Here is a 144179-nt window from a genome sequence, read left to right on the forward strand (position 1 = left end):
TAGAGACACAGTATAGACCCTCTAGAGACACAGTATAGACCTACTAGAGACACAGTATAGACCCACTAGAGACACAGTCTTGTACTAGAGACCTAGACCCCACTCTGTCTGCCGTATTCTGTCTTTGTTTCCTTATTAGGATGCCGGTGGGTGGAGTTGGGGAGGTATAGACGTCAGCACAGCAAAGAAACACCTGGGCCAGGTGTGTCCCAGAGACAAATGGACCTCTTCCACATTCATGGAAGAGACTCCATAGAGACATCTTTGTAGATTGTGTTGTGGTTCTTGGTGGCCTTTTGTTTGTTTGCATTGGCACCTTTCAACACCCTGCATTATCACATTCATGCATGCAAAACACTCACTTACACTACTGATTACTGATTACACACACCATTGTATATTTTCCTTAGTTGCTTTGGTTAATAAATATATATTTTGTTACTCCTATCTCCACGTTGTCTCCCTTTGTTACGGGCTTTGAGCCGGTTCGTGACAGTATATACCTACTAGAGACACAGTATGGACCTACTAGAGACACAGTATAGACCTACTAGAGACACAGTATGGACCTACTAGAGACACAGTATAGACCTACTAGAGACACAGGATAGACCTACTAGAGACACAGTATGGACCTACTAGAGACACAGTATAGACCCACTAGAGACACAGTATAGACCCACTAGAGACACAGTATAGACCTACTAGAGACACAGTATAGACCTACTAGAGACACAGGATAGACCTACTAGAGAGACAGTATAGACCCACTAGAGACACAGTATAGACCTACTAGAGACACAGTATAGACCTACTAGAGACACAGTATGGACCTACTAGAGACACAGTATAGACCAACTAGAGACACAGTATAGACCAACTAGAGACACAGTATAGACCCAGAGACACAGTATAGACCTACTAGAGACACAGTATAGACCCAGAGACACAGTATAGACCTACTAGAGACACAGTATGGACCTACTAGAGACACAGTATAGACCAACTAGAGACACAGTATAGACCAACTAGAGACACAGTATAGACCCAGAGACACAGTATAGACCTACTAGAGACACAGTATAGACCCAGAGACACAGTATAGACCTACTAGAGACACAGTATATTTCTACTAGAGAGTATAGACCTACTAGAGACACAGTATAGACCCACTAGAGACACAGTATATTTCTACTAGAGAGTATAGACCTACTAGAGACACAGTATAGACCTACTAGAGACACAGTATAGACCAACTAGAGACACAGTATAGACCCAGAGACACAGTATAGACCTACTAGAGACACAGTATGGACCTACTAGAGACACAGTATAGACCAACTAGAGACACAGTATAGACCAACTAGAGACACAGTATAGACCCAGAGACACAGTATAGACCTACTAGAGACACAGTATAGACCCAGAGACACAGTATAGACCTACTAGAGACACAGTATATTTCTACTAGAGAGTATAGACCTACTAGAGACACAGTATAGACCTACTAGAGACACAGTATAGACCTACTAGAGACACAGTATATTTCTACTAGAGAGTATAGACCTACTAGAGACACAGTATAGACCTACTAGAGACACAGTATGGACCTACTAGAGACACAGTATAGACCTACTAGAGACACAGTATATTTCTACTAGAGACACAGTATATTTCTACTAGAGAGTATAGACCTACTAGAGACACAGTATAGACCTACTAGAGACACAGTATAGACCTACTAGAGACACAGTATATTTCTACTAGAGAGTATAGACCTACTAGAGACACAGTATAGACCTACTAGAGACACAGTATGGACCTACTAGAGACACAGTATAGACCTACTAGAGACACAGTATATTTCTACTAGAGACACAGTATATTTCTACTAGAGAGTATAGACCTACTAGAGACACAGTATAGACCTACTAGAGACACAGTATAGACCTACTAGAGACACAGTATAGACCTACTAGAGACACAGTATAGACCTACTAGAGACACAGTATAGACCCAGAGACACAGTATAGACCTACTAGAGACACAGTATAGACCTACTAGAGACAATGGATAGACCTACTAGAGACACAGTATAGACCTACTACAGACACAGTATAGACCTACTACAGACACAGTATAGACCCAGAGACACAGTATAGACCTACTAGAGACACTGTATATTTCTACTAGAAAGTATGGACCTACTAGAGTGACAGTATAGACCTACTAGAGACACAGTATAGACCTACTAGACACAGTATAGACCTACTAGAGATACAGTATAGACCTACTAGATAGTATAGACCTACTAGAGACACAGTATAGACCTACTAGAGACACAGTATAGACCTACTAGAGACACAGTATATTTCTACTAGAGACACAGTATATTTCTACTAGAGAGTATAGACCTACTAGAGACACAGTATAGACCTACTAGAGACACAGTATAGACCTACTAGAGACACAGGATAGACCTACTAGAGACACAGTATGGACCTACTAGAGACACAGTATAGACCCACTAGAGACACAGTATATTTCTACTAGAGAGTATAGACCTACTAGAGACACAGTATAGACCTACTAGAGACACAGTATAGACCTACTAGAGACACAGTATAGACCTACTAGAGACACAGTATAGACCCAGAGACACAGTATAGACCTACTAGAGACACAGTATAGACCCAGAGACACAGTATAGACCTACTAGAGACACAGTATAGACCCACTAGAGACACAGTATGGACCTACTAGAGACACAGTATAGACCCACTAGAGACACAGTATGGACCTACTAGAGACACAGTATAGACCTACTAGAGACACAGTATAGACCCACTAGAGACACAGTATGGACCTACTAGAGACACAGTATAGACCTACTAGAGACACAGTATAGACCCACTAGAGACACAGTATGGACCTACTAGAGACACAGTATAGACCTACTAGAGACACAGTATAGACCTACTAGAGACACAGTATAGACCTACTAGAGACACAGTATAGACCTACTAGAGACACAGTATAGACCTACTAGAGACACAGTATAGACCCAGAGACACAGTATAGACCTACTAGAGACACAGTATAGACCTACTAGAGACACAGTATAGACCTACTAGAGACAGTATAGACCTACTAGAGACACAGTATAGACCTACTGGAGACACAGTATAGACCTACTGGAGACAGAAAAATCTACCCCCCACATAACCCACATAACCTTTCAACTGACGACCAAAGTCAGCCTGCATGCGCCCAGCCCGCCAGATGGCATTGCTAGAGCGGGATTAGCCAAGTAAATCCCCCCTGGCCAAACCCTCCCCTAACCCGGACGATGCTGAGGCAATTGTGCACCGGCCTATGGGACTCCTGGTCACGGCCGGTTGTGACACAACCTGGGTTCGATCCCAGGCTGTTGCCTTAGGCATCCTGAGTGGTGCAGGGGTCTATCGTAACCCTAACCTTAAACGAATTCTAACCCTAATTGTAACGGGGGAACTGTCCGCACGAAGGAGAATTTTCCATGTTTAACTATCCCTGGATACCCCCCCCCACACACACACTCTCTCTGACTTCCTCTCTCCCTCTTCCCCCACACTCCCCTGTTTCATTCTGGTCCAGTCATTGGACAGCGGTGCCTCAAAGCATCAGGATTCCTTCTATCCCTCTCTGTCTGTCTCTAGGGGTCGTCAGTCTGCTGTCGCTCCCTCAGAAGTGGTGAGCTTCAGAGATTACTACTCCTGATCCCCCCATGTCTTAGAGATATTTTTTAAAGATGATGTTAGACCCGTGAAATACTAAGCTGAGAGTAAGACTTTGATTTGGATGTAGTAAGAAAAGAAACCCAACGCTTAAACAAGGTGGTTTGACGAGCGACTCATTGACGAATAACAGCTGTCTTTTAACACTACAAGTATATTATATTCTAAAATGCCAAAGGCTACTTTTTAATGAGTAATTTATTATTATTATTATTATTATTTTTACATAGGCCTACATTTCCCCACTGTTTCTGTGTCCCAAATGTATCCGCTGTCGTTTATCATGTACACGACAAGCAGTCTTGCGTTCCTTTGGGATTGTGGTTTGGATCAGTTGAACTCAGTTCCACAGAGTTGATGAGCGAGATGTGAGTGAGTGAGAGAGAGAAGCCATGATCATGTAATGGGTGGAAGGGTGGAACACAGAGCTGCAGACCACTGGGATGTCGCCTCACTCCAGAGCTATTTCCTGTGGACAAGCTGTTTTGACAAATATGGGCTGCTCTGAGTGTAGACTCTCCATGGCAACCATCCAAGAGGACAGCCTACATAGAGCATGGTAAAATCAAATGCATTTTGAGTAAAACTATGATAGATATTGACATCAACAAGAGGCAGAGCAGAAGTGGTCAATATGGGGTTGAGACTGGCATATGTAGTATTGGTATTTGGTTCATCAAAATATTAGAAGGGTTCAATGAAAATCCTGTATTTAAGGTTGATATATACTTCAAAGTGCACAAGACTTCACTCTCATATCTTACTCTCACTTCGATAAGGTCAGGTCAGTTGATGTGATCATGTTGCAGTAAAAAAATGTGGCAGTGGTGTTTGCACCAAAGAAGAGTAGTAAACAATCGCTGTTTAATACAAACAGATAGTTCTAAGAACTCTCGCCTGTCCAAGAACAGCTCATATTTCTGGTAGCTACAGTACTGGCTGTTGTCTTTGTCCTTTCTCTCTTCTCTGGCCACTCTCTCAGACAGATAAAGAGGGAGCCCCAGCCTGGCTTTGTCCGCTGGTTTCAAAGCCTAAACGACTGTCTGTCACATTCTTTTATCTGAGACTGGAGGTGAGGGATTCAGGCTTGCGTCCCAAAATGGCACTTTATTCCCTACGTAGTGCACTACTTTTGACCAGAGCACCTATGTACCTTGGCAAAAAGCAGTGCACTATATAGGGAATAGGGTGCCATTTTGGATGCATCCTCACTATGGCTTCTCCTGTCAACCTTCTCTTTGTCCTCTGCTGCCCAGGGGTGGCTGCATCCCTCCACTAACACAAGACTGACGATGCATAAAGACATTTGATCTAACAAAAGATTGCCACCGTCTCTGACAGACACATTCAAACAAGCCACATGTACTGCCACAACTACAGCAAATAAAAAGGTATTTGGTATTATTATCCATGTCTCGGCAATCATCCAAAAACAATAATTACACTCAAAGGTGATGAGAACTCATGAGGGTTGGGATGAGTAAATACTATGTAAATAATGAATGATCAGTGCAAGGATTGGCTGGCATAGCCGTGATTGTGAAACACTTAAGCATTATTTTATCTCAATGAATTGCATCTGTTCTGCCCTTGAAAGCCAAGCATTCATGTTTGCCAATTGTTTTCCTGGGAGCTTGCTTACCTTATTATTTAACCTTTATTTGACTAGGCATGTCAGTTAAGAACAAATTCTTATTTACAATGCCGGCATACCGCAGCCAAACCCGGACGACGTTGGGTACTCCCTATGGGGTTTCCTATCACGGAATGGAATCGAACCCGGGTCTGTAGTGACGCCTCTAGCACTGAGATGCAGTGGCTTAGACCGCTGCACCACTCCGGAGCCCCTTAGAGCTTATTCATTTACAATTCATGACATCTGTCGTGATAAGCATACTAATAGATACGCCTGTACAAAGTGCTGTTTTTGGAGTGTCAATAACCTATGGTGTCCTATTCAAAGTATTGGGTGGATTGACCTGTAATTCCTCGGAATTTGTGACAATGGAGAATACACTGATCCTGTGGTGTCAAAAGACACCAGATATATCTGATTGGAAAAAACAGATGCACAAAGTGGAACTATGATCCATGACAACAAACACAATATACCGTTATCTGATAACTTTATTAACAAGTTAAAAAAAGACAATGAATTACAATATTTACAGAATATCCAGAGATCAAATGGAATACAATTGTAAACAATCATTCTAGGCCCACCTTTAGGAATCAGATTTTCACAGGAGAAAAGGCAAAATGGAGAATCTAAAGTAGTAAAACTAAAGAGAACAGTCTGAAGAGAGGAGAGAAACGTAATGAAGACAAACTAAATATATATATTATATATATATATAATATATATATTCCACACACACATACAAGTATCCAGTGTGTTATGACGAGCAGGGATTAAATTGGGAGGAGGGAAGAAGGGGTGTGACCAACAACCAATAGTCCCACCACCTTCAGGGTACAGTGGCAGTTCATTAGATCTATATGAAAAATTTACCAATTTTGGGGGACAGAGAGACAGGACAGTTTCATCACCTTACAAAATCCATATTTAACCCCTGGTTTTAAGTGGAGCGGCTGCCACTTTAAAAGCTTATTTCCTCAAACAAACATTTCTCTACCGGGTTAATGTTTAAAAAGCTAGGCTAGTCCTTTAAAAGGAAAATAGGACAAGGGGTAAAAGACTCACCCCCCCCCCTCCCCCCCAAGTTGTTTTTAAGGTACAAAAAAATAACCGATATTTCTTATCAACCAGACGTTGTACAACAGCTTATTATTAACATTCTGATTTGGGAGTCTGAAAAACACTCCAAAAGGTTTTTATCTTTAGATTTTTTGTTTTATTTATTTATTTAATTTGAGACCAACACCTAAAGGAAAAAGGTTAAAGTATCCTTTCTGAAACACCACAGTTTCAAACACTTAACAAGCAGTTTGTTTTCTCTATACACGGCTGCATGTCACATACGTACATGCAGGACACCCTATAGGGGAACTGGATTCTATCAGAGCCATATATACATTAATACTGTATATATATATATGTCTCTGTGTTCTTCCCCCTATGCAACAATGGTTCTTTACCCAGGAAAGACATTTGTAGCAAACATAGCCAGCTAAATATTTTGGTACCAAGAAAACATTTTTTTTTTCTGTCATTTTGATGGCTCAAATGAGTTATACCAATAACTGTCAATCACTTAGTATTGTATAGTTTTTTTTTGTATTGGTTCCAACCAACCACTGTTGGAAAGAAAACATTTGTTTTGATGAAGCTTGAAATAATTGCTATTCATAATTCTAATAAGGCTTTGGGGTATTTGAGCAGCAACTTCTAACATATACAATCTCTGCCTTGTTTGTCAAAACAGCCTAGTCTAAAAAGAAGCATACAGAAGAGCAGGCTCTCCTAGTTATCTCCATCAACAATGACAGAATCATAGAATACAGCACAAATGCACTGGAGAACATTAGTTAAACACCCCAGTGTTCTACTTTCACATTGCTGGTCAGTCACATTTAAAATCCTTTTTCTTTAGCATACAAGTTGGTTGTCTTTCAAATGCTGTCACAATTCTCTATTGATGAGGTGAATTAGCTGCTTACGTCATGCTATTTTTCACACATTATTCCCTCTATTGTCTTCTGACGTTGAAGATATATATATATATATATATATATATATATCACCAGAGTACAGTGTAGCTCGCTATCGATAGACAAAATAGCAAGGGAACTTAACAAATTAAGTCAAGCTGCTGGTTATCATGTTGTGGGAACACGGTTGTGTCAGTTCACTTTCAGATGTCAAAATCTCAACTGTCAGAAGTTGAACTATAGACAATAAATGCAGTTATAAAGAGTGGAAGTGATGGGAATGCCTAAGGCTGAAGGCATCATATTCAAGGAAACCATATTAGGGCAAAAGCCAAGACAATATTCTAAAAGTTGGATATATACTATAGATAAATAAGGTGCAACTATTCCTCAATGAATTATTCTACTTGATTTACACAATGCTAAAAAAAAAACTACTGTAAAGTTATCATTCGGGTCAAATCACAGAAATGTCCTACTGTTTTACAGCTAGTATAGATGGGTGAAGAGTGACACGTTGAGAAGGCATATCTAGGATCAGGTCCACACTGTCCATATAATATTCTTCATTATGATCTAAAAGGCTAAACTGACCCTAGATCAGCACTCCTACTCAGAGACACTTGAATACAGGCACAGGTCAAGAAGAGTCATCTCACATATACTGGCCGTCTCTCAACATCATGAAACCGACGGCAGTCAGCTGCTCACAGTATATCGTCCTCCACTGTCCGTGTCCCCATAACGGGCTCAAACCAGTGACCACCCTCCTTGACAACGTACCGGCCGATTGAGCTATACAAAAGGATCCAATTGGAGGGCTCCATCGACGACATTTCAAGCTAGCTGTGGAGTGACCTTACGGCACATTCTTAACTCTGTGACAACGACAACACTAGACGATGGGATTATTAGGATAAGGAAATGAGGATCTGGATGGTAGCATTGAGGTTAAAGGTGGGTCAGGGATTAAATGGGGGTCAGTGAACTGAATTTGTTACCCCATACAGTAGGAGGTTAAAGGGGGGTCAGTTAAATGTGTGACCCCATACAGTGGGAGGTTAAAGGGGGGTCGAGGTGAAGGAGGTCAGGGAGCAGTAGGAGGTTAAAGGGAGATCAGGGAGCAGTAGGAGGTTAAAGGGGGATCAGGGAGCAGTAGGAGGTTAAAGGTGGTCAGGGAGCAGGAGGAGGTTAAAGGGGGATCAGGAGGAGGTAATGGGGGATCAGGGAGCAGGAGGAGATTAAAGGGGGATCAGGGAGCAGTAGGAGGTTAAAGGGGGTCAGGGAGCAGGAGGAGGTTAAAGGGAGATCAGGGAGCAGTAGGAGGTTAAAGGGGGTCAGGGAGCAGGAGGAGGTTAAAGGGGGATCAGGGAGCAGTAGGATGTTAAAGGGGGATCAGGGAGCAGTAGGAGGTTAAAGGGGTCAGGGAGCAGGAGGAGGTTAAAGGGGGATCAGGAGGAGGTAATGGGGGATCAGGGAGCAGGAGGAGATTAAAGGGGGATCAGGGAGCAGTAGTAGGCTAAATGGGGGTCAGGGAGCAGTAGGAGGTTAAATGGGGGTCAGTTAAATGTGTTACCCCATTCAGTAGGAGGTTAAATGGGGGTCGAGGTGAAGGAGGTCAGGGAGCAGTAGGAGGTTAAAGGGGGATCAGGGAGCAGTAGGAGGTTAAAGGTGGATCAGTGAGCAGGAGGAGATTAAAGGGGGATCAGGGAGCAGTAGGATGTTAAAGGGGGATCAGGGAGCAGGAGGAGGTTAAAGGGGGATCAGGGAGCAGTAGGAGGTTAAAGGTGGGGTCATAGAGTAGGTTATATATCTTTAAAGAACCCCTTGTTTGGAACTTCCATGGTGTCAAAGGTGCTTTGATACATACAATGCCTTCAGGAAGTATTCACACCTCTTGACTCTGTCCCACATCTTGTTGTGTTACAGCCTGAATTTAAAATGGATTAAATGTAGATTTTTTTGTCAATTACCGAGACACAATACCGAATAATGTCAAAATGGATTTACAGTACTAGTCAAAAGTTTGGACACACCTACTCATTCAAGGGTTTTTCTTTATTTTTTAAAACTATTTTCTACATTGTAGAATAATAGTGAAGACATCAAAACTATGAAATAACACATATGGAATAATGTAGTAACCAAAAAAAGTGTTAAACAATTTAAAATACATTTTACATTTGAGATTCTTCAAAGTAGCCACCATTTGGTATACAGAAGATAGCCCATTTTGGTAAAAGGCCAAGTCCATATTATGGCAAGACCACCTCAAATAGGCAAAGAGAAATTACAGTCCATCTTTACTTTAAGACATGAAGGTCAGTCAATTCAGAAAATGTCAAGAACTTTGAAAGTTTCTTCAAGTGCAGTCGCAAAAACCATCAAGCGCTATGATGAAACTGGCTCTCATGAGGACTGCCACAGGAATGGAAGACCCAGAGTTACCTCTGCTTTAGAAGATAAGTTCATTAGAGTTACCAGCCTCAGAAATTGCAGCCCAAATATATGTGCTTATTGGGACTATCATTTGTTTTTCAACAGGACAATGACCCAAAACACACCTCCAAGATGTGTAATGGCTATTTGACCAAGAAGGAGAGTGATGGAGTGCTGCATCAGATGACGTGGCCTCCACAATCACCCGACCTCAACCCAATTGAGATGGTTTGAGATGAGTTGGACCAAAGAGTGAAGTAAAAGCAGGGGGTGATTGTGGAGGCCACGTCATCTGATGCAGCACTCCATCACTCTCTTTCTTGGAACTCCTTCAAGACTGTTGGAAAAGCATTGCAGGTGAAGCTGGTTGAGAGAATGCCAAGAGTGTGCAAAGCTGTAATCAATGCAAAGGGTGGCTTTGAAGAATCTAAAACATATTTTGATTGGATTAACAGTTTTTTGGTTACTACATGATTCCATATGTGTTATTTCCATAGTTTTGATGTCTTCACTATTATTCTACAATGTAGAAAATAGTAAAAATAAAGAAAACCCCTTGAATGAGTAGGTGTGCCCAAACTTTTGACTGGTACTGCACGTTGTTAGAAATTATTTGAAATTAATAAAAAATGTAAGCTGAAATGTCTTGAGTCAACAAGTATTCAACCCCTTTGTTATGGCAAGCATAAATAGGTTCATGTTACATAATATGTTGCATGGACTCACTCTAGTGCAATAATAGTGAATCATAGTAAAAAAAAACATGATTTTTGAATGACTACCTCATCTATGTACCCCACACATACAATTATCTGTAAGGTCCCTCAGTTGAGCAGTGAATTTCAAACCCAGATTCAACCAACGCCTCGCATAAAAGGGCACCTATTAGTAGTTGGGTAAAAAAAAGCAGACATTGAATATCCCTTTGAGCATGGTGAAGTTATTAATTACACTAATTACACCCAGTCACTACAAAGATAGAAGCGTCCTTCCTAACTCAGTTGCCGGAGAGGAAGGAAATCGCTCAGGGATTTCACCATGAGGCCAATGGTGACTTTAAAACAGTTACAGTGTTTAATGGCTGTGATAGGAGAAAACTGAGGATGGATCAACAACATTGTAGTTACTCCACAATATTAACATAATTTACAGAGGGCAAAGAAGGAATCCTGTGCAGAATAAAAATAATCAAAAACATGCATCCTGTTTGCAATAAGGCACTAAAGTAAAAAAGCAAAAAATGTGCCCCCCCAAAAAAAGCAATTACCTTTTTTTTGTCCTAAATATAAAGTGTTATGTTTGAGGCAAATCCAATACATCACATTATTGAATACCACTCTCCATATTTTCAAGCATAGTGGTGGCTGCATCATGCTCTGGGTATGCTTGTAATTGTTAAGGACTGGGGAGTTTTTCAGGATAAAAAAATACATGGAATGGTGCTAAGCACGGGCAAAACCTTGTTCAGTTTGCTTTCCACCAGATACTGGGAGATTAATTCACCTTTCAGCAGGACAATAACCTAAAACACAAGGCCCCATCTAGACTGGAGTTGCTTACCAAGAAGACCGTGAATGTTCCCGGGTGGCCGAGTTACAGTTTTGACTTAAATCTACCTAAAACTTTATGGAAAGACCTGAAAAGGGTTGTTTAGCAATGAACAACAACCAATTTGACAGAGCTTGAATGATTTTGAAAATGATAATGGGCAGATTTGTACAATCCAGGTGTGGAAAGCTCTTAGAGACTTACCCAGAAAGTCTGTACTCGCTGCCAAAGATGCTTGTATCTCCAACAAATTGACTCAGGGGTGTAAATACTTACGGAAATGAGATATTTCTATATTTACTTTTCAATTAAATGTTAAAAAAATCTAAAAAACATGTTTTCACTTTGTCATTATTGGGTATTGTGTGTAGATGGGTGAGAAAAAAATAATATTTAATACATTTTGAATTCAGGATGTAACAACCAAATGTGGAATAAATCAAAGGGTATACATACTTTCTGAAGGCACTGTATAGGATTCTCCAATTTCAAACATGTTTTGGGGAAATGTCACCCACTCTTTCTTTAAACAAAATAAATATCTTAGTTCAGTAGACGTGAACTAGGACTTAACCTGTGGAAACTGACGATTTGACCTGAATGTATGCTTTACAGTACCATTCACTATTGGTTACCAATATATTAACATCTATTCTATGGGACCAGTGACTAATTTTAAAGTTCAGCCATTTACATTGTTTTGGGATGTAACACAAACGGTGATGTATATAAACCCTGGATTGCTGATGCTATGTATTGGCCAATGAGAGGCTTTGAAGCCACCGGTCGGCCATATTGGCCCTCCACAGAAGAAGCAGTCCATAGAAATGAATAGAGTTCTACAGTATTAAAATTGAATGATTCAAGGTCAAAATTAAATGTATTTAAGTATTTTTGTTGCTGTAGTAGGGAAAGTAATATTAGCACTTTCAAAACATTATACTTTAATGATAATGTTTATATATATATATATTTTTTTTTTTCAAATTGCATTTTTTATGTTTAATTCACATAATATAATAACAAAAATATGCATTAACATGTCTGTAATATACTGAACAAAAATATAAATGCAACATGTAAAGTGTTGGTCCTATGTTTCATGAACTGATATAAATTATATGTTCCAAATGCACAAAAGCTTTTTCCCAGATTTTTTTTTACATCCCTGTTAGTGAGCATTTCTCTTTTGCCAAGATAAACCACCCACTTGACAGGTGTGGCATATCAAGAAGCTGATTAAACAGCATGATCATTACAGGTGCACCTTGTACTGGGGACAATAAAAGGCCACTCTAAAAATGTGCAGTGTTGTTACATAACACAATGCCACAGATGTCTCAAGTTTTGAGGGAGTGTGCAATTGGCAAGCTGTCTTCAGGAATGTCGACCAGAGCTTTTGCCAGAGAATGTTATGTTAATTTCTCCACCATAAGATGCTTACAAGGTTATTTTATAGAATTTGGCAGTACGTCCAACCAGTCTCACAACCACAGACCACATGTAACCACGCCAGCCCAGGACCTCCACATCTGGCTTCTTTACCTGCGGGAGCATCTGAGACCAGCCAACTGGACAGCTAATGAAACAGGAGTATTTTTTGTCTGTAATAAAGACATTTTGTTGTGAAAAACTCATTCTGATTGGCTGGGTCTGGCTCGCCAGTGGGTGGCACAGGCTCCCAAGTGGTTGGGCACTGCCCAGTCGTGAAATCCATAGATTAGGGCCTAATTTATTCATTTAAAATGACTGATTTCCTTATATGAAGTGTAACTCAGTACAATCGTTGAAATTGTTGCATGTTGCATTTATATTTTTGTTCAGTATAGAATAAACATGGCAAAAACAAATGTAGACTTTATAAATGAATTTCTATAGCTTCCAAAATATTTTTTCAACGGTGGGGGAGTTCCAAGATGGAGGCGCGGTGGCTTCAACACAATGGTGGGGCAGAGCCAAGATGGAGGTACGGCGGCTTCAAAACAGCACTCCCTGTCAGTCATCTAGTGTATATATAAATCATTGAACACAACCTATTGTTTCCAATATGTTACACTTAAAAGCTAACAATGCTCCAAAAGGTGACAATTCCTTTGACTTAGTTTTTACATCTTTTTTTTGCAGCCTATTTTTGATACCCAACATCAATATCCATACAACCTAATGTTATGGTCTCTAGCACAGTGACTACAATGTTAGGCCACAGTTCTCTTCTCTTCCATCTCTTCCTATAGGTCATTTTTGGTCTCAAGTATTTCTTTGTCTTCCTCATTCTGATTTTTACTACTCTGTGATAGGTCAGAGGCATTATCTCTCTCCACCTCCATGCCGTTGCTGGACAGGTCCATCCCTCTATCGGTCATTGTCACGACATCCAACGAGCCAATAAGAAGCTGAGCTGAGGTTTCTATTGCTGGAGTGGTGCTAGTGTCTGTTGTTCTGCTGTTGGTAACAGTCCTGCATGGGGATGAGAGGGTGAAAGGTCAGTGTCCATCACCATAGGAACATACTGGGGGAAAACATGCCGAAGGAAGAGGCTGAGAGGGAGGGAAAGAAGTAGGAATGGAGAGAGAGACGGGAGAGAGATGGGACAGGGAAAGGAGAAGAGAGGGATGCAAGATCTTAGTAAACAAAATGACGTTGAAAATATGTCAATATGTCATACATCTAGTTGCTGAATCAAAGTTGAAAATATGTATTTTCCGGACTTTGAAAATGCATATTATACAGGGCATTGACATCGGGTGCATTTCAGGTGCGTAACGAAAGGTGAAAATGCATATTATACAGGGCATTGAAAAGACTTCAATTACAGACATTGAAAAGACGTTAAAATACTTATTTTTTCAGTCATTGATTCTATGGCCAACTTTCATATGCATATACACTACCGTTCAAACGTTTGGGGTCACTTAGAAATGTCCTTGTTTTTGAAAGAAAATAACCTTTTTTGTCCATTAAAATAACATCAAATTGATCTGAAATACAGTGTAGACATTGTTAATGTTGTAAATGACATATGTAGCTGTAAACGGCTGATTTGTAATGGAATATCTACATAGGCTTACAAAGGCCCATTATCAGCAACCATCTTTCCTGTGTTCCAATGGCACGTTGTGTTAGCTAATCCAAGTTTTGCATTTTAAAAGGCTAATTGATCATTAGAAAACCCTTTTGCAATTATGTTAGCACAGCTGAAAACTGTTGTTCTGATTAAAGAAGCAATAAAACAAACCTTCTTTAGACTAGATGAGTCTCTGGAGCATCAGCAATTGTGGGTTCGATTACAGGCTCAAAATGGCCAGAAACAAAGAACTTTCTTCTGAAACTCGTCAGTCTATTCTTGTTCTGAGAAATGTAGGCTATTCCATGCGAGAAATTGTCAAGAAACTGAAGATCTCGTACAAGGTTGTGTACTACTCCCTTCACAGAACAGCACAAACTGGCTCTAACCAGAATAGAAAGATGATTGGGAGGCCCCGGTGCACAACTGAGCAAGAGGACAAATACATTAGTGTCTAGTTTGAGAAATAGACGCCTCACAAGTCCTCAACTGGCAGCTTCATTAAATATTACCCGCAAAACACCAGTCTCAACGTCAACAGTGAAGAGGCGACCCCCGAGATACTGGCCTTCTGCTGACAGAATGCTGACAGAGTTCCTCTGTCCAGTGTCTGTGTTCTTTTTCCCATATTTTCTTTTTATTGGGCAGTCTGAGATATTGCAACTCTGCAAAGAACTCAGACACTGTGTTTTCTGATCAATTTGATGTTATTTTAATGGACAAAAATGTTGCTTTTCTTTCAAAAACAAGGACATTTCTCAGTGACCCCAAACGTTTGAACGGTAGTGTACATTCTCAATGAAGTATGCATTATATCACAATATTTTTCAAGCCTCTTTATTATATGAAAAAGGAACTCAAGATTACAACAGAATATTTATTCTGTCACATGCACTTATTTATGTGAGCTTTTTCAAAAGCTTTAAAATGTGCTATTCTTGCTATGACTGTGATATTTTGTGGTTTATCTACTTAAGTTGAATGCACTGACTGTAAGTCGCTCTGGATAAAAGCGTCTGCTGAATGACCAAAATGTAAATGTAAAAACAAACACTTGCAATGCATGCCGGGTATTATTCTAATGAGCCCCGCCCCAAACAAGTACATATTTGGTCAGTATGGACCAGATCCAAATCTGAAGAAATCATAGATGTCTATGCTATGTTTCATCAATTTGAACATTACAGTACAGTAGAACACAGTACAGTATGGTACAGTACAGTAAACTTTAATTCAGAAGAGTACAGTACAGTAGAGTTTAATTCAATAGAGTAGAGTACATTAACAGTAAAGTAGGGTACAATACAGTAGAGAGGGTGGGGTGAGTTGAACCAAATGGGTAAGTTGAACCACCCTTGTTTCTAGGAAACCATACATAAAATGAATAAGGTCTTCCTTTCATTTAGTCTGTGAAAGAAGAAACTGCATGGTAAGCAAGTTGCGTAAAAAAACCAACTTTTTTTTTACAAAGTCAAATGAATTTATTGTGTTAGAGGTTTTGTGATGCTTGTATCGAAACCAAATTAGATAATGTAAAGATTGTTCTATACATCAGTTGGGATCTATATAAGCTTCAATATAAGGTCATAAAACTAGCATGAAAGTGCTTCATTGTAGCTGTGGGCTAATAGTCAAAATGTTGAGCCAATGGCCATGGGGTAAGTTGAGCCAATGGCCATGGTGTAAGTTGAGCCAATGGCCATGGTGTAAGTTGAGCCAATGGCAAGTTGAGCAAATTCAAGTGTTTTCTTCCCAAGCGTAATGCAAGGCATTATCACTGGGATATATTGGCCAATGATAAAAGTGTTTACAAAAGTACAAAGTGTTTGTTATTTGTTCAAAGATGCTTAAAATGATTAAAATACAAAAAAAGGGATTGTGTTGAATTATGTTTGGGAAAAAATATAGATATAGTTTTTAAAAGGTAGTGGTAATAGTTCATTCAGTACATAAATGTGTAGGCGGCTTAACTTACCCATCCCCCTTTTTTTGGACAAACTATGTTTTCAAAACAGTAATGTTTACAAGAATTCAGATTTTTTTTCCAGGGATACATAATATCCTGAAATATGTGTAGATATCTTTATTAGAAAGAATACTATATTTACCTTGATGAAGTGATGCTGAATGTAAAAAAATGGCTCTACTTCACTCTACTTTATTATTATTTATTTTATATATATATATATATATATATATATATATATATATATATATATATATATATATATATATAAAAAATAAATATATAATATATAAAATAATATATATATATGATCTGAATGAAATATTCTTATTAAATACTTTTTTCTTTACATAGTTGAATGTGCTAACAACAAAATCACACAAAAATGATCAATGGAAATCAAATTTATCAACCCATGGAGGTCTGGATTTGGAGACACTCAAAATTAAAGTGGAATACCACACTACAGGCTGATCCAACTTTGATGTAATGTTCTTAAAACAAGTCAAAATGAGGCTCAGTAGTATGTGTGGCCTCCACGTGCCTGTATGACCTCCCTACAACGCCTGGGCATGCTCCTGATGAGGTGGCGGATGGTCTCCTGAGGGATCTCCTCCCAGACCTGGACTAAAGCATCTGCCAACTCCTGGACAGTCTGTGGTGCAACGTGGCGTTGGTGGATGGAGCGAGACATGATGTCCCAGATGTGCTCAATTGGTTTCAGGTCTGGGGAACAGGCGGGCCAGTCCATAGCATCAATGCCTTCCTCTTGCAGGAACTGCTGACACACTCCAGCCACATGAGGATTAGCATTGTCTTGCATTAGGAGGAACCCAGGGCCAACCGCACCAGCATATGGTCTCACAAGGGGTCTGAGGATCTCATCTCGGTACCTAATGGCAGTCAGGCTACCTCTGGCGAGCACATGGAGGGCTGTGCGGCCCCCCAAAGAAATGCCACCCCACACCATGACTGACCCACTGCCAAACCGGTCATGCTGGAGGATGTTACAGGCAGCAGAACGTTCTCCACAGCGTCTCCAGACTCTGTCACGTCTGTCACATGTGCTCAGTGTGAACCTGCTTTCACCTGTGAAGAGCACAGGGCACCAGTGGCGAATTTGCCAATCTTGGTGTTCTCTGGCAAATGCCAAACGTCCTGCACGGTGTTGGGCTGTAAGCACAACCCCCACCCTCATGGAGTCTGTTTCTGACCGTTTGAGCAGACACATGCACATTTGTGGCCTGCTGGAGGTCATTTTGCAGGGCTCTGGCAGTGCTCCTCCTGCTCCTCCTTGCACAAAGGCGGAGGTAGCGGTCCTGCTGCTGGGTTGTTGCCATCCTACGGCCTCCTCCACGTCTCCTGATGTACTGGCCTGTCTCCTGGTAGCGCCTCCATGCTCTGGACTCTACGCTGACAGACACAGCAAACCTTCTTGCCACAGCTCGCATTGATGTGCTATCCTGGATGAGCTGCACTACCTGAGCCACTTGTGTGGGTTGTAGACTCCGTCTCATGCTACCACTAGAGTGAAAGCACCGCCAGCATTCAAAAGTGACCAAAACATCAGCCAGGAAGCATAGGAACTGAGAAGTGGTCTGTGGTCACCACCTACAGAACCACTCCTTTATTGGGGGTGTCTTGCTAATTGCCTAATTTCCACCTGTTGTCTATTCCATTTGCACAACAGCATGTGACATTTATTGTCAATCAGTGTTGCTTCCTAAGTGGACAGTTTGATTTCACAGAAGTGTGATTGACTTGGAGCTACATTGTGTTTAAGTGTTCCCTTTATTTTTTTGAGCAGTGTATATATATATATATATATATATATATATTTCTTTTTACTCTACTATACTATACTTTTCTGTATTGTACTGTATTGTACTATACTTTTCTTTACTGTACTGTGTATTGTACTAAGCTGTGCCATACTGTACTTTGCTGTGCTCTACTGTACTGTGTACTGTATTGTACACTATTCTGCTCTACTGTGTTGCACTATACTCTGCTGTGCTTTACTGTACTGTGTACTGTACTCTGCTGGCACAGAACTAAATACTAATATAAGATATTATAATGTATCTCTACGGACTCACATTCCGTGTCGGAGGACGTGGCGTTCCCACTCTATGTTGTTGGTGAAGCAACGACCACAGAACTCACAGGGGAAACGCTTCTCAGCGGAGGCAGACACACTGCTGCTGCTAGGGGAAACCACAGGGACATCTGGGGGACAGACAGCGATCAGCATGATGAGGGGTTAATATCAGACATACAGCAAACAGATATAACAGGGCCCCAGTCACATCACATTACTGATCAGTGACAGGGCCAGTAACAGGGTTGTGTTCATTAGGGCACATGCAACAAAACGTTTTGAAACAGTTCCTCCCTGATTCTGTCAGTTTTCTTCTGTTTGGTGCCTAATGAACACAGCTCAAAGATTCTTGTTTACCTTTAGGAAAATGCTTTTCTGCCACTCCCCCTTCCTCTTCCTCCTCTAGGTCTTCATCTCTACACTCCTCCATCATCTCTTCTTCCATGACCGTTCCATCCTCCTCTCTCTCCTCTTCCTCCTCGGCACTACTGCGAATCTCCTTTAAAGCATCCAGCTGATCCAGATTGACCCGCCCCATCGACTCAAAGTTACGGATCACCTGATCAACAAGAGAAAGACAGAGGTATCAGCAGTATGTTGTCAAGTTGTTGTTTACTTGTCTCCTCGTAAAACCCAGAAAAATGGCCCCTCTGGGATGAATTCAGCTTATTGGATTGACTTTATTAGAATTAAATGTGACGTTTTTTTTGTTGCATCTATTCACGTTTAACGATACTGTATAACACCATGATTCAACGTGAAGCACAATTTCTATAATTTACGAGCACCACAAACCATGATTGATAAGTATCACGTCAGAAAATAATTATATAATTGGCTTTTAGTACAAACAATAAGTTCAAGGAACAGGAGCTTCTTAGTCTTCTCTTAAAAAACAGCGAGCGTCGTCTGAGCCCTTTTAATGTCACTTCAACCTCATGAAAGGCCATCTGCACTCCTTCAGCATCTCATGCATTATCCCCATTTAGGGACTATGGGAGATGAAACCTATTCTTTGTGATATGCACTCAGAATAGATAGCAGGATGTATGTGTGTGGGATGTGAATCATCTTGCTTGATTTACTTTGTATGACTTCGGATCCTTTTTTACAGATAAGCACATTTTTATCTGCATGTAATGGAGGTTTAATAAATCCTACGATAAAGTACTGAAATAACTCTGAACTTATTAGACACGGATATAAAATGCACTGAGACCTCTTGAAGCCATCTCTGAGAGGAAGGCATACTAAAACAGAATTGTATACAAGTTGATCTTGTGCTTTTCTCAGGATGACATCCTTAGAGAACTGCCTATTTTAAAAAGCAAGTATGTCATTTGGGATTTTTTTTAAAGCCGACCCATCCCCAGGACACGTACAGCTGAATTAAAGATTGATGTGTAGGGCTACCCCAAAGTAAAAATTAATAAAAAGATGAACAGGAAGAGCATGGGTCAAGGCAGAGTATGATGGTAGTTGGAGTTCAGACCATATCGTGGAGGGGTGTGTGCCACAGAGTGAAAACAAGACTTTATGATAATATCAACACACTTCCCATATTGACAGGATGAAGTTTCTTGCATATGTGCCAGCCAGACAGGCTGCATGATGGGAGTTGTAGTTCTGGGTCTGACTTACCTTGTGCTCGTCTCGGAGGTGTTCCTCCAGCTGGTAACGCTGCCTGCTGTCGTAGTAACACAGCTGGCACTGGTAGGGTTTCATCTCGTTATGCTTGGTGATGTGCAGCTGCAGGCTCTGGTCGCTGGAGCAGGTGAAGGTGCACTTGTGGCAACGGAACACCACGCCCGCCAGGTGGCGAGACAGCTTGGAGCGGGACACCTCCAGGGGTACCACGCGCTCCTCTGTGGGAGTGAGGGAGAGGCGGGAGAGAGAAAGAAAGAGATAATGACTATTGTGTAAACACCATAACACTTATAACTGTGAAGTCATATCTTAGTACAGGAGGTTGGTGGGACCTGGGGAGGAGGGGCTCCTGGTAATGACTGGGGCGGAATCAGTGGAATGGTATCAAATACATTAACCACATGGTTTCCATGTGTTTGATGCCATTCCATTTGCTCCGTTCCAGCCATTATTATGAGCCGTCCTCCCCTCAGCAGCCTCCACTGTATCTTAGTAAGTGTAGCTAATCACTTTGGTTTGCGACAATACAGTGTAATGTCCCGGAACTCCGAGACTAGTACAGCTGTGACTTTAAGCTCAATAAAATCATGACACCTGGCACTAAGAGATATTTCCCTCTGAATTGTCTTATCAATATTTGAGCAGAAAAACTATGGCATACCCCTGTGCAGGACGATGTGGTCGATCATATTGCTCTTGTATTTGGTGTGGTAGAGACAGAGTGGACAGCGCAGGTCTTTGTGACCCTCCTCAAGAACCACGGTGTGTCCTGCTTCCACGTGCATGGTGAATGCTGACCTGAGAGGAACCGAACAGATGCAGTGAGGCCCAACGGACAGAAGAAAACAACAAGCACAATCAGTTGCCAAGCAACCATCATAAAACTCCCCCCCCCAAAATAAGAGAAATAAGACCATTTGTCTTTCCTTGATTCCTCATGTCCACTCTCCTCTACATTTTGTCAGCATGTACAGTGCCTTGCGAAAGTATTCGGCCCCCTTGAACTTTGCAGTGCAGCAAACTCTCTCCAGAAGTTCAGTGAGGATCTCTGAAAGATCCAATGTTGACCTAAATGACTAATGATGATAAATACAATCCACCTGTGTGTACTCAAGTCTCCGTATAAATGCACCTGCACTGTGATAGTCTCAGAGGTCCGTTAAAAGCGCAGAGAGCATCATGAAGAACAAGGAACACACCAGGCACGTCCGAGATACTGTTGTGAAGAAGTTTAAAGCCGGATTTGGATACAAAAAGATTTCCCAAGCTTTAAACATCCCAAGGAGCACTGTGCAAGCGATAATATTGAAATGGAAGGAGTATCAGACCACTGCAAATCTACCAAGACCTGGCCGTCCCTCTAAACTTTCAGCTCATACAAGGAGAAGACTGATCAGAGATGCAGCCAAGAGGCCCATGATCACTCTGGATGAACTGCAGAGATATACAGCTGAGGTGGGAGACTCTGTCCATAGGACAACAATCAGTCGTATATTGCACAAATCTGGCCTTTATGGAAGAGTGGCAAGAAGAAAGCCATTTCTTAAAGATATCCATAAAAAGTGTTGTTTAAAGTTTGCCACAAGCCACCTGGGAGACAGACCAAATATGTGGAAGAAGGTGCTCTGGTCAGATGAAACCAAAATTGAACTTTTTGGCAACAATGCAAAACATTATGTTTGGCGTAAAAGCAACACAGCTCATCACCCTGAACACATCATACCCACTGTCAAACATGGTGGTGGCAGCATCATGGTTTGGGCCTGCTTTTAGTCAGCAGGGACAGGGAAGATGGTTAAAATTGATGGGAAGATGGATGGAGACAAATACAGGACCATTCTGGAAGAAAACCTGATGGAGTCTGCAAAAGACCTGAGACTGGGACGGAGATTTGTCTTCCAACAAGTCAATGATCCAAAACATAAAGCAAAATCTACAATGGAATGGTTAAAAAATAAACATATCCAGGTGTTAGAATGGCCAAGTCAAAGTCCAGACCTGAATCCAATCGAGAATCTGTGGAAAGAACTGAAAACTGCTGTTCACAAATGCTCTCCATCCAACCTCACTGAGCTCGAGCTGTTTTGCAAGGAGGAATGGGAAAAAAATTCAGTCTCTCGATGTGCAAAACTGATAGAGACATACCCCAAGCGACTTACAGCTGTAATCGCAGCAAAAGGTGGCGCTACAAAGTATTAACTTAAGGGGGCTGAATAATTTTGCACGCACAATTTTTCAGTTTTTGATTTGTTAAAAAAGTTTGAAATATCCAATAAATGTCGTTCCACTTCATGATTGTGTCCCACTTGTTGTTGATTCTTCACAAAAAAAACAACAGTTTTATATCTTTATGTTTGAAGCCGGAAAGGTGGCAAAAGGTCGCAAAGTTCAAGGGGGCCGAATACTTTCGCAAGGCACTGTATTTGTGAGGGACCTTGGATCCTCTCCTCCAATGCGGTTTAAGGAGGAAAGAGGATGTGAGGACTGAAGGAAAGACACATTTGTTGTCACAGTATCATTCATGTTCTTACTTGGAGCAGGTGAAGAAGGAGCAGTCCTTGCACTTGAACAGCTTCTTCCCTCCGTGTCTGTCTCTGTAGTGGCGGCGCAGGCTCTGCATGTACCCCGAACTGAACTCACAGAACTCACAGGTCAGGATGCCGTCCGGACGCGTGTCGGAGGTCGCGCCCTGGGCGGTGGGGGAGGTCACATGACTACGAGATGCTAGCTGATAGTGACTGAGCTGCTGCCGTACGTCCGCCGTCTCATGCAGGTACCCAGCGTCTAGAGTGCGGGAAGAGAGAGTGGGGGCTGAGTGTGTATATCGTATAATACACTACCATTCAGCAGACACTTTTATCCAAAATGACTCACAGCACAGTACAATTAGTGATTTTGTTTTGTGTGTGATCCCTCAGGGAATTGAACCCACAACCTTGGCATTGCTAGTACTACGCTAATGCAAACTAAGCCACACAGGAGCATATGGATAAAAACCATGAAGAAATATCTTACAGTAACTTCCTTTTTTATACTGTAGTAATTAATCATCTACTAGTTATTAACAGAGAAAACACCCTGTCAAGAACTCAAACTGGCTGTGAGGATTCACCCAAAGAGCAAAAGTAAACATTGCTTCAGAATCTGGAGTGTGTTGGGTTTTACTTCTAGAATGCCAGAGGATTCCGGAATGGAAATCAAACCCACCATGGCTCTACACACTAAGAATGGGTTCCTCAAGGGTTCTTTGGGAAGAGTGATGGTTCTATGAGGAACCATAATGACTCAAAGGACACTTCGAGCTCTTCAATGGTTCCTTACAGTTCACAAAAGGGTTCTTTGCTATTTTAAAATGTAGGGGAAGTGGCTCAATATAATATTTTGGGGCGTGGTTTACGCACAGCTGTTTTTGTGCAACCATGAGTGAGTGTGTCATTCCAGTTTATCTAATCTGTTGTTTTATGTCATAACATGTTATACCTGACAGGTGCAAGTAACAGTGTCTTGTGAAAGAATCAAGTAAGGCCTTGTGTCAATTGAGAACTGTTGACTAAATCAGTGGTAGTCAATTCTCTCCTCAGTGACCCCTGGCCGTTCCAGAGCTTGTACAGCTGATTCAACTTGTCAATTAACACAATAATGACCCCCATGGAATTTTAACAATATGGCTAACCAGAATAAAAAACCTTGTATGATTCTTCAAAATGATCAATAAAGAACCTTTGAGATTGAGGAAGGTTCTCTATAGAACCACTCTCCATCAAGGTTCTGTAAAGAACTATTAAAAAGTGTTCTATATAGCCCCAAAAAGGGTTGTAACCACAGCGAAACCCTTTTTGCAAGAAAAAGTATGTGAACCCTTTGGAATTACCTGGACTTCTGCATAAATTGGTCATAAAATTTGATCTGATCTTCATCTAAGTCACAACAATAGACAAACACAGTCTGCTTAAACTAATAACAAACAAACAATTATACGTTTTCATGTCTTTATTGAACACACAGTGTAAACATTCACAGTGCAGGGTGGGAAAAGTATGTGAACCCTTGGATTTAATAACTGGTTGACCCTCCTTTGGCAGCAATAACCTCAACCAAATGTTTTCTGTAGTTGCAGATCAGACCTGCACAACGGTCAAGAGGAATTTTGGACCATTCCTCTTTATGAAAAAACTGTTTCTATTCAGCAATATTCTTGGGATGTCTGGTGTGAACCACTCGAGGTCATGCCGCAGCATCTCAATCAGGTTAAGGTCAGGACTGGGCCACTCCAGAAGGCGTATTTTCTTCTGTTGAAGCCATTCTGTTGTTGATTTACTTCTGTGTTTTAGGTTGTTGTCCTGTTGCATCACCCAACTTATGTTGAGCTTCAATTGGCGGACAGATAGCCTTACATTCTCCTGCAAAATGTCTTGATAAACTTGGGAATTCATTTTTCCGTCGATGATAGCAAGCTGTCCAGGCCCTGAGGCAGCAAAGCAGCCCCAAATTATGATGCTCCCTTCCCCATACATTACAGTTGGGATGAGGTTTTGATGTTGTTGTGCCTTTTTGGTTGTGCCTTCTCCAAATATAGTGTTGTGTTCCTTCTAAACAACTCAACTGTAGTTTCATCTGTCCACAGAATATTTCACCAGTAGTGCTGTGTAACATCCAGATGCTCTTTTGCGAACTTATGACGTACAGCAATGTTTTTTTTGGACAGCAGTGGCTGCTTCCGTGGTGTCCTCCCATGAACACCGTTCTTGTTTAGTGTTTTATGTATCGTAGACTCGTCAACAGAGATGTTAGCATGGTCTAGAGAGTTCTGTAAGTCTTTAGCTGACACTCTAGGATTCTTCTTAACCTCATTGAGCATTCTGCTCTGTGCTCTTGCAGTCATCTTTGCAGGACGGCCACTGTTAGGGAGAGAAGCAACAGTGCTGAACTTTCTCCATTTATGGACAATTTGTCTTACCGTGGACTGATGAACATCAAGGCTTTTAGAGATACTTTTGTAATCCTTTCCAGCTTTATGCAAGTCAACAATTGGGTCTTCTGAGATCTCTTTTGTTCGAGTCATGGTTCACATCGGGCAATGCTTCTTGTGACTAGCAAACTCAAATGTTGTGAGTGTTTTTATAGGGCAGGGCAGCTCTAACCAACATCTCCAATCTCATCTCAATGATTGGACTCCAGGTTAGCCGACTCCTGACTACAACTACGTTTTGGAGAAGTCATTAGCCTCGTGGTTCACATACTTTTTCCAACCTACACTGTTAATGTTTAAATTATGTATTCAATATAGACAAGAAAAATACAATAATTTGTGTGTTATTAGTTTAAGCAGACTGTGTTTGTCTGTTGTAACTTTGATGAAGATCCGATCTAATTTTATGACCAATTCATGCAGAAATCCAGATAATTCCAAAGGGTTCACATACTTTTTCTTGCCACTGTATATAGAATATTTTATTAATAGTTCTTTATAGAACCTTAGGAAAGGGTTCTTTATAGCACCACAGAGGTTCCATTTAGAACCTTATGAACATGTTTCTTTACATAATCTTCAAAAAAGTTTCTATATAGCTCCAAAAAGGGATCCTCTGTGGTAACAAGCCAAATAACCCTTATTTGTCACTATATAGAATCATTTGTTTTTAGTGTATACTGTACCATCCCAGAACTGTGCATGTGATTGGCACCACGACCACAGTGGATGTCTGCATGTGAAAAATGCCTCATTCAGCACAGTAGCAAGACGAAGCCAGTGAGTATGTAGATGAGATGGCAGGTACAGTCAAATTCTTTGAGAAAGTAGTAATCTGTCTTCTTAAATGGTAGTAACAGAAGCCAATAGTTCTGCCCAAGAGCTGTTGAACCGTGCTGAACCACTGTGAAGCAGGAAGGAAGCAGCAGACTCCTTGGGGACTTTAGGAGATCAGCCAAGTGAAATATTTTTACACTAGTATCATGACGACCACAGATATTCAACAGTCAATAACCTTCATAGGAAAACCCTGCACCTCACTACAAGACAGCACAAACACTAGTTTAGAACGGCTAACGTTCTGCTCTGTTCCCCCTCAATGGTCTGCTGTAACCAACGGTGACATGGCGGTTGCATTCCACAGTGCTTCTCTGCTCTGCTCTCGGTGTTCCACTTCCACCTAGAGGGAACATTCCATTGTGCCCGCAGCTAGATGACACCTGCCAAGAACATTCTAGAACAGAGCGGGGCGGTCGGTTGGAGGGCCAGGCACCTGACATGCTAGTTTAACACCTCCTGGAACCAGTCATGGGCACAAAAAGAAAGGTGGATTCTGTTTGATCAGGTCTAACAATGTGAATCCTGGGATTTCAGAAGGAGACCATATGTTAGCCCCTATCCCAGTGTTTCCCCTAGCGGTGAAAAGGGCTGCCCTGCTGAGTTATGATGCTCGACAGACTTGAAATGAATGAGGCTTGTACTGGTTGTAATTGAAAATGTGTATTTGTGTCAACAGCACCCAACCCCAAATATTGTGTTTGTAGTATTATTGTTCTGTATATATTGTGTTCGTTTAGGAATTTTACTATTTGATGTTAACTGTGTTGTACATTTGTGTACAATTCAGTCCATGATTGCATTAAACTTATAAAACCTATTAATACTACTACTTGAGGCCTTTTGTAAAGGGTGTTTTCACACTTGGTCCTTTTCATACAATATTTGTGAATTCAGTGCGGTTCGCTTAATTTTTTGTGCAGTGTGAACACTCCTACAGAACTCAGACCCCTCAAAAGAGCCCCCGAAGTGAACCAAACTGAGACCATCTCACGTGGTCTGAGTTCAGTTAGCTTGAATTCCACAGTCCTGTTCCCTTTTTTTGTGGGCAATGTGAACACAAAGCTGCCCAGGTTCTCGTCATTATTCCAGAACCACGCACTAGACTACTGCAACACTGTTTCCCCTGACATAACCCCTCATAATAGTGGCACAAAAGAAACGTATGCTCTTTTCGGATATTGATTAGAGATTGTCAAGGATGCAAAGAAATTCTAAAATATGTGTAGAGTTTTGTACTGACACAATGTTCAGATTATTTGTTTTCAATATGTGATCTACAGTGTAAGCTAGGAGAGCTTCATAAACTGTTCATTCCATTTGATTACAGGCTCAAAATGGCCAGAAACAAATAACTTATTTCTGAAGCTTGTCAGTCTATTTATGTTCTGAGAAATGAAGGCTATTCCTTGAGAGAAATTGCCAAGAAACTGAAGATCATGTACAACGCTGTGTACTACTCCCTTCACAGAAGTGCATACTCGCTCTAACCAGAATAGAAAGATGATTGGGAGGCCCCGGTGCACAACTGAGCAAGAGGACAAGTACATTAGTGTCTTGTTTGAGAAACAGATGCCTCACAAGTCCTCAAATGGCAGCTTCATTAAATAGTACATGCAAAACATCAGTCTCAATGTCAACAGTGAAGAGGTGACTCCGGGATGCTGGCCTTCTAGGCAGAGTTCCTTTGTCCAGTGTCTGTATTCTAGGCAGAGTTGCAAAGAAAAAGCCATCCTTCACCAAACTTTACAGTTGGCACCACACACTGGGGCAGGTAGCGTTCTCTAGGCATCCACCAAACCCAGATTTGTCCATCAGACTGCCACTCCTGTGGCGGGCCGGGCGCATACATGCTGACACGGTCGACAGTTGTACGGGGTTTTCTTCGACACATTGGCTGGCTTCTGGTTTAAGTGAGCAGTGTGTTAAGAAGCAGTGCGGCTTGGCAGAGTCGTTGTTTCGGAAGATGCATGGCTCTTGACCTTCGCCACTCCTCAAACACTCACATCATCTAAGTGTCACATGATCTGTCACATGATCTCAGTATATATACACTTCTTCTGAAAGGCCCCAGCGTCTGTAACACCACTAAGCAAGGGACACCACCAAGCAAGCGGCACCAAGACCAAGGAGCTCTCCAAACAGGTCAGGGAGAAGTACTGATCAGGGAGCACCACATTATAAAAAATGGAAAGAATATGCACCACAACAAACCTGCCAAGAGAGGGCCGCCCACCAAAACCCACGGACCAGGCAAGGAGGGCATTAATCAAAGAGGCAACAAAGAGACCAAAGATAACCCCGAAGGAGCTCCACAGTGGAGATGGGAGCATCTGTTCATAAGATCACTTTAAGCTGTACACTCCACAGAGCTGGGCTTTACGGAACAGTGACCAGAAAAAAGCCATTGCTTAAAGGAAAAAATAAGCAAACACGTTTGGTATTCACCAAAAGGCATGTGGGAGTCTCCCCAAACATATAGAAGAAGGTACTCTGGTCAGATGAGACTAAAATTGAGGTTTTTGGCCATCAAGGAAAATGCTATGTCTGTGGCAAACCAAACACCTCTCATCACCCCAAGAACAACATCCCCACAGTGAATCATGGTGTTGGCAGCATCATGCTGTGGGGATGTTTTTCATTGGCAGGGACTGGGAAACTGGCCAGAATTGAAGGAATGAAGGATGGTGCTAAATACAGGGAAATTATTGAGCGAAACCTGCTTTAGTCTTCCAGAGATTTGAGACTGGGACGGAGGTTTACCTTCCAGCAGGACTAAGACCCTAAGCATTCTAAAGCAACATTCAAGCGGTTTAAGGGGAAACATTTAAATGTCTTGGAATAGCCTAGTCAAAGCCCAGACCTCAATCCAATTGAGAATCTGTGGTATGACTTAAAGATTGCTGTACACCAGCGGAACCCATCCAACTTGAAGGAGCTGGAGCAGTTTTGCCTTGAAGAATGGGCAAAAATCCCAGTGGCTAGATGTGCCAAGCTTATAGAGACATACCCCAAGAGACTTGCAGCTGTAATTGCTGCAAATGGTGACTCTACAAAGTATTGACTCTTTGGGAGGGGGGGGGTGATTAGTTATGCACGCTCATAACTAATCAGCGTTATGCACGCTTATGTTGTTTTTTGTCTTATTTCTTGTTTGTTTCACAAGAAAAAATATTTTGCATCTTCAAAGTGGTAGGCATGTTGTGTAAATCAAATGATACAAACCCCCCAAAAATCAATTTTAATTCCAGGTTATAAGGCAACAAACTAGGAACAATTCCAAGGGGGTGTATACTTTCGCAAGCCAGTCTATATATGAAAACACCCTAAAATAAACGTTATATCAGCGAATAAATTAGGGCTCATTTGAATAAGATATGTTAATCGCAATTACCTTCCTGGTTAAAAAATTATAAAAAATATCAAACTAAAAACAATCTACGATCAATAAAAGTCTTCCATCTCAGTCTGCTTGGTAATACAGATGGAGCTCTTACCGTCAAGGTTAGAGGTCAGGGGTGTCTGGTGAGGGTCTGACCCCAGCCTGAGGGGCCTGGTCTGGGGGCCCTGGGTGGTAGCGCCAGCACGAAGCCTGGGGAGGGTCAGGGCCTCCCCATGGTCCCTCAGAGAGTGCTCCTTCAGCTGGCTGATAGTCATTGAGGAGAAGGGGCAGGACAAGCACTTATAGGTGTTCTCGCCTGTAAAATAGTAATAATAATAATAATAGCAAGTAAAGTAACCCAGAGTCAGAATGGCTCATAATAAAACAAGGGTTTTATGTAACCGTTAGAGATTCTCAAGGACCCAAAGACACCTGTATGTGTCAAGAATAAATAAAGATCATATCAATGTATCTTCTGCAGTTTGATGAAAATATATCACTAAATATAATTTCATTAAAGTCACAGTAAAAAAAACAACTAAAAAGAAAAAAACTATGATAGTGTAAAAGAAAGGACTCTCTCTCTCTTCAGCAAAGTAGCAGAAACGTTGGTCAGAGCGGCTCTCTTTTGAGAGCGGCTTTGTCCAACTTACTATGGAGTCGAACACGCCAGTCGGTTTTTAGACTCCGAGTCGCTCAAAACACGACAATCTGCCGCTCGTCTGACAATTTTCTTTTTTTGACACTTTTTATGATGAGAACCCCGAATCTATTCAAGGGCAAATCGATTGGCTTGATACTATATTGTAAGGCCAAAAGCTTTCAGCTAGACTGACAGAGCCAGTGCCTTTGGCAGCCAACGGACCTGAAAAGAGGGGTGCTGACACTCATTTTCTACTGCTCTGCCCTTCAATGACTTTTGCACCTTATCGAGAGAAGCTGCATTCACATGCTAAAAGCAATGGATTCCACCACATACACATGATCCATTACCAAGGCAGCAATCCAAACCCAATCTTTTTCAACTGTCCCGTAATCTGGTTTTAATGTCCATTCTAGAATGCCCTTCCAACAAATCAGAAACTAGTTTTCAACACTGCTAAGGTATAATATACTGTAAACAACAGAAGATGTTTTGAAGAAAACCACCACCAACAGACCATGTTAGAACACTTTCAACATGTAATCAAATGTTAAATGGCTCTGCTTTGGAGTCGATTATCTGAAGCAATTGTTGATTGTTGTTGACTCTTCTTTCTGTGTTCTTTTCCAATCATAACTGAGACAACATTCATGTCTAGTTTTTTAGATGGTTCTTCTATGTTCTCGCATTGTCATTTGTGATGCTTAGCTATCATATCTATTCCTCTGTTCTGGAGTTGGTTCCCTGGCTGCATCAGTGCAGCCTATAGGAGTAAATATCCAACAACATCACACACAGAGCAAATCCGCAGCCACTTGTATGACAGATATTCACTGCACTAAATGACAGGCTGAGTTTAAGATATTCCCATAGGGAACATTAAGAGACTACTGATATTAGTGTTGATTTAGTATCCTCGAACAGCTCTGGTAAAGTCATACATTCAGACTAGGCCACAGCCCCAATACACAGCTGGGGACAATAATAACCCACTAGCTTGGTCCTAGATCAGTTTGTGTTGATTAGCCAGCTCCTATTAAGTCATGTTTGGCAGCATGAACAGATCTGGGACCAGCAGGCTAATAACATACCATGTTACAGTACACGTGGGTTGAGTCTGAATTGTCATCCTATTAACCATAGCCCTGTAAAGGTAGTGCACTACCCACATAAAAAAATACTACAGTTTACTATGCTGCCCTACCAAGTAAAAGAGCAATAACTACTCATTGAGTGTAACTGGGAGAAATAGCTTTAAAGTTTTAATTGTCCAGCCAAATGAGTTGGCAGATCACCAAAAATCTGTTGTCTTACTATAAGGTCTTTTTATTTATTTTTCATATTGACTCTGACCTCTGACATGACCTTTGACCCTAGACTGCAGTTACTGCCTTCTTGCTTCTTACACCCACTGGAATACATTTCCATTATGATTTTTTTTTAAACACAAACTTGTGTTCATACATTTATTTGTATGTGGCAGTTTCATATAGTTTGATACTTGTATCAGCAAAGAAGAATCAATAATACCAAGGTAGACCGTACACACTGCAGATTGGTGACACCAAGGTAAAAGGCAGTAACTGGCGTGCTCCCCCCCTTGGTTTCCTTGGTTTTTGCAGTTACTAAAAACATGACACACCATTCTGTCCATAACACAACACAATGGGGGTAGGATATTTGTCCACATGATAAAGCGTGTATTTAATGTATCAAAAATGTCAGTAACACATTTTTGACCAAATGTGCAGTTACTACTATTTTGCATGTGAAGGACAGTATAGAATACAACAGTACATACTACAGTATTCTATATGAAACTGTATTATACTGTAGAATACTATACTACATACTGTAGTATCCCTTGATCATGTGCAGTACTTACTATGGAATGTTGTAGTATACTGTAGAATACTATAGTAAATACTACAGTATTATTAAGAAAAGCCTGCAGTAAATACTACAGTAATGTCTGCAAAAACACTACAGTCTGCAAAAACGCAAACACTTTAAAAAAAAATAGAAACAGTAAACACTACAGTATCTTTTTTGCATAAACCATGGGGCGGCAGGGTAGCCTGGTGGTTAGAGCGTCAGACTAGTAACCGAAAGGTTGCAAGTTCAAATCCCTGAGCTGTCAAAGTTCAAATCTGTCGTTCTGCCCCTGACCAGGCAGCTAACCCACTGTTCCTAGGCCATCATTGAAAAAAATAATTTGTTCTTAACTGACTTGCCTAGTTAAATAAAGGTTTAAAAAAATCCCCTCCCCATTTCATAATTTGTGCCACCCATAAGTGAGAAACCTACATACCAACGTGTTCCCTACAGGTGATAGAAAAGAGCAGAAGCCCTGAATTATCCGTTCAGATCCCAGTCTTAACTACCTACCTACAGCGTATGGAAAATGTACTGTTTTTGTATTTCTCCAGTAGGTTTCCTGAAGGAGAAAGCCTTATGTCAAAGATAATTAAACAAAAACACTACAGTATATACTACAGTATAGTACAGTCCACAAAAACGCTACAGTAAATAAAAACAGTATAGTACAGTCCACAAAAACGCTACAGTAAATACTACAGTAAAGTACAGTCCACAAAAACACTACAGTAAATACTAAAGTAAAGTACAGTCCACAAAAACACTACAGTAAATACTACAGTATAGTACAGTCCACAAAAACACTACAGTAAATACTACAGTATAGTACAGTCCACAAAACCACTACAGTAAATACTACAGTATAGTAGTCCACAAAAACACTGCAGTAAATACTACAGTATAGTACAGTCCACAAAAACACTACAGTAAATACTACAGTATAGTACAGTCCACAAAAACGCTACAGTAAATATTACAGTATAGTACAGTCCACAAAAACACTACAGTAAATCCTACAGTATAGTACAGTCCACAAAAACACTACAGTCCACAAAAATGCTACAGTAAATACTACAGTACAGTCCACAAAAGCGCTACAGTTAATACTACAGTATAGTACAGTCCACAAAAACACCACAGTAAATACTACAGTATAGTACAGTCCACAAAAACGCTACAGTAAATACTACAGTATAGTACAGTCCACAAAAACGCTACAGTAAATACTACAGTATAGTACAGTCCACAAAAACACGACAGTAAATATTATAGTATAGTACAGTCCACAAAAACACTGCAGTAAATACTACAGTAGTCCACAAAAACACTACAGTAAATACTACAGTATAGTACAGTCCACAAAAACACTACAGTAAATACTACAGTATAGTACAGTCCACAAAAACACTACAGTAAATACTACAGTATAGTACAGTCCACAAAAACACTACAGTCCACAAAAACGCTACAGTAAATACTACAGTACAGCCCACAAAAATTCTACAGTAAATACTATAGTATAGTATAGTCCACAAAAACACTACAGTAAATACTACAGTATAGTACAGTCCACAAAAACACTACAGTAAATACTACAGTATAGTACAGTCCACAAAAAACGCGGCAGTAAATATTACAGTATAGTACAGTTCACAAAAACACTACAGTAAATACTACAGTATAGTACAGTCCACAAAAACACTACAGTCCACAAAAATGCTACAGTAAATACTACAGTACAGTCCACAAAAACGCTACAGTTAATACTACAGTATAGTACAGTCCACAAAAACGCCACAGTAAATACTACAGTATAGTACAGTCCACAAAAACGCTACAGTAAATACTACAGTATAGTACAGTCCACAAAAACGCTACAGTAAATACTACAGTATAGTACAGTCCACAAAAACATGACAGTAAATATAGTATAGTAGAGTCCACAAAAATGCTACAGTAAATACTACAGTATAGTACAGTCCACAAAAACACTGCAGTAAATACTACAGTACAGTCCACAAAAACACTACAGTAAATACTACAGTATAGTACAGTCCACAAAAGCACTACAGTCCACAAAAACGCTACAGTAAATACTACAGTACAGTCCACAAAAATACTACAGTAAATACTATAGTATAGTATAGTCCACAAAAACACTACAGTAAATACCACAGTATAGTACAGTCCACAAAAACGCTAACAGTAAATACTACAGTATAATAAAGTCCACAAAAACACTACAGTAAATACTACAGTAAAGTACAGTCCACAAAAACACCACAGTAAATACTACAGTATAGTACAGTCCACAAAATCACTACAGTAAATACTACAGTATAGTACAGTCCACAAAAAAACTACAGTAAATACTATAGTCCACAAAAACACTACAGTAAATACTACAGCATAGTACAGTCCACAAAAACACTACAGTAAATACAGTATAGTACAGTCCACAAAAACACTACAGTAAATACTACAGTATAGTACAGTCCACAAAAACGCTACAGTAAATACTACAGTAAAGTACAATCCACAAAAACACCACAGTAAATACTACAGTAAGGTACAGTCCACAAAAACACTACAGTAAATACTAAAGTAAAGTACAGTCCACAAAAACACTACAGTAAATACTACAGTATAGTACAGTCCACAAAACCACTACAGTAAATACTACAGTATAGTAGTCCACAAAAACACTGCAGTAAATACTACAGTACAGTCCACAAAAACACTACAGTAAATACTACAGTATAGTACAGTCCACAAAAACGCTACAGTAAATACAGTATAGTACAGTCCACAAAAACACTACAGTAAATCCTACAGTATAGTACAGTCCACAAAAACGCTACAGTAAATACTACAGTAAAGTACAATCCACAAAAACACCACAGTAAATACTACAGTAAGGTACAGTCCACAAAAACACTACAGTAAATACTAAAGTAAAGTACAGTCCACAAAAACACTACAGTAAATACTACAGTATAGTACAGTCCACAAAACCACTACAGTAAATACTACAGTATAGTAGTCCACAAAAACACTGCAGTAAATACTACAGTACAGTCCACAAAAACACTACAGTAAATACTACAGTATAGTACAGTCCACAAAAACGCTACAGTAAATAATACAGTATAGTACAGTCCACAAAAACACTACAGTAAATCCTACAGTATAGTACAGTCCACAAAAATACTACAGTCCACAAAAATGCTACAGTAAATACTACAGTACAGTCCACAAAAACGCTACAGTTAATACTACAGTATAGTACAGTCCACAAAAACGCTACAGTAAATACTACAGTAAAGTACAGTCCACAAAAACACTACAGTAAATACTACAGTACAGTCCACAAAACACTACAGTAAATGCTACAGTATAATACAGCAAAAACACTACAGTAAATACTACAGTAAAGTACAGTCCACAAAAACACTACAGTAAATACTACAGTAAAGTACAATCCACAAAAACACTACAGTAAATACTACAGTATAGTACAGTCCACAAAAACACTACAGTATAGCACAGTCCACAAAACCACTACAGTAAATACTACAGTACAGCCCAAAAAACACTACAGTAAATACTACAGTATAGTACAGTCCACAAAAACGCTACAGTAAATACTACAGTATAGCACAGTCCACAAAAACACTACAGTAAATACTACAGTATAGTACAGTCCACAAAAACACTACAGTAAATACTACAGTATAGCACAGTCCACAAAAACACTACAGTAAATACTACAGTATAGTACAGTCCACAAAAATACTACAGAAAATACTACAGTATAGTACAGTCCACAAAAACGCTACAGTAAATACTACAGTAAAGTACAGTCCACAAAAACGCTACAGTAAAGTACAGTCCACAAAAACACTACAGTAAATACTACAGTATAGTACAGTCCACAAAAACACTACAGTAAATACTACAGTATAGTACAGTCCACAAAAACACTACAGTATAGCACAGTCCACAAAACCACTACAGTAAATACTACAGTACAGCCCAAAAAACACTACAGTAAATACTACAGTATAGTACAGTCCACAAAAACGCTACAGTAAATACTACAGTATAGCACAGTCCACAAAAACACTACAGTAAATACTACAGTATAGTACAGTCCACAAAAACACTACAGTAAATACTACAGTATAGCACAGTCCACAAAAACACTACAGTAAATACTACAGTATAGTACAGTCCACAAAAATACTACAGAAAATACTACAGTATAGTACAGTCCACAAAAACGCTACAGTAAATACTACAGTAAAGTACAGTCCACAAAAACGCTACAGTAAAGTACAGTCCACAAAAACACTACAGTAAATACTACAGTATAGTACAGTCCACAAAAACACTACAGTAAATACTACAGTATAGTACAGTCCACAAAAACGCCTCAGTAATTATAACAGTATATACTAGTTTTCTTTTACTACAGAATGTATACTATAGTTAACTGTAAATACTACAATATCATACAGTATTCTACAGTAAATACTACAGTATAATACAGCATTCACTGTAGTGTTCTTGCAGATTTTTGTCTGCAAAAACAGTATTTACACCATAGTATAATATAGTATTTCTTTACGTGGGTGTATAGGAAATAGAGTTCTATTTCGGACCCCCCCATGAACACTGTCCGTTTCAGGTAGTTGTATAGAGCTCAGTGAGGTGTGTTGTGGTTGTTTTCTACCTGCGTGTGCTTTGTGTAGGTGACTCTTCAGGCGACTCAGGTAGGCAGACTTAAAGGGACAGAGCTTGCATCTGAAAGGCTTGTGGTGCCCATGGTGGGACTGCACGTGTCTGTCCAGACTGAAGAGATGGAGACAGAGAGGAAGTAGGAGGAAGAGGGTTAGAGAGAGAGGAGACAGACAGCGAAGAGACAGAGAGGGAGACAAAGAGAGATATAGAGAAAGAAATATCTTCACACATGTTCCAACACATCACAACAGAATGCTTTCAGGGAAGCAGAGGGAATCTGTTTTCATATTGCTTCCCTTTTCAAAACCACAATTTCCAATGACTATTGAGCAGAGGCCGTAGGGGAAAACATCTACCACAGTCCCTGTATCCCTAGTGTATCTCTTTGTGTCTGACTGCAAACCACATAGAACGTATCTGGGGAATATTAGTGTGTTTTCATCCAAGCCTCTTGGGTGGCACGGGAACGCATTTCCTTTCTGGGTCAGGGCACATGCAGTACAGTGGGATTACACAATGGAGCTCAACAAAGATGAAGTCTTTCAGCTTTGGATAAGAAGACACATTAAAATCAAAATGACTGCCATGCCTGCAGTGTCTCACTGGAGTGGACTGGAGTGAGATTGGGAGGCAATGTGTGTTTCATCTAGCCTGGTGCCAGATCTGTTTGTGCTCTTTCCTTCTCTATCGCTGTCATTGTCAATCGCCAACAGACTGGCACTTAGGCTCCATTCCATCCAGAAAGAATGTTGAAATAAATCACAACTAAGGAGACAGGTGCAGTAGAGTAAACGCCATACAGAACACAGCCACACACACACCAAGACATTAGAGGACACTATTCATCGAAACAGCAACACACTCAAACTTAAACAATTCAGAGGGCCTACGAAAGTGAACTTCCAAATCCCAGAATGCCTCTGATATATACATCTACTGTATGCCCTTTGGTGTGTGTGTGTGTGACAAGCAGTGAATCAATCATTTATATTATCTCTTTAAGTCTATATTATGTCCTCTTACTTGTGTCTGAAGGGGGAGACAAACTGGCAATACTGGCAGCTGTACTTGTCCTCTCTGGTGAACATGGCCATGGCTGAGTGGCTCCTCTCGTGGGACCTCAGCCCCTGCATCGACATGAAGACGCGGTCGCACTGAGCACACGGGTGTCCCCCAACAAGTCTCTCCTTCACCTGCTGGCCGACGGGCGCAACTCCTCCAACCCCCTCTCCAACTGCCATCTCCGTCGTTTCTATGGCAACCGCATCCCCGACGACCATCGTCATGTCCTTGGGGGATGTCTCCATGATGGAGTTGTCGGTCACCTCTTCCACCTCTCCGTTGGTGATGCTGTTCTCTCCCGGGATGGTGGACAATGGTACATCTGTGACTTCCTGCTGAGGTGAAGGACAGAGGGAGAACAGCATTATAGCAGCTATATTTATTTAGAATTTCCATATGCTTTGGCAGTTAACAGGTCGTCCTGACTAATGTACTCCAAACTGTTCATTCTACCAAACTAACCTTGCTTTAGGCTTTGGCTCACTGGGTTAACAGTCTCCTGGTGCGTACAGAACTTGAGATTGAGCCTAGTCAGTCACACCATCATGGTCGAATATGTTATGTGATTCCTGAATTTGATTTAAACCAATATTGCTAGCTGTGATTGAAGTTAAATTCGAATAACCTCCCTACTGTCATGGACATACTGTAGAGCAGGGATAGCCAATTAGATTCAGCCATGGGCCTGTCTTTGTCGGAGTGGATGGTCAGGGGCCAGGAACATAATCATAAACATTTTTACACTGCAAATTGACCGCAACTAAGCTCAAAACGATATTGTATGTGAAAAGAACAATTATTTCCTACCTTGACTACATTGATACACGATCGCATAAGTCTCTTTTTTCATTTGTGGACATATATTTCCTAAATTAAACACATTTCTTGCTGAATTCCTGGTCCTTTTTGACCAAATATTTTTTTGTTTGTTTTTTTATAAAACCTTTGCAAGCCAAAAACAATCACTTGCAGGCCAGCTTTGGTCCGCGGGCCGCCCATTGCCTAGCCCTGCTGTAGTGAACAGTAAATTAGCCATGCCGTAGAGAACAGTAAATTAGACATACTGTAGAGAACAGCAAATTAGACATACCATAGAGAACAGTAAATTAGACATACCGTAGAGAACAGTAAATTAGACATGCCGTAGAGAACAGTAAATTAGACATGCCGTAGAGAACAGTAAATTAGACATACCGTAGAGAACAGTAAATTAGACATACGGTAGAGGACAGTAAATTAGACATACTGTAGAGAACAGTAAATTAGACATACCGTAGAGAACAGTAAATTAGACATACCGTAGAGAACAGTAAATTAGACATACCGTAGTGAACAGTAAATTAGACATACTGTAGAGAACAGTAAATTAGACATACAGTAGAGAACAGTAAATTAGACATACAGTAGAGAACAGTAAATTAGACATACCGTAGAGAACAGTAAATTAGACATACTGTAGAGAACAGTAAATTAGACATACCGTAGAGAACAGTAAATTAGACATACCGTAGAGAACAGTAAATTAGACATACGGTAGAGAACAGTAAATTAGACATACAGTAGAGAACAGTAAATTAGACATACGGTAGAGAACAGTAAATTAGACATACCGTAGAGAACAGCAAAATGATTTAGGTGTAAAAGTAGGGCTTTAAGACACTGATTGGTTTTTCTAGTCAACGTTTAAAACGCCCTGTGAAAGTGGAGCCAATTCCCAAGGTCTACATAATGAACTACTAAATTCTTACTACTGCTGTTACCATTAACACTAACCAGGTCTTCTGTGTGGTTTCTTTAATCTGACAGTTGGTGATGGTTAAAGTAGGATCTGTTTTTTAACAGACCTTCCTCATTATTAGCCAAAGTGAACTAACTTTGCCCTCCTGTGACTGTAGTTGATTATGTGGACATTAACCTTGAAGACGCCACGACAGAGACCAGGCGACCAGAGACCACAGCCTGAGACATATTCAATGGCTCATTGAAAGAAAAAGAGTTTTAAATGCTTTGCAACAGGAAACAGAAATGAGTATTTCTGACTGGGCAAGTCCATGTAGTCCCTCCCGGTTTCAGTCCGTCTTCCGTTGTTTGGCGCCTAATGAATAAGACCACGGTCTGTCCTGGTCTGCATGTCCCACTTCCTTGATCTGGGAAAGGCAGCACAAAGTGTTTTCTGTCCTAGGCCCCTCGCAAACTCTCTCTCTCTCTCTCTCTCTCTCTCTCTCGCTCTCTCACACTGACATGACGGCCAACAGACAACCAACGTGGCTTTTTATGGCCTACAGGAAGCTCACTATTTCTGCTCAAGGACCTGACCCCGCACTTCATAGGACCATAAATAAGATGGGCGTCCGCAGAGCTGGCCAGCCTTGCATCGTCAGCCTATTCTCACCCACCCTCTGGGAGAGCTTGGGGACGGGCCAGGGCCAATGTAAATGGCAAGAGATCTAGTACAAACTAGTACAGAAACATGTAATAGCCTAGATGTTCATATGAAACAAATATGCAGTGTAAATATTTGCTATAAGCTGTATTTCTCTGATTGACTTTCTCTTCATATCCAAAATATTTCCACCACACTTAGTTGGGGGCAAATTTCCAGAGTGGTTTAGTTTTCTAGTCCTAATAGTTGGTGCTATCATGGAGATGGCTTCTTCCGCTCTCTCTCTGACCGGACTTCAACCATGCCATCTTCCGTATACAGCATTACAACGGCCTGGAGTGGCATGGCCCGCAGAATCAACCAGGCATTCATTTGGCTTCCTTTTTGGGTGAGGCTTTAAATCTTCAGGCCTGTCGTCCCTTTGCCAAGTCCCTGGCAAGCTCAGTGGAATACTAATGTCCAAGCGGTTATCCGATGCACTCAAAGTTATGGCTTCTTTTTCCCCTGCCTGCCCTGCAACGGGAGGGACTACCTCACTTGTTTTCTCCAGGGGAAGTTGACACTGTCTACCTAGGTGGCTGCCTGCCCTACAACAGGAGAGACTACCTCACTTGTTTTCTCCAGGGGAAGTTGACACTGTCTACCTAGGTGGCTGCCTGCCCTGCAACGGGAGGGACTACCTCACTTGTTTTCTCCAGGGGAAGTTGACACTGTCTACCTAGGTGGCTGCCTGCCCTACAACGGGAGAGACTACCTCACTTGTTTTCTCCAGGGGAAGTTGACACTGTCTACCTAGGTGGCTGCCTGCCCTACAACAGGAGAGACTACCTCACTTGTTTTCTCCAGGGGAAGTTGACACTGTCTACCTAGGTGGCTGCCTGCCCTGCAACGGGAGAGACTACCTCACTTGTTTTCTCCAGGGGAAGTTGACACTGTCTACCTAGGTGGCTGCCTGCCCTACAACAGGAGAGACTACCTCACTTGTTTTCTCCAGGGGAAGTTGACACTGTCTACCTAGGTGGCTGCCTGCCCTGCAACGGGAGAGACTACCTCACTTGTTTTCTCCAGGGGAAGTTGACACTGTCTACCTAGGTGGCTGCCTGCCCTGCAACGGGAGAGACTACCTCACTTGTTTTCTCCAGGGGAAGTTGACACTGTCTACCTAGGTGGCTGCCTGCTCTACAACAGGAGAGACTACCTCACTTGTTTTCTCCAGGGGAAGTTGACACTGTCTACCTAGGTGGCTGCCTGCCCTACAACGGGAGGGACTACCTCACTTGTTTTCTCCAGGGGAAGTTGACACTGTCTACCTAGGTGGCTGCCTGCCCTACAACGGGAGAGACTACCTCACTTGTTTTCTCCAGGGGAAGTTGACACTGTCTACCTAGGTGGCTGCCTGCCCTGCAACGGGAGGGACTACCTCACTTGTTTTCTCCAGGGGAAGTTGACACTGTCTACCTAGGTGGCTGCCTGCCCTACAACAGGAGAGACTACCTCACTTGTTTTCTCCAGGGGAAGTTGACACTGTCTACCTAGGTGGCTGCCTGCCCTGCAACGGGAGAGACTACCTCACTTGTTTTCTCCAGGGGAAGTTGACAGACTGTCTACCCAGGGGCCTCCGTTGCAATAAACAAAACTGAAAACAGAACCCTGCTGCCCCCTAAAAACCGACCTCAGCAAGGGGTCTCTGAGGACTAGGAGTCAGAAGTCATGACGGACTCTGAACCGAAGAACACGGGGGACACAGTGGCTTTTAGAGATAAGTTTTAGGGTAATTTTAAATCATTTAAAAAGCAGATTCAGAAGTACCCTTTCAGGTTCAGCTGAGATCATGTTTTAATGAGAGGTAAAGGGCTAAAATGTGTTATGGGATGAAAACACGCATAATAATAAATTATACTTCTATTTGTAAGAATGTATTTAACCACCTTAATGCACGTACATTAATAATATGCATATAAAGCATTTATATAAGCAATAAACCTACTAACTCTACAGTCTAAATGAACTAGTGACTGAATACTGATAAAAAAAACTATACTTAGGGCCTGCAGCTGCAGGTGGAAGGCATTATGATGCAGTTATAATTCACCGTAAGACTTGTCAAGAGTATGTGTGACACCCGTATGTTACCAAACCCTTGGCTATGTGATCATCATTACCTTGACATGGCCCTCCTTGACCTCCCCGTACTGGACGTGTTTCCTCAGGTGGTTACAGATGGCTCTGAGAGTGGGGTGGACCTCCACACAGAAGTTACACCTGTAGCCGATCGGAGCTTTGTCAGCACTGTTCACCAGCTAAAAGAAAGGGGAAACATATTACTATGGGTAACATTGCTATTTTAGCCATTCCATTTTAGACTAACAGTGAAATGCTTACTTACGAGTCCTTTTCCAACAATGCAGAGTTAAGATAAACGCTCCCTATAGTCTTGCTTATTATGCCTCATCTCATTCGACTCTGACCACATCAGGTATTTTACTGAGATGATAAACAACTTGTCCTTGAACTGTACAACTCACCTTCTCAGTCTTAGTCTCCGGTGGCTCAGATGCCTTCTGCTTGCTAAGGAGCTGCCTCCTCCTCTCCTGCCTCATCGCCCGCTTCTGGAACTCCTCGTTATGATTCATCAGGTGAGTGCTGAGGAGAGGAAGGCCCAGGAATTTCAGCTCACAGTGGGCACACTGATAGAGCTCTGTCTCCGTCCCATCCTCCATAAGGCTGGGGTGGATGACGAAGTCCCGCTTCAGGTCCTTGCCACTGTGATGGTCGTTGTAGTGCATGGAGAGCAGATCGACCGTGCTGAAGGATAGCTGGAAGCATTTTAGACACTTGAACGGCAGCCACTCGGCAACCTCTCCCTCTGGCTCGGGCTTCGGTTCAACCTCCACCACTTTGTTCACCTCTTCGATAGGTTCGGGTTCTTTGGCATAGAGTACAGTGAAGTAGCGTCCGAGTTTGCTGGAGTGTTGCCGTTTGGGGAAGACTCCTGGATGGCGTTTGATGTAGTGGGAGACTATGCTCTTCCTGCTGAAGGCCTGGAAAGCACAGAGCGAACACTTTCTCCTCTCCACGGCCAATCGTAACTCCTCGGTCAGCTCCGACCCTTCCGCCTCCGACGCCAAGGGCACCACCACTTTACTGGGCTTCTCCGTCAACGTCTTGGAGGCTGCCAGGCAATGTGTGTAGTAGGCATCAATGTCATGACGCTTCTGATAGTGAGCCGCCAGGCCTTTGCGAATAGGATTGGTGTACGAACAGAGAGCACACTTGAAGACATTGTTCTTGCCTTCCGGCTGAGCTCTGACATTGTTGTGTTTGATGCGGTAGTGTCGGGCTATGCCTTTTCTGGTCGAGCAGAAGTACTTGCAGAGCTGACACCTAAACACAGCATGGGCCTCTCCTTTGTTGATGGGGAACTGGGTGAGAGCGAGTTCGAATTCGCTGACCTCTTGTACCTCTGACGATAGACTCGTGGCACTGCATTCAGCCACCGGCTCATCTTTCACTGTGGAATATTGCATGTGGGGAGTCTTGAACATATCTGAAGCTGGCTGATTGTGATATTTCTCGTAGTGAATTTTCAGTTTCTCCAATGTCCCATGAGTGTAAGGACACATTTTGCACCTGTACGCACCATAGCCCTGTCTTTGGGTTTTGCACTTGTCATCCACTTCAGTTATATCTTTAACCTGCTCTATATCATCTGAGAAGTCCTCCGCGGTGACCTTCACCAACGGATGCCTCTTCTGGTAATGAGTGAGAACTCCATGGATGCGTGAGTTCACATACGGACAGTGGCGGCACTTGTAAACCGAACTTGGATTGATATCAGCTTCCTGTGCGAAGTCTGCCGCCTTGACTTTCATGCCTGGGTGTTTCTTGCCATAGTGTGTCAGAAGTCCATGTAGGCTGTTATACTCAGACAGACATACAGTGCACTGGTACGGGCTGTTTGAGATAGAGCTGCTTGTGTGGGAGAGCCTGGGATGGTGTTGGAGGTGTTCTTGAGGTGGCGTAGGGATATCCAGTGAGCCTTCATCGTGCTCAGTCGGAAGAAAAGTGAAAGGTGGTCCTTTAGCCATCGATGGGTGGAGTGTCACTTGGGACCTTTGACCTTTGATGATGTCCAGTAGCACAGACTCATCTCCTTTGACAGCCCAAGGGTGGACAGCTTGGTAGTGGTTGGTGATATCCCAGATGGAACAAGCCTCGAAGGCACAATCTCTGCATTGGTAGTGCTTAGTGTCCCCAGCGTTCCCTCCCGGCTGGGAGGCACTAGTATCAGGCCCTGCCCACAGCTTGCTGGCCATGTATGTGTAGTCAACGTTGTGCTCTGGGTGCCGTCTTTGGTAATGCAAGAGCAGCCCGTTGGGTTCTCCGTGGGAATAGATGCACCACTCACAGTGGTAACCAGCCTCCAGGATGCCATCTTGGTACGCCCAGTGTAAAATGGTCATGGCTGTGGCCTTCACAGTAGGATGATCCTTCTTCAGGTGCTTCTTCAAGGCATACACGTATGGAGATGTATAAGAGCAGTGCCTGCACTTCAATGAGCGAAGGGTTTCGGAGGACGTCTCTATCTCAGCAGGAGCAGCAGGAGCAATGGCAGAGGCTGCAGTGCCTGACTGGCCCATCTGAGCTCGCTCTCGTTGACTGCGGACCACTGCAGTGTGCCGGCGTACAAGGTCAGCATTCGACTTTGCGTCCCTGTGCTTCTTTTGGTAGTGAATCAGCACTCCTTTTACAGTGCGGTTCCCATAGTCACAGTGCTGACAGAAGAAGAGCATCTCTGCTTCTCCCTTCTCTGTGCCAACCCTACCGTGGGAATTACTGGATCCATCGAATCCGTTGTTGTTGAACTGTTTGAGGAACTGCTTTGGAGGTGCAATCTGTAGCTCATCCATTAGTTTCATCAACCCAGGGGTGGGAGTGGCATGCTTGATGTATTTCGCTGTCACTTTTATTTCTGGATGTCTCTTTTGATAATGGACAAGAACACCCACAACAGAGCGGTTGCTGTAAACACAATGTTTACAGTAGTAGATCTCCTCATCTGTACCAAATGGCATTGTGGCGCTGGATGACTTCACAGGGGTGGGCATGTTGACATTGTAGGAAGAGCTGCCTGCTGACAGTGGCCTATCAACTGTAATAACCCTCATAGTTTTCTGAATGCGGAAATACGAGGCCTTCTGCTCTGGGTGCTTCTTCTGATAGTGAACTAGAACAGAGTGCATGTTCGGGCTAGCAAAGGAGCATACTTCACAGTCATACACCACAACGTTACAACCCTCTTTCAGGGCTTCCGTCTCTGCAGTTGTATCTTGCGTCTTTGCAGCATTTTTGTGGGCAGGACTGGATGAGGACTTGGGCGTGGAAGTGGAAGAGCTACAGGTGAAACTCTTGGGACCGGAGTTTAATATTTCTCTCAGAGTTTGAGATTCTGCACCCTTGTGTTGCTGTTCCACCACATAGCTTGAGAAGATCATAGCGTTGTTTATTTTCACTTCAGGGTGCATTCTTTGGTAATGTGGCATCAAGCTCCTGACGTTTGGACTTGTGTACGAACAGAAGCGGCACATGTACACCAGATCTGGCTGGTTGAAGTTCAGCACATTGCTGGCTTCTGGGTGGTGATCCATGTAGTGATCGTGAAGATCGTTGAAGTTGGTGTATTCGATGAAGCACTCCAGGCAACGGAAGACTGCGCTCTGATCCTCGGGGTCGAGGATGTATCTAAAGCTAAACTTGATATAAGGGTGCATTCTCTGGTAGTGGGTGCTTACACTGCGGGCTGACTTGTTGTGGTAGTCACAGTGCTTGCAATAGAAGCGTGCGACCCCAGAGACCTCTGAATAGTCCAGGTTTTCATGGAAAGAAGTGTCCCGGCTGTCTTGGCTGCTCTGGTCCTGGAGATCAGCTTTAGGATCAGCAGAGTCGTTGTCCTCATCCTCAGAGAGTGTCAGCGCAATGGGAATGTTTCTTAGCTTTGACGTAAGAGTTCTTTTTCTTTTCCCCACCCGGCCTTCGTAAAGCTTGTTGTAAACGTAGCCATGATTTTTACTATCGCTGTCATTCTCCTCCTTGTCTCTGCCCGCATCTTCATCAATGTTGAGCTCTCCTTCCTCTTCATCATCAATTTCTTCCAGATTAATCACCATATCCTCCTGTTGTTGACTGATCTTACTCTGAAGGTTGTTGGCGATTTCATCAATCCTAGTTCTCTTTTTGACTGGAGACAGATCCAAAGGTAGGTCGTTGATGGACTTTCTTGCTGTTTTCCCGGTTAAGTGCTTTTTGGATCCAAGTCCAAGAATCGAAGTCTGGGTTTTTTGTACAAAGCTCTGAGAATTGGAGAGAGTTTCTAATTCAGTGTCCTGCTGCTCATTTGCTGACTCCTCCAGAACGACAGCTTGCATTTCATCACAGTAGGAGTGTTTGTGTTGCTGGTGGACCCTCAGACCTTTCAGGGTGGTGGTCGAGAAGCTACAAAGAGTACAACGGTGAGGGTTCTGCTGATTAAGGTCATTTACCACACTGTTTAGCTTTTTCCCATTAACTTTGGAAGCAGCAACATTTCCTCCGTTCACTGGTTCTGGAGTCTCGTTCTGAGGACCTGGGCTTTCACTGGTCAAGTCCATGGTGTCCCAGTCTAAGGAGTGGCTTTGCTTGTGCGTGCCTAACTTGAGAGGGCTGGTGCAGATGAAGGGGCACACGTCACACTTGTACACTGTAGTCTTACCAGACAGGTGTATGTTCTCGATGTGACGGGAGATGCTTCTACGATGCATGGTGAGGAAAGAGCAGAAGGGACATTGGAACCTGTTCATGTACCTTCTGAACGGTATCCCTTTAGTCTCCAGCATCTTGTTATCTTCCTCAGACAGAAGCTGCTTAGCAGAATCACCGGCTGACAACGGGTCGGTGTATTTGGGGTCATCCTCGTCACCCAGTTCGTCGTCGTCTTCAGAGGTGCTCCTAGGGTCATCCAGCATGCTTGAATCCATCTCTATGGCAGAGTTGGAGACATCAGACATCACAAAGGTGGACCTTTCAGACAAAATGGAGGATCCTGTGCTGTTGGGCGCTACCGATTGGATCTGTGAATACTGATAGGGTGATATCCCAGAGGCGGTCTTGCTGAGCTTGAAAACTGAGCAGTTGGCTACTGAGGAGCCTTCATTAACACTCTGGTCATTGGACACCATATTGGAGTTAGGAGGGCTTCTTGGGGAAGAGGGGGAATCCGATTTAGAGGAGCCTGCGCTTCCCTCTCCTTCTCCACCTGGGTGGATGGCTGAGATCCTTTTCGCCATGTTGTTGTTTTTCATCATGTTATCACACCATTCACCACGAAGAGCCTGGTTCCCCTTGGACGTTCCCAGAGGTTTAACCATGGACTCCAAGATGCCACGTTCCACCACATCCTCTTCTAGTTCCTCACTGGGTTCCTCAGACGACAATGCCTCAGATTCTTCAACAGCCTCAGACGGAGATTCTGGGGGGTCCAGATTAAGTTTCCCTTTATGATACACCTTTTGGTGTTTCAGGATCCTGGCTTTGCGTGGAGACTTGTATGTACAATACTGGCAGGAGAACACTTTCCCAAGACTATCGTGGATAAGGATGTTGTAGTTGGACTGTTTGGACGCCTGGGAGGCTGGTGAGCTCCCACCACTTAGTGTGGCTCCATGTACCTTCTTGGTGTGTTTACTCAAGAGAGATTTGGATCTAAAGTAACGGACACAGATCTTACACTGGAATAACTGGTTTGCTGACTTGTTGGACTGGTTTGTTGACTTGTTGTATGGCATTTGGTTCGAGCTGGAAAAGTCTGTTTCGAAGCAGTGGCCTGTGGGAAAGAAAGAAGAAAAAAAGAGACCAGTGTAAAACTTGAATCAATCTTTCCGTTAATAATTATATGTATCTTTATATAAATATATAAAATATGTACAGTGCCTTGCGAAAGTATTCGGCCCCCTTGAACTTTGCGACCTTTTGCCACATTTCAGGCTTCAAACATAAAGATATAAAACTGTATTTTTTTGTGAAGAATCAACAAGTGGGACACAATCATGAAGTGGAGGACATTTATTGGATATTTCAAACTTTTTTAACAAATCAAAAACTAAAAAATTTGGCGTGCAAAATTATTCAGCCCCCTTAAGTTAATACTTTGTAGCGCCACCTTTTGCTGCGATTACAGCTGTAAGTCGCTTGGGGTATGTCTCTATCAGTTTTGCACATCGAGAGACTGACATTTTTTCCCATTCCTCCTTTTAAAACAGCTCGAGCTCAGTGAGGTTGGATGGAGAGCATTTGTGAACAGCAGTTTTCAGTTCTTTCCACAGATTCTCGATTGGATTCAGATCTGGACTTTGACTTGGCCATTCTAACACCTGGATATGTTTATTTTTTAACCATTCCATTGTAGATTTTACTTTATGTTTTGGATCATTGTCGTGTTGGAAGACAAATCTCCGTCCCAGTCTCAGGTCTTTTGCAGACTCCATCAGGTTTTCTTCCAGAATGGTCCTGTATTTGGCTCCATCCATCTTCCCATCAATGTTAACCATCTTCCCTGTCCCTGCTGAAGAAAAGCAGGCCCAAACCATGATGCTGCCACCACCATGTTTGACAGTGGGTATAGTGTGTTCAGGGTGATGAGCTGTGTTGCTTTTACGCCAAACATAATGTTTTGCATTGTTGCCAAAAAGTTACATTTTGGATTCATCTGACCAGAGCACCTTCTTCCACATGTTTGGTGTGTCTCCCAGGTGGCTTGTGGCAAACTTTAAACAACACTTTTTATGGATATCTTTAAGAAATGGCTTTCTTCTTGCCACTCTTCCATAACGGCCAGATTTGTGCAATATACGACTGATTGTTTTCCTATGGACAGAGTCTCCCACCTCAGCTGTAGATCTCTGCAGTTCATCCAGAGTGATCATGGGCCTCTTGGCTACATCTCTGATCAGTCTTCTCCTTGTATGAGCTGAAAGTTTAGAGGGACGGCCAGGTCTTGGTAGATTTGCAGTGGTCTTATACTCCTTCCATTTCAATATTATCGCTTGCACAGTGCTCCTTGGGATGGTTAAAGCTTGGGAAATCTTTTTGTATCCAAATCCAGCTTTAAAATTCTTCACAACAGTATCTCAGACCTGCCTGGTGTGTTCCTTGTTCTTCATGATGTTCTCTGGGCTTTTAACGGACCTCTGAGACTATCACAGTGCAGGTGCATTTATACGGAGACTTGATTACACACAGGTGGATTGTATTTATCATCATTAGTCATTTAGGTCAACATTGGATCATTCAGAGATCCTCACTGAACTTCTGGAGAGAGTTTGCTGCACTGAAAGTAAAGGGGCTGAATAATTTTGCACGCCCAATTTTTCAGTTTTTGATTTGTTAAAAAAGTTTGAAATATCCAATAAATGTCATTCCACTTCATGATTGTGTCCCACTTGTTGTTGATTCTTCACAAAAAAATACAGTTTTATATCTTTATGTTTGAAGCCTGAAATGTGGCAAAAGGTCGCAAAGTTCAAGGGGGCCGAATACTTTCGCAAGGCACTGTATGTATAAGAAATATAAATATGTAAAGTATAAATATGTAAAGTATAAGACATACCTATATCATTCATTATAATGAATCATAATCATTTGTCCATACACAACATAGTCGATGGAGTGCCCTTACCCGTTTCAGTTTGGGGAGATTCATTCTGCTCATCCTCCTCCTCCCCCTCTGTCTGGCTGGGGGAGTTAAGAGAGTCTGACCTGGACTGGCAGGGACTCCCGCCCCCCTCTCCGTCTCCGACGTCCGTGGGCTGCAGGAAGGCTGTGTGGACATCCTGGATGTGGGCCTTGAGGTCGTCATATGACTCAGCACGGAAGTCACAGCCATCGCACTGTAGCACCTCCATTGCTGAGGACTCCCTGGAAAATCAGGGAAACCTGGCAAAGGAAAAACACAAGAGAAGAGAATGGGTGAGTAGGGAATGAAATTAAAGTGAAGGGACGATGCCTCAGTCTCAGTCAAAAACATGTCACATTTAGGCCACATGGGTGGAAACACAAAAGTATTTAGGTCTAGCACCGGTGTAGGCTAAAACCCTGGGATAGAAATTAGTGTAGGCTAAAACCCTGGGATAGAAATGCAACAGTAGAGACATTTTAGAGAAGGCAAGACAAGAGAATTGGTCAGTTTCTGCCTCGGTCTCACACGTCAACATTAGAGACATCTACAGGCGGCTGGATTCTTCAGCTCTGACATCACTGCAGCGCATACTAAGAAGATCTGTTGTTGTTGTTGTTGCATGGTTCCAAGAACAATGGGCAATCTGAGGAGGGATTACTGAGTTGATTTGTTCCATTTTTATTACCTTGGGATAAACTACAGCTGGAGAGCAGCGCCATCAGGATGCGTCCCAAATAGTACCCTATTTCTGATATGACGCACTATATTTGACCAGGGCACTATGGGCGGTGGTCAAAAGTTGAGTGCTAAAAAAGGGACTAGGGTACTATTTGGGACGCATAACCATCAGACTGCGTCCCAATATTTACATCACAGAAACACACAGACAATTCCCTCAGATTGCATCAAGTCCCTCCCAAATAAGACTTAAATCAATCCACACAGAGAGAAAGATAAAGCTTTGTGTCCGCAGTGCTATTCTGTTCCATGATGAAATACACAACTGATGTAACTGATAATGGTCAGTGCTATCTGGTATCCTTGGGACGTCCCGACCCTATTCCTTAACCCCTACCCTAACATTAACCATAATCCTTACCTTAAACATTTTAAACGGGGTAGAGAAGTCCCAAGGTTCACGGATAGCGAGGACCAACTGATAATAACCTGTCACCTCTGACCTCGACATTCTAACTAACCAATGGCATTGCTTGCTGGTCAAACTGACTTGCTGCACATAAATACACCGATATGCCATTCATTGACATTTCTCTGTTTCAAATAGACAGTTTTCAATGTAGACCAATGCCACATAAACACACACTGGTGTGTATTGTTATGATACAAACATAAATCCCAAACTTGTGGACAGACTAGTCCCAAGAGGAATAAAGTATTACACAGTGTGGCAAAAAACACACAATTCCAAATGTAACCCGCTTCCCATTCTAAAACATGTTTCCAAAACTATGGATGGTAAACAAATACATACATAGGTAAAATAGCACAGGGCAGTTTTTAGAGCATCACAAAAGACAATCTTAATTAGCCATCTCTGTCTACAGTCCGTGTCAGTTAAAAAGCAAAAAACACAGAGAGTGAAACATGAGTGGGGCATAAAATGACTGTTTATGTGGCAGTTATGACAGCTATTTCATCAAAAGGGGGTTCGCCTCTTGTCCAAACTTCTTTGTGTGATGACACACAGAGAGACACACGGCATTACCTTGAAATGTAACTCATTAACATTCAAACTCATCACAGCGTGATGGGCACTCTCTTTGTTTTTATTATTAACACTTTCTAAATGAAGGCTGAACTAAAACACCAGGCCGAATTCTGCAGAAAGCAGAACAGGCCATATTTAATACATCTGCCACAGGTCATCTGTGCTGTGCATTCGTCTAGACCAAGGACATTAATATTTGCATGTATTCAAAGAGGATTATTGCTTCCCTCTACTAGCACAGTGTAGCCCAGTGAAATATGCATCGTAATGTATAATCCTTTGGTCTTGGCAGAACAATCATAACATAGCATTCTGGGGGTTATTTATTGGTAAGATGTCTATAGAATTTGACCAGCCCTTATGGCAATAGTCTATACAACCAGCACTAGTTCCTATTCAAATATATACTGTTCAGAAAAGTAGAAGGTAGGAAGAAGAGCACTAAAAAGCTGTTGACTTTAGAAAGCCTCTGTTATTCGACTCCCTGGCCCTATCTTACAGAGCCATCCACCAGCATTCCTGTCCGAGGAGGATCTTTGCAATACCACCACAAGGCCAATATATATCCTGTTTATCTGAACCTCCTGCACCTGTGGCAAAATAGTGGCCAGTAAATGTCAATTTGAGCACAAACTTTCCCTTTTATTTTTTTATTTTACCTTTATTTTACTAGGCAAGTCAGTTAAGAACAAATTCTTATTTTCAATGACGGCCTTGGAACAGTGGGTTAACAGCCTGTTCAGGGTCAGAACGACAGATTTGTACCTTGTCAGCTTGGGGATTCGAACTTGCAACCTTTCGGTTACTAGTCCAACGCTCTAACCACTAGGCTACCCCACCTGGTCCTGTAAACATACACCATAGTAGCAACAAAATAACAGGTTGAACAGTGTATCCTGGTGCAGAGCTCCAATGACACAGTGGCTTCTCCTCTCCTATGGCTAACTGTGGTAGAAGGGGACATTATTTTCAGTCATCTGTCCATTTGTTTTGGTATTGCCCCTATGTAGCTTATTTTTGGCTGCAGGTTTGCAGACCTCTGGTATGAAACCATAGCAGTTAACGTCCGTCCAGTAACCAACCAATCTCCACTGGAACAGCCCCTGCAGCCTGCCAGTGGGTACCGAGAAGCCAGTTCCTGCTCCCTCATTGTTGTCCAGGGTCAGGTTGCCACCCTGATCTGTGGCAGCTCTCTCGTCGGAACTCGGAACATGGAATACAAAACAAAGATGCATTCTAATGCCAGGATCCTTGACATGGATATCAAGAACGTTCCTGCTACTATCTCCCTTGGTGTCAGTTTAGTGACTCCATGCCAGCCACACCAAGTTAATGGACGGTATTTGTAATGCTTTTATCTGCTCTGTCGGCGCTCTGACAGTCAGGCACTGAGCTGTGCAGCAGATCCTTTGAGCTTCAAGGGCAGCCATTTTAGGAGCCAGCCAGCTATGTGTGCTTAGGTGTTCAGCCAGTGCTCTCACTGCACAACATGGCTCCACAGATCAGATCCTCCTCACAGAGGCTGCATCCCAAATGGCTCCCTATTCACTACGTTTGACCAGATCCCTATGGGGCCCTGGTCAAAATAGGGCTCTGGTCAAACGATAGGGCTCTGGTCAAATGTAGTGGACTATATAGAGAATAGGGTGCCATTTGTGACGGGACCTGAGACAGCCCAGACAGTCACTTGAGAGCTGCTGACAGAAATCTATCTGCCAGATGTACTGTGTCTCAAGTCCTTCAGCCTGCCTGCCTTGAATGCAATGTTGCTCAGCAAAACCACCTCGCAGTTGCCAGCCTTCCTGACTTGGCCCTTTCATTCATTGATGACAATACATTTATTGGAGACAAAAAAAATGACTTTAAAAATAACCAAATAATTAAGAGGGTCAGGCCTTTGGAATGACACCACACCAGCTTCTTTAAAACAAATTGGGAAGAGAAAAAATATTTTGAAATTGCCAACTAAGCCCCACAAGGAGGTCTTAACATGTCTGAACTTCCTTTTTTCAGAGCTCAGAGAAACATCTGCAGTCTTGGCTTGAAGAGCCAGAGAAGAGGGGTGGAGAGTAGAGGTCGACCGATTAATCGGAATGGCCGATTAATTAGGGCCGATTTCAAGTTTTCATAACAATCGAAAATCTGTATTTTTGGGCGCCGATTTGCCGATTATTATTATTTTATTTTTTTTACACATTTATTTAACTAGGCAAGTCAGTTAAGAACACATTCTTATTTTCAATGACGGCCTAGGAACGGTGGGTTAACTGCCTCATTCAAGGGCAGAACGACAGATTTTTACCTTGTCAGCTCGGGGGATTCAATCTTGCAACCTTACAGTTAACTAGTCCAACGCAATAACGACCTGCCTCTCTCTCGTTGCACTCCACTGTTACGCAAATGCAGTAAGCCAAGGTAAGTTGCTAGCTAGCATTAAACTTATCTTATAAAAAACAATCAATCACTAGTTAACTACACATGGTTGATGATATTACTATATATTATCTAGCGTGTTCTGCGTTGCATATAATCTGACTGAGCATACAAGCATACAAGTATCTAAGTATCTGACTGAGCGGTGGTAGGCAGAAGCAGGCGCGTAAACATTCATTCAAACAGCACTTTTGTGAGTTTTGCCAGCAGCTCTTCATTGTGCGTCAAGCATTGCGCTGTTTATGACTTCAAGCCTATCAACTCCAGAGATGAGGCTGGTGTAACCGAAGTGAAATGGCTGGCTAGTTAGCGCGCGCTAATAGCGTTTCAAACGTCACTCGCTCTGAGCCTTCTAGTAGTTGTTCCCCTTGCTCTGCATGGGTAACGCTGCTTCGATGGTGGCTGTTGTCGTTGTGTTGCTGGTTCGAGCCCAGGTAGGAGCGAGGAGAGGGACGGAAGCTATACTGTTACACTGGCAATACTAAAGTGCCTATAAGAACATCTAATAGTCAAAGGTTAATGAAATACAAATGTTATAGAGGGAAATAGTCCTATAATTCCTATAATAACTACAACCTAAAACTTCTTACCTGGGAATATTGAAGACTCATGTTAAATGGAACCACCAGCTTTCATATGTTCTCATGTTCTGAGCAAGGAACTGAAACGTTAGCTTTCTTACATAGCACATATTGCACTTTTACTTTCTTCTCCAACACTTTGTTTTTGCATTATTTAAACCAAATTGAACATGTTTCATTATTTACTTGAGGCTAAATTTTGATTTTATTGATGTAAGTGTTCATTCAGTATTGCTGTAATTGTCATTATTACAAATAAAATGTAAAACAATTGTCTGATTAATCGGTATCGGCTTTTTTGGTCCCCCAATAATCGGTATCGGAAAATCATAATCGGTCGACCTCTAGTGGAGAGGAGAGTGAGAAAGAGGGGAGGACGAGAGGAGAGGAAGATGGGAGGAAGAGAGGAGTGAGGAAAGTGGGAGAAAAGATAGGGAAAACAGGCCAGCATGACCCTGCCACCTGACTGCTCCCCAGATTCCAAAGTCTACTGACATTTGTTAATCACCAACCAGTCTCTCTGCATCGGCGAGGCCTGCCAGCAGTCACACCCTCTACTCAAACTGGGCCCGGCCTGGCAGAAGCAGCTGCCCTGTCTGAAAGAGGGCCTTTGAATAAGCCAGCATTAAGCTGATTAAGAGTACAGAGGTTTTGTTCTTAGCCGTTTGGTCGGTCTGGTCTCAACCAATCCACCATCTCATGCAGTATACAGGGGAGGCAGGCAAGGGAAGCTGCAGATTAAATTATGTGGCCACATTTAACTGATAACACACTACAGACATGTTATGGAGGTGTAGAGATCCTCACTTATTAATCCTGGATTGATTGAGAACATTATTGTTCTCTTGTGTTGTGCCATCTCTCATGGACATCAATCTATTGTTGTCCATGAGAGATGACACAACACAAGAGAGATTAATAAATTATTATTTAATATTTGAAAAGGTTTACAAATAACAAACGTACAACCAAATGTTGACATAAACCAGATATCTGTCACTTCATCTAGAAGCTCTCTGACACTTCATGTAGAAGCTCTCCTGACACTTAATATAGAAGATCTCTGACACTTAATCTAGAAGCTCTCTCCAACAAAACTCTGACACATCATGTAGAAGCACTCTCCCACAGCTCTCTGACACTTTATCAAGAAGCTCTCTCCAACAAATATCTGACACTTCCTCTAGAAGCTCTCTCCAACAAATCTCTGACACTTCATGTAGAAGCTCTCTCCCACAGCTCTCTGACACTTCATCTAGAAGCTCTCTGACACTTCCTCTAGAAGCTCTCTCCCACACATCTGACACTTCATGTAGAAGCAATCTCCCACAGCTCTCTGATACTTCATTTAGAAGCTCTCTGACACTTCCTCTAGAAGCTCTCTGACACTTCCTCTAGAAGCTCTCTTCAACAAATCTCTGACACTTCATGTAGAAGCTCTCTCCCACAGCTCTCTGATACTTCATCTAGAAGCTCTCTGACACTTACTCTAGAAGCTCTCTTGACACTTCCTCTAGAAGCTCTCTCCAACAAATCTCTGACAATTCATCTAGAAGCTTTCTGACACTTCATCTTAAAGCTCTCTGACACTTCATCGAGAAGCTCTCTGACACTTCATCTAGGATATCTGTCACTTCATCTAGAAGCCCTCTGACACTTCATCTAGAAGCTCTCTGACACTTCATCTATGATATCTGTCACTTCATCTAGAAGCCCTCTCCAACAAATCTCTGACACTTCATGTAGACGCACTCCCACACAGCTCTCTGACCCTTCATCTTGAAGATCTCCTGACACTTCATCTGGAAGATCTCCTGACACTTCCTCTAGAAGAGCTCCTGACTCCTCCTCTAGAAGATCTCCTGACACCTCCTCTAGAAGATCTCCTGACACTTCCTCTAGAAGCTCTCTCCAACAAATCTCTGACACATCATGTAGAAGCACTCTCCCACAGCTCTCTGACACTTCATCTAGAAGCTCTCTCCAACAAATCTCTGACACTTCATGTAGAAGCTCTCTCCCACAGCTCTCTGATACTTCATCTAGAAGCTCTCTGACATTTCATCTAGAAGATCTCTTGACACTTCCTCTAGAAGCTCTCTTGACACTTCCTCTAGAAGCACTCTCCAACAAATCTCTGACACTTCATGAAGAAGCTCTCTCCAACAAATCTCTGACAATTCATCTAGAAGCTCTCTCCAACAAATCTCTGACACTTCATGTAGAAGCTCTCTCCCACAGCTCTCTGATACTTCATCTATAAGCTCTCTGACACTTCATCTAGAAGCTCTCTGACATTTCATCTAGAAGCTCTCTTGACACTTCCTCTAGAAGCTCTCTTGACACTTCCTCTAGAAGCTCTCTTGACACTTCCTCTAGAAGCTCTCTCCAACAAATCTCTGACACTTCATGTAGAAGCTCTCTCCCACAGCTCTCTGACACTTCATCTAGGATATCTGTCACTTCATCTAGAAGCCCTCTGACATTTCATCTAGAAGCTCTCTGACACTTCATCTAGGATATCTGTCACTTCCTCTAGAAGCTCTCTCCAACAAATCTCTGACACATCATGTAGAAGCACTCTCCCACAGCTCTCTAATACTTCATCTAGAAGCTCTCTGACATTTCATCTAGAAGATCTCTTGACACTTCCTCTAGAAGCTCTCTCCAACAAATCTCTGACACTTCATGAAGAAGCTCTCTCCAACAAATCTCTGACAATTCATCTAGAAGCTCTCTCCAACAAATCTCTGACACTTCATGTAGAAGCTCTCTCTCACAGCTCTCTGATACTTCATCTAGAAGCTCTCTGACACTTCATCTAGAAGCTCTCTGACACTTCATCTAGAAGCTCTCTGACATTTCATCTAGAAGCTCTCTTGACACTTCCTCTAGAAGCTCTCGACACTTCCTCTAGAAGCTCTCTCCAACAAATCTGACACTTCATGTAGAAGCTCTCTCCAACAAATCTCTGACAATTCATCTAGAAGCTCTCTCCAACAAATCTGACACTTCATGTAGAAGCTCTCTCCCACAGCTCTCTGACACTTCATCTAGGATATCTGTCACTTCATCTAGAAGCCCTCTCCAACAAATCTCTGACACTTCATGTAGACGCTCTCTCACACAGCTCTCTGACACTTCCTCTAGAAGCTCTCTCCCACAAATCTCGGACACTTCATGTAGAAGCACTCTCCCACAGCTCTCTGTCACTTCCTCTAGAAGATCTCTCCCACAGCTGCCACTTTATCTATGTCAACATTGTACAGATCCAGATTCTTCAGAACATCATATGGGTTAATTTGTTAAGCTTATTGTCATATATTCAAAATGTAACTTTCAGAATGAATATGGTACAATGAAGACTCGGCAATGTCAACACAAAACTAGATTTAGACTTTGAGCTTCAGGCTTATTACTTCAGACCTTATGGATCAAATATTTATATATTCAACCCATGGCTTTCAGAATGAATATGGAAAAAACAAGACTACCACTAGACAGCTTCAGACTTCAGACCTAATGGTTCATCATGTTTTCTTTTGATATATCTAAACCAGAATGAATATGTTACAAGCAAGAGTCTGCCACCTACAGAATTGCCTCATGGGCCAATGGAATTAAGTGGAATATTAATATTGTCTGTATATGCATTGTTCTTTCGAAGGCAAAACCCACCATTGGTGTGCGTATCAAAAGAGCTCTTTTTTTCCATGTCATTTAACCATAGCACCGGTTCGAATCTTAGTGCCAATACAGTGTATCAACCTTCGGGCGGTGCAATTGTCAGATGACATGAAATAGAGACGTTTGGCCACGCACACCAATGCTGGGTTTGGCCTTCAAAATAACAATGCATGTGCAAAAAATACTTCCACCACCATATTTTACAGTAGGGATGATCTTTGATATTATGGGGCTATTTTGCTTCCAATGGTCCTGGGGCCCTTGTTAAGGTCAACTGCATCATGAATTTTATCAAGTACCAGGACATTTTTGCCAAAACCCTGGTTGCCTCTGCCAGGAGGATGAAACTTGGCCGCAAATGGATTTTCCAGCAAGACAATTACCCCAATTTGTATTTTTCTATATATAGACACACTCTGTGTATTAACTTGGATCAAACATTTCGGGAAGCCTTCCACAAGCTTCCTTGTGGAAGGACAAGTTGTCCTCCTGACAGAGCTGGTGTAACTGAGTCAGGTTTTGTAGGCCTCCTTGCTCGCACACAATTTTCAGTTCAGCCCTCAAATTTTCTATAGGATTGAGGTCAGGGCTTTGTGATGGCTACTCCAACACCTTGACTTTGTTGTCCTTAAGCCATTTTGCCACAACTTTGTAAGGACGCTTGGGGTCATTGCCCATTTGGAAGACCCATTTGCGACTAAGCTTCAACTTCCTGACTGACGTCTTTGGAGATGTTGCTTCAATATATCCAAATAATTTTACATCCTCATGATGCCATCTATTTTGTGAAGTGCACCAGTTCCTCCTGCAGCAAAGCACCTCCACAACATGATGCGGCCACCCCCGTGCTTCAAGGTTGGGATGGTGTTCTTTGGCTTGCAAGCCTCCCCCTTTTTCCTCCAAACATAACGATGGTCATTATGACCAAAAGTTCTATTTTTGTTTCCTCACACCAGAGGACAATTCTCCAAAAAGTATGATATTTGTTTCCCATGTGCAGTTGCAAACCGTAGTCTGTTTTTTTTAATGGAGGTTTTGGAGTAGTGGCTTCTTCCTTGCTGAGGTTATGTTTATATAGCACTTGTTTTGCTGGGGATATAGATACTTTGTACCTGTTTCCCGCAGCATCTTCAAGGGGTCCTTTGCTGTTGTTCTGGGATTGATTTGCACTTTTCGCACCAAAGTATGTTCATCTCTAGGAGACAGAACGCGTCTCCTTCCTGAGCTGTATGAAGGAGATCTACTATTTTTTCTGAGGTCTTGGCTGATGTCTTTTGATTTTCCCATGACGTCAAGCAAAGAGTCACTGAGTTTGAAGGTAGGCCTTGAAATACATCCACAAGTACACCTCTAATTGACTCAAATTATGTTGATTAGCCTATCCGAAGCTTCTAAAGCCATGACATAATTTTCTGGAATTTTCCAAGCTGTTGCACAGTCAACATAGTGTATGTAAACTTCTGACCCACTGGAATTGTGATACAGTGAAATAACCTGTCTGTAAACAATTGTTGGAAAAATGACTTGTGTCATGCAGAAAGTAGATGTCCTAACCGACTTGCCAAAACTATAATTTGTTAACAAGAAGTGTGTAGAGACCTACACTAGCCCTACCTAACGATCATGTCAATTATTGTCATAGAGGCTGTGCTGGCCTGTTTTTATATGTATTGTAAAACAGTAGCCTAATAAACTGCATGTTTTTCCGACTCGTAGTGGGAGGACCAAACGCCATGTATTTACGTCCACAGGAGATCATGGATTAGGGTGTGGTTCAATACAGTTTGACCCTTTCAACACAACCTAACATAAGTTTGATTTGAGTTTTTTTCCTAATAAAGCATTTTTAATATTCACATTTTCCCAGCGGTGGTGTTTCCACCAAACAGACTTGTTTCAGATCAAAATCAATGTGTGATGACGTAGTGCAACCCGGACATAGATGGTCCATTAATTGGCATATGCGAATACCAGTAGATTACCTTTAAAACAATGGTCGAACATCTTGGAGTCTCCAGTTTTGATTATACCTCAGTGTTCCGGACCCCACTGGATGTTATTTACCATAATAACTCTAAGAGCATGTTGTGATACGTGTTATTTACCATAATAACTCTAAGAGCATGTTGGGATACATGTTATTTACCATAATAACTGTAAGATCATGTTGGGATACATGTTATTTACCATAATAACTGTAAGAGCATGTTGTGATACATGTTATTTACCATAATAACTCTAAGAGCATGTTGTGATACATGTTATTTACCATAATAACTCTAAGAGCATGTTGGGATACATGTTATTTACCATAATAACTCTAAGAGCATGTTGGGATACATGTTCTTTACCATAATAACTCTAAGAGCATGTTGTGATACGTGTTCTTTACCATAATAACTCTAAGAGCATGTTGTGATACGTGTTCTTTACCATAATAACTCTAAGAGCATGTTGTGATACGTGTTCTTTACCATAATAACTCTAAGAGCATGTTGTGATACGTGCTATTTACCATAATAACTCTAAGAGCATGTTGTGATACGTGTTATTTACCATAATAACTATAAGAGCATGTTGGGATACATGTTATTTACCATAATAACTCTAAGAGCATGTTGTGATACATGTTATTTACCATAATAACTCTAGGAGCATGTTGGGATACTCTAGTAGCATATACTGTATGTTCTTTACCATAATAACTCTAAGAGCATGTTGGGATACATGTTATTTACCATAATAACTCTAAGAGCATGTTGGGATACATGTTATTTACCATAATAACTCTAAGAGCATGTTGGGATACATGTTATTTACCGTAATAACTCTAAGAGCATGTTGGGATACATGTTATTTACCATAATAACTCTAAGAGCATGTTGGGATACATGTTATTTACCATAATAACTGTAAGAGCATGTTGTGATACGTGTTATTTACCATAATAACTCTAGGAGCATGTTGGGATACTGTAGCCTATATGTTTTTTACCATAACTGTCAGAGCTTGTGTTGTGTCATTGTATATCGATAACGTCATCGCCAGTTGGGGCGTGTCTCGTTTAAGTGTACAGTTTCATCTCCAGCTGCAAGGAGATGAAGCTTTGACACAATGAAACAACTTGCTATAAAGGGTCAATTCCGCCACTTTATAACCAGTTATTATCCTGTTAGTATATATGCAGTACTTTAAGATTTCACACACATTTTGATCTTTTATCGTTGTTGTTAGTCATACTGCACAATTCCTTGTTTTTGTCATTTTGAAGCTTCTGTGTTGTCCTCGTCTACAGCATACTACGATTCCCATGGTGCATTACGTCTCCCATAATGCAATGCTCCGTCTAGGTTAGCTTGCAGTTAGCTTAGAATGTCATTTTGAATTAATTTCATGTCATTGACCACGTTCCCACCCACAGTTTTTATGCGAGTAAAGTCATATAGTATTTTAAAAAATAACGACAGCTGTGTAATTTTATAAATAACGACAGCTGTGTAATTTTATAAATAACGACAGCTGTGTAATTTTATAAATGATGACAGATCATTTGTTTGTTCGACATGGTGAGATATTGTCTGTAAAATTAATTATGCAGGAAAGGCGGTGGTAACCGATATATCAAAGTACATTTGGAGTCACGGGACGATATGGTGTATGGTTCTCCCACTACGACTCGGGAAGCCACACAGTTTATTAGACTACAGATTAAATAAGTTATGAAGGGTGGTGGAACTGCACGGTGATAAGCTTGATGCTGCTTTCCAATAAATAGAGGGTCTTATTCTGGTGACATGGTGATCGATGCGTGACTGCCGTTTGACAAATACAAATACTCTGGCTCTTATCCATCATCATCTCATGTAGATAGCCAACCTGCACAGCCTACCCACATCGTATATAGGAGATGTGGGGTAGGTCACAGGTGCGAAGACCAGAGTCGGCACATTTCCTATTTAACGCAACAGTTTTTGTGACAAAACTGATCGGTAGAGTTGAAAATGCGATGGAAACACATTCGGTATGTGAAAATGTAAGCGATAAAGTCCGTTTTGTTGCACTACGTCATCACACAATGATTTTGATCTGAAACAAGTCTGTTTGTTGGAAACACCACCGCTGGGAAAATGTGAAAATTTAAAATGTTTTATTACAAAAAAAAACTCAAATCAAACTTATATGCAACTGTTCAGGGAAGTCAGGAACAAATACACGCAGTCAGTCAGGAAAGCAAAGGCCAGCTTTTTCAAGCAGAAATTTGCATCCTGTAGCTCTAACTCCGAAAAGTTCTGGGACACTGTAAAGTCCATGGAGAACAAGAGCACCTCCACCCAGCTGCCCACTGCACTGAGGCTAGGTAACACGGTCACCACCGATAAATCCATGATAATCGAAAACTTCAACAAGCATTTCTCAACGGCTGGCCATGCCTTCCTCCTGGCTACTCCAACCTCGGCCAACAGCTCCCCCCCCCCCCGCAGCTACTCGCCCAAGTCTCCCCAGCTTCTCCTTTACCCAAATCCAGGTAGCAGATGTTCTGAAAGAGCTGCAAAACCATTACCCGTACAATTCAGCTGGGCTTGACAATCTGGACCCTCTATTTCTGAAACTATCCGCCGCCATTGTTGCAACCCCTATTACCAGCCTGTTCAACCTCTCTTACATATCGTCTGAGATCCCCAAGGATGGGAAAGCTGCCGCAGTCATCCCCCTCTTCAAAGGGGGAGACACCCTGTACCCAAACTGTTACAGACCTATATCCATCCTGCCTATCTAAGATCTTCGAAAGCCAAGTCAACAAACAGATCACTGACCACCTCGAATCCCACCGTACCTTCTCTGCTGTGCAATCTGGTTTCCGATCCGGTCACGGGTGCACCACAGCCACGCTCAAGGTACTAAACGATATCATAACTAAACGATATCATAACCGCCATCCATAAAAGACAGTACTGTGCAGCCGTCTTCATCGACCTGGCCAAGGCTTTTGACTCTGTCAATCACCATATTCTTATCTGCAGACTCAGTAGCCTCGGTTTTTCTAATGACTGCCTTGCCTGGTTCACCAACTACTTTGCAGACAGAGTTCAGTGTGTCAAATCGGACGGCATGTTGTCCGGTCCTCTGGCAGTCTCTATGGGGGTGCCACAGGGTTCAATTCTCGTGCCGACTCTTTTCTCTGTATATATCAATGATGTTGCTCTTGCTGCGGGCGATTCCCTGATCCACCTCTACGCAGATGACACCATTCTGTATACTTCTGGCCCTTCCTTGGACACTGTGCTATCTAACCTCCAAACGAGCTTCAATGCCATACAACACTCCTTCCGTGGCCTCCAACTGCACGCCCGACTAAAATCACCACCCTGGATGGTTCCGACCTAGAGTACGTGGACATCTATAAGTACCTAGGTGTCTGGCTAGACTGCAAACTCTCCTTCCAGACTCATATCAAACATCTCCAATCTAAAATCAAATCTGGAGTCGGCTTTCTATTCCGCAACAAAGCCTCCTTCACTCACGCCGCCAAACTTACCCTAGTAAAACTGACTATCCTACCGATCCTCGACTTCGGCGATATCATCTACAAAATAGCTTCCAATACTCTACTCAGCAAACTGGATGCAGTTTATCACAGTGCCATCTGTTTTGTTACTAAAGCACCTTATACCACCCACCACTGCGACCTGTATGCTCTAGTCGGCTGGCCCTCGCTACATATTCGTCACCAGACCCACTGGCTCCAGGTCATCTACAAGTCCATGCTAGGTAAAGCTCCGCCTTATCTCAGTTCACTGGTCACGATGGCAACACCCACCCGTAGCACGCGCTCCAGCAGGTGTATCTCACTGATCATCCCTAAAGCAAACACCTCATTTGGCCGCCTTTCCTTCCAGTTCTCTGCTGCCTGTGACTGGAACGAATTGCAAAAATCGATGAAGTTGGAGACTTTTATCTCCCTCACCAACTTTAAACATCTGCTATCGGGGCAGCTAACTGATCGCTGCAGCTGTACATAGTCCATCGGTATATAGCCCAGCCAATTTACCTACCTCATCCCCATACTGTTTTTATTGATTTACTTTTCTGCTCTTTTGCACACCAGTATCTCTACCTGCAAATTACCATCTGATCATTTATCACTCCAGTGTTAATCTGCAAAATTGTAATTATTCGCCTACCTCCTCATGCCTTTTGCACACAATGTATATAGACTTTTTTTTCTACTGTGTTATTGACTTGTTTATTGTTTACTCCATGTGTAACTCTGTTGTTGTCTGTTCACACTGCTATGCTTTATCTTGGCCAGGTTGCAGTTGTAAATGAGAACTTGTTCTCAACTAGCCTACCTGGTTAAATAAAGGTGAAAAAAATATATAAAAAAATAAGTAAAATGATGTTAGGTTGTGTTGAAAGGGTCAAACTGTATTGAACCACACCCTAATCCATGATCTCCTGTGGACGTAAATACATGGCGTTTGGTCCTCCCACTACGAGTCGGAAAACATGCAGTTTATTAGGCTACTGTTTTACAATACATATAAAAACAGGCCAGCACAGCCTTTATGACAATAACTGACATGATCGTTAGGTAGGGCTAGTGTAGGTCTCTATTCTATAATGTCAGAGGTGTCCCTGGTGCCATGACGAGGGAAGAGAACAGGGAATACATTATGCATCACTGTGCCTTGGTATAAAAGGAAGGCCCAACGAACACAGTCAGTTAGCGAATCGACTGCACTGTGTTTTATTTCTGGCTGTGGCATGGGATGCCATTTTTCACACTTGACCCCTTACATTCTTGATATAATTACAATCACATTCTAAGTGCATTATTTATGTTGAACGGACCAGACTATCAGACCCAGGACTGCTCCTGTTTCTAAGTTGCACACCTGAGGAGAGAAGCTCCTAAATCACATATCACCTTAGCTAGCATTGGTAAGTCTGTGCTGAGTATGTCATGGGCCTGTTACCTAAAAAGGGTCTCCAAAGGATCTCCAAATGCATGCTTTGCTAGTTATTTTGGTTCAAAATGGGACTGGTGCCCCCCAATGTGCACACAAAGGTTATGCAAGCAACCAAAATAACTAACTAATCTCTAGTTCAAACGGATCGTTTTGGCTATTCTACATACATAGTATCTTCTCACGAAAACGTCCTTAGCGTCAGAACGTTTTCCGTTTTTCTCTACGACCCCCACAAGCCCCATGGGACACATCTGCACTCAGTAGCGCCAACGTGCCAACTTCTGTCTGTAGAGTCCAAACCATTTGGGCTACAAACTAATACGATCTTATGGAAAGGAGATACTCTCTCTTTTGCTCTATGACCCCACGGTAAAAATATATATTTTTTAAATATGGAAGTTCAGTGCCTTCAGAAAGTATTCACACCCCTGGACTTTTTCTGCATTTTGTTGCATTACAGCCTGCATTTAAAATGGATTTACATTCAGATTTTTTTTCCACCACTGGCCTACACACAATACCCCATAATGTTAAAGTGGAATTGTGTTTGAACAACTGAGATCTATTGGGTGTGGATACCGTGGAAAGATGTGGGTCAGCGCAAGTGTGATATCATTAATGTTTGTGGAAATGCATGTATGTAACTGTTTGTTTTTGTCAATGTATGTATATATATTTAAAAATAAGAGGAAATCCAAGGCATGTTTGACTAGCCTGGTGTCTCAGATCTGTTCATGTTGTCTTGTCTGACTCCTATGGCCATGGTCATTGCCAAACATTGGAACCAGGATAATATTTGACCCCTCTCTAAACTTCCTTTCATTAGGCCTGTGACTTTCCTTTCACGACTGTTTCCTCTCCATCTATGGGAGACAGTGACAGTTAACATCACACAACTATTCTCCAAAGGTAAGAACTTCTTAAACAACCTTGCACAGGGCCTTTGTTTTCCAGTGTATGTAGTTACGTCATAAACAACCTGCACTGCGTTTTCCGTTAAATGTTACTTATGTAGGCAAGCTATACATAAAACTCCATTGCCCCACGCCCCAAAATCCATGCCCAGTGGCCCACACCCCAAAACCCAGGCCCAGTTCCCCACAATTAAATACACAGGCCCAGTGCCCACACCCTAAAATCCCCACACACCGAAATACAGGCCCAGTGCTCACACTACAAAATACAGGCCCAGTGCTCACACTACAAAATACAGGCCCAGTGCTCACACTACAAAATACAGGCCCAGTGCTCACACTACAAAATACAGGCCCAGTGCTCACACTACAAAATACAGGCCCAGTGCCCACACTCCGAAATACAGGCCCAGTGCCCACACCCCCGAAATACAGGCCCAGTGCCCACACTCCGAAATACAGGCCCAGTGCCCACACCCCCGAAATACAGGCCCAGTGCCCACACCCCCGAAATACAGGCCCAGTGCCCACACCCCGAAATACAGGCCCAGTGCCCACACCCCCGAAATACAGGCCCAGTGCCCACACTCCAAAATACAGGCCCAGTGCCCACACTCCGAAATACAGGCCCAGTGCCCACCCCCCGAAATACAGGCCCAGTGCCCACACCCCCCGAAATACAGGCCCAGTGCCTACCCCCCGAAATACAGGACCAGTGCCCACACTCCGAAATACAGGCCCAGTGCCCACACTCCGAAATACAGGCCCAGTGCCCACACTCCGAAATACAGGCCCAGTGCCCACACTCCGAAATACAGGCCCAGTGCCCACACTCCGAAATACAGGCCCAGTGCCCACACTCGAAATACAGGCCCAGTGCCCACAATAGCCCAGTGCCCAGTGCCCACACTCCGAAATACAGGCCCAGTGCCCACACTCCGAAATACAGGCCCAGTGCCCACACTCCGAAATACAGGCCCAGTGCCCACCCGAAATACAGGCCCAGTGCCCACACCCCCCGAAATACAGGCCCAGTGCCCACACTCCGAAATACAGGCCCAGTGCCCACACTCCGAAATACAGGCCCAGTGCCCACACTCAGAAATACAGGCCCAGTGCCCACACTCAGAAATACAGGCCCAGTGCCCACACTCCGAAATACAGGCCCAGTGCCCACACTCCGAAGCCTAGCTACAATTAAACTGTTACCCATACTGTATAATTAATGTGTGCATACTAATACAAAATGTATACTAATACTAAACCCATACTGATGATAAATCCATACTAATACTAAACCCATACCGATGCTAAATCCATAATGATGCTAAATCCATACTGATGCTAAACACATACTAATACTAAATCCATATTGATACTAAATCCATACCAATACTAAATCCATATTGATACTAAATCCATACCGATACTAAATCCAATACTAATACTTTACTAATACTAAGGCCATACTGATACTAAAGCCATACTAATACTATACTACTACTGAACCCATTCTAATTCTTAACCCGTACTAATACTAAACCCATACTGATACTAACCCCATACCAAATCCATACTAATACCAATACTAATACTAAGTCCATTCTGGGATTGTTGAGAAGTAGACTGTTTTGAATAGGGTTTAATAATTATTTCCATGGACCATCAATTTGTAATAGTTCCTATTATGCAATTGTTTCTAGTCACCAACAGATAGCAGTATATTACCACAACCTCTAACCAATTAACTTACTATTCATCACTACCTTACAAGTTCTACTCAATAATACGTTTCACTACTTATTTACTATATACATGAGTGGTAAGTCAGGACTGATGATGTTGACCGATTTCCTTATTTCATTGTTTTATTTTACCTTTATTTAACTAGGCAAGCAAGTTAAGAACAAATTCTTATTTACAATGACGGCCTAGGAACAATGGGTTAACTGCCTGTTCAGGGGCAGAATGACAGCCTAGGAACAGTGGGTTAAATGCCTTGTTCAGGGGCAGAACGACAGATTTTTACCCTGTCAGCTCGGGATTTGGTCCAGCAACCTTTCAGTTACTGGCCCAACGCTCTAACCACTAGGCTACCTGCTGGTCTGCCACCCCTTATATGAACAATAATTCAGTAAATATTTGTAATTGTTGCATGTTGAGTCTATATTTTTGTTCAGTGTACATAATAAACTCAGCAAAAAAAGAAATGTCCTCTCACTGTCAACTGCGTTTATTTTCAGCAAACTTAACATGTGTAAATATTTGTATGAACATAACAAGATTCAACAACTGAGACAAACTGAACAAGTTCCACAGACATGTGACTAACAGAAATGGAATAATGTATCCCTGAACAAAAAGGGGGGGTCAAAATCAAAAGTAACAGTCAGTATTTGGTGTGGCCACCAGCTGCATTAACTTCTCTTGGATAGGGGGCAGCTTTTGGAATTTTGGATGAAAAGCATGCCCAAATTCAACTGCCTGCTACTCATCCCCGGAAGATAAGATATGCATATTATTAGTGGTTTTGGATAGAAAACACTCTGACGTTTCTAAAACTGTTTGAATCATGTCTGTGAGTATAACAGAACTTACGTAGCAGGTGAAACCCCGAGGACAAACCTTTCAGATTTTTTGGTTTGTTGAGGTCACTCTTTTCAATGGGTTTTCAATGGGAATCCAGATTTCTAAGGGACTTGCTTGCAGTTCCTACCGCTTCCACTGGATGTCACCAGTCTTTAGAAATTGGATGTCACTGAAGAGCACTTTTTGCCAGTCCTGTCTGGTCCAGCGATGGTGGGTTTGTGCCCATGGGTGATGCTGTTGCCGGTGATGTCTGGTGAGGACCTGCCTTACAACAGGCCTACAAGTCCAGCCTCTCTCAGCCTATTGCGGAAAGTCTGAGCACTGATGGAGGGATTGTGCGTTCCTGGTGTATCTCGGGCAGTTGTTGTTGCCGTCCTGTATCTGTCCCGCAGGTGTGATGTTCGGATGTACCGATCCTGTGCGGGTGTTGTTACACGTGGTCTGCCACGTAGCGCCGTCTTAGGCATCTCACAGTACGAACATTGCAATTTATTTCCCTGGCCACATCTGCAGTCCTCATGCCTCCTTACAGCATGCCTAAGGCACGTTCACGCAAATGAGCAGGGACCCAGTGAATCTTTCATTTTGTGTTTTTCAGAGTCAGTAGAACGGCTTCTTTAGTGTCATAACTGTGACCTTAATCGCCTTCCGTCTCTAAGCTGTTAGTGTCTTAACGACCGTTCCACAGGTGTGTGTTCATGAATTGTTTATGGTTCATTGAACAAGCATGGGAAACAGTGATTAAACCCTTTACAATGAAGAAGTGTGAAGTTATTTGGATTTTTACAAATTATCTTTGAAAGACAGGGTCCTGAAAAAGGGATGTTTCTTTTTTGCTGAGTTTGTTAAATTGTCTTTATGTTAAAATTTTCTTTAAATTTCACAACATTTTAAGCCCCACAGGCTGTCCCAAGATATGACATGAAAGTGAATTCTGACAAAGGCCCTTACTTGACTCTAAAATGTTGTATTCTATACCCATTTGAAGATAAACAAGTTATGCATGTGTTTGATAAGATTAAAGATTCTCTCTTGGGACCCAATTTAAATTTTAGGGGACCCCACATGGGTCCCGGATCCCAAGTTTGGGAACCACTGTACTACTAACTTCTCTCCCTGCTTGCTACAATTTTTCCTCTCTCTGTGTATCTCCTTTGCCTTCTTCATTGCAGCCTGACTCACCACTGTCTCTGTCTCACTACTCTCTATAAAGAAAAGGTATTTTGTTATGAGAACTTATAGTTGCCCATCTTTTGACTATAGCTAGCTTAATTTCACTCAACTCTCCTGCTGAGGTCAAGCTCCGTTCAACATTAGCTTCTAACATCATCCTTTTAGCCAGCTAGTTATAACTAGCTACCTGGCTAACAGCCAGAGCCCTTGAGCTAGTTAGCTAGCTAGACATCTGACTGAAATATCTATTTACAAGGGGATGTGTGTTTCACGGCAGAGGTCGAGAGATGTTAAAATAATTCCCACTGTCAGCGGTGTCTCTGCTACTTGCCACTGATCTGGGCTGAGGTAGTTCGTTTCACCTCTTGGTCTATGTCGTGTGCGGAATTTCCCGTTGGACAGAGTGAAGAGTGAATGTGCTGCTAACAAGGCAAATCCAGGGGGAGCAGGCAAACATAACAAGCATTCATGATTCAACTCGTTCGCAGAGGTCGGCACGATTATAACTCAGATCAAGAAGCCTTCTGGAGCGTTGATCAAAATTGGGAATGCAATAATATTTGGGTAAACGATAATCAACTAAGTAAAAAGGTGAGTAAATGCTATTCCACAAATAAAAAGCTGTGTAAACAGCTTTTACGTGTGTTTACCCTCCACTACATCCCTGGTTGAATCTGGAAAAAAACATTCATAAATGTCAATATCCTGTCAGGCAAAATTGAATCTACATTTGTCTGGCATTTTAGCTATCGATGTGACGTTTGGAGCGCGCCTAATCAGTCAGTTCTGTACCTACCTGGCTGAGTGGCAGTGTGGGTGGAATGAGCAAGCTCGCCTGGAAACCAGAGTGCCAAACACGTGAGGACATCTGCTTTACAAGACCAATACATTTCTACTATTTTTCATATTAACATATGTGATCATTTTCTGTTCTCTCTTTTTAATTCAAGTACTTTTAAAGTACCAACTTGAGAAAATGTCTGATTTTCAAGGTATTCCAGTACTTGAATTTCAGAGCTCCAAATTCAAGTACATCAAGCAACTTGTGCGAACCCTGTTTGAAACAAAATACTTACCCGAAGAAGAAAAAAACATAATATACACAAATTGTTCTCCTAAATCCATTTATTGGGGCGTCAGGGTAGCCTAGCGGTTCGAGCGTTGGACTAGTAACTGAAAGGTTGCAAGTTCGAATCCCCGAGCTGACAAGGTACAAATCTGTCGTTCTGCCCCTGAACAGGCAGTTAACCAACTGTTCCTAGGCCGTCATTGAAAATAAGAATTTGTTCTTAACTGACTTGCCTAGTAAAATAAAAGCTATATTCCACATTTCTGGAGATTAGCCAGTACACGGTTCATAACAGTGAGGAAAACAATGACTGTTTATTCTATTCCCTCTGTTCTATTCACTCAGCATCATAAGAGGACAAACCTTCCTTAAAGGATTTGATCATGTGGCTCTGCTCATTTGAGGAAGTGTCTGAAAACACACAGACATGAAGCATTGATTCCACCTGGCTGATCGATGAGGCAGCCGGCACCTATTATTATATTCAAAATTGGGGAAATATTCAGTAGGAAAAGCACCATGTCGTCCAACATATATCAACTAGAGTGTGTCCAAAATGGCACCCTATTCCCTATGCAGTGCACTAAACTGACCAGTAGTGCCCTATAGGGAATAGGTATGCCATTACAGACAGCACTGCTGGTATCATGGGCCATATGAGGTAACATCAGCCAGACATAGTCATCTCCCAGTGAATCTCTCTCTACCCGATGGGGCAGCTGCTAGTTGTGTTGGAGGTGACATCAACCCAGGCTCATAGTTTCGAGTATGAGATGTCTCCTCTAGTCTGAACCGTGGTGATATAAATTAACCATTTAGTGATTAATCTATTAAAAGGACTTAATCCAGCTAATGTTAAAACCACAGTTTGGCTGGATGATGAATCAATCAACCCACTATGGACAGATCAGGATCATCATAATTCAATATTTTACAACATTTTCTAAATGAGTTGCAAAGTGTTTTCTTATTATGATGCCTTGGCTTGAAACATTACTAAATTAGATGGTTGTATATTACAGTAATCTTCTCCACCACCAACACCACCATAATGCCTTTTATTTTAGATGAAATGTGTTCCAGGGAGCATATGGCATAGGGAGCTGAACTAGGTCAACCATTAACGAACTAACACGAAGCTTCTCAGACAGAGAACACCCAACTGAAGCCCCGCTTCTAATCTACACGGGTAGATATTTCACTGTTTGACTGACCTTAGCTAATGTATGAATGGGCCCTAGTTAATAAGGGTGCACTATAAAGGGATAGGGCTCCATTTCACATACACGCCTATGTTTATGGAGCAACAGCTCTCCGTCCCCAGAAATATTTATCTTCAATCTTCTTGTTCAACAACATTTGAATGGATCTTGGAGTAATAACAAACAAATCAATTCACCGCCAGTCAGCCTCAGATGACAGATGGTTACCTGACGTCACCCGAGCTAGCTAGCGCTCAGCTAGCTAACGCTCACTATTACTTAATATCACCACATCGCTTTCTTCTTCTTTACGGGGCCAGCCAAGCCTACTGCCTGCCTGCCTGCCGACCAAACCATTTCCCATTTTGTCTTTCCATCAAAGAGCACATCATGGCACAGTACAACCTTGCTCCGAGGATAGCGTAGCCTTTGTCTCTTATAGAAAGCTTCTATTGTTGCTCCACTGATTCTAAAAAGGGTGGTTGTGACAGAGCACTCAAGAGCAATGGCCCCTCTTGCACAAGCAGGAGATAATGGCCCCTCTTGCACAAGCAGGAGACAATGGCCCCTCTTGCACAAGCAGGAGACAATGGAACTGCAGATCAAGAAGAATGTTCTCCCATAGCTGTCCCTCTAATGTCATCTAGCAAGCTGGGTATTTCCTCATGTTAGAAAGCATCACAAACATGGTTGATACGATCTAATCATATACAATGTGCTAGTTTAATATTCTGCTAACATTAACATTTCCTGAAGCAAAAGTACAGTTGGCTTTCAAAAAGAAAGGAGAACCAATGAACTATTCATATAATGAAATGGCCTTCGTCAGGGAGTACCATATACAAGAGGTTACATTCAATAACAAACATTTCTGGATTAATCAAAAGTGAAGCCATTATCATTTCACCATCTGACTGTGTGACCTTCAAACCGAAAGGAAAAGCAATCAACAAAAGCAACAAAACATAGCATATTAAATCCTTAAAACCCTGTAGGTTGGTTTGAAGGCAGCTAAGCTAGATAAGTCTCAGCACTCTGGATCCTTCTTGCCATGCATGGCTATGGTTCAATGTCTAATCAGAATATTGCTCAACCTGCTTTAACAGAGTCACCTCACTTGGCTGGCTGCTCCCTCTGGCCTGACAGAATTATCTTCTGCATCACAGAGAGACCAGCAGAGCAGAGATTGGGTGAACAGAGCTGGCTACGCAGAGACAGAGAACTCCATTTCATAGAGCACCCACTGCAGAGCAAAACAGAGAGAACAGGGAAGTATCAGTGGCTCAGTGGCATTGGACGGTCATCCACCATTTTGTGATCCTCAAGGTCTGCATGGGCAACCCAGTCCCCCTCCCTGCCCTGCCTGCCTATACCCTGCTATCTTGTTACACAGATGGGACTGTTTAGCTAGGAGCACAGACCTGGACCAGTTTCCTTTCTCGATTTCTGCTGTCATAGCTGCCAGAGAAAGGAGAAGTGAAATGTTCTCTCTGCTCGTTGGTTGCCTTGTCACCACAAGGTCTTCTTCAGAAGACAGGTAGACAGAAGAGATTTGAGGATCACAGTTCAGCCACCACCAAATATGGAACTTAATCTCCCTTTGAGATAGCAGTCATGCTGTAGGTTAACCAAGGTTTCCAGAGAAGGCCGTGAGAAGGGTTTACTGATAACACGATGAAACACAAACATACATTTGCAGTGCTTCAGCCTACATTTGCAGTGCTTTCAAATTTAGGTAATTGGGTTTTATTTCTGATAAAACCACACAACTCAGGCTTTTAGGCTCACAGCAATAAGGTTAATTAAATATGCCATCCCCAAAAAGTATTAAGTGCACAAACTAATTGCAAGCCTTCAGCACAATTATTTAAAAAAACATTAGTATTTTTTTTAATCGGTGGAGGTACTTCTCACTTGGTTTCTCTGCCCTTTGGGTTAGATTATTCTCCATGGTCTGAGCTGATACATGTACCTTAGCAACTTCTCCAATGACGTAAACCTCACTTCTCTTTGATATTGCTCCTGCTCAAAACACCTGGTCTAGAGTGTTAAATCGCAAGGTAAAACATTCTGAATACATACAGGCACAGGTAAGCACCGTCAATGTGTCACTGTGTCAAATTATACAGCCTATTTTGTTAAAATGCCATTAATGTCATTTAATCCCTGAGGCCATATCACAGTTTTATATTTTTACATTTTAGTCATTTAGCAGATGCTCTTATCCAGTGTGACCTACAGTAGTGAGTGCATACATTTTCATACTTTTTTCAAACTGCATCACAGTGCTTGGCTTGGCATCATGTCAAGAGTCATCATTATTTTTTATTAACACACTTACTGGCTACATTAGTTGCTAGAAATGCATTAATAGTAAAGGAAATCTGTGTAGTATTGAGAAGAAGAACAAACATCTCATACTGCAAAGGCCTCAAGAAGCAATCGTTCAGCATTCATTCAGCATTCATTCACCATTCATTCATCATTCATTCAGCATTCATTCATCAATCAATCATTCGGCATTCATTCAGCATTCATTCATTCATCAATCATTCAGCATTCATTCATCAATCAATCATTCATCAATCATTCATCAATCAATCATTCATCAATCATTCAGCATTCATTCATCAATCAATCATTCATCAATCATTCAGCATTCATTCAGCATTCATTCATCAATCATTCAGCATTCATTCATCAATCAATCATTCATCAATCATTCAGCATTCATTCATCAATCAATCATTCATCAATCATTCAGCATTCATTCATCAATCATTCAGCATTCATTCATCAATCAATCATTCAGCATTCATTCATCAACCATTCAGCATTCATTCATCAATCAATCAATCATCAATCATTCAGCATTCATTCATCAATCATTCAGCATTCATTCATCAATCATTCAGCATTTATTCATCAACCAATCATTCAGCATTCATTCAGCATTTATTAATCAATCAATCATTTATCAATCATTCAGCATTCATTCATCAATCAATCATTCAGCATTCATTCATCAATCATTCAGCGCCCATTCAGCAATCATTCATCAATCGATTCAGCGACCATTCAGCAATCATTCATCATCAGAGGCACAGCCAATATGAAACAATAATAATATCCACCTCCCACACTAACAGTTAAACCACCACATAATTAAACAGTCCTCTCACACTATTTGACATTTCCATTATCTTACCCAGCTGACTGCTGCTCGCCATTCACAAGGCAGTGGAAATAATCAGAACAATGACTAATCCAGAGATCTCAATCAAAAATCAATCAAAATGGTCTGATTGTCGAAAGTTCTCTCAAGGTCAATTACAAAGCCAAAAGGTTTTTTTATTTTTTATTTTACCTTTATTTAACCAGGCAAGTCAGTTAAGAACAAATTCTTATTAAATACATAAACAAGTTGAACCACATTTACTATGTGCCCATTAAGAAATTCTTGAGTTCTTTACTACTAGTAAACACTGTAATGATACCTTACATAAATTAGGTTCTTAGATGTAGTGACCAGTGGATAGGAAAGCCACAAGCCCAGAACGTCTGTTTGAAGCAAAACTCAAGCAAACCCAAACTCAAAACTCAAGCAAAACGCAAGCTGTGGCTCTGTTTTGAAAACGTCTTGGATTGTATTTCCCAAAGGGAATGTGCTGGGTCACGGATGAATACGTAGAGTTAAAGAAAGAAAACTGAAGGATGTCCAAGGACATTCTTGGAGAATAACCAGGAAGTGTTTTTCCACAAAGACAATTAGGCCAACTTCAGCAAACCATGATGCATTCAGCATTCCACTATACAACCAAGCAATCCATAACCCATCTCTGTTTGACTTTGGCACCATTTCCCAAAGTTAGGCCAACAGAGCCGACCTACCAATGCTATGTGTCCAATTCAAAATAGATTTGAGGCTCATGGATTTCTCCCCTGAGAGGTCACACATTGCAGGCCTACAGAAAGCATGACTATTATTGGTCACTGATGACAGAAACCCACATAGGTGTGAAACAAAGGCTGTGAATAGGTTGTAACAGGATTAGCCTACTACAAGATTACATCAGTTCTCTCTCTTTCCACACATTGGGGTTTGTCCACTATGTTCAGTGCTTTCATCTCCAGAATCAAACCATTTAATAACAACATGGTTCTTCTACCTTGCTTCAGTGACGGTCATCATACTGGGCGTCCTCTATTGTTAGATCTAAGGTCAAAGCTCCGTAAATAATGTGTCCTAATCTTTTTCTCTTCATATTTGGAATATATTCTGCTCAATTTAAAGATAAACGAGAGCATGACTGATCTTAAAACAGTATTGCTCTTTATGAGGTGTAAGCAAAATTTCTCATAGTGACGTTCTTTGTGGAAGTCTTCCAAAACATTCAGCATTACTGTCATCTTCCTTTACCCGACATAGCAGATACCAGTTACAGGGTGAAGGTGAGGTTACAAGCTGGTAGGTCTTGAAGTGAACGAAGCAAGGCACATAGATACAGATCCCTCTGGTGGAAACGCGGAAGCCTAACAGAAGTATTACTTTATAGATGTGAACTTTTGGAACAGTTTTGAAACTGTTTCCGCTGTATGCTAGTCTCTCCTACTTGTATAGAAGTATCTTAAGGTCCCTCTTCAGGTGAGCCAAACCACCCTCTTGAAGAGCAACACAAGACCCATTAATATTAACTTACCAGCGAGACCTCCTTCCCAACTCCTTAAATATTTAATCAGCCTTGGACAGCTTCATTGCTCTGTAGGCTGAGGCCAGTGGATCCCCTTTACAAGACCACTCCTGTTCCCTCTCAAAGAGGGCCTTGTCCCCTGCCACTAGACTGCCTCACAAACTGGCGTCTCCAAAGAATTCCGAATTTTTCCACCGCAGCTCAGCTCGACTCGGCTGACAGAGTTGGTTTACTGTGTCTCGTTTGAGAAACTTATGAAGGATTGTGGATGAGACTGATCAGACGTGCTAACCTATGGGAAAGCTGGTGGCTACTGGCTAAGCCTATATCAGTCTGATTAAATATGGTTTACTAGATATCTTGAAAACAACATAAAGGCACATAGAGCTTCTTAAATTCAGTTCAAAATAGTCCTAGATGTCCACAGAGACTGCATGCATGTGCAATGATGCGTCATGTCTCATGATCGACACTGTGTCTGTTTAAAAAAACAACAACATGTATTTAACCTTTATTTAACGAGGCAAGTCAGTTAAGAACAAATTCTTAACTTTGTGTGCCTCATCGCTTCAAAAAATATAAGTGCACCCTGTCACATACTGAGCAGTAAAAAGAAATCTCATCAGTATATAGTGTAAGATGTTTCTACAGATCAAACAAGGAAGCTCCTTACACAGGCTGACCTTACTAGGGATGTACCCCTGGAACTAACATCTTATGTAATATAAAGTCAATATTATAAAATATTAAAAAACAGTTAAGTAACGTTATTTCATAACCCCTTCCAAAGTTGGTATACAGATAGAGAGAAGATGCCATTTGTGAACTACGACAACAGTAACCAGAATGTCACTTCCACAAGAAAATCACTTCCTTTGACAGTTTAATTTATTCTACCATGATCTGTGCTCTTGTACCTAAATACAAAATAATGCCAAGAAGAACTATAATGTGGGTAAGGTTTGAATTACTACAAGCTATTCAGAAAGCAGGTAAGATGGCAGCTGTGTTTTGCGGTGGCAAACAAAAACACTCAAAATATCCAATATTGACAGAAAGGGAGCCATTCTGAAATAGGGCCATAGCATGAACTACTAAAAGAAAGTGTGTTCACCGTTGCAGTAGGCTAGGCCCTACATCTTATGAGCCAATGCATCATGTCAAGAAAGCACTCACTGAACCATTTCAATTGGCTTTTGTGCCTCTCTCTCGTCCCTGCCACGGCCCCAGGTATCTACACTAGAGTGCATCACTCTGCCACTCTGCCCGAGCTCCATTTCATTCTTCCTATATGTCCAAACCGTCACTGAACTCAGAGGTCACATTCATTCTGTTGTCTAATTCTTCCCCTTTTCTTCAGAAGACTGAAATACCTCGCTAAAATCCTGTTATGAAATGTTTATAAAAGTGTCTCTTATGATTATAAGAACTTGACTAATGTTCACAACAGTAAATCCCTTACAACAGAATGGGGATAAAACATTACAATTATATATAATTGTATTTGTCACATTCGTCAACTACAACAAAGTGTAGTTGTAGTCGGCGCATGTAAAATGCTTACTTATTAGCCCTTACTTTTTAACTCAGCATTTTTTGGGTAAGAAAAACGTGCAAAAAAATTAAAAAATAAATAGTAACACAATAAAATAACAATAACGAGATCATAGACATAGAGTAGCGGTACCGAATCAGTGTGCAGGGGTACGAGGTAGTTGAAGTAATTGAGATGATATGTACATGTAGTTAGGAGTCAAAGTGACTCTGCAATCAGGATAGATAATAAACAGAGGAGCAGCACAGTATGTGAAGAGTGTGAAGCGTGTGTATGTGTGGAGTGCCTGTGTGTGGTGTCAATATTCATGTTTGTGTGTGTTAGCGTATGTAGTGTTTGTATGTGTGTGTTGGGGTGTCAGTGTAGTATGTGTGAGTGTGTCGGTAGAGTCCAGTGAGTGTGCATAGAGCCAGTGCATAGACCCATAGAGCCAATTGTTCTCTATGGGATACCCTTATTATTAGGAACCTGGTTGCAGTTCCAATGGCTTCCACTAGATGTCAACAGTCTTTAGAAATTGTTCGATGTTTTTCTTTTGAGAAATGAAGAAGTAGTCCTATTGATTGTAAGTGTCATTCCAGGTGGACTCTACTGTTTTGGTGCACGTAAACTGGAGCGCGCTTCACATTGTTTTTATCCGGTATTAGAAACAGTTCATTCCGTCTTAAATTTGATAGATTATTTACATTTTAGGGTACCGGAGGTTGGATTAGGAACATTGTTTGAAATGTTTGGACCAAGTTTATAGGTAACTTATTAGATACTTTGTAGGCATATTGGGCAAGTTGAAACTGGTGTATTTCTAAATCAAACGCGCCAAATAAATTGACATTTTTGGGACATTAAGAAGGACATTATCGAACAAAAGGACCATTTGTGATGTTTCTGGTACATTTTAGAGTGCCAACAGAAGAAGATCTTCAAAAGGTAAGGCATTAATTATATTGCTATTTCTGACTTTTGTTGCGCACCTGCCTGGTTGAAATATGATTTTCATGCGTTTGTATGCGGGGCGCTGTCCTCAGATAACCGCATGATTTGCTTTCGCTGTAAATTTTCGCATTTTTGAAATCTGACAGCGGCTGGATTAACAAGATGTTAAGCATTATTTTGATGTATAACATTTATATTTTCAAGAATGTTAAATATTTGAACTTGGAATTTGTGAATTTCGCGCTCTGAATTTCGTGCTCCCCAGATATTGGCCAGGTGGGACGCTACCATCCCACCTGCCCATAAGAAGTTAAATTGTGTTAGTCACATTGGCTACAGGGAGCGTGATCATACAGTCGTCAGGAACAACTGGTGCTCTTGTGCATGGTTCAGTGTTGCTAGCCTCGAAGCAAACATAGAAAGCATTTAGCTTGTCTGGTAGGCTCGCGTCACTTGGCAGTTTGCGGCTTTGTAATCCGTGATAGTTTGCAATCCCTGCCACGTGGGCGTCAGAGCCGGTGTAGTAGGATTCGATTTTAGTCCTGTATTGACGCTTAGCCTGTTTGATGGTTCGTCAGAGGGCATAGCGGGATTTCTTACAAGCGTCCGGATTAGTGTCCCGCTCCTTGAAAGTGGCAGCTCTAGCCTTTAACTCAGTTCAAATGTTGCCTGTAATCCATGACTTCTGGTGGAGATACGTACAGTCACTGTGGGGACGACGTCGTCGATGCACTTATTAATGAAGCCGGTGAATGATGTGGTAAACCCTTCAATGTCTTTGGATGCATCTCTGAACATATTGGAGTCTGTACTAGTGAAACAGTCCTGTAGTTTAACATCTGCTTCAGTGGACCACTTCCGTATTAAGCGCGTCTCTGGTACTTCCTGTTTGCCAATTTGCTTGTATGCAGGAATCAGGAGGATAGAGTTATGGTCAGATTTTGCAAATGGAGGGCGAGGGAGAGCCTTGTATGCATCTCTGTATAGGTGATCTAGGTTAATATCAATATTTGTATAGGAGTAAAAGTCGCCTTGTTTAATTTGGAAAGACTGAGGTGTTTTTGGTGGCTTAATCCTTCCTACAGCAGGCCACAAATATTTAAACATAAACACGGTAATAGCCTAATGCATTGTCAGTGCAATGAGGAAGTAGACTAAATATTTGTGCATTAATGCTAAAGAAAAACAAAACTACTTTGATAAGCAAATGCACTTTAAACCCCAGTGTCAACACACAACTTCTGGAGGTCTTGGACAATCCATCAGAATTGGGCTACTGTGTAATGCTGGAAATCTGCTAACTTCATCCAGACTGGTTGAGACTAAAAATAGCCTAGACATGGGGTTCACAGAGATGTTCTATCAGTGATCAATTGTGATCATAGCATAATATGTAGGCTATAATGCAGCTAACTTGAGTCGTAAGTATTCTTCTTCAAGGTAGAATCTATTTGCGTTGTACAGGAATGACTGATCTGTAAAAGTTCAAGACTACATCATGAAGTCTCGCAAGAACATAACTTCCCAGCAAATACCAAAATCTGCCCTGCTCTGAAGCCATCTAGCCTACATATTTTCAGTCCAAACATCCCAGCTTGCTCCTCCTTGAGAACCTGTTTCCCTTGACATGTGAGACTGAGACTAGCGCCACCATTTTGATTGCCTCCTAGCCCACAGTTGTCGCAGAGTGTATAGTTCAGTCTCCTTGTCAGCAAGATTTCCCCGTGGCCAGAGTGAGTGAGTCTGCAGGAGAGTCAGGCACACATTGCCTTTTCTTGACTGAGTGAATGACAAGGAATGTCATTCCTTCAGCCATACGGTACACACCAGTTAAACTGAGGTTGAGGAGAACTAGATGTATTGTACATGCTGAGAACATAAGTACATAAATAACAAATCGATTAACAAACGACTATTCAAACTCTAAATCTCAAAACAATGTGAAATAAAACATGTAAATGGTTCATTTCACTTTTTGGATAGCTCTGTCTATCTAATTTACCGTAGCCTAAATTGACGAATAGCCATATGGCATAGCCTGCATGGTGAGACGGTTGAAGTGTAGCAAACTGCTTTTGAAAGTTATCTACTTTACTCTCAAGAACTTTGTAAGACTGCACTCCTCTGTGTGTGTGTGAGTGTGTGTGTGTGTGTACTGTTTGGGGACCACCACTTTGTAGAGCATGAACAACCCGCAGCTACAACCAGTACATTATTAAGCATTAAAATTCCCATCTCATCCATGTGTGTCTGCGACTGTCCTCCTCTCACCAGCACATTGACAGCTCCAAACCATCACAGACTAGACCTACCACTGGGACCCATAATAACACTCCTAGCATACTCTACATTTACCCCTAAACTCAATGACAATAATAGAACAGGTGGAAAGGAAATTAATCAAATTAATCCAAAATAGAATATAATCTTCACCTTGATTTGTTCTCATAAATCACTATTAATAAAAACTAACAATACTTGGAGGTATCCATAAAGACAAACTATAGCTACATTAACCCTGTAACAACCCAGAATTGGCTGCTGTACAGGAGAAGAAAGTCAACCTTTGTTCTTCCATGAAGGCTCCTGTCTGACTCCAGGCTCTCCTCTGAGACTCATCTGCCTTCCTCCATTTTATGGTGAAGCCCCAATGACATACCTGACTTCAGAGCCTTGGCTGACAGCATAACATCCAAAACAGTTCTGCTTACAGCGCCACATCGGACTCAGAATACGTTTAAAAAAGAAGTCAAACTGATCATACGGATATTTCATCCAAGAAACTCGTAGCTAGATAGTTCCAATCATATGGAGAACCATATTAAATCCACATCAGATTAGATTGTAATTGAAGGAATAAACCATCGGCAGCATAACATAGTGGACATGGAGTGTCTGGACGTGTACCAGCGGCTATGCCAGCCAGACTGTCGCTAATGGAGGCTGGGCTCTCTCTTTCTGCTCTGGCTGGGAGTGGGAGAGGAGGTAGAGCAGTCCGTGCAATGGCTTCTCCTTGGAGCAATCGCACAACACAGCCGGGGGACCGACAGCTAAATCTCCTGACTCTTCAGACCTAGCGCAGCTCACAGCCTCGGCGTTCTTATTTCCTCCTTATCCAGTTTGACAAGAACACGAACGATAGATAGCTAGATAGCTACACGAATGGAAGGTTGGTAGAATATTGGTAGAAGAAGCTAGTTGACTTTGACTACCATGGTTTCCAGCGCCAGCCAGTTCGAGCATTCGTTTGTCCACTCGTTAATTCACGCTCGCCCAGGCTGGCTCAAGCAAGTCACCACGTCTGGTGCTACACTAACCAAGAAAGGAGATAAGCTCTTTCCAGGTCATTCACGAGGCGCTCTCTCTGTCTCCAAATTATTCCATCTATCAAACAACGACGTACTCGTGAACCATGAACCCAAACGAGCAGTGATCTTGAACAAACTGGCACATTTTATTATACACTCACAGTTACGTCTTCTTCTGGTGGAGAAGCGATCTTCTACATAAAAGTTGTCCTGTATTTCATGCGTTCGCCCGGTCTAATGGATGAACGCCATGTTTCCTGCTTCTCCTTTGCTGCAGCTGCAGATGACCTGAGATCCGCCTGTCTCTGAATAATGAGCAACCACAGAGACAAGGAAGACAATCTGCAAAGCAGGCAACACAAAGAAGTTTTGGAGACTAGCAAGCACCAGAGGGTGCACAAGAGTTTGCGATGAGACGACAGGAAAGGAGCAGCAGCAGGATGATGGTCAACGCGTGTATCCTCTGAGCAACTCATCACAACGTGTGTATCCTCTGAGCAACTCGTCACAACGCGTGTATCCTCTGAGCAACTCATCCTTCACCGAGTCAAATTAAACCCCAGTCTCAGGCAGCCATGAATGGGCGTCGTTAACATCCAGAGAGGGAATCTAGTGCATGAATATAGAAGTTATATCCATATGCACACGTCATGAGGGTTATCAACAGTTCATAGACTGAAACTGGGTAATGATGCTGGATACTGTATCCCACATCCAACCTGACAGACAGGCAGGCAGACAGACAGCCAGACAGACTAGATTAGACAGACAGACATACTAGATTAGACAGACAGAAAGACAGACAGACTAGATTAGGCAGACAGACAAGCAGACAGAAAAGAAGAGAATTGAAGAGACTATAATAGAACAATGTAGTATAGAATAGAATAGAATAGCATATTGGCTTCCCCACCACCCTTGTCTGTGTAATAAAGTGCATGTGTATGTGTTATAAATAGATTCAGGGCACATTTTTAAAAATCACAATAGCTTAAATATGACTAATAAAGTCCATGATGATCCACTTGGCTGCTGTAGTCAATGTTGCTCTTCCATCAAGATGCTAACCAAGGGGAAACAAATAGGGGTGGCAGGGTAGCCTAGTGGTTAGAGCGTTGGACTAGTAAATTAATATCCCCGAGCTGACAAGGTACAAATCTGTCGTTCTGCCCCTGAACAGGCAGATCAGGGACCCACTGTTCCTAGGCAGTCATTGAAAATAAGAATTAGTTCTTAACTGACTTGCCTAGTTAAATAAAGGTAAAAAAAAAAAAATAGGACATCCTGTTTTGATCCTGTATTGGTGGAGTGTGTGAGAGAGAGAAGAATGAACTACCTCTCAAAATAGAAGGAGTTAAACATTTCCTGATGAGTTACAACATCATGTTCTAAGTTCTGCCAGAGCCCTCAGAGACTATAATAAATGTCCAGGTAGCCTATAGTGTAGCAAGCTGTTTAGAAATGTAATGAACACCCACAACAATTGTCTAGACTCATTTTCTACTGTTATGTTTTCATTACTGTGTTATTATTCTTCTAAGTACATTGTAATAAGTATTGTATATAGAGTTATGTTGGTTATGATAATAATTTTATGATGGATAATTGTGAGACTTTCTGACACAGAAATACTACATTAATTAATTATGTTTTGTTTGAAATGTTTTCATGTCATTCATGAATTATGAACAACTTTAGTTATAGAAGTGGGGGGGACATAACATTTTATATTATATTTGTATATTTTTTTAGCCTGTCAGGTAAACACTCCAAACAGCCTACCCAACCAACCGGGGGCGTCCGCATGGTCCTAAAGCACACCGTTGCATCGTTTTGTATCACATTCCAATGATAAAACTAAGGGGAACAAAAATGCAATTTCAGAATGTGGGGGGACATGTCCCCAGTGAAAGTGTTAAATCCAATTCAAATACTGTAGATGAAGGGGAGGAGACCGGTTAAAGAAGGATTTTGAAGCCTTTTGACAATTGAGACATGGATTATGTATGTGCGCCATTCAGAGAATGAATGGGCAAGACAAAAAATGGTGCCTTTGAACAGGGTATGGTAGTAGGTACCAGGCGCACAGGTTTGGATCAAGAACTGCAACGCTGCTGGGTTTTTCACACTCAACAGTTTCTCATTTGTATCAAGTATGGTGCACCACCCAAAGGACATCCAGCCAACTTGACAACTGTGGGAAGCATTGGAATAAGAATTTCTTCTTAACTGACTTGCCTAGTTACATAAAGGTTCAATAAAAAATGTTTTTTAAAAATTGGACAAAACATGGGCCAGCATCCCTGTGGAACGCTTTCGACACCTTGTAGAGTCAACATGGGCCAGCATCCCCGTGGAACGCTTTCGACACCTTGTAGAGTCAACATGGGCCAGCATCCCCGTGGAACGCTTTCGACACCTTGTAGAGTCAACATGGGCCAGCATCCCCGTGGAACGCTTTCGACACCTTGTAGAGTCAACATGGGCCAGCATCCCCGTGGAACGCTTTCGACACCTTGTAGAGTCAACATGGGCCAGCATCCCCGTGGAACGCTTTCGACACCTTGTAGAATCAACATGGGCCAGCATCCCCGTGGAACGCTTTCGACACCTTGTAGAATCAACATGGGCCAGCATCCCCGTGGAACGCTTTCGACACCTTGTAGAATCAACATGGGCCAGCATCCCCGTGGAACGCTTTCGACACCTTGTAGAGTCAACATGGGCCAGCATCCCCGTGGAACGCTTTCGACACCTTGTAGAGTCAACATGGGCCAGCATCCCCGTGGAACGCTTTCGACACCTTGTAGAGTCAACATGGGCCAGCATCCCCGTGGAACGCTTTCGACACCTTGTAGAATCAACATGGGCCAGCATCCCCGTGGAACGCTTTCGACACCTTGTAGAATCAACATGGGCCAGCATCCCCGTCTAACGCTTTCGACACCTTGTAGAATCAACATGGGCCAGCATCCCCGTGGAACGCTTTCGACACCTTGTAGAGTCAACATGGGCCAGCATCCCCGTGGAACGCTTTCGACACCTTGTAGAGTCAACATGGGCCAGCATCCCTGTGGAACGCTTTCGACACCTTGTAGAGTCAACATGGGCCAGCATCCCTGTGGAACGCTTTCGACACCTTGTAGAGTCAACATGGGCCAGCATCCCTGTGGAACGCTTTCGACACCTTGTAGAGTCAACAAGGGCCAGCATCCCTGTGGAACGCTTTCGACACCTTGTAGAGTCACCATGGGCCAGCATCCCTGTGGAACGCTTTCGACACCTTGTAGAGTCACCATGGGCCAGCATCCCTGTGGAACGCTTTCGACACCTTGTAGAGTCAACATGGGCCAGCATCCCTGTGGAACGCTTTCGACACCTTGTAGAGTCAACAAGGGCCAGCATCCCTGTGGAACGCTTTCGACACCTTGTAGAGTCACCATGGGCCAGCATCCCTGTGGAACGCTTTTGACACCTTGTAGAGTCACCATGGGCCAGCATCCCTGTGGAACGCTTTAGACACCTTGTAGAGTCAACATGGGCCAGCATCCCTGTGGAACGCTTTCGACACCTTGTAGAGTCAACAAGGGCCAGCATCCCTGTGGAACGCTTTCGACACCTTGTAGAGTCACCATGGGCCAGCATCCCTGTGGAACGCTTTCGACACCTTGTAGAGTAGAGCAAAAAGATATTCATGAGAATCCTCGGCGAGAGGAGGCTATCGAGGAGTGGAGGACACTTCATAATCCGCCAACTAACAAATTAATACTCTCCTTGACGCTTTACCACTTTTTTTGTTTCCAGGTCAAGGAGGAGAGGAGGACGGAGGAGCCGAGGAGAGGACGGACTTTTGCCAAATTATGAATCTCCCTGAGGGAGCAGGTGTGTCAGGAAATGAGAGGATCCATCTTGACTCCATCTTGGTCAGAAATGAGAGGACTCCAATAATGCCCCAGGCATGCCCTGGGTGAACTGGGTTAGCGTTGACTGCATTTGATTTGGAGCCGGGTGCCCCATTCTGGCCATAAGAGGCATTTCCAGCAAGACAATAACCCCAAGCACTAATAAAAATCCACAATGTAATGGTTATTGACCAACAAAATCAACATTTTGCAATGGCCGCCTCAGTCTCCGGACTTGACCCCATTGAAAACCTATGGTTTGAATTGAAGAATGCAGTCCATAAGAGCAGATGAAGGAAATCAAGGATCTGGATAGATTTAGTACGGAGGAATGGTCTGAGACCGGGATCATCAGCTGGGGACAAAAATTATTATTGAGCGGATGGTCAGGAGGCCGGAACATATTTATAAATATTTTGTAGGCTGTAATTTGACAGCAAGAAGACCAAACAGATATAACATTTGACTAAAACAATCATTTCAAATCGTGCTTAAATTTGAATACGATCATGTGTCTCTCTATTATGTGTGAGAATACTTGGGAACAGATTTCCAAAATTAAAAGCTGATTTCCTGGTGCTTTTATTATAGCCAACAATGGAAAAAAAAAAACTATAGAGTACATGCATACATGCATACATACATACATACATACAGTTGCTCAGAATACTTGGGGGGGCAAATAAACCACCAGTTGGGGAACCTTGCTCTCCCAATGTGTTCTCCAAGCTCATAAAACATTTTAGAGAAATGCTCCGTGTCGTTATCCTCGGGAGGGTGCTAGAGTGCGGGACGATGCTAGAGTATTGAAAACAGACGTGACAATAATTGTTAGCAATATATCTTTTTAGAGATGTTTTCTATTCATTTTTAAACAAAATATCTTTCTCTGAGCAATTGTATTCGTATAAAATAATAAACATTTCATTTTTTTTGGCACATACAATAGAGCTCAGCATTTGTGTTATTGGTTTTACAGAGCTTTTTTTTGCTAATCTATATTAAGGGTGCTAATAATTATTGACCTGACTGTATATGTCTATATAACTACAGATGAATGATGATGGGATAACAGATATGACTAGTACATAATGTATCATCACACACACACACACACACACACACACACACACACACACACACACACACACACACACACACACACACACACAGACAGCGAGAGACAGATGGCTACATACATACTGTAGGATCACACATACACTAAATATACATGATATGTGGACACCCCTTCAAATGAGTGGGTTTCGGCTTTTTCAGCCACATCTGTTGCTGACAGGTGTATGAAATCAAGCACACAGCCATGAAATCTCCATAGACAAACATGGGCAGTAGAATGGCCTTATTGAAGAGCTCAGTGTCTTTCAACGTTGCACCGTCATAGGATGCCACCTTTCCAACAAGTCAGTTCGTCAAATTTCTGCCCTGCTAGAGCTGACCTGGTCAACTGTAAGTGCTGTTATTGTGAGGTGGAAACCTCCAGGAGCAACAATGGCTTGGCCGCGAAGTGGTAGGAGCGCTGAAGCGCATAAAAATCGTCTGTCCTTGTTTGCAACACTCACTACGAGTTCCAAACTGCCTCTGGATGCAACGTCAGCACAAGAACTGTTCGTCAGGAGCTTCATGAAATGGGTTTCCATGGCCAAGCAGCTGCACAGAAGCCTAAGATCACCATGCGCAATGCCATTGGACTCTGGAGCAGTGGAAATGCGTTCTCTGAAGTGATGAATCACGCTTCACCCTCTGGCAGTCCAACAGATAAATCTGGGTTTGGTAGATGCCAGGAGAACGCTACCTGCCTGAATGTATAGTGCCAACTGTAAAGTTTTGTGGATGAGGAATAATGGTCTGGGGCTGTTATTCATGGTTCGAGCAAGGCCCGAACGCTACAGCATTCTAGACGATTCTAGCCTTTCCTGTTTCAGCAAGACAATGCTCCCTTGCACAAAGCATGTTCCATACAGAAATGGTTTGTCGAGATTGGTGTGGAATAACTTGACTGGCCTGCACAGAGCCCTGACCTCAACCCCACCAAACTCCTTTGTGATGAATTGGAACACTGACTGCGAGCCAGACCGAATCCCCCAGCATCAATTCCCGACCTCACTATTGCTCTTGTGTCTGAATGGAAGCAAGTCTCGGGAGCAATGTTCCAACATCTATTGGAATGCCTTCCCAGAAGAGTGGCTGTTATTGCAGCAAAGTGGGGACCAACTCCATATTAATGCCATGATTTTGGAATGAGATGTTCGACGAGCAGGTGTCCACATCCTTTTGGTCATGTAGTGTACCCTAACAATTCATCCCTACTAACATGATGACGTGTGTAGCTCTGTGAACGTCCTGTAGCCTACGCAGTAGGCCAGGAATCCATATGGTCAAAAGCACTGATGAGGGTTCCAAGATTGTTGTTGTTGTGAAAGTGAGTAATCCTAATTTGGCAACCTCCTCACCACTTTTGAGCACTTCTCTGTGACTTTAGTTATTTTTCTTTTTCACATTTACCACAGAGAAGATTACAGAGATCCACAAGCCTTGTTGTAGGCCTAAGATAGCCTTTGCTGGAGTGTAGGAATGTGTTCCGATATGTAAGGAGATCCTTGTAAAAGACACAGCCGCGGCCAGGGTTGAGAGTTGGTTGTGATTCCCAGGGGTGCTGGAAAAGGTGGCTGGGTCTATCACGCTGATACGACATATGGCTGCTGAGGAAAATCTGGTTAATGTGGGCGGAGTCCCAAATGGTGACCTATTTCTAATACAGTGCACTACTTTTGACCATGGCTCATAGGGTAGTGCACTGTCTATGAGGGATAGGTTGTTATTTGGGATGTAACTCAGGACAGACTGCACCGGGAAACACCAACCGTTTCCATGTCCCCTCTGTGCCTCCAGGCCTTCCTCCAGCGCAGGCAGCTAAAAACAGACAGACGGACGTCACGGATTCACATGGTTCCACTGTGGGAGGGTGGGAGGTCAAATCAAAATCAAATCAAATGTTATTGGTCGCATACATGTATTTAGACAGATGTTAATGCAGGTGTAGTGAAATGCTTGTGTTTCTAGCTCCAGCAGGGCAGCAATATATAACAATTCACAACAATACACACAGATCTAAAAGTAAAAGATCTAAAAGTAAAAGAATAGAATTAAGAAATATATAAATATTAGGATGACCAATGTTGGGGGTCCAGAAAATAAATAAATAAATATATATATATATGTGATGGGATGTATGACATTATATACATTATGGTCAGTATGTGGATATAATATTTTGTATATCTGTAGAATACATGGGATTGAATAGTATATATAGATCAATAGTTGAATAGGATGGTCTTGACTAGAATACAGTATATACATATGAAATGAGTAAAACACTATGTAAACATTATTAAAGTGACTAGTGTTCCATTATTAAAGTGACCAGTGAGTCCATGTCTGTGTACATTGGGCAGCAGCCTCTAAGGTGCAGGGTTGAGTAACCAACCATGGGAGGGGAGGGGGAGGAGAGGGTGAGGCACAGAGGAGAGGGGACAGGCACATATTCAAGATGACCTAGAGCTTTATGGATCCATATTCAGACGGTCCTCCTTGTATATATAAATGGTCAATACTGGATCATAATTGTACATGTATTATTGACGGGGATGATTGGATTCACAATTGTGATTAGACAGATTGATTAAATAAGTGAATCTTATTAAAATAAATACTATGGGTGTACACAACTTATGTGGGGTGCCAGTAACCATCTTATGTTTGTAGTTGGTATTAGTACACAGGAAATACTATATATATTAGCAATTCAACAATCTCAGCTTACATTGTTCACCTTTCAAGGAGCTACGTTCTTCAGCTGTCTGTCATTATCTCAAGACCTGTTCCATCACATCCACATCTCAAAGTCTGATTTCTTCTCTCAGTTTCAAGCTGATGTCAGGGGGTGTGGTGCTGTGTCTAGGGTTCAATGAACTGTTACCCAAAAAAACATTGGGGCTGTTAAGACAGACAGACAGACAGACAGACAGACAGACAGACAGACAGACACCAGAATGAAAACAGTTTGTTCAAAATGTGTGCAAAGATTGACAATGTCTGCAAGGTTCTTGGTCTTGTCTGAGAAAGCTTAGAGAGCGATTTGTTGAGTTTGTCAAAGCCTCTAGTCGTTTATTGGGTTTCGAGTCTTCAGAAAGTAATTTAAGTCAAATTGTTACCCAAATCAAAACTAGAGGAACTGTTTTGGGGACACGTAGGCATGAATACAAAAAAGCAACCATGAACTGAACAATCGCCGTGCCTGCTGTGTAATTTGAATGCAATTTTGAAATATTTTAAGTGAAAAAAAAACATTACTTTTCAAGGGAAGCACCAGACTACCGAGGGTAATTTTAAACAGAAAATATTATAATATAAATTTAGATAAATGCAGGCTCGAAGCATACCTGATAAGGCCTCAACACTGTGCCCTAATTATTTCTCTGCAAACATAAAGAATATTTTTTTTTGCAAATCACACTCCGTTTTCAGCACATTGCTCAAAGATGAGAAAAAAAAAGAAACCCACACACTGCTCTTGCTAGTATAACTGCTCTTTATTAAGCTTTGTGTATCGGTCTCAAGGCCTTCGTCAGAGCAATGTGCAGGTTTCTTATTTTTTCTCATCTTATTCAACTATTACCATGCACCTGAAACAAAGATAGCTCTGATATGCGAACGCCTTTTGAATTTTGAAGCACATTCCTCAAAGACAAGAAGAAATTAGGAGGAACATGAAATGAAACAGATTATTTGTAGCTAGATCAATAACTATTCCTGTGAATATTTTTTTTAGCACAGGTCTTATTTTCATCAGGCAATGAAATCCCCAGCAGAGGAGGCTGGTGGGAGGAGCTATAGGAGAATGGGCTCATTGTAATAGCTGGAAAGGAATGATTGGAACGTACCAAACACATCAAACATATGGAAACCACGTTTGATTCCGGCTTCATTCATTCCCTTCCAGCCATTACAATGAGCCCGACCTCCTATACCACAGGGGTGGGCAACTCCAGTCCTCGGGGACCTGATCATGATTAGGTGATTATTGGAGTCAGGTGTGTTAGTGGGGGCTGGTGCAAAACTGTGACACCAATCAAGCCCTGGAGGACTGGAATTGCTCACCCCTGTACTATAGCTTCTCCCACCAGCCCTCTCTAATCCCCACATCAACCAGTGTGTTGTAGGAGCACCAGTGGTCATCTCGCCCATAACCTCGTGTGAAAAGTGGTTGAAATAATGTCAGTACAACCTCAAAACAACCAGAAGTGGTCCTTTCAACTATCTTTGCCCGCTGGGATTACACGTCACCAACACCTTCCAAACAGATTTGAGTAACACATGCAGAGACATGTACAGTTCCCTGGAATCAACTCATCGTCATCGGTGTTAGACACTGTGTAGCACCTGCTAAAAAAAGATCCCTCTCTCTATACCCTCTTTCTCAGATCCTGCCTTTTCTGATGCCACGCAGAATGCATTCCATATTTGTATAGCACTTACACCCAGAGGAGGCTGGTGGGAGGAGCTATAGGAGGATGGGCTCATTGTAATGACAGTTGGTTGTTGATCTTTGCTAGACAATCCATTTTCAAGTCTTGCCATAGATTTTCAAGACGATTTAAGCCAAAACTGTAACTAGGCCACTCAGGAACATTCAACGTCATCTTGCTAAGCAGCTCCAGTATACAGTTAGCCTTGTGTTTTTTGTCCTGCTGAAAGGTGCATTTAAAAAAACAATAATAATAAATGGAATAGAGCTAAGCACAGGCCAAATCCTTCAGGAAACCCTGGGTCATTCTGCTTTTCAACAGACACTGAGAGACAAATTCACAAGATCTATGGCAAGACCTGAAAATTGCTGTCTAGCAATAGAACTAGACAAACTAGACATGAAACATAGAATTCCCACTCATATCACACCCTGACCAAACAAAACATAGAAACATACAAAGCAAACTATGGTCAGGGTTTGACAGTACCCCCCCCCCAGGTGCGGACTCCGGCCGCAAAACCTGAACCTATTGGGGAGGGTCTGGGTGGGCATCTGTCCGCGGTGGAGGCTCTGGTGCTGGACGTGGCCCCCACTTCACCATAGTTTTAGTCCCCCACCTTGTCCGCTTCCGTGGTCTCCGAACCACGGCGACCCTACTCAGTGACCCCACTGGACTGAGGGGCAGCTCGGGACAGAGGGGCAGCTCGGGACAGAGGGGCAGCTGCTCTGGGCTGAGGGGCTCTGGCGCCTCTGGGCTGAGGGGCTCCGGCAGCTCTGGGCAGAGGGGCGGATCCTGGCTGACTGGCGGATCTGGAAGAGTCTGGCTGACTGGCGGATCCTGGCAGACTGACGGCTCTGGCTGCTCCATGCTGACTGGCAGCTCTGGCTGCTCCATGCTAACTGACGGCTCTGGCTGCTCCATGCTGACTGACGGCTCTGGCTGCTCCATGCTAACTGACGGCTCTGGCTGCTCCATGCTGACTGGCGGCTCTGGCTGCTCCATGCTGACTGACGGCTCTGGCTGCTCCATGCTGACTGACGGCTCTGGCTGCTCCATGCTGACTGACGGCTCTGGCTGCTCCATGCTGACTGACGGCTCTGGCTGCTCCATGCTGTCTGACGGCTCTGACTGCTCCATGCTGACTGACGGCTTTGGCGGCTCCTTGCAGACTGGCAGCTCTGGCGGCTCCTTGCAGACTGGCAGCTCCTTGCAGACTGGCAGCTCCTTGCAGACTGGCAGCTCCTTGCAGACCAGCAGCTCTGAACAGGCGGGAGACTCCGGCAGCGCTGTAGAGGAGGAAGGCTCTGACTGCGCTGAACAGGCGGGAGACTCCGTCAGCTCTGGAGAGGAGGAAGGCTCTGGCAGCGCTGGAGAGGCGAGGCGCACTGTTGGCCTGATGCGTGGTGCTGGCACTGGTGGTACTGGGCCGAGGACACGCACAGGAAGCCTGGTGCGGGGAGCTACCACCGGAGGGCTGGTGCGTGGAGGTGGTACTGGGTAGACCGGACCGTGCAGGCGCACTGGAGCTCTTGAGCACCGAGCCTGCCCAACCTTACCTGGTTGAATACTCCCGGTCGCCCTGCCAGTGCGGCGAGGTGGAATAGCCCGCACTGGGCTATGCAGGCGAACCGGGGACACCGTGCGCAAGGCTTGTGCCATGTAAGCCGGCCCAAGGAGACGCACTGGGGACCAGATGTGTAGAGCCGGGTTCATGGCATTTGGCTCAACGCTCACTCTAGTCCGGCCGATACGCGGAGCTGGAATGTACCGCACCGGGCTATGCACCCACACTGGGGACACCTTGGGCACCACAGCATAACACAGTGCCTGCCCGGTCTCTCTAGCCCCCCGGTAAGCACAGGAAGTTGGCGTAGGTCTCCTACCTAGCATCGCCATACTCCCTGTGAGCCCCCCCCAAGAAATATTTGGGGCTGACTCCCGGGCTTCCTTGCCAACCGTGTTCCCTCACATCGCCGACTCCTCTCTCCGGCTGCCTCTGCTCTCCTCGCTGCCTCCAGCTGTTCCCATGGAAGGCGATCCTTTTTGAGCTGCTCCTGTTGCCTCCTCTCCTGCTGCACCTTGGGGCGGCTACTCTCCCCTGGTTTAGCCCAGGGTCCTCTCCCGTCAAGGATTTCTTCCCAAGTCCAGAAGTCTTTATTTCGCTGCTGCTGCTGCTCTGCTGCTGCTCTGCTGCTGCTCTGCTGCTGCTCTGCTGCTGCTCTGCTGCTGCTGCTCTGCTGCTGCTTCTCTGCTGCTGCTTCTCTGCTGCTGCTGCTCTGCTGCTGCTGCTCTGCTGCTGCTGCTCTGCTGCTGCTGCTCTGCTGCTGCTGCTTGGTCCTGTTGTGGTGGGTGATTCTGTAACGGTTTTCTTTATGTGAAGGAGAGTCAGACCAAAATGCGGCGTGGCTATTGAGATTCATGTTTAATGAAACAAAGGAAACACGAATCAAAAAACAATAAACGTAACGTGAAAACCGAAACAGCCTAAACTGGTGCTAACTAACACAAGACAGGAACAGGAACAATCACCCACAAAACCCAACACCAAACAGGCTACCTAAATATGGTTCCCAATCAGAGACAATGACTCACACCTGTCAGGACCCGGTTACGAACCTGGGTCTCCGGAGTGAGAAACAGTCACTTAACCAACTGAGCCACGAATAGTCAGCAGAACCCAGAAGATGAGGCAGACACAGCAGTACTTAAGACGGTGTATTTAATAAAGCAAAAAGGAGAAGTCCTTCAATACAAAAATAGTAAATCCAAAAGATGGTAGGAATAGCACAAAAAAGCCTTAAGAGATCCTCAAAAACAAAAACAGAACTCCACAAGAGCATCCACCGGAATCGACAAGAATACACAGAACACTAGGGCTGGGTGCTAACATACAAACACAGAGCACAGAACTGAGGGAAACAAAGGGTTTAAATACAATCAGGGGAAACGAGGCACAGGTGCAAATAATAATGGGGAACAAGGGATAAAACATAAGGTCAAAAAGCACAATGGGGGCATCTAGTGACCAAAACCCGGAACAACCCTGGCCAAATCCTGACAGAATCCCCCCCCTAGGAACGGCTCCTGACGTTCCTACCAGCTCTCTCAGGGTGGAGGGCCCTGAACTGACGAATGAGGTCAGGGTCCAGGATGTCTTTGGCAGGAACCCAGGAGCGCTCCTCGGGACCGTAGCCTTCCCAGTCCACCAGATACTGCCAGGACCGCTGCACCCGGCGGGAATCCAGTATCCGATGGACGGTATAAGCCGGCTGGCCTCTAATGACACGAGGCAGAGGGGGAGGTCTGTCTGCCGGGACAAGGGGAGAAAAAACAACAGGTTTTAACAATGAAATGTGAAATGTGGGATTAATCTTAAGGGATCTGGGTAAGTGTAGGCGATAAGAAACTGGGTTGACTCTCCTGGCAACCTTGAAGGGACCGATGTATTTTTGGGACAGCTTGCGAGACTCCACCCGTAGAGGTAAGTCTCTTGTGGAGAGCCAGACTCTCTGGCCGGGGCGCAGGGTAGGCCCGGGACGGCGACGTCTGTTGGCTTGTTGTTGGTACCTCTGTGAGGAACGCATAAGATTAAGACGGGTCTTCCTCCACATAAGCCGACAGCGTCTGACGAACTTCAAGGCTGAAGGCACTCTGACTTCTGCCTCCTGGTCCGGGAACAATGGAGGAGCATAGCCAAACTGACACTCGTGCGGGGACATACCAGTGGAGGAGGAGCGCAAGGTGTTGTGCGCGTATTCGGCCCAAACAATAAAGGATGACCATGTGGACGGGTTGTCACGAGTCATACATCGGAGGGTGGTTTCCAGCTCTTGATTCATCCTCTCTGTTTGGCCGTTGGACTCCGGATGGTACCCTGAAGATAGACTGGCAGAAGCCCCCATAAGTTGGCAGAAGGCCTTCCAAAACCTTGAGGCGAACTGGGGACCTCTGTCAGAAACCATATCTTGAGGAATGCCGAAGACTCGGAACACATGATTAATTACCAACTCAGCCGTTTCCTTGGCAGAAGGTAACTTAGTCAGAGGGACGAACCTGGCCGCCTTTGAAAACCTGTCGATTATGACTAGGATAGTAGTATTGCCATGGGATGGAGGAAGTCCAGTAATAAAGTCCAATGAGATATGGGACCAGGGTCTGTGGGGAACAGGTAAAGGGTGAAGGAGTCCTTGAGGGCGGAGGTGAGAAGATTTGCCCTGGCAGCACACGGGGCAGGCATTGACGAAAGTGGCAACGTCTTCTCTTATGGTAGGCCACCAGAACTTACGCTGGATGAACTCCAAGGTGCGACCTACGCCCGGATGACAGGTGAAGCGAGAGGAGTGCCCCCACAGAAGGACCTGAGTCCTCACTGCCTTGGGGACAAACAACCGATTGGCAGGACCTCCTTTCGGGTCCGGTTCGCTAGCTTGAGCACGTCTCACGGTATCCTCAACTTGCCACGAGATCGGAGCCACAATCTTAGCAGCAGAAAGGACAGGCATGTCCGTGTCATCTCGATTGGCAGGAGCGTAGACTCGGGACAGGGCATCCGGTTTGAGATTCTTCGACCCGGGCCGATAGGTGAGGATAAACTGGAATCGATTGAAGAAAAGAGACAATCTAGCTTGTCTAGAGTTCAACCGCTTCGCCTGCTGGATATACTCCAGATTTTTGTGGTCCGTACGCACTTGAAACGGGTGAGAAGCCCCCTCGAGCCAGTGTCTCCATTCCTTCAATGCCATCTTAACCGCTAGGAGTTCACGATCCCCCACATCGTAGTTCCTCTCAGTCGGGGTAAGCCGGTGTGAGAAGAAAGCGCACGGATGAAGCTTCTTGTCTTCACCCCTCTGAGACAGGACAGCTCCAACACCAACCTCTGATGCATCTACCTCCACCACAAATGGTTCATCCGTAGTCGGTAGTATCAGGATGGGAGCAGAGAGAACGCGCTGCTTGAGTCCTTGGAAGGCCGTCTCAGCTTCTCTTCCCCACAAAAACCTTGCATTGCCACCCTTGGTTAAAGCTGAGAGAGGGGCTGCCACCAAGCTGAAGTTCTTGATGAACTTGCAGTAAAAGTTTGTGAAGCACAGGAAACGCTGAACTTCCTTAACGGATTTGGGGGTGGGCCAATCCGCTACCGCCCCTACCTTCCTGGGGTCCATTTGGACTCGACCGGGTTCCACTACAAATCCCAGGAATTGTACTCGGGATGAATGGAATTCACATTTTTCCGGCTTAACGTACAAATGGCTGTCCAGGAGGCGTTTGAGTACTTGTCTGACATGCTTAGTGTGTTCTTGAAGGGAGCTCGAAAAGATGAGGATGTCATCCAAGTAAACGAACACAAATATGTTAAGCATATCCCTAAGCACATCGTTTATGAGCGCTTGGAACACCGCTGGGGCGTTGGTCAGGCCGAAGGGCATCACCAAGTATTCATAGTGACCAGTAGGCGTGTTGAAAGCGGTCTTCCACTCGTCACCAGGTCTGATCCGCACAAGATGGTATGCGTTCCGCAGGTCAAGCTTAGTGAAAACAACTGCTTCCTGGAGCAGCTCGAAGGCTGTGGCCATAAGGGGTAGCGGGTAACGGTTACGGACGGTTATGGCATTGAGTCCCCGGTAGTCGATGCAAGGACGTAATCCACCGTCTTTCTTGGCCAAAGAAAAACCCTGCTCCCGCCGGGGAGGTGGATGGACGCATGGGGCCTGCTTCCAGAGCGTCCTTGATGTAGGTATCCATAGCAGCTCGTTCGGGTGGAGATAGGGAAAAGATCCGACCCCTGGGGGGCAAGTGCCCGGAAACAGGTCGATGGGGCAATCGTAAGGTCTATGGGGTGGTAGCATGGTGGCCCTCTGTTTGCTAAACACCAGTTTGAGGTCATGGTAACACTCGGGAACTCGGGTCAGGTCGATGGATTCTAAAGACTCGGGAGTAGAACTCGGGAATTCTGGAAAATACAAGTAGCTTGGCACGTAGGACCCCACTGCTTGATAGTGCCCACAGACCAGTCGATGTGAGGGTTATGGCTGTGAAGCCAGGGGTATCCAAGGACGGGAGGGAACTCGGAACAGGAGATCAAATGAAAGTTCATCAATTCCTGGTGTTGTGAAACTGAAAGTCGCAAGGAGGTAGTGACATGAGTGACAAGTCCAGATCCCAAAGGGCTTCCATCCAATGTAGTGACCCTCATGGGTTCACTTAGAGGTTCAGAGGGAACGCCATTCTCCTTCGCCCAGACACCATCCATGAAGTTACCTGCGGCTCCAGAGTCTACCAAGGCTTGAAGGTGAAGCTTGTGGTTGTCCCAGGAGAGGGTGACTGGAATGAGCAGACGGGAGTTGGACGGATGGGAGGAGGTTATGTTTCCCGGAACAGAGCGTTTCCCTGGAGCCCGGGACACGTGGAACGGAAATGGCCCGGTTTGCCGCAATATAGACAGCGTCGCTCCCTCATCCGGCGGTCTCTCTCAGCCTGGGAGATGCGTCCAATCTGCATGGGTTCCGATGGAGCCAGCGAGGATAAAGGTGGGGACTCGGAGCTGGGACTGATAGGGGCTAGAGGTCTACGGTTGAGTTCTCTCTCTCTCAGACGCTGGTCAATGCGTGAGGCCAACTTGATCAGGGACTCGAGATTGTCCGGTGGTTCCCGAGTGGCCAGTTCATCTTGGATAGTGTCGGAAAGGCCTTTCAGAAAGCACACCGTGAGCGCCTCGTTGTTCCAGCCACTTGCTGCTGCCACCGTGCGGAACTGGATGGCATAGTCCGTCACGCTGCACCAACCTTGGTGGAGAGTCAGGAGCTGTTTGGCTGAGTCAGAACCACTGCTTGGGCCTTGAAACACTCGTTTGAATTCCTCAGCAAAGGCAGAGTAGCTGGCACAGCAGGAACTATGGGCATCCCACACAGCAGTAGCCCAGGCCAGGGCTTTTTCCGACAGCAGGGTGATGATATAAGCGATCTTAGACCGGTCGGTGGGAAACGACGAGGGTTGTAGCTCAAAGGAGAGAGAACATTGGGTGAGAAACCCTTTATAAGCACTTGGATCACCTGAGAACCGTTGGGGAGGTGGAAGACGAGGTTCAGCCAGGGGGTTAACTGCCATGGGTACGTGAATCTGAGGTACTGGGACGGGAACTGTTGCCGGGGTAAGACGATCAGATATTTGCTTAATGGAAGTCAGCATCTCCGACAGAAGATGAGAATGTCTAGCCATTAAGGCCTCTTGCTGAACCAGGGCGGCTTCGTGGCGTTGGACAGTCTCCTGGTGGTGGGACAGCATGGCAAAAAGGTCCTGGGAACTGGCTGCCTCTGGGTTCATTTTTTGGCTCTGTGTTTCTGTCAGGACCCGGTTACGAACCTGGGTCTCCGGAGTGAGAAACAGTCACTTAACCAACTGAGCCACGAATATTCAGCAGAACCCAGAAGATGAGGCAGACACAGCAGTACTTAAGACGGTGTATTTAATAAAGCAAAAAGGAGAAGTCCTTCAATACAAAAATAGTAAATCCAAAAGATGGTAGGAATAGCACAAAAAAGCCTTAAGAGATCCTCAAAAACAAAAACAGAACTCCACAAGAGCATCCACCGGAATCGACAAGAATACACAGAACACTAGGGCTGGGTGCTAACATACAAACACAGAGCACAGAACTGAGGGAAACAAAGGGTTTAAATACAATCAGGGGAAACGAGGCACAGGTGCAAATAATAATGGGGAACAAGGGAAAAAACATAAGGTCAAAAAGCACAATGGGGGCATCTAGTGACCAAAACCCGGAACAACCCTGGCCAAATCCTGACAACACCTGCCTCTGATTGAGAACCATATCAGGCCAAACATAGAACTAGACAAACTAGACATGAAACATAGAATGCCCACTCATATCACACCCTGACCAAACAAAACATAGAAACATACAAAGCAAACTATGGTCAGGGTGTGACAAAATGTGCAAACATTTCTAAAACCATATTTGTGCTTTGTCATTATGGGGTACTGTGTGTACATGGGTGAGAAAAATTCTATTTTAAATTCAAGCTACAACCCAACAAAATGTGGAATAAGTCCAGGGGTATGAATACCTTCTGAAAGCACGGTATATGTTACCTTTAGAAGTGTCCAAATCAAATTAAAGTATCTACAAAATGTGATTTGCAGTGACACAAGTCGAAAGGAAGACTATAGCTAAATTATTTCCTTTTACTGTTTGTTATTCACAAATTATTATTTTGATTCCCATGATTCGATTCACTGCAATTTTACCTAACCCCAACTACTACAATGGTGAAGCACATCACTCAGTTACTCAAAAGTAATTGTTTGAAAATAATCGATTCACATAAATAAAATGAACTATTTTCAGAAATTTGGAGAGGGCAATCAGTTATACGTTAAATAGAATTTGTATGACCTAAACAAGATCCATAGGAGAGTTTTTTGAGCTGCGTATCTCATGTCTTGACTGTTCTTTCATGCGCAATGACCCACAAGCCTCTCCGCTGCCTATCAGATGTTCCTCTATGTTCCTGTCGAGTTATATTGAAAATTGGTACAGATTTGAATTATTTTACATGTGATATGTTTCCAGTTTTAAGTTTGAATGTCACGTGCACAAATTCAGTGAAATGCCATTCTTTTTTAGTTGTTTATTTATTTCTTTAGTGAATATCCGAAACATACAATATAGTTGCAGTGAAGCCGCTCAACAACTACATCACACCAGTCATCCAACAGATCCCCATTCAACAACTACATCACACCAGTCATCCAACAGATTCCCATTCAACAACTACATCACACCAGTCATCCAACAGATTCCCATTCAACAACTACATCACACCAGTCATCCAACAGATTCCCATTCAGAGCGACACACAGAAGCATCCAGGGTCAATGCCCTGCTCAAGGGCACGTTGACAAATCTACCATCAGGCCAAAAAACGTGAACCCGAACCCTCCAAGAAATGCCTTTCTTGCAAGCTCTTAACCCAACAATGCAGTTATCAATAAATCTAATCTAATCTAATTGTATTGGTCACATACACATATTTAGCAGATGTTATTGTGGGTGTAGCGAAATGCTTGTAACAGTGTAATACTAAAAATAACATAAGGTAAAGTAAGTAAGCTATTTACAGGGTCAGTCAGTTCCAGTACCATATTTACAATGTGTAGGAATACCGGAATGATAGATGTAGAGGGGTAAGGTGACTCGGCATCGGGATGAATGACGAACAGAGTAGCAGCAGCTTGCTTGTAGAGTCAGTATAAATGTATGTTCATATTGTGTGTGTGTGAAAATTATGGAGTGAGTGTTTGTGTATGTGTGTGTGCTGGAGTGTCAGTGTGCGTGAGTGTATAGGGCCCTGTGAGTGTGTAGGGCCCTGTGAGTGTCTAGGGCCCTGTGAGTGTCTAGGGCCCTGTGAGTGTCTAGTGCCCTGTGAGTGCACATAGAGACAGTGGACAAATAAAAGGAGGAGAAGGCGCTATCGTGCCTTCTTCACAGCTGTGCATGTGTGTGTGGACCATTTGAAGTCCTTAGTGATTTGGACACAGAGGAAACTGAAGCTCTCGACCCGCTCCACTGCAGCTACTTCAATGTGGATCCCAGGAATCTAAGTTCGATTACGAGCTTGGAGGGGCAATGGTGCTGAACACTGATCTCTAGTCAATGAACAGCATTCTCACATAGGTATTCCTCTAATCTAGGTGGGTGAGGGCAGTGTGGAGTGCAATTGAGGTTGTGTCTATAGACGTGTTGGGGCGGTATGCAAATTGGAGTGGGTCTAGGGTGTCTGGGATGGTGGAGTGAATCTGTGCCATAACCAGCCTCTCAAAGCACTTCATGATTGCAGATGTGAGTGCTACAGGGTGGTAGTCATTGTGGCATGAATCCTTAGAATTCTTGGGAACTGGAATAATGGTAGTCATCTTATAACCAGCATGATTGCTAGTTAACTTACTGTAGATCTGGACAAACATACTATCATTGCCACTATGCATAGAGGGCAGGATAGCGTGCAGAAAAGTGTAGTGCTGAAGTGAAGTACCAAAACACCTTGAAAGGGGAGGAGCATGCAAGCAGATGAGAAAATGTGGCTTTAAATAAGACATTATATACAATAGTACACTAATAAAATGGAGAACGTAAACCAAGGAAAAAATGTGACCGAAATTTTGTTTTTTTTACATTGGATAAAAGTTGAGACTCCGAGCTAGAAAATGGTATATTGTACACTACAGTTGAGGAACAATGGGAAAGTAATTCTGCTTTGAAAGTTGATAAACTTGTAACCTCACTTTTGAGAAAATGGCCCTTGAATGTTTTGGTAAATGTACTGGAGAGCTCTTCTTTGTCTACACCCATTCAGCATCGTTCACACACTCTTAAGCCTTAGCCCCACCCATCTCTAAGGATTCACATGTGAGGCCATGTACTAAACAATCAAAGATTTCAAGACTAAAGGCTGGTTTATGCTTCCGGTGTGTTCGTAAATTCAATCCGGAGTGCTAGAGTCTACTCTGGGCATTCATAAACTCAGAGCATTGTTAGATTGTCCATTTGTAAATTCAGAACGTTTCAGCCTCGAGGCGTTCAGAGCGGACACACTGGACACTCTGGCCAAGGAGTAGGTTTGATGTTGTGTTCTGACCTAACAACAGCAGTCAAGCACTGCAGCTAACTGGCTTACTTGCTAACTACTTCCAGACACAAATGAGAGCAGAGCTGCTTAGGATGTTTTTATGTGACCCGGTTGCGGCCGGCTGAGACAGCCTGGGATCAAACTCAGGTCTGTAGCGATGACTCGTGCACTACGATGCAGCGAAAATGGATTTCTGACTAAATTAGACATTTTTAATATCTGAAAATGTAGCTAGCTAGACTATCTTACCCATATACATGAATGGACGCTTCTCCCTCTGTCACGGATGCCATGGTTGCCCTTAGTTTAAAGATGTAATCTGGAGTATACAACAGCTTTCTGTGTGTTCTCTTTTCGACTCCCTCTGCAGATTTTCAATAAAACACCAGAACCTCCAGAATATCCTATCATACTCTAATTCCACAAAACTCTGTCCTCCAGAAACTGGAGAGCATCACTTTTGCAATTCTACTACGTGATATCTTAAAAAAAAAATCTGTGTTAGAAAGGATCACCTACACATACTGAGCAGCTCATGTTATAGACAGAAGCATGCTACATGGCAGACCATTCCGAACTCGTCTCTCGGCATGTCCATCTCAGACAATCATGGCTAGCGGAAGGTTCTTGTCTTTTCCGTGGCTAAACCAACTAGGCTCGTATAACAATTTTATGTGTATTTACAGACAGTTCACATGTTCCAGAAGGCATTTGTTCAAATGGCATTGTGTTCAAATGGCTCTCCTGTGAAATATTGAGCGACATATGCCTAGTTTTCTGAAACAAGTCACATATGCACTACCCTCCCCTGTGCCCAATAAAAAAATCACACAACCCTTCCCAAAAATTCAGTTAGACAACCCTCCCCTATTTTGGACCAGCCTCCCTACCCTAGTAAATTTCGAAACTGTCCCTAATTAGATTGACGCACTGGTGCTCTTAAAGACTTGTGCTCTTAGAGACTTATGGGATTAGAATAGATATCTCTTCTCTTGCCCTCAAAAGATCTATGATCCTAGTCTGGGTTATAGGACAATGGCAAATGTAGCCTACAGTACCAGGACAATATTATAATCTACATATCAAAATCAATATTTTACCCATTTGATTATGTTAGAATTTCACATAATGTTACCTAATGATGACCAGAAGATATCACGTATTTTGTGGCTGTCCTTTTTGTTGCATTTGAATAATTTCACCATACTGTATAATGAATGTTTTTATGGATATGTCAATGGTCTATGGTTTTGAGGTACAGAGATGACATATCAATGACACACATATTTCACAGTTAGACAGTGTAGATCATTATTCTCCCACCAGTGACTGGGTCAATACTGCCAGTCGATGGGGAGAAATGAATGATTCTAGAGTGATGTGATGAATATGAATGATTCCAAAGAACAAAATGATCTCCTCATACTCTGTCTCCAGCCAAAATGAAACCAAATTTAGCAACTGTCTAGATGATCTCAGAGAATGTAGAAATGTTAGGCAATTTGGAATAGTATGGTTTGATATTATGCATTGCACCATGCTGCATCCCTCCCACATCGAAACTGCAAGTCCCATCTCCAGGTCCATCTTGTGTGGCAGGATAACATTTTCACGTCCGGATGAAAAGCGTGCCCAAAGTAAACTGCCTGTTACTCAGGCCCGGAAGCTAGGATATGCATATAATTGGTTGCTTTGGATAGAAAACACTCTAAAGTTTATAAACTGTTAAAATTATGTCTGTGAGTATAACAGAACTGATATGGCAGGTGAAACCCTGAGGACAAACCATCTAAAAAAAAGTTCAGCCTACCACTGTTTTCAATGACTGTCACTTTTATTATAAGGAGAAATTCTCCCAGATAGCAGTTCCTTCCACTAGATGTCAACAGTCATTAGGAAGAGTTTCATGCTGGGTTTTGGAAAAATGAGCCAGAAATGTTAGTTTTTCTAGGTGGCTCCCATTTTGGCTGTAGTGTTTCCAAGCGCGTGGAAGAGAACGAGTTCTTTGGTATTTTTCTCCGGAAAAGACAATAAAGATTCTCCGTCTTAAATTGTATCGTATATTTATGTATTAGGGTAACTAGGGTTTGATTATAAATGTTGTTTGACTTGTTTGGAAAAGTCTATAAGTAACATTTGGGATTCATTTTGTATGCATTTTGATGGAGGGAAACTGGGTGAATTATTGACTGAAGCGCACCAGCTAAACTGAGTTTTTATGGGTATAAAGAAGGACATTATCGAACAAAAGGACCATTTGTGATGTACCTGGGACCTTTTATAGTGTCAACAGAAGAAGATCATCAAAGGTAAGGCATTTATTATATCGCTATTTCTGACTTTCATGGCGCACCTGCCTGGTTGAACTATGTTTTTCATGCTTTTGTATGCGGGGCGCTGTCCTCAGAAAATCGCATGGTGTGCTTTTGGCGTAAAGCTTTTTTGAAATCTTACACAGCGGCTGGATTAACAAGAAGATATGCTTTATTTTGATGTATTACACTTGTGATTTTATGAAAGTTAAATATTTATAAGTCTGTAGTTTGAATTTCTCTCTGCAATTTCACCGGATGTTGGCTACCGTCCCACCTGCCCATAAGAAGATAAACTAGCCTGGTCCCAGATCTGTGCGGTAGGATAAACTAGCCTGGTTGTCATATGTGTGCGTACTGGTAGCGAAGTCAGGTGCAAGAGAGCAGTGATTTGTGAACAGGCGCACACTTTATTTAGGCAAAAGTGCAAAACAGTCACAAGAATTATGTTTAACAATAAACATCTTTGTGAAAATAACAAGGAAAAAACAAGCTAGTCTGGTGCGTCAACAATACACACGAACACAAACAATCTAACACAAAGACATGATGGGGAACAGCGGAATAAATACATGTAGATTGATTGGGGAATGAAAACCAGGTGTACAGGGAACAAGACAAAACAAATGGATACATGAAAAATGGAGCGGCGATGACTAGAATGCCAGTGACGTCGACCGCCGAACGCCGCCCGAACAAGGAGAGGAGCCGACTTCAGTGGAAGTTGTGACACTGGTCTTAGATCTGTGTGGATAAACGTGATCCTTCAGGGAGAAACAGGTCCCAGGTGAGAGGATGAGAGAAGATGAGCAAAGACCACCAATCAGTGAACAACCAACCGACCATATAGTACAGTGGACACCGCCTGTGCCATGCGCTCTGAGGATTAAAAACAGCTGCATCCACTGCTTCCCCTGCTCTATTGACGGATGGAAAAGCCTTGGACTTTACCTTATTGAAATAGGAGAAAGTGCCTTGGGAGCCATGAAATCCATAGACCCTGCTTAAATGGGTTTGTAAGAGGCTTCTGCCGAGAGGACCATGGGTGCATCCCAAATGGCACCCTATTCCCTATATAGTGCGCTACTTTTGACCAGGACCCGTGGCCTATATACTGAACTATCTTTTACCAAGGCCCATGAATAGGGTGCAATTTGAGATGTAGAACTATGGCTGAGAGAGAGCACATTAAACACAGCTAGCTCCTCCCTGGCAGCAGATTCCAGGACCAGGGCAAATTCTTCAGAGAAGGAAGACAAAAATAATGATAGCTCGTGGCCTCGTGTGATAGACGGTGTGAGTGAGACATTTGCTCCATTGGTCTGCTCCAGGGGGACCCTGTCAACAACAACATGGCCATTCTCCTCTCTCATTCTTCTTCTTTTTTTCTTCTTCTTCTTCTTCTTCTTCTTCTTCTTCTTCTTCTTCTTCTCCCTCTTTCTCTGTCTTTCTCTGTCTTTTTCTCTCTCTCTCTGTCTTTCACTCTCAATTCAATTATATTCACAGGGCTTTATTGGCATGGGAAACATGTGTTTACATTGCCAAAGCAAATGGAATAGACAATAAACAAAATGGAAATAAACAAGGGAAATAAACAATCAGTAAACATTACACTCACAAAAGTTTTCAAAGCATATAGACATTTCAAATTGTATATTATTGGCTATGTACAGTGTTGTAACAATGTGAACTTTCTCTCTCTCTCTCTCTCTCGCTCTCTCTCTCACCCCCCCTCCCTTCGCACCACCACCAAGCATGTTTCACAGTCAAGAGGTGAGTGGGGTTGGTGTGTTTTGTTCTAATTTCATAGTTGTGTTTGTTGTTGTATGGTCTCTCAACTCTCTTGTTTCTTTGGATTAATCATTCATTAACTCATTACCAGGAGCAATATAACAGGCTTTAACAAGATGCTGATGGGGTTGCAGTGCCCTTAGGAAACATGTAAAACACCATTATAACGTATTGCCACATTTGAATGTGGTCTAATCATTACCAGACAATCAGACCATGAATAATATGACAGTAATAACTTTATTTTACTGTTTTTTTGTTGTTGTATTTAACACTTATTAAACCAGGAGATTTACCTCTTCCTCAAGGTAGACCTGGCCAAGAAGGGAAGCTCAATAGAAAATGACAGTGAAGACAGTATGTTCTAAAACTACAGAACATTCCAGAACATCCCAGTGACACTCTGTCACCACAAAGGCTTTTACCTTGGGGAGAGTATATGATTAAAAATCAATAAACGCAATAATGGTAAAAAAATATAAAAAAAGACTTGTTGTTCTTCAAATCTGGTAGTGACAGACAGCAAAACAACATGCCAGATTACCAGAGGACTTATTCCAGTTCAAAGGATACGCTTTCCTTGTCAGATCAGACTGAGCCCTCCCCTGTCCCTCCCCTGTACCACCTCTGTAGGGAGCTTTGTGAAGGGTAGGAATCAGAGAGAGGAGGATTATTTAACCCTGCCTGCCCCTCCGTAGGTATGCAGCAGCCAGAAGAGCCCTTTGTGTGGTGGCTCAGGATGGAATGCTGTGTAGATTTGAATATCAATGTGCCAGGGGGGTCCGTGAGAGGAGCAGGGAGCAGGGAAGGAGAGAAGAGGAGGAAGAGAGGACAGCAAGAGGAGAGGAAAGGAGAGGAGGAGCGGGAGAGCCGGAGAGGAGAGCAAGCGGAGAAGCGAGGAGAGGCGAGGAGAGGGGGCCTCTGGCAGGACAGTGAGAGATGTGTAATTTGCTCTTCGTTCCACCTGCTCTCCTGTCATGCATCCTGCCCGAAAAAACACATCCCTCCCCTGACGTCTGTCTGAGAGGAGAAGGGCTGAGGGGAGAGGAGAGGAGAAGAGAGAAATATATGCATGTCATTGCGTATTCTGGGGTCTGGGGCTTGAGATGCGGTAGGTAACAACAGGGGCTGGCAGGTATGCAAATAGGAGGGAGCAGCAGTCAGCCACCAGATTACATTCTAGAACATTTGCTATTCATATATTTGCAAGGTGACTCACTTCAGACAAAGCAGGTGATCAAGAGCTTTCTCTCTCCATCCGCCTCTCTCTCTCCCTCCCACCCTCTCTCTCGCTCTCTCTCTATTTCTCTCTCCTTCTCCCTCTCCCACCCTCTCTCTTTCTTTCTCTCTCTCTCTTCCCATCTCGCTCTCTCCCTCCCTCCCTCCATCCACGAGGCAGAGGAGAAGAGAGGGGAAAGGTGTGATTGATCCAAAGCTTCAGCGCGAGTCATAAGCCTTGCAAATGAATGGAGCCACAAATGCACGCCGCAGATTTGCTATGTATTCCGTCAGCAAACCCCATTTAATCCATTTTGCTGTCAGGGCCTTTTAAAAAAGAGCTTCAAGTAAGACAGAGTACAGTGGGAAGAAAACAGGCTACACAGACATGTGATAAACACCTATGGGGTAGTTACAAATGTGGAATATTTCCCTCCTGTTGTTCCCTATTCCAAACCTGCCGGCTAAAGATGAACATGAATCATCAGTGGTTTAAGTGATTAAAAAAATGACCGTATGAATATGAACACTTACAATTTACAGTAATTGATGTTCCTTTTTGAGCAGGTTGGAAGGATTCCGGCTTCAAATCATGTTCAAATCAAATGTTATTTGTCACATGCGCCGAATATAACAGGTGGAGACCTTACCGTGAAATGCTTACTTACAAGCCCTTAACCAACAATGCAGTTCAAGCAATAGAGTTATGAAAATATTTACTAAATCTATTAAAGTGAAGAAGATATACACCGCTCAAAAAAATAAAAGGAACACTAAAATAACACATCCTAGATCTGAATGAATGAAATATTCTTATTAAATACTTTTTTCTTTACATAGTTGAATGTGCTGACAACAAAATCACACAAAAATTATCAATGGAAATCAAATTTATCAACCCATGGATGTCTGGATTTGGAGTCACACTCAAAATGAAAGTGGAAAACCACACTACAGGCTGATCCAACTTTGATGTAATGTCCTTAAAACAAGTCAAAATGAGGCTCAGTAGTGTGTGTGGCCTCCACGTGCCTGTATGACCTCCCTACAACGCCTGGGCATGCTCCTGATGAGGTGGCGGATGGTCTCCTGAGGGATCTCCTCCCAGACCTGGACTAAAGCATCCGCCAGCTCCTGGACAGTCTGTGGTGCAACGTGGCGTTGATTGTGCGGCCCCCCAAAGAAATGCCACCCCACACCATGACTGACCCACTGCCAAACCGGTCATGCTGGAGGATGTTGCAGGCAGCAGAACGTTCTCCACAGTGTCTCCAGACTCTGTCACATCTGTCACATGTGCTCAGTGTGAACCTTCTTTCTGTGAAGAGCACAGGGCGCCAGTGGCGAATTTGAAAATCTCTGGCAAATGCCAAACGTCCGGTAAGGTGTTGGGCTGTAAGCTCAACCCCCACCTGTGGACGTCGGGCCCTCATACCACCCTCATGGAGTCTGTTTCTGACCGTTTGAGCAGACACATGCACATTTGTGGCCTGCTGGAGGTCATTTTGCAGGGCTCTGGCAGTGCTCCTCCTGTTCCTCCTTGCACAAATGAGGAGGTAGCGGTCCTGCTGCTGGGTTGTTGCCCTCCTACGGCATCCTCCACATCTCCTGATGTACTGGCCTGTCTCCTGGTAGCGCCTCCATGCTCTGGACACTACGCTGACAGACACAGCAAATCTTCTTGCCACAGCTCACATTGATGTGCCATCCTGGATTAGCTGCACTACCTGAGCCACTTGTGTGGGTTGTAGACTCAGTCTCATGCTACCACTAGAGTGAAAGCACAGCCAGCATTCAAAGTGACCAAAACATCAGCCAGGAGGCATAGGAACTGAGAAGTGGTCTGTGGTCACCACCTGCAGAACCACTCCTTTATTGGGGGTGTCTTTCTAATTGCCTATAATTTCCACCTTTTGTCTATTCCATTTGCACAACATCATGCAAAATGTATTGTCAATCAGTGTTGTTTCCTAAGTGGACAGTTTGATTTCACAGAAGTGTGATTGACTTGGAGATACATTGTGTTGTTAAAGTGTTCCCTTTATTTTTTTGAGCAGTGTATATAATAATTATAAAATACAATTATTTTTTTATCAAAAAGTAACACAAGAAAATTATATAATAATTACAAGGGTATATACATGGGGTACCGATACCGAGTCAATGTTGGTGGGTGCAGGTTAGTTGAGGTAATAGTCCGGATGGCTATTTGGTTAATTGTTCAGCATCTTATGGCTTGGGGGTAGAAGCTGGAGGAGCCTTTTGGTCCTAGACTCGGCACTTCAGTATTGCTTGCTGTGCGGTAGAAGAGAAAACAGTCTATGACTTGGGTCTTTGACAATTTTTTGGGCCATCCTCTGACACCGCCTAGTATATAGGTCCTGGATGTCAGGAAGCTTGGCCCCAGTGATGTACTGTGCCATATGCACTACCCTCTGTAACACCTTATGGTCAGATGCCGAGCAGTTGCCATACCAGGCGGTGATGCAACTGGTCAGGATGCTTTCAATGGTGCAGCTGTAGAACTTTTTGAGGATCTGAGGACCCCTGCCAAATCTTTTCAGTCTCCTGAGGAGGAAAGGGTGTTGGCGTGCCCTCTTCATAACTGTCTTGGTGTGTTTGGACCATGATACTTCATTAGTGATGACACCAAGGAACTTGAAACTCTCGACCCACTCCACTTCATCCCGTTGATGTTAATGGGGTTCTGTTCGGCCCTCCTTTTCTTATAGTCCATGATCAGCTCCTTCGTCTTGCTCACATTGAGGGAGAGGTTGTTGTCCTGGCACCACACTGTCAGGTGTCTGACCTCCTCCCTATAGGCTGTCTCATCGTTGTCGGTGATCAGGCTGTTGTGTCGTCAGCAAACTTAATGATGGTGTTGGAGTCCTGCTTGGCCAGTCGTGGTTGAACAGGGAGTACCGGAGGGGACTAAGCACCCAACCCTGAGGGTCCCCAGTCTTGACGATCAGCGTGGCAGATGTGTCGTTGCCTACCCTTACCGCCTGGGGCGGCCCATCAGGAAGTCCAGGACCCAGTTGGAGAGGGAGGTGTTTAGTCACAGGGTCCTTAGCTTAGTGATGCGCTTTGTGGGCACTTTTGTGTTGAACGCTGAGCTGTAGTCAATGAACAGAGTGCTCACATAGGTGTTCCTATAGTCCAGGTGGGAAAGGGCGGTGTGGATTGTGATTGAGATTGCGTCATCTGTGGATCTGTTGGGGAGGTATGTGAATTGGAGAGGTTCTAGGGTTTTTAGCATGATGGCGTTGATGTGAGCCATGAACAGCCTTTCAAAACAATTCATGGCTACCGACGTGAGTGTTATGGGGCGGTTATCATTGAGGCAGGTTACCTTCACTTTCTTGGGCACATGGCCTATGGTGGTCTGTTTGAAACATGTAGGTATAACAGACTCGGTCAGGGAGAGGTTGAAAATGTCAATGAAGACACTTGCCAGTTGGTCTGCCCATGCTTTGAGTACACTTCCTGGTAATCCGTCTGGCTCCACAACTTTGTAAATGTTGACCTGTGTAAAGGTCTTTCTCACATCGGCTACGGAGAGCGTGATGCCACAGTTATCCAGAACAGCTGGTGCTCTCATGCATGTTTCAGTGTTGCTTGCCTCGAAGCGAGCATAAAAGGCATTTAGCTCGTCTGGTAGGCTCGCGTGACTGGGCAGCTAACGGCTGCGTTTCCCTTTGTAGTCCGTAATATTTTTCAAGCCCTGCCACATCCAACGAGCATCAGAGCTCGTGCCGTAGCATTTAATCTTACACCTGAATTGACGCTTTGCTTGTTTGATGGTTCGTCTGAGGGCATAGCGAGATTTCTTATAAGCATCCAAATTATTGTCCCGCTCCTTGAAAGCGGCAGCTCTAGCCTTTAGCTCGGTGCGGATGTTCCCTGTAATCCATGGCTTCTGGTTAGGGAAATATACGCATGGTCCCTGTGGGGATGACGTCGTCGATGCACTTATTGATGCAGATGGTGAATGAGGTGCTGTACTTCTCAATACCATTGGATGATTCCCGGAACATATTCCAGTCTGTGCTAGCAAAACAGTCCTGTAGCGTAGCATCCGCATCATCTGACCACATCCGTATTGAATGAGTCACTGGTACTTCCTGCTTTAGTTTTTGCTTGTAAGCAGGAATCAGGAGGATAGAATTATGGTCAGATTTGCCAAATGGAGGGTGAGGGAGAGCTTTGTATGTGTCTCTATGTGTGGAGTAAAGGTGGTCTAGAGTTGTTTTTTACCTCTGGTTGCACATGTGACATGCTGGTTGAAATGAGGCAAAACGGATTTAAGTTTTCTTTTATTAAAGTTCCTGGCCACTAGGAACGCCACTTCTGGATAAGCATTTTCTTGTTTGCTTATGGCCTTATACAGCTCGTTGAGTGCGGTCTTAGTGCCAGCATCGGTTTGTGGTAGTAAATCGATGGCTATGAATAATATAGATGAGAACCCTCTTGGAATATTGTGTGGTCTACAGCTTATCATGAGGTATTTTACCTCAGACGAGCAATACCTCGAGACTTCTTTAATATTAGACATCGCGCACCAGCAGTTATTGACAAATAGACACACACCCCCGCCCCTCGTCTTACCAGACGTAGCTGCTCTGTCCTGCCGATGCACGGAGAAGCAAACTAGCTCTATATTATCCGTGTCGTCATTCAGCCACGTCTCGGTGAAAGATAAGGTATGACAGTTTTTAATGTCCCGTTGGTAGGATAATCCTAATCGTAGATTGTCCAGTTTGTTATCCAATGATTGCATGTTGGCCAATAATACGTCGGCAAATTCTTACAGGGCACCTCCCCCTTTCCCTCCTCTTTTCTTCATGCTGATGATGGGGATTTGGGCCTTGTCTTGACAAAGCAGTATATCCTTCACGTCGGACTCATTAAAGAAACAATCTTCGCCCAGTTTGAGGCAAGTCATTGCTGTTCTGATATCCAGAAGCTCTTTTCAGTCAAAAGAGACAGTAGTAGCAACATTATGTACAAAATGAGTTACAAACAATGTGGAAAAAATAAATAAAAATAGCACAATTGGTTAGGAGCCCGTAAAACGGCAGCCATCCCCTCCGGCACCATTATATAGATACATTATTTTAACAGCTTTCCCCTGCTGTTAGTTTAATAAGGAAGACCACTAGAATAGAACAAATCAGAGCTTATAGGGCTCCCTTGGCATACAAATGGAATGCACCACCACCCTGCCTGCCCTGACCAAAATGAAACCGTTGCAGTGGATAGGAGTCTGGAGATACAGACACATGTATTTAGGAGAAGGCTGGCAGTGTGTCCTAGATACCAGCTCCTTCACACAGACACAAACCACCGCGGACCAAGCCTTGGAAAATGTAATATTTCCCTTTTTATTATTGCAACCTTCAGCTGCTATAAGTAATGCAGAGCTCCAGTACTGGGATTTACTCTGGACTAACACTTTTGATTTCCATCTTAAATCATCATATTCCTAGCGTGACACAACTAGAGTTATACACTATATTGTATATCAGTGGAGGCTGCTGAGGGCAGGACGGCTCATAATAGTGGTTGGAACGGAAAAAAATGGAATGGCATCCAACCATGTGTTTGATCTAATTGATACCATTCCACCTACTCTACTCCAGCCATTACCACGAGCCTATCCTCCCCAATTAAGGTGTCACCAACCTCCTGTGGTATATATGTGGCTCTATATACACGTGGCTCTAGATACCACCTTAGCTTGGTGTAAATGTCCAATTCATATCATATTACATGGCCAGTATGCTTGGACAGTACCTATGGTATATGGTAGAGTGTAGGCTGGACTTGCCATGACCAGTTTGTCTTTGGGTCACCAGAGGGATGAGAAAACAAAAGAGACAGTACATTGGGTTCAGTGCCTTCTGAAGAGCTGCTGATGACTGCAGTCTGATTGCGTTCTCTTGATGAAACACCTGCATGTTGTCCTGGAGAGGAGGGCCAATGAACATTAGGCAATAGATTATACACAGTGAGTATTAGTGAATGTATCAGTTTCAACCTAATTTCATATGATAAACATGATTCAAACACTGGAAATGAACATCAATCAAAAGCAATCCTTTGAACAAACACATCAATCTTTATTGGTGTTTTTTATAGATTGTAACAGACGCCGTGTAGCACCAGTAAGGAATAGGAGCAAAGCGAACTGTCAACATAGGCATCCCTAAATATCACACCAACCCCCCCCCCCCCCCCCAAAGGTTGTACTGTAAGTAACGGGTCAGATTGATCAATAAAAGATATGAAAGAGGGATAAGAAATATTAGGGCAGCAAAATAGAAACTAGACGAGAGGAGAAGTTGTTGGCATTTAATTTATTATGAGTTCTTTGTTGAGATTCTAGAATGAGACAGGGCCTTGGTGTCAGCAGATTCCGCCCGGCAACAGCAGCAGTAACAGCATTAGCACCAGGTCTGAATTCCAAATGGCACCCTATTCCCTATATAGTGCACTACTTTTGATCAGGACCCATAAGTCTCTGGTCAAAAGTAGTGCACTAAATAGGGAATAGGGTGCCATTTGGGATGTTACAGTAGAATTCACGAGACAAGTGACCAAGTCAGCATTTTCTCCCACAGCCACTGTATTAAAGAACATCACAGTTGTCAGCCTCACCAAGCAAAAATTATGAGGACAAATAAAGCTGCCTGTAGTAGTTTGCAGGCTGCACCTACTCTTACAAAAGAACACATGAAAAAAAATCACACGTGAAAAAGAGCACATGGTTTTCAGACATGTGTGAACAAATCAGATGTAAATAATTTCACATGTAAAAAAATAAATATAATAATCACATGCAGTAAATTTCAAGTCGGGAAAACAGGCACGAGTCAGTCACGTGGTTTTCAGACATGTGTGTGTGAAGTTTCAAATGAATTTTCACGACTCAGACACGTAGTTTCCCAAAATTTCACATGTGATATTATCAGGGTTGGGTAGTTAACTTTCTAAATGTAATCCGTTAGAGTTACTAGTTACCTGTCCAAAATTGTAACCAGTAACATAACTTTTGGATTACCCAAACCCAGTATCGTAATCTGATTACATTGTTACTTTTAGATGTCCTGTTTTTTTTTAGAGATCCCTTGTGGCGCAGCGGTCTAAGGCACTGCTCGAGGTGTCACTCCAGACCCTGGTTCAATCACAGGCTGTATCACAACCAGCTGTGATTGGGAGTCCCACAGTGCGGTGCACAATTGACCCAGGGTCGTCCAGGTTAGGGGAGGGTTTTGCCGGGGTAGGCCGTCATTGTAAAATAATAATTGGTTCTTACTTTTCTGGTTAAATAAAATGTAAATAGGTTACTTTCCACTTAAGAGCGATTAAATTAAAATAAAAAAATGTATTTTACCAATTGAATGATATCTGTTGCAGAATAAATTCAAGTTTACACAGCTGTCCATACATGGATTTAAACTTTTACTTTATGGGTTGGTTATGTAGTCTTCTTCTAACCCATCACTTTCTACCACACATAATAATACGATTAAATTGTATCTTTAAATTAAAAACCAAAGTCTATCAGAATTCCAGTCATTCCAATAAATGTTATACCCCTTGATCTTCAAAAATAGGACTTGGAAATATGGAAGTATAGATTAGCCAAATTGTTTAACCTGAGCATAACCCCAACATTAAGGACTTATTAGCCAGCCCTACTCTGTTGTTTATGATTTTGTTGTCATGAAGGACTGATTGGGCTCAAGGATTTGAGTTGAAAAATAAATGCTGCGCTCATTGAATGGCATGCTTTGAGCACTACTGAAAAGTGCTATTTACATGTGAAAAATGAATACCATATGCTGCAATTGCTAAAGGCCTACTGATGACCTTTTTTGTTGGTGACACTTTGATATCAGAAGTATTGTTTTAACCATGTTATGAGGCTATACAGTGTTTGTTTACATGTACAATGTTTACAAAAGTTGTACAAAAAAACTTGCTTATATTTTGGGTTCTCGTGGAGTGCGACAGTTAAACTAAGCTCATGAGACATTTATAAGTTTATATTCTTCAAGAATCAATGGATATAGTTTGGACACACCTACTCATTCAATGGTTTTTCTTTATTTTTAACTTTTTTCTACATTGTAGAATAATAGTGAAGACATCAAAACTATGAAATAACATATGGAATCATGTAGTAACCAAAAAAGTGTTAAAATAAAAATATATTTTATATTTGAGATTCTTCAATAGCTACCCTTTGCCTTGATGACAGCTTTGCACTCTCTTGGAATTCTCTTAACCAGCTTCATGATGTAGTCACCTGGAATGCATTGCAATTAACAGGTGTGCCTTCTTAAAAGTAAATGTGTGGAATTTCTTTCTTTCTTCATGCGTTTGACCCAATTAGTTGTTTTGTTACAAGGTAGGGGGGTATACAGAAGATAGCCCTATTTGGTAAAAGACCATGTCCATATTATGGCAAGAATAGCTCAAATAAAAAAAGAGAAATGACAGTCCATCATTACTTTAGGACATGAAGGTCAGTCAATACGGAACAATTCTACAACTTTTAAAGTTTCCTCAAGTGCAGTTGCAAAAACCATCAAGCGCTATGATGAAGTCGGTGGAGAACCCCTCTTCACATTGTATAACATAGAATTGAAATATTATTTTGAACGTATCAGGAAGTGTAAAAACTAAAAAGCAATACGTAACATAAAACTTTCTGACAATTTGAAAATGTATATCAATATGTAATACCCCTGTCTGTTAGGTTAAAATACTTTTGTTTGAATATTTCTGTTTTGTATTTGTTTTGTTCATAAAAATAATTTCAAAAATACATTAAACAAATTGCAGTCAAGCACCCAAGCTAACTTGCTAGCTGCTTACAAACACAAATGAGAGAACAGCTCACTGAACATTACTCGCCTTAACAGAGCTGGTTAGGCTGTTATGTTATCCAGAGCATTGGTGACTGCAACTGTGCTGTCAGATTGTCTGTTCATAAATTCAGAGCATTTCGCTCTCAGTGTGTTCAGAGTGCACACAACACTCTGGCCGATGAGTAGCTAACGTTCTGACCTCACAACGGCAGTCTAGCACCCAAGCTAACTGGCTAACATTGGCTAGCTTGCTAGCTACTTCCAGTCACATCATGAGCGAAAACCCCAATCTGACCATTTTACTCGCCCTAGCAGAGCTGGTTAGGCTGTTTTCATGTTATTCAGAGAGTTGGTGACTGTAACTGTGCTGCTGGCAACAATTTAATTATGCTTTTTGCTGAAAAATAAACGCAGTTGACAGTGAGAGGACTTTTTTTTTTTTGCTGAGTTTATATGGCAGACCAATCCAAACTCTCAGCATGTCCAGCCCACTCAATATCCCAGCCAATCATGGCTAGCGAGAAGGTTGCTGGCTTTTTTCTGTGGCTAAACCAACTAGGTGTCACGCCGAAGTTGGTCCTTCTCCTTGTTCAGGCGGTGTTCGGCGGTCGGCTTCTAGCCATCACTGATCCAGTTTTCATTTTCCATTGGTTTTGTATTTTGATGGTTTCAATCCCATCAATTACATGTTGTGTATTTAACCCTCTGTTTCCCCTCATGTCTTTGTCAGTGATTGTTTGTTGTATGTTTTGTGCAAGTCATGTTCTGGTGTGCGATGGGTTTTGTACCCTTTTATATTTTTTTTGTATTTTCTTCAGAGTTTTATTTTAGCATTTATTAAACTGCTCCGTTTATACCAAGTTAACTCTCTTGCACCTGACTTCCCTGCCACCATCATGCACTCATTACACTAGGCTTGTAATTTTACAATTGTATTCGTATATACAGATGGCATACAAGTTTGGTATTAAGGCACATGCAAGTCCACATGTTCGAGAAGGCATTTCTGCCAAAAAAAACAGCGCATTTTGATAAATAAAACATTTTTCCTTTCAAACGCTCTGCTGTGAAGTAGTGACCCGCGACATACGCCTAGCTTCCTGAAACGGGTCACATATTTATAAAATATACAATCTATTTTTATTTGTTTAGCACTTTTTTGGTTACTACATGATTCCATATTTGTTATTTCATAGTTTTGATGTCTTCACTATAACTCTACAATGTAGAAAATAGTAAAAAATAAAGAAAAACCCTTGAATGAGCAGTGGTTCCAAACTTTTGACTGGTCCTGTATATATATTTAATTTATAAGTCAACAAAAAATGATTTAGCAACTACAGATTGCCCATTTAAGTGTATAACAAGTGTACGAGTTTGAGTATGTGTCCATTTGGCCTATGGTTTTTAAATCAGCAGAAATTAGATTGAGCAATAATATCCCCAATCCATCAAACACATCTGATGTGTCATCATAGTGGTCTCTGACTTGACTCAGATGGAACAAACTTAAACTTGTGCCTTTTTTCAATGCTGATTTGAATGTAATTTAGAAAACAGAGAAGTGTGAAATATTTAGTTTTTCACATTGTAATGTCAACTAGGGCTTTCAAACGATTCAAACGTAATCGAGTGCCATCGCAGGATTTGCTGTGATTACAATTGATCAAATTGTGCTGAAATTTAAGATTTCTTTATACAAAAAGTATTACAAAAATAGTGCAGTTTAGGTTTTGTCCAAAGTAAAGGTTAGCCAAATGAGGTAAAGTGATCAACACACTTTCTTTAACCTCCAAGTCAACTTGTTTTGACATGGTTGTTTTTATACATATGAATTTTGGACTTTTTCAGTGTATTTTCAACCCTTTGAGGGAAAGCATTTAAGAAAAATTGTGCCCAAAAATTACAAAAAGTTAACGTGAGTTAACTGATTAACTCTGACAGCGCTAATTTGAACATGTTAAAAATGATAAATAAAGACACACTGAGCACGAGCTCCTCTGTTCTTTTCTGCTTCTTCCAACAGTCACTCACAAACGTATGCAGAAGAAAGGTTTGTGCCTGCAGCAGTGACACTCTGAATGGATGGCTCAGAAATAAGAAATAATTATTTGTAACACACTTGAATTATTATACTTGGGAAGGCTGTTACCTTTTTAAAAAATGCCAATCCAGAATTTGCAATTCCATTTGCAGAAACATTTCTACTGCAACATGTTAACACTATTTCACCACCACATGTGAATTTGCAATTCCACATGTGAAAGTTAGATTTTCATGTGAATGATTCTTACATGTGAAACTGCAAACGTGATATTTTCACATGAAAACGCTTTTCAGATGTGAAACTGCATATCCGATGTTCACGTCAACGTTTTTAACATGTGGAACAGCAAATTTCACGTGCAACTGCAATTCACATGTGAGGTGAAAACATGTTATACTTCTCACATGTGAAAAGGTGGTGTTATTATGTCAACTATAAATGTAAAACGTGTGGAATTTCAGCTCAACGTGTGAAAACTGCTGTTTCAACGTCAAAGTTTTAACATGTGAAACTGCACATTTTTGTAAGGGTAGCTCCACGAGAGGAGGAGGATTTTGAAAAGGGGAGGACAGGAGTATGGCCCATTGGGAGGATTGGAAGAGATTTCTCATGGTTTGACAGAGAGACATAATATCCATAGTTTGTGTACATATGCGTGTGTGTGTGTGTGTGTGCGTGTGTGTGTGTGTGTGTGTGTGTGTGTGTGTGTGTGTGTGTGTGTGTGTGTGTGTGTGTGTGTCACTATAGAGGCACACAGAGACCATCAGACCATATCGTTTGCATTTGATTTATAGAGGACAGGTAAAGGGTTTGGATTTACTGTCTGACTGGTATTGGTTCTGGTCTCTGCTCATTAGAGAGATCCAGTTATATCCCAGTAATCCCTCCTATCCGCTTGTCATTCTCCATGACACCTGTCGGTACCCCTCCTGAGACACACCCTGCAAAACCCCTCTCATTAAAAAGCTGGATTTTCCATTCACTTGATCATAACAAAAACAGCAGCCCACTTCTTTCCCACATTTAGCAGCTAAAAGGCTCAATCCGAGACACACTGATGATAGAGTTGGTGATGTAACACAGAGCAAAATAAGATGATGGTATAGATTTGTCATTTAATATTCAACTCAGGAAGATGTAGCCCTTTCTTGCAGCCAAATTACTTAGTGGTCTCATTGTTAGAATGTAATCCATATTTTTCATAATTAATAAACATTGTTTTAAAAAAAAACCTGCTGAAAATCCAACGTTTCTATCTCAAACAGTTTTGTTATATTTCAGTCATCTGTGATGTATATAAAGTGTATAATTGGCATGCAAACTCAGAATGTAATACATTTCAACTCTATATTTCACATGGTACAGGTGTGTTATTTTTTTAAACCCATAACCTTGTGTGTGAGGTGGATACTTTTATTATATATATATATATATTTAAGTCTACCAAGAAACACCCTGTGTGACACCGATTTAGCCCACTGCAGTAAAAGGTTAAATGAAAAGACAAATAATTAACAGACATGTCCTTGTCTAAATTTAGTTAGTTAGTTACATTTCTAGGGGCTTTACAAGTCACCGTGACATCTAGCGATCCAGAACCTAAACCCTGCTGGTCACCATGGAACCACAATAAGAACATGTGTGATCACCAACATTCTGAGCCCCAACATTCTGAGCCTTAGCCTGGTTACCAGTCTTTTTTTAGCTAACATTGCACTCATTGTACTCCATGTCATGTGCCAAAGATGTGTTTGTACAAGGAGTGGCATGTTAGCCTGAGAACCAGTCTGTTTCTGCTATCTGAGCCCCACGTCCACATAGGAGCTCATTTTGATTCTACTGAACATGTTAACACACTGGAGATTAGTAACATGACTGTATAATGACAGAACATATTCATCATATTTATTGCAATTAAATAATTAAAATAATCTGATGTGGAATTTATAATGTATATCATTGTCTGTTGGCAGAGTGAAATATAATTAGTGAATAGGTAAAGGAATGTGATTGAGAGTGGATTATGTTTATAAAAATGTGTGCAATGCACACTAATTGTTAACACTTTATTTGGATAGTCCATCTGTAGATGCTCTACAGACTATCAGTAACATTTCAACTGCCCCCATCAGACAACATGGAGATCTTCCAACCTCATACCGTAGGCCTACTGCCCCCATCAGAAAACATGGAGATCTTCCAACCTCATACCGTAGGCCTACTGCCCCCATCAGAAAACATGGAGATCTTCCAACCTCATACCGTAGGCCTACTGCCCCCATCAGAAAACATGGAGATCTTCCAACCTCATACCGTAGGCCTACTGCCCCCATCAGAAAACATGGAGATCTTCCAACCTCATACCGTAGGTCTACTGCCCCCATCAGAAAACATGGAGATCTTCCAACCTCATACCGTAGGCCTACTGCCCCTGTCAGAAAACATGGAGATCTTCCAACCACATACCGTAGGCCTACTGCCCCCATCAGAAAACATGGAGATCTTCCAACCTCATACCGTAGGCCTACTGCCCCTGTCAGACAACATGGAGATCTTCCAACCACATACCGTAGGCCTACTGCCCCTGTCAGACAACATGGAGATCTTCCAACCTCATACCCTAGGCCTACTGCCCCTGTCAGACAACATGGAGATCTTCCAACCACATACCGTAGGCCTACTGCCCCCATCAGAAAACATGGAGATCTTCCAACCTCATACCGTAGGCCTACTGCCCCCATCAGACAACATGGAGATCTTCTAACCACATACCGTAGGCCTACTGCCCCCGTCAGACAACATGGAGATCTTCTAACCACATACCGTAGGCCTACTGCCCCCGTCAGACAACATGGAGATCTTCCAACCACATACCGTAGGCCTACTGCCCCCATCAGGCAACATCGAGATCTTCCAACCACATACTGTAGGCCTACTGCCCCCATCAGACAACATGGAGATCTTCCACCCGTCAGACAACATGGAGATCTTCCAACCACATACTGTAGGCCTACTGCCCCCATCAGACAACATGGAGATCTTCCACCCGTCAGACAACATCGAGATCTTCCAACCACATACTGTAGGCCTACTGCCACCATCAGACAACATCGAGATATTCCAACCACATACTGTAGGCCTACTGCCCCCATCAGACAACATGGAGATCTTCCAACCACATACTGTAGGCCTACTGCCCCTGTCAGACAACATGGAGATCTTCCAACCACATACCGTTGGCCTACTGCCCCTGTCAGATAACATGGAGATCTTCCAACCACATACCGTTGGCCTACTGCCCCTGTCAGACAACATGGAGATCTTCCAACCACATACCGTAGGCCTACTGCCCCTGTCAGACAACATGGAGATCTTCCAACCCTACCTAGGCCTACTGCCCCCATCAGAAAACATGGAGATCTTCCAACCTCATACCGTAGGCCTACTGCCCCCATCAGACAACATGGAGATCTTCTAACCACATACCGTAGGCCTACTGCCCCGTCAGACAACATGGAGATCTTCTAACCACATACCGTAGGCCTACTGCCCCCGTCAGACAACATGGAGATCTTCCAACCACATACCGTAGGCCTACTGCCCCCATCAGGCAACATCGAGATCTTCCAACCACATACTGTAGTCCTACTGCCCCCATCAGACAACATGGAGATCTTCCACCCGTCAGACAACATGGAGATCTTCCAACCACATACTGTAGGCCTACTGCCCCCATCAGACAACATGGAGATCTTCCACCCGTCAGACAACATCGAGATCATCCAACCACATACTGTAGGCCTACTGCCACCATCAGACAACATCGAGATATTCCAACCACATACTGTAGGCCTACTGCCCCCATCAGACAACATGGAGATCTTCCAACCACATACTGTAGGCCTACTGCCCCTGTCAGACAACATGGAGATCTTCCAACCACATACCGTTGGCCTACTGCCCCTGTCAGATAACATGGAGATCTTCCAACCACATACCGTTGGCCTACTGCCCCTGTCAGACAACATGGAGATCTTCCAACCACATACCGTAGGCCTACTGCCCCTGTCAGACAACATGGAGATCTTCCAACCACATACCGTAGGCCTACTGCCCCTGTCAGATAACATGGAGATCTTCTAACCACATACCGTAGGCCTACTGCCCCTGTCAGACAACATGGAGATCTTCCAACCACATACCGTAGGCCTACTGCCCCTGTTAGACAACATGGAGATCTTCCACCCGTCAGACAACATGGAGATCTTCCAACCACATACCGTAGGCCTACTGCCCCTGTCAGATAACATGGAGATCTTCTAACCACATACCGTAGGCCTACTGCCCCTGTCAGAAAACATGGAGATCTTCCAACCACATACCGTAGGCCTACTGCCCCTGTCAGACAACATGGAGATCTTCTAACCACATACCGTAGGCCTACTGCCCCTGTCAGACAACATGGAGATCTTCCAACCACATACCGTAGGCCTACTGCCCCTGTCAGATAACATGGAGATCTTCCAACCACATACCGTAGGCCTACTGCCCCTGTTAGACAACATGGAGATCTTCCACCCGTCAGACAACATGGAGATCTTCCAACCACATACCGTAGGCCTACTGCCCATCAGACAACATGGAGATCTTCCAACCACATACTGTAGGCCTACTGCTCCCATCAGGCAACATGGAGATCTTCCAACCACATACCGTAGGCCTACTGCCCCCATCAGACAACATGGAGATCTTCCAACCACATACCGTAGGCCTACTGCCCCCGTCAGACAACATGGAGATCTTCCAACCACATACTGTAGATCTACTGCCCCCATCAGACAACATAGAGATCTTCCAACCACATACCGTAGGCCTACTGCCACTGTCAGACAACATGGAGATCTTCCACCCGTCAGACAACATGGAGATCTTCCAACCACATACCGTAGGCCTACTGCCCCTGTCAGACAACATGGAGATCTTCCACCCATCAGGCAACATGGAGATCTTCCAACCACATACCGTTGGCCTACTGCCCCCATCAGACAACATGGAGATCTTCCAACCACATACCGTTGGCCTACTGCCCCCATCAGACAACATGGAGGAGATCTTTCATTCATGTTGTTGTGTTATGTTGGCTCCAATTCAACCAATTTTATTTAATCTCATGTGTAAACCAGCAGTAACCAGGAAAATATTTTAGATGATGTTCATCATCATTATCGAGTAAGTAAACTGATGAAATATTGAATTTCATAGTTAATGAAGTTCTCAAACAAGACAGGGCAAATAAAATAAAAAATAATAATTTCAACATTTCTTAACTGTAAACAAATCTGATTACATAATCAAAGGCATTACCTCAGGAGATCTTCTGGCATGTGTCCCAAATATCTCCATATTCCCTATATAGTGGACTACTTTGGACCAGGACCCATAGGGATCTGGTTGAAAGTATTGCACTGTGTAGGCGATAGGGTGCCAATTTGGATACAGCCCTGCAGCGAGCTTATCACTTCTCTGATAATAATGAGCTAAATCTTTGAAAGTGTGGGTGGACTCGTTTCTTCAAAGCAAACAGTTGCTGATGTGTTTCAGTGTGTTGTTTTTGTTGTCATTTAATTGTGATAGTGATGGATGCATTCAGCAGAAGTAGTTCAAGAGGTAGTTTGTTAGTGATAATGCTCACATCTCTGGTGGAAAGAGAGAGTGAGTTAACGGGAGAAGTGTTTTATTTGTGACCCTTTGCATATTAAATACCTCTGTATCCTAGAAATGTATCCCTGTAGATTTGGATAATCAGATTAGATTTTTAGCATTTAAATGACTTATGGTTCCATTATTTAAACATTTCGATTCAGCTCCTAAAGTGTCTGTGTGTATGGGTTTTATAGTGAAGACATGTCGTTTAACTGTAAAAATGTATTACCTCATTTAACCATGGCAAGGTGACTGGGAATATGGTCAGACACAAGACATATGTGGCAGGGACTCTAGACAATCAAGGATTACAAAGGGAAAGCCAGCCACATCGCAGACACCAATGTCTTGCTCCCGGACAAGCTAAACACCTTTGCCCTCTTTGAGGATAACACAGTGCCACCGACGCGGGCCGCCCCCGAGGATTGTGAGCTCTCGTTCTAAATGGAGGATGTGAGTAAGACGTTTAAGCGTGTTAACCCTCGCAAGGCTGCCGGCCCAGACGGCACCCCTAGCCTCGTCCTCAGAGCGGAGACCAGCTGGCTGGAGTGTTTACGGACATATTACATCTCTCTCTATCCCAGTCTGCTGTCCCCACTTGCTTCAAGATGTCCACCATTGTTCCTGTACACAAGAAAGCAAAGGTAACTGAACTAAATTACTGTTGCTCCCTAGCACTCACTTTTGTCAACAAAGTGCTTTGAGATGCTAGTTAAGGATCGATGCAATCGCCATCACACTGCACACTGCCCTGTCCCATCGGGACAAGAGGAATACCTATATAAGAATGTTGTTCATTGACTATAGCTCAGCCTTCAACACCATCGTACCCTCCAAGCTCATCAATGTATAACTTAGTTACTGTCAAAAGCCGGCTACCACCTGGTTGCTCAAACCTGCACCTTAGAGGCTGCTCCCCTCCGTACACAGACATGGAATTACTGGTCACTTTAATAATGGAACACCGGTTACTTTAATAATGTTTACATACTGCTTAAGTCATCTCATATGTGGGTGCTGCATTCTAAAAGCAATTCAATTCAACTATTGATCTATATATACCATTCTATTCCATGTATTCTACAGATGTACTAAATATTCTATCCACATATTGACCATAATGTCTATAATGTCTATACATCCCATCACATATAATTATATTTAAAATATATATATATATTTATTTTCTGGACTCCGACATTGCTCATCTTAATATTTATATTTATTCCATTCTTTTACTTTTAGATCTATGTGTATTGTGGTGAATTGTTAGATATTACTGCACTGCTGGAGCGAGGAACACAAGCATTTCCCTACACCTACAATAACATCTGCTAAATATGTGTTTGCGACTAATAACATTTGACTTGAGGGCTCCTCATGTCCCGCTAGAGGCCTCCCCATGCCCCGCTAGAGCCCTTAGCAGGGCTTGGGGAGCCTTCTAGCGGGGCATGGGGAGCCTTCTAGCGGGGAATGGGGAGGCCTCTAGCGGGGAATGGGGAGCCTTCTAGCGGGGCATGGGGAGGCCTCTAGCGGGCATGGGGAGCCTTCTAGCGGGGCATGGGGAGGCCTCTAGCAGGGCATGGGGAGGCCTCTAGCGGGGCATGGGGAGCCTTCTAGCGGGGCATGGGGAGGCCTCTAGCGGGGCATGGGGAGCCTTCTAGCGGGGCATGGGGAGGCCTCTAGCAGGGCATGGGGAGCCTTCTAGCGGGGCATGAGGAGGCCTCTTGTTTCGACTATTATGAGTAAAACTTGGATTATATTAATATGAAATATATGTATATGTATGGAAATACATTATTGATCTATTATTAATTATTATTTGGCTGTATGAATTCATGAACTTTTTTTGGAGGCCTTTTTTGTCAACCATGTGACCAACAAATAACCTGGGCACAGTGGCCTGGCAAACCCCCCCCCTCCCCATTTCCTATGCAACTTTAAAGCTTCCCGTAGATTTTGCTGCCGCTGAACCAACCTGCTGAAACGAGGGAATGAGAGCGATGAGCTGAGCAGCACACGACAGCGGGTGACCTCGAGCAGGCGAGCCTCTAGTGGGGCACGAGGAGCCCTCTAGCAGGGCATGGGGAGGCCTCTAGCAGGGAATGGGGAGGCCTCTAGCAGGGAATGGGGAGGCCTCTAGCAGGGCATGGGGAGCCTTCTAGAAGGGCTTGGGGAGCCTTCTAGCGGGGAATGGGGAGGCCTCTAGCGGGGCATGGGGAGGCCTCTAGCGGGACACGAGGAGCCCTCTAGCAGGGCTTGGGGAGTCTTCTAGCGGGGCATGGGGAGCCTTCTAGCGGGGAATGGGGAGGCCTCTAGCAGGGCATGGGGAGGCCTCTAGCGGGGCATGGGGAGCCTTCTAGCGGGGCATGGGGAGGCCTCTAGCAGGGCATGGGGAGCCTTCTAGCGGGGCATGGGGAGCCTTCTAGCGGGGCATGGGGAGCCTTCTAGCGGGGCATGGGGAGGCCTCTAGCAGGGCATGGGGAGCCTTCTAGCGGGGAATGGGGAGGCCTCTAGCGGGGCATGGGGAGGCCTCTAGCGGGACACGAGGAGCCCTCTAGCAGGGCTTGGGGAGCCTTCTAGCGGGGCATGGGGAGCCTTCTAGCGGGGAATGGGGAGCCTTCTAGCGGGGCATGGGGAGGCCTCTAGCGGGGCATGGGGAGCCTTCTAGCGGGGCATGGGGAGGCCTCTAGCGGGGCATGGGGAGGCCTCTAGCGGGGCATGGGGAGCCTTCTAGCGGGGCATGGGGAGGCCTCTAGCAGGGCATGGGGAGCCTTCTAGCGGGGAATGGGGAGGCCTCTAGCAGGGCATGGGGAGCCTTCTAGCAGGGCATGGGGAGGCCTCTAGCAGGACATGGGGAGGTCTCTAGCGGGACATGGGGAGGTCTCTAGCGGGACATGGGGAGGTCTCTAGCGGGACATGGGGAGGTCTCGAGCGGGACATGGGGAGGCCTCTAGCGGGACATGGGGAGGTCTCGAGCGGGACATGGGGAGGCCTCTAGCGGGACATGGGGAGGTCTCTAACGGGACATGAGGAGGTCTCTAGCGGGACATGGGGAGGTCTCTAGCGGATACCTTTTGTATTAGTTTTGATTAGGCCAGCTAGTACTTTTTACTTGAATTATGCCTTGATGATGTGAAGCCTGATGCAGTTCTCTCTTCTGCCTAATGGTCCGCCACTGCTTGTTAGACTTGCTGCCATGGGAATCTAATGCCCTTGTAATACACATAGAAATGGCTTTGTTACCTCACAAAACTGGAATCTTTTTTTTAATACAGTTTTATATTTGACACTTTCTTTGTAATCACAATAAAAGTTGGTTATTACTGCTGTTGCAGCCATATAAAATTGACAAATAGCACAACAAAGACAGTAGGCTTCTCCAAGGCACAGAAAACAGGCAGGTTAGCATTTTTCATCATGAATCTTGTTCTGGAGGAAGCTCTGCAGAGTGGCACAGAAATAAAGTCAGGCCTTCAAATACCTATACGCTTTCAATTGTATAAACGAGGTCTCCAAATCTTAAGCTTTTATCGTAGAGTAGATTAAAATGAAGAGAAAAGTCAAAAGCCACTTTTCAATTGTTTTGTCTGAATTACGACGGGCATAAAGAATATTTAACGATAACATCTGACATGTTACTTTTGGGTTTAGAGTCTAACATGAGCCAAATGTATTCATCAGTGACTGTGTTTACTTGGAACCCAGATTACTAGTACATCAAATACCTTATACCTGGCTCTGCTCTTTTGTTGTAGGTAACATCTTGTCTCTGAAGGCTAGAGGAGTGAAGTGTGTAATTCTGAAGGAGTTTTTCAAGAGAGTCACATGGTGCCAATCTTGTTCTTGTGCACTCCCCAATGATTGCACGCAGCAGTGGCTTTTTGGCTGCCAACCGAAGAGATAAGCCGACCAACACACATCCCATCTCAAATGTCACCCCAAAACCTACGCTGTCAAATGTGTTTTTCACTCAGTGGCCTTTGAAGGGACGGATTATGATCTGTTTTCTGAGGCAATCAGTTACCTTTTGGCCTTCATCTGGTTCAAACCACTATAGAAACATGTGGATTGAAGACTTCAATTGTCACTCTTCTCATGCATGGGATTGTCCATAGCCTTGTGAGTTTCCCACATGTCTTCCTGGTGCACAACGGTTTGATTTGTTGCATCCTGCATTGTTTGGTTTTTAACAACAGAGTAGCTATTTTCTACAAACTTCCATTTGTCACCCAAGAGTGACTGAATGCCTCTTAAATCCAAATTGTTCTGTTCTTCCGTTCATGAGCTTTGAACTGTGAGCTAGCAACAGTATACAGTATGTTTTCTTTTAGCACTGATGCAGCACAGAACCAGTCGGGTAGAAACACACTATTTCCTGTTTCCTGTTTCAGATCGCAGGTAGGTGACTTGCTAGTTAAATATAAGTTAAATAAAACAAACAAAATGAAATATGTTAAAATGGCCCTTGGATCTTACTGTTGGTTGGAGGAGATGCTGTGAAACTGTTTAGATAGCAAGCCATACTACGTAGAAACCCCTTGTTGAAGGTCGACTCAGTGAAATGACATCACCACGAGCAGCACAGCAGATATTGCAATGAGTAAGATGCAAGAATATACTCTCACACAGTCACATACAGTATCTGTGCACGTCCACGGGTTCGCTTTTCGCTCTCACAACATGGTAGCCGCAGGACCAAAACAGCAGAGAAGTTTAACCTTTAATGTACATTACACAGGAAACAGTATAGTGGGTACATTTCAACAAACAACTAAGAGTATCTACGGCATATCGTAGACTCTACCTTGATTAAAACCTAATACACTACATGCAAAAAGTAAATTTGATTTGATTTGTATGTGGACACCTGCTCATTGAACATCTCATTCCAAAATCATGGGCATTAATATGGAGTTGGTCCCCCCTTTGCTGCTATAACAGCCTCAACTTTTCTGGGAAGGCTTCCACTAAATGTTGGAACATTGTTCCGGGACTTCCATTCAGCCACAAGAGCATTAGTGAGGTCGGGCACTGATGTTCGATAGGGTTGAGGTCAGGGCTCTATGCAGGCCAGCCAAGTTCTTCACACCTATCTCGACAAACAATTTCAGTATGAACCTCGCTTTGCGAATGGGAGTATTGTCATGCTGAAACAGGAAAGGGCCTTCCACAAACTGGTGCCACAAAGTTGAAAGCATAGAATATTCTAGAATGTCATCGTATGCAGTAGTGTTAAGATTTCCCTTCACTGGAACTAAGGGGCCTAGCTCGAACCATGAAAACCAGCCCCAGACCATTATTGTTCCTCACCAAACTTCACAGTTGACACTATGCATTGGGGCAAGTAGCGTTCTCCTGGCATCCACCAAACCCATATTCGTCCTTCAGACTGCCAGATGGTGAAGCGTGATTCATCAATCCAGGTAACGCATTTCCACTGCTCCAGAGTCCAATGGTGGCGAGCTTTACACCACTCCAGAATACACATTGCCCATGGTGATTTTAGACTTGTGTGCGGCTGCTCGGCCATGGAAACACATTTCATGAAGCTCCCGACTAACAGTTATTGTCTGTGCCCAATAATGTTTGTACCAGGTTTTGTGTTGCTACCATGTTGTGTTGCTACCATGTTGTTGTTATGTTGTGTTGCTACCATGCTTGGTTGTCATGTGTTGCTGCATTGCTATGTTGCTGTCTTAGGTCTCTCTTTATGTTGTGTTGTCTCTCTTGTTGTGATGTGTGTTTTGTCCTATATTTATATTATATTTATTTTGTATTTTTAAGCCGTCATTGTAAATAAGAATTTGTTCTGACTTGCCTAATTAAATAAAGGTTAAATAAAACAATAAATAAAATAAAAATTGCTTCCAGAGGCAGTTTGGAACTCGGTAGTGAGTGTTGCAACTGATGAAAGAAGATTTTTAAGCGCTACGCTCTTCAGGACGAAGTGGTCCCATTCTGTGTGCTTCTGTGGCCTACCACTTCGCAGCTGAGCCATTGTTGCTCCTAGACATATCCACTTTACAATAACAGCACTTACAGTTGACTGCGAGAGCTCTAGCAGGGCAGGAATTTGACGAATTGACGGTGCCATGTTGAAAATCACTGAGCTCTTCAGTAAGGCCGTGATACTGCCAATGGTTGTCTATGGAGATTGAATGGCTGTGTGCTCGATTTTATACACCTGTCAGCAACTGGTGTGGTTGAAATAGTCAAATCCACTAATTTGAAGGGGTGTCCACATACTTTTGCATATATAATGTAGCTTCATCCAATTTGAGTCCACATTTTAGGGGAGAGGGTTACATACACACACATACATCACTAAGGTTACATATTCAATCACTAAAGACTAGAAAATGGTCCACACCCACGCAAACAGTCGTGAAGAAGTCGCAACAGCGCCAGTTCCCCCTCAGGAGGTTAAACAGATTTGGCTATCTGCTTTGACCCAAATCTGTATTATGCACACTCTCTCTATGTACATTGCACACACACACACACACACACACACACACACACACACACACACACACACACACACACACACACACACACACACACACACTCTCTCTATGTACATTCTGCGCGCACACACACACGCGCACACACACACACACACACACACACACTCTCTCTATGTACATTCTACACACGCGCACACACACACACACACACACACACACACACACACACACACACACACACACACACACACACTCTCTCTATGTACATTCTACACACACTCACGCGCACACACACACACACACTCTCTCTCTCTATGTACATTCTACACACACACACACACACACACACACTCCAACACACACACACACTCACACACTCTCTCTATGTACATTCTACACACACACACTCACACACTCTCTCTATGTACATTCTATACGCACTCACACACACACACACACTCTCTCTCTCTCTATGTACATTCTACACACACACTCACACACACACACTCTCTCTATGTACATTCTATACACACTCACACTGACAGTCCAACACACACACACTCTCTCTATGTACATTCTACACACACACTCACACACTCTCTCTATGTACAGTCTACACACACACTCACACTGACACTCCAACACACAAGCACACACACAATCATCATGTACGCTGCTGCTACTCTGCTTATCATGCATCATGATGCCTAGTCACCTTACCCCTATACATATCTAACCCTACCACTCCAGTATCCCTGCACATTGTAAATATGGTACTGGAACTGACTGTAAATAGCTTACTTACTTTCTCCTGTTCTTCTTTTTTCTGTTTCTTGTGTGTTTTTTTTCAACCTTGTTATTTTTAGTATACATTAATATTGATTACTGCATTACTGGATTTAGAGCTGGCATTAAAGGCATTTCACTGTACTTGTGAATTAAACATTAAAACTTGAAACTTTGAAACTTATAGCCAAATAATGTTGTTGACTAGTCCTATACTTGTATTTGTGGCCAAAGTATAAGATGGAGAAAAAACACTTCAAAAATCCCAACCCTAACTTAAAAAAATAATAGGATTTAATACTCCTCAGCAGGGTGAGCTGGCCAATCAGCGTTCTAGAGGACGATGAGCTGGCCAATCAGCATTCCAATCGCATTCATATCATTCTGTTGTTGGTACGCCCACATCATTCTGTTGTTGGTACGCCCACATCATTCTGTTGTTGGTACGCCCACATCATTCTGTTGTTGGTACGCCCACATCATTCTGTTGTTGGTACGCCCACATCATTCTGTTGTTGGTACGCCCACATCATTCTGTTGTTGGTACGCCCACATCATTCTGTTGTTGGTACGCCCACATCATTCTGTTGTTGGTACGCCCACATCATTCTGTTGTTGGTACGCCCACATCATTCTGTTGTTGGTACGCCCATATCATTCTGTTGTTGGTACGCCCACATCATTCTGTTGTTGGTACGCCCACATCATTCTGTTGTTGGTACGCCCACATCATTCTGTTGTTGGTACGCCCACAGTGTACCAGCAAAGAAAAGCTGCTTTCTTTTTATCATACTTAATTACCATGTTTTGGAAGGAAAACAATTTCACTCACATTGTAAGTAATTATAGGTCATATTTCATAGAAATACTACTGATAGTGATTACTGCATGGGAAATTGCAGGCAAGACAGGCATTTCACTGCGTTAGTGCACGTGACAATAAAAACGTGAAACTTGAAACATACCAGTGGGTGGAGAGTGTAAGTCAGGGATGCAGATGAATCTGCTTTAAACTGAGTACACCAGCAGGATGGAAGGCACTGAGCGAAGCAGCTTATTGATGGCCAGATATATCCCTCATTCATTCCACAGAGAGGTTCCTTTGTCAAGCCAACACTCTGTAGTATACAGTACGAGGCAGGTTTCAGCTTGGTGAAAAAAGTGAAACTAAAAAGCTCAGAAGTCAAGCAGGTTTGATGTTGCAACTTTAAAAGAAGGTGTATAATGTTTAATTAAGGTGTTAGAATACTAATGTCAAATGACCCTAAGTAAAATAACTTCAGTGTTGATATATGTGTATTGCTGTCTCCTTATCAAACTGTTCCCAGAAGGACAACATCATTTTAGCATAATAAATAATGGCATCTATTTAGTTGATATAAATATTCATATCTGGTTTCTCCACTGCTGTCTGCTGTTCTGATGAGTTTGGAACTTCTCGGCACCTGGCAGACATCTGTGTCAGAGTACAGGCCAGTGTGTGTGAGTGTGTTTGTGTGTATAAATGTGTGTGTGTTTGTGCCTGCCTGCCTGCCTGTTCAAGTGGCAGCCTGCCTGTCCATGTGGCTGCCTGCCTGTCCATGTGGCTGCCTGCCTGCCTGTCCATGTGTCTACCTGCCTGTCCATGTGGCTGCCTGCCTGTTCAAGTGGCAGCCTGCCTGTCCATGTGTCTACCTGCCTGTCCATGTGGCTGCCTGCCTGTCCATGTGGTTGCCTGCCTGTCCATGTGCCTAACTGCCTGTCCATGTGCCTAACTGCCTGCCTGTCCATGTGGCTGCCTGCCTGTCCATGTGCCTAACTGCCTGCCTGTCCATGTGGCTGCCTGCCTGTCCATGTGCCTAACTGCCTGCCTGTCCATGTGGCTGCCTGCCTGTCCATGTGCCTAACTGCCTGCCTGTCCATGTGGCTGCCTGCCTGTCCATATGGCTGCCTGTGGTTGAGGCCATTCCATGTCTTATCTCAGACCACCTCTCAGACCAGGGTGGTTGAGGCCATTTCATGTCTTATCTCAGACCACCTCTCAGACCAGGGAGGTGGAGGTGGAAGTCATTCCATGTCTTATCTCAGACCACCTCCAACACCAGGGTGGTGGAGGCCATTTCATGTCTTATCTCAGACCACCTCTCCTTCCTAAGAAGAGAACTAGCTCAAGGTCTTCCCAATATCTTCTCTCTGGATGGATTCCCCTCTTCCTTTCTTGTTTGTTCCTAAAAGGGGATCTACGTTTTTAAACCTCCTCTTCCTCTCCAAAAATTTGAAGTGTCCCACTCTCTCTCCTCCACAGGCCCTCAATAACAAGTAATAACCTTGGTCCTAGTTTACTGTCCCCCCTCCCCCATAATAACCTTATACAACCTTGGACACAGTGCACTGCCCCCCCCCCATTAGAACCTTGGTCCTAGTTTACTGTCCCCCCCTCCCCCATAATAACCTTGGCCCTAGTGCATTGCCCCCCCATAATAACCTTGGTGTTAGTGCACTGCCCCCCCCATAATAACCTTGGTCTTTAGTGCACTCCCCCCCCATAATAAACTTCATTCTAGTGCACTGCCCCCCCCCCCCATAATAACCTTGGTCTTAGTGCACTGCCCCCCATAATAACCTTGGTCTTTAGTGCACTGCCCCCCCCATAATAAACTTCATTCTAGTGCACTGCCCCCCCCCCATAATAACCTTGGTCTTAGTGCACTGCCCCCCCCCCCATAATAACCTTGGTCTTAGTGCACTGTCCCCCCCCCCATAATAACCTTGGTCTTAGTGCACTGCCCCCCCCCCCCCCCATAATAACCTTGGTCTTAGTGCACTGCCCCCCCCCCATAATAACCTTGATCTTAGTGTACTGCCCCCCCCATAATAACCTTGGTCTTAGTGCACTGCCCCCCCCATAATAACCTTGGTCTTAGTGCACTGCCCCCCCCCCCCCCCATAATAACCTTGGCCCTAGTGTGTAGTTCTTATCACCACATTTACTCCTGGCATCTGCTACCTGGGAACCTTCCTTCTCGCTGTAATCGCTCTGCTTGTCACTCCTGCATTTAATTATTTGGGGGAGTGCTTTCAGAGAGAAAGAGAAAGAGAGAGAGAGAGAGAGAGAGAGAGAGAGACGGTGAGAGCGAGAAACAGAGCACTAAGAAGGGAGAGAGAAAGAGAGAGAGAGACGGTGAGAGAGAGAGAGAGACAGTGAGAGGGAGAAACAGAGCACTAAGAAGGGAGAGAGAAAGGGAACATTCCATCGCCACACAAAGAGAAAGAGAGAGACGGTCTCCCACTGTGACTCTTTCTTCTCAAGCAGGAAATAACACATCTCACAATGATATCAAAATGCAGGAGAAAGGAAGCGTGAAGGTTGAGGAGAGATGCATCAAGAGGAGACTCAGTAGAGTTCCCTCAAGCGGGAAAACAGAGCAGAGAGTATAATTTAAAAACAAAAGCAAGTGATTATAATAGAATTTAGAATTTGAGGAACTGGAATTCGTTCCGTGATGTCTCAAGTTTCAAGTAAAAAAATGTATTAGTCGTATATACAGGATACAAATGGTATTAGTCATATATACAGGAGACACACGGTATTAGTCGTATATACAGGAGACACATGGTGGTATTAGTCATATATACAGGAGACACATGGTATTAGTCGTATATACAGGAGACACACGGTGTTAGTCATATATACAGGAGACACACGGTGTTAGTCATATATACAGGAGACACACGGTATTAGTCATATATACAGGAGACACACGGTGTTAGTCATATATACAGGAGACACACGGTATTAGTCGTATATACAGGAGACACACGGTGTTAGTCATATATACAGGAGACACATGGTGTTAGTCATATATACAGGAGACACATGGTGGTGTTAGTCATATATACAGGAGACACATGGTGTTAGTCATATATACAGGAGACACATGGTGTTAGTCATATATACAGGAGACACATGGTGTTAGTCATATATACAGGAGACACATGGTGGTGTTAGTCATATATACAGGAGACACACAGTGTTAGTCATATATACAGGAGACACACGGTGTTAGTCATATATACAGGAGACACATGGTGTTAGTCATATATACAGGAGACACATGGTATTAGTCATATATACAGGAGACACATGGTATTAGTCATATATACAGGAGACACATGGTATTAGTCATATATACAGGAGAAACATGGTGGTGTTAGTCATATATACAGGAGACACATGGTGGTGTTAGTCGTATATACAGGAGACACACGGTGTTAGTCATATATACAGGAGACACACGGTGTTAGTCGTATATACAGGAGACACACGGTGTTAGTCGTATATACAGGAGACACACGGTGTTAGTCGTATATACAGGAGACACACGGTGTTAGTCATATATACAGGAGACACATGGTATTAGTCATATATACAGGAGACACATGGTGGTGTTAGTCATATATACAGGAGACACATGGTGTTAGTCATATATACAGGAGACACATGGTGGTGTTAGTCATATATACAGGAGACACATGGTGTTAGTCATATATACAGGAGACACATGGTGTTAGTCATATATACAGGAGACACATGGTGTTAGTCATATATACAGGAGACACATGGTATTAGTCATATATACAGGAGACACATGGTGGTGTTAGTCATATATACAGGAGACACATGGTATTAGTCATATATACAGGAGACACATGGTGGTGTTAGTCATATATACAGGAGACGCATGGTGTTAGTCGTATATACAGGAGACACACGGTATTAGTCATATATACAGGAGACACATGGTATTAGTCATATATACAGGAGACACACGGTATTAGTCGTATATACAGGAGACACATGGTGGTGTTAGTCATATATACAGGAGACACACGGTGTTAGTCATATATACAGGAGACACACGGTATTAGTCGTATATACAGGAGACACACGGTATTAGTCGTATATACAGGAGACACACGGTGTTAGTCGTATATACAGGAGACACATGGTATTAGTCGTATATACAGGAGACACATGGTATTAGTCGTATAAACAGGATACACATGGTGTTAGTCATATATACAGGAGACACACGGTATTAGTCGTATATACAGGAGACACACGGTGTTAGTCGTATATACAGGAGACACACGGTATTAGTCGTATATACAGGATACACACGGTATTAGTCATATATACAGGAGACACATGGTATTAGTCGTATATACAGGAGACACATGGTGTTAGTCGTATATACAGGATACACATGGTATTAGTCGTATATACAGGATACACATGGTATTAGTCGTATATACAGGAGACACATGGTATTAGTCATATATACAGGAGACACATGGTGTTAGTCATATATACAGGAGGCACATGGTATTAGTCATATATACAGGAGACACATGGTGTTAGTCATATATACAGGAGGCACATGGTATTAGTCATATATACAGGAGACACATGGTGTTAGTCGTATATACAGGAGACACATGGTGTTAGTCATATATACAGGAGACACATGGTGTTAGTCATATATACAGGAGACACATGGTGTTAGTCATATATACAGGAGACACATGGTATTAGTCATATATACAGGAGACACATGGTATTAGTCATATATACAGGAGACACATGGTGTTAGTCATATATACAGGAGACACACGGTGTTAGTCGTATATACAGGAGACACACGGTGTTAGTCATATATACAGGAGACACATGGTATTAGTCATATATACAGGAGACACATGGTATTAGTCATATATACAGGAGACACATGGTGTTAGTCATATATACAGGAGACACACGGTGTTAGTCGTATATACAGGAGACACACGGTGTTAGTCATATATACAGGAGACACATGGTGTTAGTCATATATACAGGAGACACATGGTATTAGTCATATATACAGGAGACACATGGTGTTAGTCGTATATACAGGAGACACATGGTTTTAGTCGTATATACAGGAGACACATGGTGTTAGTCATATATACCGTGTGTCTCCTGTATATATGACTAACACCACCATGTGTCTCCTGTATATATGACTAACACCGTGTGTCTCCTGTGTTAGTCATATATACAGGAGACACATGGTGTTAGTCATATATACAGTAGACACACGGTGTTAGTCGTATATACAGGAGACACACGGTGTTAGTCGTATATACAGGAGACACACGGTGTTAGTCATATATACAGGAGACACACGGTGTTAGTCATATATACAGGAGACACATGGTATTAGTCATATATACAGGAGACACATGGTGGTGTTAGTCATATATACAGGAGACACATGGTGTTAGTCGTATATACAGGAGACACATGGTGTTAGTCGTATATACCGTGTGTCTCCTGTATATATGACTAACACCACCATGTGTCTCCTGTATATATGACTAACACCGTGTGTCTCCTGTGTTAGTCAAATATACAGGAGACACATGGTGTTAGTCGTATATACAGGAGACACACGGTGTTAGTCATATATACAGGAGACACATGGTATTAGTCATATATACAGGAGACACATGGTATTAGTCATATATACAGGATACACACGGTATTAGTCATATATACAGGAGACACATGGTGGTGTTAGTCATATATACAGGAGACACATGGTGGTGTTAGTCATATATACAGGAGACACATGGTGGTGTTAGTCATATATACAGGAGACACATGGTATTAGTCATATATACAGGATACACATGGTATTAGTCATATATACAGGATACACATGGTATTAGTCATATATACAGGAGACACATGGTGGTGTTAGTCATATATACAGGAGACACATGGTGGTGTTAGTCATATATACAGGAGACACATGGTGTTAGTCGTATATACAGGAGACACATGGTGTTAGTCGTATATACAGGAGACACACGGTGTTAGTCATATATACAGGAGACACACGGTATTAGTCATATATACAGGAGACACACGGTGTTAGTCATATATACAGGAGACACACGGTATTAGTCGTATATACAGGAGACACACGGTGTTAGTCATATATACAGGAGACACACGGTATTAGTCGTATATACAGGAGACACACGGTGTTAGTCATATATACAGGAGACACACGGTGTTAGTCATATATACAGGAGACACATGGTGGTGTTAGTCATATATACAGGAGACACATGGTGGTGTTAGTCATATATACAGGAGACACATGGTGTTAGTCATATATACAGGAGACACATGGTGTTAGTCATATATACAGGAGACACACAGTGTTAGTCATATATACAGGAGACACACAGTGTTAGTCATATATACAGGAGACACACGGTGTTAGTCATATATACAGGAGACACATGGTGTTAGTCATATATACAGGAGACACTTTTAAAAGAAGGTGTATAATGGTATTAGTCATATATACAGGAGACACATGGTATTAGTCATATATACAGGAGACACATGGTATTAGTCATATATACAGGAGAAACATGGTGGTGTTAGTCATATATACAGGAGACACATGGTGGTGTTAGTCGTATATACAGGAGACACACGGTGTTAGTCATATATACAGGAGACACACGGTGTTAGTCGTATATACAGGAGACACACGGTGTTAGTCGTATATACAGGAGACACACGGTGTTAGTCGTATATACAGGAGACAACACGGTGTTAGTCATATATACAGGAGACACATGGTATTAGTCATATATACAGGAGACACATGGTGGTGTTAGTCATATATACAGGAGACACATGGTGTTAGTCATATATACAGGAGACACATGGTGGTGTTAGTCATATATACAGGAGACACATGGTGTTAGTCATATATACAGGAGACACATGGTGTTAGTCATATATACAGGAGACACATGGTGTTAGTCATATATACAGGAGACACATGGTATTAGTCATATATACAGGAGACACATGGTGGTGTTAGTCATATATACAGGAGACACATGGTATTAGTCATATATACAGGAGACACATGGTGGTGTTAGTCATATATACAGGAGACGCATGGTGTTAGTCGTATATACAGGAGACACACGGTATTAGTCATATATACAGGAGACACATGGTATTAGTCATATATACAGGAGACACACGGTATTAGTCGTATATACAGGAGACACATGGTGGTGTTAGTCATATATACAGGAGACACACGGTGTTAGTCATATATACAGGAGACACACGGTATTAGTCGTATATACAGGAGACACACGGTATTAGTCGTATATACAGGAGACACACGGTGTTAGTCGTATATACAGGAGACACATGGTATTAGTCGTATATACAGGAGACACATGGTATTAGTCGTATAAACAGGATACACATGGTGTTAGTCATATATACAGGAGACACACGGTATTAGTCGTATATACAGGAGACACACGGTGTTAGTCGTATATACAGGAGACACACGGTATTAGTCGTATATACAGGATACACACGGTATTAGTCATATATACAGGAGACACATGGTATTAGTCGTATATACAGGAGACACATGGTGTTAGTCGTATATACAGGATACACATGGTATTAGTCGTATATACAGGATACACATGGTGTTAGTCGTATATACAGGAGACACATGGTATTAGTCATATATACAGGAGACACATGGTGTTAGTCATATATACAGGAGGCACATGGTATTAGTCATATATACAGGAGACACATGGTGTTAGTCATATATACAGGAGGCACATGGTATTAGTCATATATACAGGAGACACATGGTGTTAGTCGTATATACAGGAGACACATGGTATTAGTCATATATACAGGAGACACATGGTGTTAGTCATATATACAGGAGACACATGGTGTTAGTCATATATACAGGAGACACATGGTATTAGTCATATATACAGGAGACACATGGTATTAGTCATATATACAGGAGACACATGGTGTTAGTCATATATACAGGAGACACACGGTGTTAGTCGTATATACAGGAGACACACGGTGTTAGTCATATATACAGGAGACACATGGTGTTAGTCATATATACAGGAGACACATGGTATTAGTCATATATACAGGAGACACATGGTGTTAGTCGTATATACAGGAGACACATGGTTTTAGTCGTATATACAGGAGACACATGGTGTTAGTCATATATACCGTGTGTCTCCTGTATATATGACTAACACCACCATGTGTCTCCTGTATATACACCGTGTGTCTCCTGTGTTAGTCAAATATACAGGAGACACATGGTGTTAGTCGTATATACAGGAGACACACGGTGTTAGTCATATATACAGGAGACACATGGTATTAGTCATATATACAGGAGACACATGGTATTAGTCATATATACAGGATACACACGGTATTAGTCATATATACAGGAGACACATGGTGGTGTTAGTCATATATACAGGAGACACATGGTGGTGTTAGTCATATATACAGGAGACACATGGTGGTGTTAGTCATATATACAGGAGACACATGGTATTAGTCATATATACAGGATACACATGGTATTAGTCATATATACAGGATACACATGGTATTAGTCATATATACAGGAGACACATGGTGGTGTTAGTCATATATACAGGAGACACATGGTGGTGTTAGTCATATATACAGGAGACACATGGTGTTAGTCGTATATACAGGAGACACATGGTGTTAGTCGTATATACAGGAGACACATGGTGTTAGTCATATATACAGGAGACACACGGTGTTAGTCATATATACAGGAGACACACGCTGTTAGTCATATATACAGGAGACACACGCTGTTAGTCATATATACAGGAGACACACGGTATTAGTCATATATACAGGAGACACACGGTATTAGTCATATATACAGGAGACACACGGTATTAGTCATATATACAGGAGACACATGGTGTTAGTCATATATACAGGAGACACATGGTGTTAGTCATATATACAGCAGACACATGGTGTTAGTCATATATACAGGATACACATGGTATTAGTCATATATACAGGAGACACACGGTATTAGTCGTATATACAGGAGACACATGGTGGTGTTAGTCATATATACAGGAGACACACGGTATTAGTCATATATACAGGAGACACACGGTATTAGTCATATATACAGGAGACACACGGTATTAGTCGTATATACAGGAGACACATGGTATTAGTCGTATATACAGGAGACACATGGAATTAGTCGTATATACAGGAGACACACGGTATTAGTCGTATATACAGGAGACACACGGTGTTAGTCGTATATACAGGAGACACACGGTATTAGTCATATATACAGGAGACACATGGTATTAGTCATATATACAGGAGACACACGGTATTAGTCGTATATACAGGAGACACATGGTGGTGTTAGTCATATATACAGGAGACACACGGTGTTAGTCATATATACAGGAGACACACGGTATTAGTCGTATATACAGGAGACACACGGTATTAGTCGTATATACAGGAGACACACGGTGTTAGTCGTATATACAGGAGACACATGGTATTAGTCGTATATACAGGAGACACATGGTATTAGTCATATATACAGGAGACACATGGTGTTAGTCATATATACAGGAGACACATGGTATTAGTCATATATACAGGAGACACATGGTATTAGTCATATATACAGGAGACACATGGTGTTAGTCATATATACAGGAGACACACGGTGTTAGTCGTATATACAGGAGACACACGGTGTTAGTCATATATACAGGAGACACATGGTGTTAGTCATATATACAGGAGACACATGGTATTAGTCATATATACAGGAGACACATGGTGTTAGTCGTATATACAGGAGACACATGGTTTTAGTCGTATATACAGGAGACACACGGTGTTAGTCGTATATACAGGAGACACACGGTGTTAGTCATATATACAGGAGACACACGGTGTTAGTCATATATACAGGAGACACATGGTATTAGTCATATATACAGGAGACACATGGTGGTGTTAGTCATATATACAGGAGACACATGGTGGTGTTAGTCATATATACAGGAGACACATGGTATTAGTCATATATACAGGATACACATGGTATTAGTCATATATACAGGATACACATGGTATTAGTCATATATACAGGAGACACATGGTGGTGTTAGTCATATATACAGGAGACACATGGTGGTGTTAGTCATATATACAGGAGACACATGGTGGTGTTAGTCATATATACAGGAGACACATGGTGTTAGTCGTATATACAGGAGACACATGGTGTTAGTCGTATATACAGGAGACACATGGTGTTAGTCATATATACAGGAGACACATTGTGTTAGTCATATATACAGGAGACACATCGTGTTAGTCATATATACAGGAGAACATGGTATTAGTCATATATACAGGATACACATGGTGGTGTTAGTCGTATATACAGGAGACACACGGTGTTAGTCATATATACAGGAGACATATGGTATTAGTCATATATACAGGAGACATATGGTATTAGTCATATATACAGGAGACACACGGTATTAGTCGTATATACAGGAGACACACGGTATTAGTCGTATATACAGGAGACACATGGTGGTGTTAGTCATATATACAGGAGACACATGGTATTAGTCATATATACAGGAGACACATGGTGGTGTTAGTCATATATACAGGAGACACATGGTGTTAGTCGTATATACAGGAGACACATGGTGTTAGTCGTATATACAGGAGACACATGGTGTTAGTCATATATACAGGAGACACATTGTGTTAGTCATATATACAGGAGACACATCGTGTTAGTCATATATACAGGAGAACATGGTATTAGTCATATATACAGGATACACATGGTGGTGTTAGTCGTATATACAGGAGACACACGGTGTTAGTCATATATACAGGAGACATATGGTATTAGTCATATATACAGGAGACATATGGTATTAGTCATATATACAGGAGACACACGGTATTAGTCGTATATACAGGAGACACACGGTATTAGTCGTATATACAGGAGACACATGGTGGTGTTAGTCATATATACAGGAGACACATGGTATTAGTCATATATACAGTAGACACACGGTATTAGTCGTATATACAGGAGACACATGGTGGTATTAGTCATATATACAGGAGACACACGGTATTAGTCATATATACAGGAGACACACGGTATTAGTCGTATATACAGGAGACACACGGTATTAGTCATATATACAGGAGACACACGGTATTAGTCGTATATACAGGAGACACACGGTATTAGTCGTATATACAGGAGACACACGGTATTAGTC

At 42.9% G+C, this 144179-nt stretch overlaps 2 protein-coding genes across 5 annotated transcripts; one reads left to right on the forward strand and one right to left on the reverse strand.

Annotated features, from left to right (window-relative positions):
- Positions 1 to 10878: 10878 nt before the first annotated feature.
- On the reverse strand, positions 10879 to 82919 carry LOC135548115 (zinc finger protein 462-like). Of its 4 annotated transcripts, none has more exons than XM_064977405.1 (13): positions 82756 to 82919; positions 49760 to 50016; positions 42576 to 47908; positions 42213 to 42350; positions 37629 to 37999; positions 36598 to 36716; positions 29457 to 29657; positions 22685 to 22937; positions 20815 to 20951; positions 20148 to 20371; positions 18864 to 19065; positions 18505 to 18634; positions 10879 to 13832 (listed from the first exon to the last, which is right to left on the reverse strand). In XM_064977405.1, the coding sequence occupies exons 2-13, from the start codon at positions 49983 to 49985 to the stop codon at positions 13604 to 13606; spliced, it is 7563 nt and encodes a 2520-aa protein (XP_064833477.1). In that variant the 5' UTR covers positions 49986 to 50016; positions 82756 to 82919; the 3' UTR covers positions 10879 to 13603. The 4 variants fall into 4 exon arrangements, with proteins under 4 accessions (XP_064833477.1, XP_064833475.1, XP_064833476.1 ...); XM_064977403.1 differs by having other exon boundaries at positions 37629 to 38002; XM_064977404.1 differs by lacking the exon at positions 82756 to 82919 and adding an exon at positions 81946 to 82735 and having other exon boundaries at positions 37629 to 38002.
- Positions 62191 to 67265, forward strand: LOC135548947 (uncharacterized). Its single transcript, XM_064979041.1, has 2 exons — positions 62191 to 62210; positions 66320 to 67265. Exons 1-2 carry the CDS (start codon positions 62191 to 62193, stop codon positions 67263 to 67265), a joined length of 966 nt encoding a protein of 321 aa, XP_064835113.1.
- Positions 82920 to 144179: the final 61260 nt, after the last annotated feature.

Source organism: Oncorhynchus masou, chromosome 11 (genome assembly GCF_036934945.1).
Source record: "Oncorhynchus masou masou isolate Uvic2021 chromosome 11, UVic_Omas_1.1, whole genome shotgun sequence".
Lineage (NCBI taxonomy): Eukaryota > Metazoa > Chordata > Actinopteri > Salmoniformes > Salmonidae > Oncorhynchus > Oncorhynchus masou.

Coding starts and splice junctions, on each gene's coding strand:
- LOC135548115 (XM_064977403.1), bottom strand. CDS start 49,985: ATGGAGGTGCTACAGTGCGATGGCTGTGACTTCCGTGCTGAGTCATAT. Junction 42,351..42,575: donor CGGAGACTAAGACTGAGAAG/GTGAGTTGTACA, acceptor CCTTTCTTTTAG/CTGGTGAACAGTGCTGACAA. Junction 20,372..20,814: donor CCACATCGTCCTGCACAGGG/GTATGCCATAGT, acceptor TCACTCCCACAG/AGGAGCGCGTGGTACCCCTG.
- LOC135548947 (XM_064979041.1), top strand. CDS start 62,191: ATGCGATGGAAACACATTCG. Junction 62,211..66,319: donor ATGCGATGGAAACACATTCG/GTATGTGAAAAT, acceptor ACCGAAATACAG/GCCCAGTGCTCACACTACAA.